At 36.1% G+C, this 115,938-nt stretch overlaps 16 protein-coding genes and 2 non-coding genes across 27 annotated transcripts; 10 read left to right on the forward strand and 8 right to left on the reverse strand.

The window, feature by feature from the left end:
- The first annotated feature begins 4,492 nt into the window (after positions 1-4,492).
- TRM15 (GPI-anchored adhesin-like protein, putative (DUF3741)) lies at positions 4,493-10,504 on the forward strand. Its single transcript, XM_086238520.1, has 7 exons — positions 4,493-5,744; positions 6,136-6,348; positions 6,599-6,666; positions 6,795-8,448; positions 8,557-8,720; positions 8,947-9,133; positions 9,219-10,504. The coding sequence occupies exons 2-7, from the start codon at positions 6,198-6,200 to the stop codon at positions 9,839-9,841; spliced, it is 2,847 nt and encodes a 948-aa protein (XP_086094646.1). The 5' UTR covers positions 4,493-5,744; positions 6,136-6,197; the 3' UTR covers positions 9,842-10,504.
- Positions 10,505-10,865: 361 nt separating this feature from the next.
- LOC147290599 (uncharacterized) lies at positions 10,866-12,937 on the reverse strand. Its single transcript, XM_086235031.1, has 4 exons — positions 12,707-12,937; positions 12,087-12,176; positions 11,521-11,594; positions 10,866-11,408 (listed from the first exon to the last, which is right to left on the reverse strand). The coding sequence occupies exons 2-4, from the start codon at positions 12,156-12,158 to the stop codon at positions 11,147-11,149; spliced, it is 408 nt and encodes a 135-aa protein (XP_086091157.1). The 5' UTR covers positions 12,159-12,176; positions 12,707-12,937; the 3' UTR covers positions 10,866-11,146.
- A 4,743-nt stretch (positions 12,938-17,680) lies between these two features.
- CCT (RNA polymerase II transcription mediator) lies at positions 17,681-32,944 on the forward strand. Of its 3 annotated transcripts, none has more exons than XM_086235029.1 (13): positions 17,681-18,015; positions 19,323-19,511; positions 19,605-19,664; positions 19,952-20,057; positions 20,391-20,459; positions 20,558-20,611; positions 20,792-20,899; positions 21,692-21,841; positions 21,953-22,300; positions 23,772-26,188; positions 27,538-30,165; positions 31,174-31,498; positions 32,083-32,944. In XM_086235029.1, exons 2-13 carry the CDS (start codon positions 19,384-19,386, stop codon positions 32,533-32,535), a joined length of 6,846 nt encoding a protein of 2,281 aa, XP_086091155.1. In that variant the 5' UTR covers positions 17,681-18,015; positions 19,323-19,383; the 3' UTR covers positions 32,536-32,944. The 3 variants fall into 3 exon arrangements, with proteins under 3 accessions (XP_086091155.1, XP_086091154.1, XP_086091156.1); XM_086235028.1 differs by having other exon boundaries at positions 19,331-19,511; XM_086235030.1 differs by lacking the exon at positions 31,174-31,498 and having other exon boundaries at positions 19,331-19,511; positions 32,083-32,225.
- A 1,275-nt stretch (positions 32,945-34,219) lies between these two features.
- On the reverse strand, positions 34,220-37,918 carry ROPGEF3 (RHO guanyl-nucleotide exchange factor 3). Its single transcript, XM_086235591.1, has 8 exons — positions 37,792-37,918; positions 37,084-37,433; positions 36,874-36,990; positions 36,622-36,776; positions 36,461-36,535; positions 36,061-36,354; positions 35,208-35,552; positions 34,220-34,683 (listed from the first exon to the last, which is right to left on the reverse strand). The coding sequence occupies exons 2-8, from the start codon at positions 37,394-37,396 to the stop codon at positions 34,561-34,563; spliced, it is 1,422 nt and encodes a 473-aa protein (XP_086091717.1). The 5' UTR covers positions 37,397-37,433; positions 37,792-37,918; the 3' UTR covers positions 34,220-34,560.
- Positions 37,919-39,502: 1,584 nt separating this feature from the next.
- On the forward strand, positions 39,503-44,863 carry LOC147290602 (uncharacterized). The gene is made up of 3 exons (XM_086235819.1): positions 39,503-42,761; positions 42,861-43,745; positions 43,875-44,863. The coding sequence occupies exons 1-3, from the start codon at positions 39,503-39,505 to the stop codon at positions 44,861-44,863; spliced, it is 5,133 nt and encodes a 1,710-aa protein (XP_086091945.1).
- On the reverse strand, positions 40,007-40,113 carry LOC147290603 (small nucleolar RNA R71). The gene has a single exon (XR_015121574.1). It is a non-coding gene; the product is annotated as a small nucleolar RNA R71 (small nucleolar RNA).
- A 4,722-nt stretch (positions 44,864-49,585) lies between the features above and the next one.
- Positions 49,586-50,590, reverse strand: LOC147290604 (Calcium-dependent lipid-binding (CaLB domain) family protein). The gene is made up of 4 exons (XM_086235820.1): positions 50,524-50,590; positions 50,206-50,271; positions 49,968-50,106; positions 49,586-49,742 (listed from the first exon to the last, which is right to left on the reverse strand). Exons 1-4 carry the CDS (start codon positions 50,588-50,590, stop codon positions 49,586-49,588), a joined length of 429 nt encoding a protein of 142 aa, XP_086091946.1.
- A 4,807-nt stretch (positions 50,591-55,397) lies between these two features.
- LOC147290605 (gibberellin 20-oxidase-like protein) lies at positions 55,398-56,470 on the forward strand. The gene is made up of 2 exons (XM_086238512.1): positions 55,398-55,753; positions 55,834-56,470. Exons 1-2 carry the CDS (start codon positions 55,398-55,400, stop codon positions 56,468-56,470), a joined length of 993 nt encoding a protein of 330 aa, XP_086094638.1.
- A 2,604-nt stretch (positions 56,471-59,074) lies between these two features.
- Positions 59,075-63,522, reverse strand: ATMYC1 (basic helix-loop-helix (bHLH) DNA-binding superfamily protein). Its single transcript, XM_086234660.1, has 8 exons — positions 63,132-63,522; positions 62,309-62,563; positions 62,047-62,143; positions 61,868-61,882; positions 61,507-61,563; positions 60,495-61,394; positions 59,731-60,168; positions 59,075-59,448 (listed from the first exon to the last, which is right to left on the reverse strand). The coding sequence occupies exons 1-8, from the start codon at positions 63,254-63,256 to the stop codon at positions 59,377-59,379; spliced, it is 1,959 nt and encodes a 652-aa protein (XP_086090786.1). The 5' UTR covers positions 63,257-63,522; the 3' UTR covers positions 59,075-59,376.
- A 9,648-nt stretch (positions 63,523-73,170) lies between these two features.
- On the forward strand, positions 73,171-78,888 carry BAM2 (beta-amylase 2). 2 transcript variants are annotated; one of them, XM_086235549.1, is made up of 9 exons: positions 73,171-73,625; positions 73,779-73,850; positions 74,353-74,556; positions 75,427-75,621; positions 75,909-76,073; positions 76,289-76,549; positions 76,625-76,843; positions 77,298-77,517; positions 78,512-78,887. In XM_086235549.1, exons 1-9 carry the CDS (start codon positions 73,347-73,349, stop codon positions 78,538-78,540), a joined length of 1,644 nt encoding a protein of 547 aa, XP_086091675.1. In that variant the 5' UTR covers positions 73,171-73,346; the 3' UTR covers positions 78,541-78,887. The 2 variants fall into 2 exon arrangements, with proteins under 2 accessions (XP_086091675.1, XP_086091676.1); XM_086235550.1 differs by lacking the exon at positions 73,779-73,850 and having other exon boundaries at positions 78,512-78,888.
- Positions 78,889-80,117: 1,229 nt separating this feature from the next.
- BAM7 (beta-amylase 7) lies at positions 80,118-85,969 on the forward strand. 5 transcript variants are annotated; one of them, XM_086237367.1, is made up of 11 exons: positions 80,118-80,697; positions 81,098-81,676; positions 82,042-82,326; positions 82,694-82,771; positions 82,983-83,180; positions 83,514-83,708; positions 83,955-84,119; positions 84,237-84,497; positions 84,776-84,994; positions 85,206-85,425; positions 85,644-85,969. In XM_086237367.1, exons 2-11 carry the CDS (start codon positions 81,224-81,226, stop codon positions 85,670-85,672), a joined length of 2,103 nt encoding a protein of 700 aa, XP_086093493.1. In that variant the 5' UTR covers positions 80,118-80,697; positions 81,098-81,223; the 3' UTR covers positions 85,673-85,969. The 5 variants fall into 5 exon arrangements, with proteins under 5 accessions (XP_086093493.1, XP_086093494.1, XP_086093491.1 ...); XM_086237365.1 differs by having other exon boundaries at positions 80,122-80,697; positions 81,068-81,676; positions 82,983-83,186; XM_086237366.1 differs by having other exon boundaries at positions 80,122-80,697; positions 81,077-81,676; positions 82,983-83,186.
- Positions 85,970-86,359: 390 nt separating this feature from the next.
- LOC147290609 (alpha/beta-Hydrolases superfamily protein) lies at positions 86,360-89,550 on the reverse strand. Of its 3 annotated transcripts, none has more exons than XM_086238393.1 (6): positions 89,146-89,543; positions 88,004-88,714; positions 87,646-87,704; positions 87,299-87,427; positions 87,012-87,147; positions 86,360-86,872 (listed from the first exon to the last, which is right to left on the reverse strand). In XM_086238393.1, exons 2-6 carry the CDS (start codon positions 88,706-88,708, stop codon positions 86,552-86,554), a joined length of 1,350 nt encoding a protein of 449 aa, XP_086094519.1. In that variant the 5' UTR covers positions 88,709-88,714; positions 89,146-89,543; the 3' UTR covers positions 86,360-86,551. The 3 variants fall into 3 exon arrangements, with proteins under 3 accessions (XP_086094519.1, XP_086094518.1, XP_086094520.1); XM_086238392.1 differs by having other exon boundaries at positions 89,115-89,542; XM_086238394.1 differs by having other exon boundaries at positions 86,712-86,942; positions 89,115-89,550.
- Positions 89,551-92,719: 3,169 nt separating this feature from the next.
- On the forward strand, positions 92,720-100,065 carry LOC147290610 (Acyl-CoA thioesterase family protein). Its single transcript, XM_086236182.1, has 17 exons — positions 92,720-92,818; positions 92,912-93,004; positions 93,147-93,214; positions 93,293-93,374; positions 93,838-93,884; positions 93,957-94,082; positions 94,734-94,811; positions 95,321-95,408; positions 96,393-96,505; positions 96,851-96,913; positions 96,991-97,046; positions 97,675-97,779; positions 97,941-97,997; positions 98,668-98,769; positions 99,207-99,255; positions 99,324-99,392; positions 99,527-100,065. The coding sequence occupies exons 1-17, from the start codon at positions 92,803-92,805 to the stop codon at positions 99,599-99,601; spliced, it is 1,287 nt and encodes a 428-aa protein (XP_086092308.1). The 5' UTR covers positions 92,720-92,802; the 3' UTR covers positions 99,602-100,065.
- A 205-nt stretch (positions 100,066-100,270) lies between these two features.
- Positions 100,271-102,846, forward strand: SKIP4 (SKP1 interacting partner 4). Its single transcript, XM_086236184.1, has 3 exons — positions 100,271-100,526; positions 101,456-101,963; positions 102,106-102,846. Exons 2-3 carry the CDS (start codon positions 101,482-101,484, stop codon positions 102,701-102,703), a joined length of 1,080 nt encoding a protein of 359 aa, XP_086092310.1. The 5' UTR covers positions 100,271-100,526; positions 101,456-101,481; the 3' UTR covers positions 102,704-102,846.
- Positions 102,847-103,332: 486 nt separating this feature from the next.
- LOC147290612 (uncharacterized) lies at positions 103,333-105,451 on the reverse strand. The gene is made up of 2 exons (XM_086238412.1): positions 105,193-105,451; positions 103,333-103,846 (listed from the first exon to the last, which is right to left on the reverse strand). Exons 1-2 carry the CDS (start codon positions 105,410-105,412, stop codon positions 103,632-103,634), a joined length of 435 nt encoding a protein of 144 aa, XP_086094538.1. The 5' UTR covers positions 105,413-105,451; the 3' UTR covers positions 103,333-103,631.
- Positions 105,452-108,460: 3,009 nt separating this feature from the next.
- On the forward strand, positions 108,461-111,514 carry LOC147290613 (serine/threonine-protein kinase 12-like). The gene is made up of 11 exons (XM_086235821.1): positions 108,461-108,697; positions 108,936-109,010; positions 109,190-109,270; positions 109,433-109,527; positions 110,014-110,134; positions 110,221-110,300; positions 110,549-110,611; positions 110,735-110,847; positions 110,928-111,013; positions 111,142-111,260; positions 111,376-111,514. The coding sequence occupies exons 1-11, from the start codon at positions 108,461-108,463 to the stop codon at positions 111,512-111,514; spliced, it is 1,209 nt and encodes a 402-aa protein (XP_086091947.1).
- Positions 111,515-112,043: 529 nt separating this feature from the next.
- Positions 112,044-112,117, forward strand: TRNAV-CAC (transfer RNA valine (anticodon CAC)). The gene has a single exon. It is a non-coding gene; the product is annotated as a tRNA-Val (tRNA).
- Positions 112,118-112,291: 174 nt separating this feature from the next.
- On the reverse strand, positions 112,292-114,976 carry LOC147290615 (voltage-dependent chloride channel 1, chloroplastic-like). The gene is made up of 4 exons (XM_086236889.1): positions 114,176-114,976; positions 113,557-113,724; positions 113,047-113,253; positions 112,292-112,674 (listed from the first exon to the last, which is right to left on the reverse strand). The coding sequence occupies exons 1-4, from the start codon at positions 114,866-114,868 to the stop codon at positions 112,498-112,500; spliced, it is 1,245 nt and encodes a 414-aa protein (XP_086093015.1). The 5' UTR covers positions 114,869-114,976; the 3' UTR covers positions 112,292-112,497.
- Between the last annotated feature and the right edge of the window lie 962 nt (positions 114,977-115,938).

Here is a 115,938-nt window from a genome sequence, read left to right on the forward strand (position 1 = left end):
GAGTTTCTAATTTTTGGGATAAAGGTCAACATCCCATAACCTCTTCCACTATAACATAAAACAAAATAGTTTTCGATTGTTTATGTTAATTTTTCAGCGATGGAACATTTATGGCCAGCCAGGTGACATTTTTTGGTGGGAGCTTTACATTATAACCTCCAAATCATAATTAACACAAACGTAAGTATTAAATTTGGGTGTTGTATATAATAATGGACCAAATTTGATCATTTAACCCTATTTTATGGGATGATTTCAATCACAGCAATGCGGACATTATAAGAAAAAAGAATTAATGTTGCACCAAAAAATATAGCCCCACCATAGAAATAAATTAAGTTGCACCAAATAAACGATTAGGCCTTTAAGCAACCATGAAATGATGGTATGAAATCCTAGTCTTTTCTGGAGGTTAAAATTAAAACTTTTGGTACATATATGATATATTTATTTTTACCTAAAATACAAGGGTAAGAATAAGATAAAAAGGTAAATGGTAAATGATTTGGACCCATTGTCTCCATTTGCATGTAGAAAGGAAAGTTAGGTTGGAAATGATTGCTTGCCCATAAAAAAAAAAAAAAAAAAAGTTGGAAATGATTGCATTAGAATGAGTGCTTATTGTGGTCCTTGATTTCCACTACCCCTACTCTATTTTCTTGAATATCTTTGAGGGCAAGCAAGACAAAAGCTGCCCCATTGTTTCCATGTAATCTCTCCCCCGTACTCTTCCTTTTCTGCCAATTTGTATTTGACTTTTTTTGTTTTTTTCTTATATGTATATATCTTAAACTTTTTATTTCTTAATTTGCGAGTAGAGTGATTTTTAAAGTATAAAAAATGTAAAAAATTATTGTGTATGATTGTAACACTACGTGACATAATGACGTAGTGTTACCAAACTATTTAAATCATAACACGTATACAATTATTAATTTTTAAAACCCTAAGCTCTAAAAAATATTCTTAAAATTATACGCGCGGTATAATTTTAAATAAATTAATAATACCTCGTCATCATAATAGGTAGTGTTACAATCACATATAATAATTTTTTAAAAATACTTTCAGATAATTTAAAACACTATTTTTTTTTTCTCATTTATGTTTGGGCCGTTTGGCATAGACTATATGACCACTTTAAGTACTTTTTGGATAAGCGCATAAATATATATGGGAAAGCATTTTCAGGTGAATATGTAATAAATAATTTTCTTTTATTGAATATTTTTTTCATGTGAAAGGTTATTTAATAGAAGTCTCCATATAGAAGTATTCCTAATCAATCATATGTGTGATATAAGGTTGAGAGAGTCATATATATCAGGAAAAAACTTCAAATTGGAAAAAAAAATTTATGTGATGAAGTACAAAAGTGTATGTGTCATCATGTTATTGAGTTGAAATAAATCAGTTATATTCTTATTACATAGAAGTTTCTCTATATATCAATTTCCATCACTATCGATATGAATTGCAGTTCAACATATGTAATTAACAATTGATTAGGTGATAAATGTCATACAAGTAGTCCCTTTCAGTAGCATTAGAAATTTAGAACCTTGTTGACTTAAAAACAAATTAAAACAACTTCCAACATATTCCAAAACTTGGGTATTGTCCTCAACAGGCAATTTCCAACGATAAACAATTTCATACACTTTGTCTGTTTCTCTTGCATTGTCATTGTTATTGTGGTCTTGCTAGTGAAGTTTTTTACCCACCTCAAGGGCCCAACCAAATACAGATGACATAGCAAGAAATTATTAATAATAAAAGAAACATTTCAACTCCAAGTTCTTGTCCCTTCACAATTGGCTTCCCTAGCTTTTCTCTAAACAACAAATTTAAAAAATGGCCACTTGATCAGTTTTTTAAATACATAATTAATTACTATATTTAATTAAATTGTCCTATATACCCTTTGTCTCATTTGGGTCTTGTCATTAGACAATAAATCAGCTTTGAAGTTGGTAAAGTGTGTGTGTGGTTGGTGGACCCCAACTACTTTACTTGCCAGTAGGGCCCAACTGAGCGCATTGAGGCCCAACTGCTCCTCACATGCACCATGGTCCATGGACAAGGCATTGGTATCTCTCTCTCTCTCTCTCTTTCTCTCTCTCTCTCTCTCTAACATTTATGCATTTTCCATGCCAATTTTTGTCCTGTTTTTTGGTTTTTAATCCAAAATCTAAAAAGTAAAACTGTAAAACTCAAGGTCTTACATACCATACAGCAAAGCGTGAAAACCCTGGTCATTAAAAATAAGGCTAAAGTATTTATGAAATTGTTGGGATAATCCAATTAAAAGGACTATAGAATTGTTTCTACACAGACTACACCTACATTTGATTCTACTTTAAGTAAATAAAAAAATAAACGGTAAAACGTTTATTCTTACACATATGTACATTTTTTGTAAGAGCCCAACTATCATTCTTTACCATCCCATTTTTATTTGGATATGTTTCATTTGTTGTAAGAATGTATGACGTCCAACTTATATTGATCGATCTAATAACTCATCAGTAATAATATTAAGTTGATTAAATTATGATGTTATCACTCAATTATGATAAAAATACTTTCAACTAATGTAAATATGGTACCATATTTGGTATTAGACTTTGTAATTTCACACAATCACATTCTCATGAGTATGTTCAGATATTCATATTCTCCATTGACCAAATTAATACATTTACAATTTGGTGTATTTTTTTATTTTTTATTTTTTGCTACAAGACAATTAAAGAGAAATGTTTATGCTTTTAAACAAGACCAAGCCAGACGCATAAATATTAGAGGGGAGGGGGATCACATCAAGTACCATAGTTCTTTTTTTACAACTCTATTCTTTGTAAATTTGCATGGAATTTTATAATTATAGTCCACAGTTCTCATTGCAGCCATAAAACTTTCATGTTTGTTGAAATTGTCATTATGGGTCATGGGCCTCATGGCTGGTGCTTTCTTTAGAGCCTCTTTCAATTAGAAGGCAATTTTGAATTCAAATTGCAGTAATGATTACTAGAATAATACTTGACAAAGGGTATTGGGTCTAAGAGTAATGGCATAATTATGTCTTCAAATTAATTAATACTCTTTGATCCACCATTTCTTCATTTAAAAAGAAAAAATTAAAAGATTATAGATGACCTAATCAAGCCAGACACTGTGACACATGTATAGTTTGGGGCATGCATCCATTGATATGGACTTGAATCCATACATTAGATGCGAAGAGGAAGGACAAGTGCTTTGCCACCAAACCACTGATGCAGTGATTATATATTCTTTGATTTACTATTATAACAAAAATTATATTCCTCCAAAACAACATTGTTACTTGCCATGCAAAGAAAGTCTTTCTTTTTTTAATGGAAACAAAAAAAAAAGTATTCTAGTGTATATAATGTGCATTTATGCTTAAATATATAAAAAATCTATGAATTTATACTAACCACGGTATTAAAAAAACAAAATTGACATATCTTGTTCAACAGTGCTTTGTCAACTACTCAACTCTAAAATTAAAAAAGTTAGTGGAAGTCATTATGAGCTATGACCCACAAGCTAACATGACTCCAAAAAGGACCGCAACCAATGTTGTAGTAACTCATTTATTATTGTGTCTTGATTCATACTAAACCCTATAATGGTAAAAAAATTTAGAGTTATTCCTACCAAAAAAAATTTAGAGTTATGTGTATTTAGGATATTATTAATCTTTAAATTTATTTATTTATATATTTATTAACAACTCTTATTCATAAGTCTTAAACTCATGAACACCTCTAACAAAAAGAGGATTAAGTGCAATCAAATAATTATTGATTTAAATTTATTTATTAAAATTATCTTACGTAATATAAATTGTGTCAATACTACATAATCCTCTTAAAATAATAATACTATAGAGATAATTACATGTGATGCATGTACATAAAGTTGGTTAACAATGAAAATAGTTTACAATAACAGAAAGGTTTAAAATTAGAAAGTGTGATAGTTTACAATTATCATATTATCCGGCTAGGAATTCTATATATATCTCACTCTGATAGCTTTTCGTAATAATATTGATAATATTCTATGTTAATCTATATGTATGAAATTTCAAGATTATCCTTAATGCTTAAGAGGGTGTTAATAATAAATCTAAAATAGGTCTAATTTTTCACTTTTACTTATCTTATTTCTACTTCATTCTTTCAAAGTTTCAACACTAATTTTCACACACAGGGTGTAATAATTTATTAATTTTTAGTATATACAAAATGCTGTGTAAAATTTTTTTTTTTTTTAAATGTGTAGTTCCAGTATCACCCTTATTTGCATTTTGGCTATATATCTCGTAGTTGTCTCGTCTGTCGTTCTGTCGTATTGACATTGTTAACCCTCTCGTGTGCATCATGTATGTGTGTCTCTGACGCTCACAACCTCTCTCTCACAGATGCGTACACGTCAACAACTTCCCACTCATTTTCTCTGCCGCCAGTGTCTAGAGAGAGAGAGAGAGAGAGAGAGGTGGAGGTGGTGAGTGAGTGAGTGGTGACTTTGATGATGGTTGGAACTGCAGAGGAGAAAAAATGGAGACAGCCCAAGCTTTCCTTCCATCCAAAGCTCTCTCCTTTCTCAATGGGACCCATCAAAATCAATCCCAACCCAACTGTCACGTATTCTTATACTCTCACCCAACACCAGCAACATCGTAAAGTTTTTGTCTTTCACTTTCTCACCATCACCTCCTTCTCTCCCTCCACTTTTTCTCAGTCTTTAATGGCTGCTCCATATGAGAATTCTACTTAAAAAAATTAGTGGGTCGGTGCTAGCTAAGCATTTGGACCTCTCTTTTTGGCTGTCAAAAAGATACCCACTTAGGAAAAAGTCTTTGTTTTAATGTTTTTCATCAGGTGTTGGGTAGAATTTGCTTGGATTTGATCTTGGTTTTGTGAAAACGTGTGATATTTTCAGTGCTGAAGGGTCTTCTAGGTGCTGGAAGCTCTGACATTGGAAGAGAATTTTGCAAGAAAAAAAGAAAAGACTTTTGCTTTTGTGAATAGCTCTGTTAGAGTTTAGCAGAGCTTATTGTTGGGTGTTTCAACTGGGTCGTTTTCATGGGTCTTTGATGCTACATTGTACTCAGCTGAATTTTTCAAGCTGTGTTGCTTTGCCACTTCAATGCTTGAAAGCATTGACCTTGAAAGAGGATTTTGAATAAAAAACCAAACGCATGCGTGAATTATTTGAATTATCAATTCCACCGTGCAGAACTCGTGAATTTTGGATCGAATTTGTGATAAGAAGATTTGGGTTTTTCACTTTGGAAGACAAGCTTTTGTGTATCTCAAGCTTCTGATCAATCTCCCACATCATTGCTTAGTTTTGTTCATTGAAGTTTGAGGGTGAATTTTTTTTTTTTTTACCTTTGACCATTTGTGATCCTTAGAGTTGAGGAGGTTTAATTATCTTTTTTGGCCTTTTCTTTGAAGAGAAGACCAAATTGCAAGACGTTTGAGCCTTTTGTGAAGAATGTGAGGTGCTGTGTAAGGCTTTTGTGAATGAAAAAAGAAGTCTTGGATACCTTGCCATCCAAAGAAAGTTTTGGTATCTTGAGACTTGAGCTTCACTCTGTTAGAAAGCTTGTGGGGTTGGAATTCGAATTTGTTGATTTATACAACAGACTTATCCAGCTGCATTTCTATTCTTCGCCATATCGAATTCAGGGCTCTGAAGTTTAGGTAATTGCTTTTGCATGTCATTTCTTTCTTTCTGATCAGTACTATTTTCATCTGTTATTTCATATTATAGAGTGATTAATTACTTTAGCTCTGCATCATTTTGCTTTTAACTGGGAAGCATTCTTACTCCAACTAATTGATTATCCTTATATCCTACCTAGGATTCTACTGGAGTAGAATTTTGCTATGTTTGAGTGAAATAAAATTCATGTTTCTATGAACTGGTTTTGTTAATTTTCCCAAAAAACAAAAAAACAACTTAATTATGGGGTAGATCTTTCTTTATCTTTGAAGTTTTGAGTGGGAGAACAAGATGACTGCATTTATATGTAGTACCCTGTAACTGCTGTGTATTGATCTCTCTTTTCTGTTTGTTGGCGTTTTCATGCAGTCAGACTAGTGACAATTTTGGATTCAAAAGGCCAAATAAAATTAAAAAATCATCCTTTCTTTATGGCGAAGAGGTCTCAGAGACGCCCTCTGCGGTATGAAAAAGATCAATTAGGCTGTATGTGGGGTTTGATCAGTATCTTTGACTTCCGCCATGGTCGCCCCACCTGGAAGCTGATTTCGGATAGGAGGCATGGAAGCAGGCATGCTGTTGGTAAGAGCTCTGAACTCTTTTTTAATTGAAAGTGGTACTTGCTACATCCAAAGACTTTTCTGCTATCTGTTTCTGAATTTCTTTAGGCTGAAATGAACTCAGTGAGTAATTTTAGTCAACTTTTTTATCTGAATGCTTTTTCTTACCTGAATTATAATTAGGGATTGGGGTGGTTAGTAACTCTGCTTTGAAACATACAAAAGGCAATATTTCATTTTGTTGCTGAATTCCTATTTTCATTTTTCTGCAGGAACTGAACATTCAAGGAATAAGCTTGAGATGCTGAGTAATTTGGATGATAACTTTCAAGGCACCCTTGTAAGTGTGGTCAAGTTACAAGCATATCCAACTGAACTTGTATTGTGAAATTTAATATTGTGTGTTCTTCTAGTTATTCACTATTAGAGTGATGATATAACTAATAGATCCTTACTAAAATGTTTCAGGATGGCGTAGTGAACACAACAGCAACCGTAACAGCCGATGCTTCTAAGCCTAGTGTGAAGAAACTGATGGAAGAAGAAATGTTCAGTGAGCAGGACATAAAGAAGGAGATAAGCAATGATGAAGTAGAAACTAAACAATCTGATGTAGGCCACATCAAAACGGACCTCAAAAGAACAAAGAAGACTCGCAAGAAAAGTCGTGATATGGATCCCCATAATTTGAATGCTTCTGAAAACTCATCTGGATGCTCCTGTAATCACAATCCAGAGCAGAAATCTAGAAGTAATTTTGGTGTAGATGAGATAGTGGAAGAGGTATGTCGCCAGATCCATCAAAAGTATATCAATTGTGTGAATCATGACTTGAATGGTGAAGCTCCTGTGAAATCAAACTACAAGCATTCTGATATTGAAGAGAAATTGTGTGTGACAATCAAGGAGTTCATGAATCAGAAGTTTACTGATGGGAAGCATCTCACGGAAGATCAGAGAATCCACTTCAGAGAACTAATGAATGCACTTGACATCTTAAGTTCAGATGAGGAATTGTTTATGAAACTTTTGCAAGATCCAAACTCACTGTTAGCAAAATATGTCCAAAACTTGCAGGGTGCTCAGATAGAGAAAGATGAAGAATCCAAGTCCCTTGCAGAGTCCAACTTGTCAGAACAGAAGCTTGGTGATTTAAAACAATCTGAGGAGCTTGCCATCCGTAAACAGCGTTACTTTTTCAGAAGAAAGATCAAGCCTCAAAGAAACCCAACTAAGGCACATGAGAATTCTGAAGCTTCAAAGAGAATTGTCATTTTGAAGCCTGGGCCTACAGGCTTACGAAATTCTGAAACTGAATGTAACCTTGGGTCATCCCCAGAATCCCATTACATTGAAAGAAATAAGGGGCCAAGTGAAAGAGTTGGTTCCCACTTTTTTCTTTCTGAAATAAAAAGGAAACTGAAGAATGCTATGGGAAGGCAACAGCACGGGGTGTCTATTACTGGAATTTCAACCAGATTTGCCTATGAGCTTCAGAATTTGGGAGATAGTGACAATGGGATTGGTAAGGAGAAAGTTGGAAGTTCTCCTAGTAAAGAGCATTTCTACATTGAAAGAATTGCTAAACCTTCCAGTGGTATCAAGAAAGCAGACAGGATTGGCAAAATGGAAGAATCTGAAATGAGTTTGAAACATGAAGATCATGGTATTCCTAATCAAAGGGTAGCTAATATCTATATTGAGGCCAAGAAACATCTCTCTGAGATGCTGAGCAATGGAGATGATGCTGTAGATTTCTCGAGACAACAGTTTCCTAAAACCTTGGGAAGGATTCTCTCTCTTTCTGAGTACAACCTTTCTCCTATGGGCAGTCCTGGAAGAGACTTGGAGCATGGCTTTGTTACTCCACAGATGCGATTATCTGCCTTTGAGAAAGTTAGGAAGGCCAATGAAAATACATGGTCTCCTAAGCGAGAGACAAATGCCAGCCCTTTAAGTCATGCTGCACAAAACTTAGAGAGTCAGCCATCTGTTTCTGAAAACAACCCTGATTATAAAGAACAGCCTCCTAACTCAGTACCAAGTATCTCAGATAATCCAATTCGTGAAATTAAAATAGAAGAAACCCATCTTTCCATTATAGATGAGTTGAGTCCTGAAGGTATTGATTTTCTCAGCTGTTCAATATACAAAGACAAAACATTTTGAGAAATTTTGTGCTTGCTTTTTTAAATTCTTTGATATTTAGCATTTTATAAAATTTCTGCAGGTGATATAGCGATTGTAAAAGAAACTGAAACCGCAGTTCAGGAAGAAAAAATTATCTGGGATGCTCCCTCTGAATCAAGTGGCTCTTCCATTGCTAGAGGCGACCAAAATGGTGACATGGCTGAAATATTTGATGATAAAAGATGTTCGGAATGCTCAAAACAAGTAATAATATCTTACTTTTTCTGAGCATATAATTTATTGTTTCTTTTTGTATTCAACTTTTCATGACATAAAAAAAAAAAAAAATGTTAAGATGAGTTTCAAATTGAAAAACAACATTAAAATCCCTTTCAGGATCTACTGAAGTTCTTAATCTTACATGTATAATCTCTGTGTGCGTTTATGCATATCAACTTTATCCTGATAATCATTCTTACTCATCTTCTAGGATTCATTTGATGAGAGCCCAGTGCAATCTTCTTCTTTATCATCCCCTTCCAGCTCTTCGACCACCAAGCATGTTGAAGATCTAGAAATTGCTACTGATTTACCAGAGCGGCCAAGTCCTGTTTCAGTACTTGAGCCACTATTCGCAGAGGATGAGATCAGCCCTGGGAAAACCATTTTTCGACCTGGTATTAATTCATAAGAGATTCCTTTTATTTTTATAATGTTAGATAGAACTTCTTCCCTAATGTTAACTCATTCACTGATATGCAGTAGAGCTACCAATACAACCACTCCAGCTCCAATTTGAAGATCAAGACTCTTCAGCTACAGATCAAGCTAACAATGCGAAAACTTGTACAGAAGACAAGGAACTAATATTTGATTTTGTAAAAGCAGTGATGCAAGCCTCTGGCTTCAACTGGGATGACTTCTGTATGAAGTGGCTTTCTTCAGACCAACTTATTGAGCCATCATTGTGCGAGGAGGTAGAATTTTTTCCTAACCAGCTTTGCTATGACCCGAAACTCCTTGTTGACTGTATTAATGAAGTTCTAGTGGAAGTTTGTGGGCGTTATTATGGTTGCTTCCCTTGGGTATCATCTGTGAACCCTAGTATAAGGCCAGTACCAGATATGAAAACTGCTATTCATGAGGTGTGGATAGGAGTTTATTGGCATCTCCTTCCGCTTCCATTGCCTCGTACTTTGGATCAAATTGTTACAAAAGACATGTCAAGAACCGGAATGTGGATGGACCTTCGGTTTGATACTGAAACCATTGGTGTTGACATGGGTGAAGCTATTCTCCAAGAATTGATGGAAGACAGCATATTAAGCTTTGTAGATAGAAGTCTCAAAAGTGAAGATGCTTTAATTCTGGCTGAATTAGAGTAAAAAGGAAGCAATTTCAACTTGTAAAACACAACTGACTTCTTTTTGCCCAATCTGGAATCCAACCCACCTTGTCGAGGCTACATTCACCAATTAAGAGGAGGCCTTCTTTAGCTTTCCTGGAGGAGTAATCCTGGATCCAATATGACTTGGGTTTGTCCAACTTGGTCAACTGAAAGCATGTAGATAGTATAGAATCTGCCACCTTGCAGAACTATGGCTCATGGACCTTCCTGGGAAGCAGTCATCACATGAAAGATCCTTAATGGGTAGGGATCAAACATCCAGTTTGCAAAATTCTCCTTGCAAGAACTCAGATGCTTGTTTCTCCATAAATGGTTTGCAAAGCTGAAAAGTACCATTTTCTGGGTCGTTGTGCATGCCACCCGCCGAGACAGTAATGTAGAGTTTGTTCTTATAAATGTAGATTCTTGTAGAGGTTGGAGTGTTGTTTTAGTTGAGGGTGTGTTTTTCATTTGGTTTGATTTCATTCATTCTTAACTGTGTTATGTTGTTCTTTTGTTTTGTTCTTTTTTCCCTTTGTTTTTGCTGTTGTATTTGCAAAGGTTGGACAATAACGAGTTGTGAGTTGTGAGGCCTGTGTGACTGACTGATTGTAATTACAAAAGAAAATAAAAGAAGTTCATGCTAGGTTTATTATATGCACTGGACAAACTGTGTTTTGGATTTTAAAGATTTATGGAAAAAGTGGATATTTGTTCCTGCTACTTTGTCACAAGCCCTTAATTTTTAGTTGAACACGTCTAGATCTGTTCTACCAAAAACATGCTAAACCTCACCAGTATGGAGAGCAAATAAGGCCCCCGGCAAAGACATAACCTCACCAGATTATTTTGCGTCCATAGTGTTGAAGACTAAAAGCCTAGAAGCATGACATCATTTAAACTTACTTCAAAAGTTCAAAGGATTCAGCCATTGCTGGAGTGTTGTTTATCAGGAATGCCGACCCACACCGCATACAACAACAAACAAGCAACCCGCCTCTTTAATAATAATAAGAAATGTATATAAAAATTCCTTCTCAAGAAGAAAACTATAAATTGATAAGAATGAAAGAGGTACACTGCAGCTCATTAGCCTGCCAATCCATACCACATAATTACAGATAGAGAAGTAAGCATTTCTCATGAATATTTTACATTAATTTAATATGTGAAATCGTCAAGTTTACTCCAACAAAAATGTTATGATGTACCACAACAGAACCAAAGCTCTCAAGTTTCACTTTTGACAAGGTTAGATGGCTAGTTTTCTTCTTTTTCTTGCTAAAAGGCAAGGTGGAATAGTTTACTTCTGCTTTTTCTTTGCCTGTAAAGATGGGGTCACTTGATCGGCTGCCCTTTTCTTCTCAAACGCATTGGTTCTGCTGTCTAAACCTTCTTCGTCATCATCATCATCCCTATCAGCCAGTGTGGACTCCTCTGCAACTTTGGCAGCTTTTCTTCTTTCTGCTTCTAACTTGTAATGTAATTTCCTTTCAAGGGGATCATCTGAGGGTAAAAATTTGGATGGACGGGGAACTTTAGGCTCTTTAGCACCTAGTCCAAGCCTGCAAAAACCAAAAAAGAGTTCTGCAGAAAGTTAACAATGACACAATAACAGCCAATATTGACAATCTAAAGATGATTATACTCTCTCAAACCCAAAATAAATAAACTTGCCTAGCAGGTCGACTCACTATTTCAATTGGCTCATCTTCTGCGGGTTCAGTCATGTTATTAACCCATCGTTTAGCCTGCATATCAGTACGTATTCACGCACAAACATAGTCAGATTTTGAACATCAAAGTGAGGATTGACAATAATTCAATAACATTGCAATGGAGGACTGTATTGTACGACACCACTGCACTCCACTTATAACTATTTTCTACCAGATCGCTAGGACATCACTGGCACCCATAAATACTCTTAAGTACAACTTAAGGAGATCCTGCACTGATGTAAATGTCCTTTATCTGTATTACCAGATAAAAGTGCATAATCTTTACATTGTTATCATGTGTCCTCACAATCCCAATCAAAACATCCTGGTGAGGCTTCATAGATTCATTTAAATTCTAAAACCACAACTTGCATGCACCCTCGTGATGCACGCACATCATATCTCAAATGCTATTGGATATTCATTGTATGCACCATTCTAATCCACAGAGACCCCACGACTTGCTAGGAGTCCCCATAAAGCAATCCATTGTTCAAAGCACAATGAGGGAAATTATCATACCAATTCCAAAGCATTATCCAATTTAACAATTTGAGGACGACCCTTTTTCTGTACCATCTCGTTGGTGCCCATTGCAACTTCCTACACAGCCTAGGAAAGATAGCACAGTCATAATCAAGCCCAAACCGATACACTCTTTATTAGCAACAAAATTAATTAGCACATGGACCATACCATGAAAAACTAAGAAGCATGTAAAAGAATATATATATATATATATATCACTAACTGCTAAAGAGCTGAAGGGTTTTGATTTTTGGTCTTATCTAATCATCACATAATAGATTAAAAGGCCAGCATTCTTGTTTCCTTTTAGCAGAGAATTTGTCACGCAGTTGGTGTGCAATGTTGCAGTGTAGCTCTTTCTTTATCACCAGCAAAACCATAGTTACAGTGTGCAGTGTAACAGTGAGTTGTTTGGTTTTTGGAAAGTAATTGGGGAGTTGCTGCATTGCTAGCTCCAGTGTTCAACACGCCCTAGAATAAAACTGAAAGCATACAAAAATCCAAGCTATATTCCTAACCATACTGAAAAATTCAGCACATCAAATCATCAAATCTAACAACAAAAGCACCATAAATTGAAAGCAGGAAACGAAGCTAGGGCTTTGAAAAAATACCAATTCCCAGGCAAGTGAGCTATTGCGAAGCTTTGAATTGGGTTCTGAGCGGGTTTGAGGCTAGGGTTTTTTATGGCAATGGATTGTGGAAAAGGCGAAGACTTTGGCTCCTTGTGCTAGAAGCCTAGAAGAATGGTCTCTTTTTTCGTCAACAGAAGAATGAAAATCAAGGGTTTTAGGGTGGGACTTGGGAGTTCTGCGAAGGTTTGGGAATTGGGATTCCAACACAATGTAGTTTAGGATCCGATCTGACCCGGCCCGTTTAAAATGGACTCAATCTGCTTTGTGTTGTATATAAATCGGCTCATTTAATAATCATAACAACTAGACTCGACCCAATTTTCTTATTTTTTCAATTTACCAAATGATGCAAATTTGATTTATTTTTTATAAAAATATGAAAAACTAAATTTCGTTAAATAAGAATAATTTACGCGCATGTTATGCATGTGTTTTCGATAAATCTTATATTGCAGATCAATCGTCGTAGGTACTTATTATTTGATAACTGTAATTATTAACGTAGCCGTAATTATATAATTGCATTACAATGTTTGAACTCGTTAATCACAGTTGTAATTAGGATCGGTGTAAACATCCAATCGATTGCCAGTAAAGCGCTCATTAGTATTGCATTTATTGTAGAAAATAAAGTTAAAAGTACATGTCCTTTTAAGTTACAAAGTTTGTAGTCTATCACTTAATGGATATTTTTTTAATTATCCAGATATTACTAACCTGTAATTTTTGTTTTTTACAAATTTCGTTCATAGTACAAGTTTTGTTATATTGACAAACTCAATATTTTGGATAATGCAAGTGAATCTAGGTTGTCTGTAGAGGGACAATATTAAAATATTTTGATTCTTGATAAGTGTTATCTTTCTCTTGCACAATATACTTTGAGACCATATCTGAAATTCCTACGACTTTGAATTTTATATTTAAAAAATGCACATTATAAAATACTTTTGTCAATGGATAAAATTACTTAAACAACAAGCTTAAAGGAAAAATAAATTAGAAGAACAAGATTGAGGAATGTGGGTGCTGCCATATATGAGCGATGGTACCATCGTTTAAGATGAAAAAAGAAATCATAATTCTGTTCATTTAATTAATGAGTTACTAGTTACTACCTATTTATCTTTTTTATTTATCTTATTTATATATTGAAGACTGTTTTGAGAACATATCTAACTATTTTTACACATCTTTGTTTTCAAAGCTATCTCTTAGCTCATGAGTTAAGTTCAAATCATTTTAGCTTAAAGAAACTAGCAAACAGAGATATATTAGCAAAAATTAGCCGATCAAAGCGTTTGGATAATCAACTAGTTATTTGAGATTCATTTAATTCTTGAGTTACTAACTTACTACCTACTAATCCATTTCATTTATCTAACTTAAATATTTGAGATTTTTTATAACAATAATGCTAGTTGTCCCACATTTTTTTTCCCACATTTGTATCCCACCTGATGTGTCATTACTTTATTGGAAAAGTATTTCCTTTTTCTTTTTTAGGTTTTATTTTTTAATTTTTAGTGTCCAATGTGTGAATGTCATGTAAGATGGTATGAAATTGTGGTATAAAAATGTAGTAAGTGTAGCATTACTGTTTTTATAACACATTTAAATGACTATTTCACCTAGAAATGTCAAACGGGTTGGGCCGACACGAGTATAACACAAAATGAGCACAAAATAGGCCAAGGCGACACGAGCACAACATGAGTAAATGAGTTGAGCCCAGCCAAATTTTTTAGCCCATCAAGTATAGCATGTGACACAAGCATGATACAATTAAGCCAAGCATAAGCACAAGATTGGCTTGAACTAGGCACAACTCATTTAACAATGATTTTTTATTTTAAAAAATCAATTTCAAGCAAAAATATGTTAACATTTAAATAATAAGAAATAAAATTAACATAAGTTAAGGTAAGTTTTTGGCATTCAATAAACAAAAATAATAAAAGACTTGTGGGCATGGCTTATTTAAGGCATACCACGAACGAATACGACACAATCACGAGCGAGCCATGAGCTGTGCCGAGTCCAAGTCTTAATTTTATGACTAATATGAGCATGTCATAATTATCAAACGAGTCAACAAGACAAATAATAAATGGATAAAAAATTAAGTAGCAAAATTACCGTAAGCCAAAATTTGGATTGTTATATTAAGTGAAGACAAAGCTTGGCTAGGTGAGAGGCACGGGAAAAGAAGAAGGAAAAAAAAAAGGGAGGGGGGGTTTGGGGCCTTTGGGCAATTGGAAAGAAAAAAAAATATTTGGGGTTTCGTTTGGTTATTTTAAACCCTAAACTCTAATACATTTCTATATTAAAAATATCCTAAAGGCCTAAAACCTAATATCCTAAATAATATAGAGTATATAGAGTTTAATGAGTTAATTACATTTACATCTCATGAGGTTTATCGTTTTTTCATATACACCCCCTGATGTTTCAATAATTACATATACACCCCATGAGGTTTCAAAGTTATTGCATATAACCCCCTATAGTGAGATGAAAAATGATGAGAAATTATGCAAAAATGCATGCTAAGGGGTTAAATGGCCTAATAAAATTACTTAAGGTGTAAGGTGCAACCTCAATACAAATTTTTTTTTTGTTTATTTATTTTTTTCTCTTGTAGGGGTTATATGCAATAGTTTTGAAACCTTAGGGGGTGTATGTGTAATTTTTGAAACTCCAGAGAGTATATGTGAAAAAATGATAAACCTCAGGGGGTGTAAGTGTAATTAACTCAGAGTTTAATGTATAGATTATAGAGTATAAAGAGTAGATTATAGAGTATAAAAAATATTAGAGTATATAGAGACATAGAGTATATAGAGTATTAGTGTTTAGATTTTAGAATTTTAGTGTATAATTAAATTATAGAGTATAAAAAATATATTAATTTTATTTAACAGTATTTGCTCCAACGAGCATTATATCTACCTTATATTACATGAAACCTACTATATAATTTGGTTTATTTAATATTTTTTTATCAATTTAGTAGATAATATGTTAAATAAATATATAGTAAAGTTTCATTAAAATTTTCCGTATTTTGATATCAATTTCCGTCGTTTCATTCTAATTTTTGTCGAAATTTAAAAATATTTAAAATTTCCGTCAAAATTTCAATCGAAATTTTTTCGAAATCCAAAATTTAATTCCTTGATGTTATACTTCAGCTGGCAATATCTCATCATCGCCAATTTTTGTAATTCAATTCTTTGGATGCCATAAACGAGTTGAAATTCCAAAACAGAAGTAATAAATATATATTAAGTGTCAAGTCCACATATCCGATTGTTTTTAATTAAAAAACCAAAACAAAGAAAACAAAGACCAAATAAAAAAATAAAAATAAAACACAAACGTGATTGCTTAACATAAACCATTGGCCAAACATACCAAGGTCCAAAGTCGAAACCTATTGGACAGCTTACACTGATTAATAGGCCACTCTGCCCTCAAACTCAAACTCAAACACACCGTTTGTCACTTTTTGATTGTTGTTGTATTAATGCTGTATATTCAAATATTCCACAGTGCAAAGAGTGCCTCTGTCATGACTCATGTCATGAATCATGATGCATGGTTAGCCTCAGAGAAAATGACCAAAATATCCATGTGGAACAAAATAAAGAGCAGCCAACAACTAAAGTGCAATTTAGGAATTTTTTTTTTTGTTACAAAGGGGAGGCCAAGTAACAGGCCTAGCGGGGGAGGGGGGGGATCGAAACCGGGAACAAAATAAAGAGCAGCCAACAACTAAAAGTTGCAATTTTAGGAAGTTTGATTGCAATGTAACACATTCCTTTTACAAGTAATTTCATACTTTCAGTTTTAGGGAGTTCCTACATTTTGCCATAATTGGTTAGTAACTTAGTAATACATTGCTTTTTTCACATTTATCTTTACATGAATAATGCAATTAGTAATTTTTTTATATTTATTTTTCATCACGCAATTAATTATTATATGAATAATGTATATGCATGCATGTAAATACAGGTACGTAATATTTTGATATATACATGTATTACATGCATGCAGAATTTTGTGCATTTGAAAGCAAGTTCCTAGACTAAAAGGGAAATACTCCCCCCCCAAGCTAAAAAGAAAAGACTAAAAGGGCAAAAATAAACCTTAAAGTATAGTCATATTAGAGGAACTATGGTATAGAAAATGGCATGTGCCCTTGGCCAAGTACATACCCATCCAATAATGGGCCATATATAGTTACTGAGGGCATGGACAACTATTACTACCTCCATGTGTCATTGCTTAAGACCTTCAATATAGTGTGTCCTAGGGAATGGCCAAAACCAATATAGTATAGACTTTCTATTCTCTGCACTGATCAAAAAGAAGTTAGTTGAACCACAGCAGTAGAAAATTTCAGATGCATAACTACATGATGTGAAATGCTAATTAATATAATACTTCCATGAAATCTGTCATGCAAACCTACAACATGTTAAAGTAAATAAGAAAATATCAAATAAAAATGCTTGGAATTGCTTTTTCTTTGAAAAAAGAGAAAATAAATTAGCCATGCAAAAAGGGCTTTAGTTATGAAATCAAATCCTAAAACATGATGTGTTAATCTTTGTAGATGCCACCCATAAATTTCGTACTAATTTCACCCAAGAATTCAGGTCAACATCTGGCAATTAAAAGCACAGAAACACACACTCTATGTAACTATGTAAGTAAGAAATCTGAGTGTCTGACCCAGCTTAATTAGGGCACAACAATTTTATCCCCATTTTACCCCCACAGAATTTGCCATGCTTTATATGGCAAGGTAGCAATGTAGCATAGCCAAAAAGGAAAATGAAGGGCAAAATAGGAAAAAACAAATCAGATACAGAAACACCAAAAATAATTTTATAATAATTTTGGAAGTCCCAGATCGCCCTCCCTTTCCTCTTTATTCTAACACAGAAGCAACAACAACAGAGGCATCATCGTCATCATCAGCGAATGTTAAAGAGTCAAAGTCCCTCAAAGCCCGAGAGAACCTTCTTCAGCTCTTCTTCGCCTTCTTCTCAATTCTCTCTATCTGCAAAACCCTAATCTCTGTCTGTTGGAATCCCAAACCTTTTTTTTCAAAGGCACCCCCTTGCAATCTCAAATCCTTTCTGTTGCTGTTTATTACAGTTGTGGCCCAAAGTCTTCGCCTATTGTACACCCATTGCCATCCAAAACCCTAGCCTCACTTCCTGCTCAAAACCCAATTCGGGAGCTTCACAATAGCTCGCTCGTCTGGGGAATTGGTATTTGTTCAAAACCCTAGCTTTGTTTTTCCTGCTTCAATTTATGGTGCTTTTTTGGTGTTAGATTTGGTGGTTTGGTGTGCGAATTTTGTTGAGTATCGTTAGGAATATAGCTTGGATTTTAGCGTGCTTTGAAACTCTTGGGATTCAATAGCTGATTTGGTTGTGTTGGTGCTCAGGTTTGGTATTATTAATCATGTTTTTTATTGATAATTTGGTGTTTTTTATTGATAATTTGGTGTTTTTTTTTTTTCTGTGCATTGAACTGATTTGAGCTACTTGGGTGGTTAAGCTTGGAGTTTATGTATTGGATATTTCTAATGCGTTTTGCAGATCAAATTGATTTGGTTAAGTTCTATTGCTTTTTGCTATGTGGGTTGTGCGAATTATTAGGCCACAGATTTTATTAATTGTCCTAAGAGCTTAATGTTTTGTTCATGATATCAAATGTGGCAGCTTCAAGCTAATGTAATATGTTCCATTTAAGGTCCAATTGTTCCTCAAGTAAATTTAATAATCATTTTAGACAATAGCATATCAAATTTTGTTTGCATATCTTAGACATACTTTGCTTGAACGTGCCTGTGTAAAATTCTATGTGTTAGTAGCTTCAGTATAATAAATTAAGATTTGTAATCTTTACTTCATTATAGGTTTTGCTTTTTTCTTCATATTGCAACTCCAAACTATTTGGTAATGTTTCTTGGAAGGAGCAAAGTTTCACTTTATTGTAAATACCTGAAAGTTTTAATGCAAGCAATTTTAGAAGTCAAACTTTCAACATTGGATGTAGGATAGGTTTACAATAGATTGTAATAATAAATAGGAAACAAAAAGGTTGCTGCACTTGAACGCACTTTTGAGATACTCCGTATGGGTTGTTTGTGAGAGCTGCAATCCTTTTGTCCCATACTCCCATGATCTCATCCATCTTGTATTGTTCCCCAAAAAGTGAATTTTTACACACATATATATATATATATATATATATCCTAGCCTTGTGCCCTGAAGTTCATATCTTATGCCTCTGTGCAATATATTTTAGGGTCCCAGAGATATTTCATGCCTAATAGCTAAGAGTTTTTCATTGAAGGAATGTTATTAATTTACATTATGTAGCTTTTGGCTGAAGCTATTTTATGTATAAATTATTTGCATGAGATCACATCTCTGAATCATTGTGTGTACTATCCATTAGTAGCTCACATCTTTATTTCTGTATTAAACTAATGTAATTATAGCTTCTGCTGGTAATTTGGTTTTCATCAGCCTTAATGTGGGAGCCATGTCTTAACTAAGTAGTTCAGTTTGACAGTTTCTTGTAGCAGTTCGATGCTGGGGGCAGTATGCCGATGATAGTTGGGAGAAATGCAAAGGTATCATGCCACTGGCTGCACTAGTGCAGTTAATAACAACGCAATAGGTGGGACATCAGGGAGGGATTCTTCCCGAGCTGAGTCAGCTGCATTGCCAGCTAACTTATCTCTAACTTCTAGGTAATTGGGTTCCATAACTATATTGTAGTACCATCTCTTTTGTGGTTGTTTTGCTCTGCCATAAAACGTGGCGAGTTGTTCTTAATTGTGCAGGCGCCCATCTCAATTAACACCTTACAAGTTGAAGTGTGATAAAGACCCTTTGAATGGCCGGTAATTTTTGCAACAGATTCACACTTTCATTTTTTTATTAAAAATTTCTGTAAAGAGGAGACATTCATATGCCATTGTATCTGGATTTCCTTTGTTTTATTCAAAATGGTACTAACTAAAAGAAAACAGGTACTTTTTATATGTTAATGCTGCTGGATATGGTAACTTATGTGTTATTTTTTTTCTCATAAATTTATATGTTAAAAAAAATTTTAACAAAAAAATTATATGTTAAAGCAGTTGATTATGGTTCTCACTTATCATTTCCATTTTTTTTTTAATCTCAGACTTGGGCCACCTGACTTTCACCCGCAAACTCCAAATTGCCCAGAGGAGACTCTTACTAGGGAATATGTGCAAACTGGATACAGGGAGACTGTTGAAGGAATTGAGGTACAATTTTATAATCAAGTAATCTATGGAAATATAGCTAGAGACCCTTAAGAAAGATTATGAATCTGAAAAACCCTTATATTTGTTCTTTCCTTTCAAAAGCTCTCGAATATAAATTTACTCCTAATAACCATTTGTTCATATCAAGTATCAATACTTGGTGGGTTCAAGTACAGCATTTTTGTTGCATATTTTTTATGATCAAGGCCATCTTTTATATGGACTGTTCTTAATTCAGGTTATCATATATCTTATTAAGGTATTTTGAGATTCAAATTTTTGTGGGTATCACAAGTAGGTTTTTACGATGACTGCACTTGCTGAATTTGCCAGGAAGCTAGAGAGATATCATTGACTGAGGCTCAAGGTTTTAACAAACCTCTTGTCTTCAGATGCAAAGAGGTAAATCACTTAATGGAAGAGTTCCACCACTTTCTTCTGGTTTTGAGAAAATTTTAAGTATATTATATGAAATTTTAAGTTTTTCTATTAAATTTCAGGCAATTAGAAAACGTCTTAGGGCCATCAATGAATCTCGTGCTCAAAAGAGGAAGGTAATTTATCCTTTCTCAACTATTTTTGATGTTTGTGGAACTTTCTTCTGCAGCAAAAGATGTGTTCAAATATTTATATTGCTTGTATGCGTTTGCATAAAACCTTTGGAGTTTTGGTGGGTTTTATATGGTTGGTGTTGCGTTATGGACTGCTGTATCTTTATCTTTTCCCCATGGCAGGCTGGTCAAGTGTATGGTGTTCCTCTTGCTGATTCTCTATTAACAAAGCCAGGTGTTTATCCTGAACAAAGGCACTGTGGTGAAGAGTTACGAAAAAAATGGATTGAGGTATGCCTTTTATTTTCTAAAACAAGCATCGTTTCTAATAAATTGTAGCCTAATTTATGTTATAAAAAGAGCAAATCAGCAGCCTCATGCTATGCTTCCTCTCTAATTGTGCATTTGTGCTTGAGAATCTCTGAAACATAAAAACAACTAGGAGTCGTTGCCTCTTGATTTACACTGTCAACTTGTGTAAATGGGAAGCATTGTGATGTGGTGATTGTGTGATTCATCTCAAACATCTTAATATCATTCTGAGGGCAGTTAAATGAGGGGTCAATTACTCTCATCAAAAGAGAGGGACAAAGTTATTAATATATATACCATGGATTTCTGGAAAATGGCATGATGTCTTAGCAATATTGATCTATTCTGTTGGTCTGTAATTAATTGTAGTGATCTATTACAAATTTATATGGTATATTATCCAAATTGCCAAATATTGAGTGCTTTACAGGCAATCATATTCAGCCAATGAACTTGTCAAATTCTAAAAACGGCATTGTAAAATAATGACAGCCTAGTATGGCTACATGCCCAATCACGTGGTTTGGTGGTGAGAAAATGACAATGCGGGAAAATCTATCCCTTAAAATGATTTAGAAAAGAGAAAGGAAAAGGAATCACCATCCTATTGGAGGCTCTAGTGGTCCACCCCTGACAGACTGGGTTGGGTATATCTCGTGTTTTTGAAATAGCTGATGAGAAGCCTTGGTGTGGGATTCTACGACTTGAGAAGCCATTGTATTTATTTATTTTTTATATGTTGATTATAATATATTTTCCGTTCTTTTCCAGGGTTTATCACAACAACACAAACGCTTGCGTTCGTTGGCTGATCACGTTCCTCATGGGTATAGGAAAAGATCCCTATTTGAAGTTCTTACAAGGAATAATGTTCCATTTCTGAGAGCACGTTGGTTTATTAAAGTAACTTATCTTAATCAGGTATGGATGCTTGCACATCTGTATCAGAACGGGATTACTGATCTTAATCTGTTTGTCAATAGTTTTCATATTGGAAGGTAGCCGTAGCATATAATTGCTGTATTTTTGCAGGTTCGGCAAGGTTCTGCCAGTCTTTCTTCTGGGGCACCTGATAAAACTCAGTTGTCCCGCACAGAGCTCGGGACAAAAGATGTCATTGATTACTTGCAGCACCTTCTCGACGAGTTCTTCTCAAGAAATAATTCTCATTCTACTTTACACAACAGAGATCGATCGGCACAAACTCTTTATGCTGCGTCAGTACTGCAAAGGTGTGATCAAGCATCAGCAGTTTTTGATGGTGAGGAGCCTTCCCTACATTTCAAGTGGTGGTATGTGGTGCGACTTCTGCAATGGCTTCATGCTGACGGGCTCCTTTTTCCTACTCTTATTATTGATTGGGTTCTAAGTCAACTGCAGGTATTACTTTTTTCTGAGGTTATTTTGGAAGACTATTTATTGAGGTTTAAATGATCTTAATCTGCTCCTAAAAGAAATAATGAAAAAACAGTGTTCTTTGTTTTTTTTTTGGATCAATTACAAAATACCTACATAACTATTGTGGCACTTACAAGTTGGTACATGAGCTTCAAATCCTTACAATTAGGTATACAATGTTTATTTCGTTATACAATTTTACACATACGTTAATACTTATGTTAAATTTTCTGTCAATTGCTTACATGGCACTGGTGAACCCCACCTTTTTCATGATAAATGTGCCACATGGCCAAAAAATGAAGCCACACAATAAAAAACCTGATAAGTTTTTAAATGTTTTAAAAATAAAATTTAATTAGAAAAAAAAATAAAAATAAAAAACCAATACCCAGATCCAAAAAACACCCACCCGATCCCCACCCCAATGGTCTCCCCTCCCTGCCACCTACCCAACACTGACCCCACCGCCGGCGGCCCCTCCCCTCCTCTCCCTCCTCCCTCCTCCTTCCTCCCTCTATTTCTCTTCTCTCTTTTTCCCCCTCTCTCCCTCTCCTTCCCCCCTCTCTCTCTCTTCCCCACAATCTCCAACCGAACAACCTCTTCTCTGAATCGTTTGTGTCACAAGCTTCTCCAACACATCCATGCCCACATCGTTTGTGTTCATTTGCATGTTCTGGTATGTGTATGGCTCAAATTCATTTTTTTTAGGCCACTTGTATTCGAGATTTAGTGATTTGGGTGTTGCTTAGAATTTGAAAAATCCCATGGACATATTGCATCAAATATTAAAGCTTATAGATTTTTCCCCAATCAAATTCAGATATCTTTGACCTTGATCCAAGTTGAACATCTTAGACACTTAAAATTTGATCAAATATGAAATTCCATGAGCCCATTACTACCCCAGAACGAGAGAGACAGAGGGGGGAAAGAGGGGGACAACTACAAGGGAGAGAAAGAGAGGGGAGGGATGGATGGACCGCCATTGGTGGGGTTGGCGGTGGGTGGTTGAGTGGGTGGGTGGGAGGGGGGGAGGGTAGTAGGGTGGGGATGGGGCCTATGCTGCTGGGTTTCTTTGTTGTTTTTTTTTTAATGTTATTCTTTGTGTATCTAATTTAATTTGTATTTTTAATAATTTCAAAGTTTTTTAATTTTTTTTAATATTTTTTTGTCTATGTGTCATTATTTTTTGGCCTTGTAGCACATGCATTATGAAATAGGTGTTCTCCACTAGTGCCATATAAGCAACTAACAGAAAATTTAACGGAAGGGTTAACAGATGCATGAAATTGTATAACAGAATAAACATTGTGTATCTAATTGTAAGGTTTTGAATCTCATGTACCAACTTGTTAGTGTCACTATAGTTCATGTAGGTATTTTGAAATTGATCCTTTTTTTTTTTTTTTTTTTTTTTTGGGTTTTAATAGTATTACTTGTGCTCTTGCAGGAGAAAGAATTGCTTGAGATTGTGCAGTTGCTCTTGCCTATTATATATGGTGTTTTGGAAACTGTTGTTTTATCTCAAACATATGTGCGCACTCTTGTGGGAATAGCTGTTCGTTGCATACGTGAACCTACACAAGGTGGATCAGATCTTGTGGATAACTCCCGCAGGGCATATACAGTGTCTACGATGGTTGAGATGCTCCGTTATTTAATACTTTCTGTACCTGATACATTTGTAGCTTTGGATTGCTTTCCTTTACCACCTTGTGTAGTCTCTTATGCAGTAAATGATGGAAGTTTACCAAAGATGTCTGAGGATGTGAGGAAGGTTAAAAATGGTTCAGCAGGAACTGCTTCTGTGCTCAGTAAAGATTTTGATGCTCAGTATCAATCCTTGGCCTTTGATTATGTTGTTTCATCCATTCAGAAACGTGCTGACAATCTTGCAAAGGCTGCATGCCCTAGTTATCCAGGCCATAGTATTGCTAAGGCTGTACAGGCCCTAGATAGATCTCTTGTGCAGGGAGATGTTCAAGGGGCATATAGATTTCTATTTGAAGATCCTTGTGATGGATTTTTAAATGAAGGTTGGATTGCAGAAGTTAGTCCCTGCTTGAGAACATCGTTGAAATGGATTGGGACTGTGAACTTGTCATGTATTTGCTCTGTATTTTTTCTTTGTGAGTGGGCAACATGTGATTTCAGGGGTTTTCGGACTGCTCCACCTTGTGATCTGAAATTTACTGGAAGAAAAGATTTTTCTCAGGTATACATTGCAACTCGGCTTTTGAAGCTAAAGACAAGAGACTTGCAAAGTTCACCTCAATGTAAGAATGACAACCCTCATGGATTCAGTAATGTTATAAAAGGTTCCGCACAGCAGAATAATTTTCCTGTCAGAAATTCTGTGGGAAATTCCTATGAAACTAAAAATAAATCAAAAAGTGCGGATCAAAGAAGTTTAAAATTATCAAATATTTTTGAGAGCCCAGGTCCTTTACATGATATCATAGTGTGTTGGATTGACCAACATGAAGCAGGCAAAGGAGAAGGTTTCAAGCGCCTTCAACTACTTGTAATTGAACTCATACGATCTGGTATTTTTCACCCCCATGCCTATGTTAGGCAGTTGATAGTTAGTGGAATTATGGATATGAAGGGATCAGTGCTTGAAGCAGACAGACGAAAGAGGCATTATCGAATCTTGAAGCTGTTGCCTGGGCACTTTATGCATGATGCCTTGTTAGAAGCAGGGATTGCTGAAGGGCCGCAATTTTCGGAGGCCATGAGTTTTTACTCAAATGAGCGCCGCCTCATACTTCGTGGGCTTCTCTGTGATCAAAATAAAAATTTGAATATGAATGTGTCTGCTCTGAAGCAAAAGCGTTATCCTATCCCTGGAAAGGATGGTGCTTTGCCAGTTTCTGTTGATCAGTGGAAGACTGTTCAGTCATCATCCAACATATTGTCTGGTAAAAGCGGCAAGAGTGATGCTGATGTTGAAGAGCTAAAGGAAGCAATCTCAGTACTATTGCAGCTCCCAAATAGTTCATCCCCATCTACAGATACAGGAGTTGATGAATCCCAAGGGAGTGTTAAGAGATCTTTTGGGTCAATCTGTAACAAAGTGGATCTGGGAGAAGGCACCCCTGGGTGTGAAGAATGCAGAAGAGCAAAGAGGCAAAAAATGAGTGACGAAAGGAGCTCATGCTTCCAAGGAAATTCTCCAATTCCATCAGATGATGAAGATACCTGGTGGATGAGTAAGAGACCTAAATCCTTGGAGCCATTGAAGGTTGATCCACCAGTTAAGTCAACCAAACAGGTATCTAGGAATCGGCAAAAAATAGTTCGTAAAACTCAAAGTCTTGCTCAACTAGCAACTGCTAGGATTGAGGGTAGCCAGGGAGCATCCACAAGTCATGTCTGCAACAATAAGGTAAGCTGCCCTCATCATAGAACAGGACTGGAGGGAGAAACTCTGAAGTCTGTGGATACGACCAAAATGAACCATGGTGGGGATATTGTTTCAATTGGAAAAGCTTTAAAGCGTCTGCGATTTGTAGAGAAGAGGACTATTACAGTTTGGTTGATGACTTTTATTAGGCACCTTGTTGAAGAGACTGAAAAGACTATTGCTAAGGTTGGCCAATTTGGTAGGACTTTCACATCTGTTGATGATAGGAGCTCCATACGGTGGAAGCTTGGTGAAGATGAGCTTTCTGCTGCACTGTATTTGATGGATGTTTCAAATGATTTGGTTTCAGCAGTCAAGTTTCTCCTTTGGTTGCTGCCAAAGGTTATTAGTATCCCCAATTCTACAATCCATAGTGGGCGAAACATTCTGCTGCTGCCGAGAAATGTTGAAAGTCAAGTGTGTGAAGTGGGGGAGGCATTTCTGATATCATCCCTTCGAAGGTGCACTCTCTATCTTTATATAGAATAAAGTCTTTGTAGTGAATTAACACCCTTACCCATGACCTTTTCTTTGATGTATTCTAGGATTAGACAATTAGCAAACACACACAATAACAGCAACAATAAAGCAATAAAGAACACCAAGATTTGTTCTTGAGGTTCGGCGAACTTTGCCTACGTCCCCGTGTGACCCTTAGAGAATCACAGCTGCACTATGTATAGAATAAGATTACAAGAACTTATTGAAACCCTAGACTACCCAACTCGCAGCCGCTCTCTTCTCTCTTTGCACAATTAGCCTTCTTGTGTTTTTCACTCTTGAAAAACCCCTCTCTTGAAGTCACTCACCCTTGAGTTTCTTCCCTAGAAGTTTCTAGCTATTCTACTTTTATGAGACTTGTAGCAGCCTATTTATAGAGCATAGGCTTACCACTTACAATATGGATTCCTAAGCCTAATAGAATTAGGTAATTCAACTATTAGCTAATTCTATTCCCTTGTACATAAGGAAAACCCTTTAGAACTCCTTCCCACACTAGGAAAGTCTTGTGCAAGTCCTCTTTGTCTTCCAAAACCATACCCTACTAGGAAACCCAAAATCTGCCCCAAAACTCGACTCTCTGACTTCGGGCGACCGGTCAGCCATTCCTAGAAACTCCGACGAGTCAAAATCACAACAGTCTTTACACAGAAGGACAATTTGTTTCTCGTCTGACTACAAAATTACTTATCTATCCACTGTTTGGACATTTTAATGAGGTGAAGAGTGAATATAATGGGAGAACTGACTTTATTCACATATGAGACCCACTTTTGATTCTCTTTTAACTGGAGAGGTGATAGAAATGAATTAACACTCTTGCAAGCACATTGTTCAAACTACACACTACATTCAACATAATATTAGTCTACCCTTTTTCTATACAATTCTTTAACTCCAACTAATATTCACCTTGCAATTTAGTTAATTCTAGTAAAAAAAAAAAAAACATATTCTTACCAATCCTGTATGAAATAGTTTTCATGAACAGATAGATCCCTTCACCTCTTGAGAAGCAGTCTGTTTCTTCTCTAATCTTCCATGAAGTCATTTCATCAACTTTTCTTGTTAAATTTAGTTCACAGTTGTATTGTACACAGTGCACTAGTTGATATCAATAATCCAGCTTATAATTAAGTAGTCATTCTTGAATTCTCTTATAGAAATTTCTGTTTCTTTCATATACGATTCCCCCCCCCCCCCTATTTTCTCCCAATTACTAAATTGCTTTTGTCTTGATATATTGGTGCTTTCGTCAAGCTTTTACTTTAGATTTCTGTTGTTTTTCCTAATAATGTATTTGGTTCAGGTATGAGAGCATACTTATTGCAACAGATCTTATTCCAGAAGTCTTGTCAGCTACCATGCACCGTGCTTCAGCAGTAGTGGCATCTAATGGAAGAGTTTCAGGTTCGGCTGCTGTAGTTTACAGCCGGTATTTGTTGAAGCGTTATGGAAATGTGGCTAGTGTTATTGAATGGGAGAAGAATTTCAAGACAACATGTGATAAGAGACTTCTTTCTGAACTTGAATCTGGACAAGCAATGGATGGAGAGTTAGGGTTTCCACTTGGTGTTCCAGCAGGAGTTGAAGATCTTGATGATTTTTTCCGCCAAAAGATTAGTGGTGTCCGGTTGTCCAGGGTGGGTTTGAACATGAGAGAGATAGTGCAACGAAATGTGAATGGTGAGGATGCCTTTCCCTATTTTTTTGGCAAAGAGAGAAAGCTCTCTGCTGCTGGTGCTCCAAAAGGTCCTGCTGTTGAAAAATGGGATGATGGATATCAGATAGCTCAAAAAGTAATTACAGAAGTGATGGACTGCATTCGGCAGACTGGTGGTGCTGCTCAAGAGGGAGATCCATCTTTGGTGTCTTCTGCTGTATCTGCTATTGTTGGTAACATAGGGCCAATTATAGCAAAAGTTCTTGATTTTAGAGCAGGGGGTAGCTATTCAAGCTTTTCATCTGCCACTGATTCCTTGAACTCTGCTAGGCGTATTTTGCGTATCCATATAAGTTGCCTGTGCCTCCTTAAGGAAGCTCTTGGTGAGCGCCAAACCCGTGTGTTTGAGGTGGCTCTCGCAACAGAAGCTTGTTCTGCTCTTGCTGGGGTTTTTGCTCCTGGAAAGGCATCTCGAAATCAATACCAGTTGTCTCCAGAATCCCATGATTCCAACTCTAATATGTCTAATGAAGCTTTGAACAGTTCTACAAAAGTGGTGCTTGGGAGAGCAACAAAAGTTTCAGCTGCTGTTTCTGCCCTAATCATTGGGGCAGTTGTTCATGGGGTTTCTAACCTGGAGAGATTGGTGACTGTATTCAAGTTAAAGGAAAGGTTGGATATAATTCAATTTGTAAGGAGTAGTAGATCCAACTCTAATGGTAATGCTCGTTCTACTGGGGCATTTAAGGGAGATACCTCGCTTGAAGTCTATGTGCACTGGTTTAGACTGCTTGTTGGAAACTGCAGAACTGTTTCTGATGGGTTGGTTGTGGAACTCTTGGGTGAACCGTCCGCAATAGCTCTTTCAAGGATGCAGCGTATGCTCCCTCTTGGTTTGGTCTTTCCACCTGCCTATTCAATATTTGCTTTTGTTATATGGCGGCCATTCATTCTGAACACTGGCCTTGCAGTCCGTGAAGATCTTAATCAGTTATATCAATCTTTAACAACAGCTATAGGTGATGCTATAAAGCACTTGCCTTTTCGTGATGTGTGTTTGAGAGATAGTCAGGGTTTCTATGATCTTGTAGCTGCAGATGGCAGTGATGCTGAATTTGCAGCCATGCTAGAGTTGAATGGTTCAGATATGCATTTGAAATCCATGGCTTTTGTTCCCTTACGTGCGAGGCTTTTTCTAAATGCCATCATTGATTGTAAGATGCCACACTCTTTATTTACACAGGGTGAAGGAAATCAAGTCTCTGGACCTGGCGAATCTAAAGTTCAATATGCAGAGCGTGAAACCAAGCTTGTGGATAAGCTTGTACATATTTTAGATACCCTGCAACCTGCAAAATTTCATTGGCAGTGGGTAGAGCTCAGGCTTCTTTTGAATGAACAAGCCCTCATTGAGAAACTAGAGACTCAGGATATGTCTTTAGTGGATGCCATACGTTCATCCTCACCTAGTCCTGAAAAGGCTGCTGCCTCTGAGAATGAGAAATATTTCATTGAAATAATCCTTACAAGGTTATTGGTTAGACCTGATGCTGTACCCCTTTTCTCGGATGTGGTTCATCTGTTTGGGAGGTCACTAGCCGATTCTATGTTGTTGCAGGTCAAATGGTTCCTGGGTGGCCCAGATGTTCTTTTTGGACGAAAAACCATTAGACAACGGCTTATTAATATTGCTGAGAGTAAAGGTCTCTCAACTAAGGCCCAGTTTTGGAAGCCTTGGGGATGGTGTAGTTCTGATTTTGACCCTGTGACAAACAGGGGAGATAAGAAGAAGTTTGAAGTCACCTCCCTTGAAGAGGGTGAGATGGTTGAAGAGGGAACAGATTCAAAAAGGAATGCGAAAGGGTCCACTCAAACATTTGACATTGAAGGCCACAATGTCACCCAGCAGCATGTGACAGAGAGGGCTCTCATTGAATTACTTCTTCCTTGCATAGATCAAAGTTCCGATGACTCATGCAATACCTTTGCAAATGATTTGATCAAGCAGTTGAGTAATATTGAGCTACAAATTAGTGCAGTTACCCGTGGGACAAATAAGCAAGCGGGACCAACTCCTTCTGGAATTGAAGGCCCCACAAACAAAGGAAATAACCGCAAAGGTATAAGGGGTGGCAGTCCTGGATTAGCTAGACGTGCAGCAGGAGCAGTAGGAGCAGCAGATTCTGCTCCACCCTCCCCTGCAGCTTTGCGAGCTTCTATGTTGTTGCGATTGCAGTTACTCTTGAGATTGCTTCCTATCATTTGTGCAGATAGGTAATTGTACATTTTTTTTTGGGTAAAGTATTGTACCTATTTTGTTACCAGAGCATTCTTGTTTGTCTTGGTTTAGCAGTTGCCTGCTTCCTTGTTGCTGCTGATTCGTTTCCACATTATGTTCACATAAGCCTGATTATTTGAGTACTTTGTTCATCTATTTTTGATTTGAGTCGCAGTTATCATGTTGTGAGAATTGCTTCTTGGGTATCTGCTTAGTTTTTGTTGTTTTTAGAGTCAATCTAACTACTCTAGTTGAAGCGTATACTTAATAATTTTTTTTTTATGCATTTTGTTCTTTTCTGTTGTTTACAGATGTGAGTCATGTGACTTAAGAATATATGAATGCACCAGGATATATGTGGGTGCATCAGGTGGTAAATAACTGATGTATCTGTATGCATCATTCTAATTAAAACAATTTTAGTTTGAGACGTTACTTTTTCATGTGCTTGGAATGAGTAGATAACTGGGGGTTCTAATCATTCTAATCAGAATGATTTCAGATCTATAATACAGTTTAACCCCATAAACTTGTTACCAAATTAACTTGGGGGTTCACTTGTGATGCATTATCCTCTTGACTTTTGTGAGCAAAATCAGTTATTACTTTGTCCATAAAGTGGATGGAACATTACTATAGTAAAATAAGATAGATAAAACTAAAATAAGTATTAATCTGATGTTCTATGTAAAGAAAATTGAAAAGCATGGAATTTTCTCTCCTATGCCATTTATAGTTGATGTTACTGCAAATTCTTATGTATATATTCGGGCACTCCAATTGTTGCTACCTTTGGTTTTTTGGGTATGTTAGCCTAGACAAATACATTCCTTTGTAAGATGTGCTTAAAAAGATACTGGCTTGGGTTGCTGTTTCCTTTTCAACATCTGTATGCTGTATGTTCAGTGATATGATTTGCACTTGATAAAATTTAAAATTGTTGAATAATGTTCAATGCATGGTCAATAGACAATTGCCTAATTTTAACATCTTGGATCCGTCAGGGAGCCATCAGGGCGGAACATGAGGCATGGGCTTGCCTCCGTAATACTACGTCTTCTAGGAACCCAAGTTGTGCACGAGGATGCAGACCTATCCTTCAATCCCATGCAGAGTCCTTTGTCCAAGAAGGAGGCAGAGTCTTCAACAGATGCTGCCTCTGCCGCCTTTCCAGACTTGTCAAGTGAAAGCCTCTTTGATCAATTATTGTTGGTTCTGCATGCACTGTTAAGCAGTTGCCAGCCAAATTGGTTGAGGTATACTAAGTCAACAAATGAGTGTGGAAAGGATTTTGCTCCATTTGATCGTGAACTGGCAGAGAATTTGCAGGTTTGGTCTACAACTACCATCCCTACCCTTTCATACAAAAATAGAAAATTAAGAATGAATGCAAAGCCCTACATTGCTTCTTTTTTAGAAGCAGTAGTGCTATTTTATAAGTAATGTAAACCAAATTCCTTCCAAGTTGCAAATAGTTCTAGAACATCCCCTGTAATCCAAGAAAGGAAAAAAAAAATTATGGACATGGAGTCTTGTCCTAGTTGCAAATTGCTGCCACTATAGAGTGGACACCATCCGTTTGAATTCTATTTACCCAAGCGAAAAAGAAATTTATATTTTCAAAATTCTTTCTCCGCTATATAGCCTTATATAGGTTGCATTCGATTTGACCCATCTCATCATAGCATAAATGTAGGGTGTATTTGAGATTGTCAACAAAATTAATTAAGCTACAAATACTAGAGAGATTAAGCTACAAATAGCATTATTGGTGGTTTTTTGTGTCCTTTGTGTATTAATCAGTATTAGTTGCACTTTTTCATTCAGTCTCCATTTGTTAAAGTTGATTTGAGAGTTTCAGAAAATAGGTAAATGGTTTTCTGCCTGTCTTATATGTGTACCTGTGGATGCAGAATGACTTAGATCGCATGCAGCTGCCTGATACGATTCGGTGGCGTATTCAAACTGCAATGCCAGTTGTTATCCCTTCTATTCGGTGCTTGGTCTCTTTCCAGCCACCACTTGTTCCAAATACTGCTCTTGCTGTTCTTCAATCCAGCATATCAATTTCTGGGATTTACCCTGGAAACTTGAACCCCCCTCAGAGAAATCAGGTTCCTCTGGCACGAGCAGTAACTAACATACCAGGGAAGTCCAAACCATTGCCATCACAGGATTATGATATGGAGATTGACCCATGGACACTCCTGGAAGATGGTACAGGATCAGGTCCATCTTCAGGTAACAGTGCTTTGATAGGCAGTGCAGACCATGGCAATCTTCGAGCATCTAGCTGGCTTAAGGGGGCCGTAAGGGTGAGACGGAAGGATCTCACATACATTGGTGCTATGGATGATGACAGCTGAGGTTAAGTTAACATTCTTCTTGATTTTTCTGGAGTGAGAACCCCCTCAGCAGGTAATTTAATGTTTCATTCATTATGCATAACTGGTATCAAGATGACCATGTTGTGCGCGCCCATTCCTTGGATGGTGGAGAAGCTGTTGAGAGGGAAATTCTTTGTGGGGGTGTGTGGGGTCTTTGTGGAAGACATGTGAAGATGTTCTCGCGCAGCCCATCCAGCCCGCTCCTGGGCCTGCTTGACTACTAACCCTTTGATTACCCCCCATCCAACTGTGCACCTCTGCATGCTGTTCAGAGGTCTGTTGTATATATAGAGATAATTTGTTCGCTTTACCAATTGATCCGAGTAAAATGTCTCCAGAATGATACGTAGCTGTTTTTTTTTATCATCAATTTCTATTTTATATTTCTGTTCTCTGTCTCTCTCTGTGTCTGTCTGTCTGTCTGTCTCTCTCTCTCTCTCTCTCTCTCTCTCTCTCTCTCTGTCTCTCTCTCTCTCACTCCCTCACACCCACACGCACAGAGAAACTCACCCATGCATTTATACGTGTCCGCATACACACACACACACATTTGTATAAGCATACAAGTTTATATATCTATTTTCATATATGTATAAGCACTCATTATTCATACACATTTCCATTTACACTGTTATGTGACTTGTTGCTTTCATTTAAGATGGATCTATGGTCGAAGGACTACTGTTGGATAAATTGGCTTTAGGAATTGTTGTAGGTTTATGGGTTGTATGGTCCCCATCTAATCTGGTTTTGTTGAAAAACAAAGTAACTTAACATTTGCTTGGGACTACCAGGAGGAACCATTCTTTAAATCCAGTTTTCCAACGGAAAAACTAAGTAAAATAATCTTGATTTGTCAAAAATAATAAGAGACACATGGAGTCAAGGATCAGTTGGTACTGGCTATGTTTCGAATTTATGCTCTTTGCTATGTTGTTCTGTTCCTCATCTCAAAAGCTGTGAGCTAATTGTTTTTTTTTTATGAGTCTCACCCTCACACTGACCAGGTTATAAAGCTTGTTTTATAGTGTCATTTTTTTTTTTCTTTAGTTTTTTTTTTTTGGCATTGTTCTTAGTATTGTTGGATGGATGTTATGTATATAAAGGAAACTGCACTATGAAGGAACTTTATAGTCTATATGATATTTGTAATGGGTGACCTGCTAATGAGCTCTTTGCTTGGAATTTCAAGGTTCCAATGGTACTGTGGTAGTTTGTATATGCTTATTTTGATACCATCTTTACTGCTTTCTTAGGAAAATTACTTTTGCATTTGAATTCATTACTGTTGCAAGTATAGAACATTCTTGTACGATGTTTTTTTGACTTTGTTCTACCATGATAACTGAACTATTTTGTATGTCTACACTTTGCTTGCCTTGGTGATTAAATTGTCATCAGTTTTAGTATTTCGTATGCATTTTGTCTGTTGCCTGCAAACTTCAAGGGGTGCTGTGTGACCATCTCTTGCCCATGTTTGAATTTGAAATCAAATTTGCTGAGGAAAACAAACTAATATTTGACCTTGCGCTGTTGTAGTTTACCAACCAAGGTTACAATTTTAAGACCTACAGTGGATCCTCGTGGGACGACTATTTTATTGTAAATGAGGCTATAATATAAGAAAAAGGTCATTTTGCATATACTGGGTTTGTTTGCCACATTCACGTTCATACTTTGCCGGGGTTTAATTGGACTTGGGTTGGGCTTTTTTCTTATTTTTAATTCCACCCAAGTTTCATAAACTTGAGGATTTAAGATCTCAATGGCAAATTCTGGAGGACATAAAACTTTTCTGTTTTGTTTTACTGGATGATAATGTACGATCTCATGCAGTCATGCTTAGAATTCTTAAATGGGGAACAGGAGCATTTACCCTTTTAACAACTAACAAATTAGCTTCATACACTTGAATAAGCAACCAAAGTTGACGTTTCAAAATTTGTTCAATCGGTATGGTATGTTGGAGAAGTAGAAGAGGCTTGAACTAGTCATTTGCAGTCTCTATGGGTCTTGGTTTCTCACGGATCTGTCTACATAAATTACATCTTCAATCCAAGCAACGATGTTGAATGCTAAACCTTCCAACACTCTTGAGTAGCTCTCCAATACTGCTTGCCCCACATCCTGCAAAAACACCCGTCACTAACCCTTCTTTAGGTCACTTTGGCAAGTACTGTTAGGGTCGTCAACAAGTTTCTTCACTAAATTAAGGGTAGAATTTGATTAATTCAATTTTTTTTCAGTAAAAACATTAATTCAATTTTTGATCCACTATGAAACTCATTTATTTTTAACAAGATACTAATATGTGTACTGACACATCATTTGGTGAATAAATTTGTTGACTCTAACGTGTTATTGTTTAATAATGACTTTTTAAGAATAGCAAAACATAGGTGTGCATATGGTCTGTGCATCAAACCTAAGGCTCTACGCACCAAACCGAAGGCTCTACAAACCTCATTTTTTATTCTTATTGAAATTTTTTATAGAAATTGAAAAGAGGGTTAAATTTTTGTTAGTCTTGTTTAGGACCATAAAACCCATGTCTTAGTTTTTGATCAAGCAATTAGTTTAGTTTGACAATTTGACCATGAAACTGTTCCTTGTGATTCACATGGATTTACTGTCATCTATGTGCTTATTACCTTATTGTACTGAATCTTGTATGTGTCCAAGGATGTCTGTGAAAGCTCAGGATACCTCTGCTTCAAACAGAACAACAAGCTCTCAGCTCTCTCTGCTAAAACATGATTTTTGTCACACCTGTCTGTGTCTGACATCAGATCCTTAACCATGACCCATGAAGTTTTAGAGTTACTCATGCATGCTTTACGTCTCCATGTATACATTGAAGCTTCAACCCTGTCTGCAAGCTCAAGTGCTTCATGTTCAGTTGCTATGTTGAGGCAATCAAGAAGATATTCAGGAGAGAACTTCCCTATGGTGCACATGTAGCGGTAAATCGAATCTCCCAGACATGCTTTTCCACTCTGCACATAAAATTGTTTAGTACAAAAAACAAGTTAGATAAAACCAATGCTTCCATCTTATTCCTATAAATCATATATAATTTGATTACTGTTAATAACTATTGGACTTCAAAAGTTTTAGCTATTAGGAAATGTATTAACAATGTCTATCAAACTAACACCCTCCATCATATACAGTCCCACGCTGCTGCAAACCCACGACCTCTTGGAATAAGATTACTAATTCTATGTTAGACAACCATTAGACTCCAAAAACTTAACTATTAGAAAATGAATAAATCAAGATAACGATTACCTCTTCGATTATTTGAACAATTATGAGGCATGCATATATCAAGTTTATAGGATTTCATTAGGATTCTTAACATTTGTAACCTCAGTGTCAATGATAGTGTGAATTCTGGTCTCTATGTTATTGCTACCCACTATTGCTGCCCATGTTTTAGATCTAAGGAGACCTAGGATTTTAGAACCATAACAAAATTTATGTTGGTTGAGCAAGGACTACCTTCGGAAGAGTTGCCATGTACGTGTCTGGGATTTCCATCTCAGCAAGAATACTGCTATTGATTGCCATGGCTGCCTTGTGGATTTGATTAGAACACTCACGTTTGTGTCTCAAATGCTTCATTGACTTCTCCGAGAGGCCACCAGGAGGGACACATGGAACCGGCAACCACCATTTCTCGTCGTTCCGCTGAACAATAACCCTTCGAAATGATCCCGAACGAGTTGAATTCGATGACATGCTCCCTTGTTCTGCATACCAGAACTCAGTCTCTTGGAAACTATCAAGTACTTCCTGCCAAAGCAAAGCAAACATGCACTTTAGGTTTTGATTGAAACAGAGCAACTCTGTTTCAAGAGAAGGATGCGATTTTTTCTTAAGCACATAAAACTGGTCTTACAATGAGCATTGCATCAAGCTTTTGCAAAGCTGGAAGGTTGATGTAAATATCAGCTCTTGGTCTGCTTTTCATCAGCTGAAAGACCAATAGAAAAAATGTTAAAAACAGGCAAAGATATCAGAAAATAATTGAACTTTTGGTCATGGATTTTTGACAATCACCTCAAGTGATGTCCCATCTTGCAAATTTTGGGATATGGGGATGAGTTCTACTATGTAATCACAAACTGATAAAAGACAATCCATTTCCCTCTTCCACATTGCTTTCTTCTCAGGATTCAAGGGCTCTAACCTCAAATTTTGCCCAAATACAGTGGCTGCACAAAATCCCAAAGAAGATTCATTGAGATTGAAATGAAAAACAACATATAATTAACTTCTTATCAATCTTCAAATTTGAAGAATGAGAATTACCATAGAGATTGGTTATGGAGTTTGAGATTGTAACTGCTGTGCATACACCTTTTCCACTTCCAGACATGTCTTCACCCAACAAGAGCTTTGCAAATCTTTCTTTCATCATCTCAAGCTCTGCCATTGATATCACAGTTACTTGGCCAATTTATACTGCTTTTTATTTGTTTGTGGTGAGTTGATAAACAAAACTATGAAATTGAAACCCACCTGAATCTACTGCTTCATGATCTTCAAGTTTATCGTCCATGGCATTCTTGTGCCGCTTCATTCCTAGTCTGCTGAGAACAGCCTGGTTATGAGCACTGGATTTCACATTTGGCCAGCAGGAAGGAGAAGGTTCACCTGAATAACTGGTGTCATCTATAGGCTCAGAGAAAGCTGAGGTCTCCGAATTAGTCCGGCGGTACAGAAACGAATCACCACTCATTGTTGAAGTTTCCGCGGCCGATTGATCCACAGAGGAGGGTGAAGGTTGATAACCCAGATCGTAGTTTTCATCAGAATTTGATAAATTGTCCATTGCAGCTCTAAAACTTGTGGTCTAACTGCTCAAAAACCTGCAGGCAATCAAATTATTGAAGTGTTACCATTTTTGGGTTTGTGGTGGGACTTTCATTCAAAATCCAGAACTTGGAATTGGTTTATATCCTACAATTTACATTTAGAAAGAAAGAAAAAAGGAAAGCATGAATCTTTTTCTCCTTTGAAACCAAAAGCAAAAGAGGTTTATGATAGGTAGTTTTCATTCAGAAGACTAAAACAATTCACTGAGTATGCAGCTAAAAAAACTTTGAAGCAAAAAAGCAATCTTGGGAAATTTTCTTGGGGTGAAACCGTGAAACCAACTGAAATTTGAAAAATTTAAAGGCAAATGGTTTATTAAAAAAGCAACGGTCTAACAGTCCTTTATGTTACCTTTTAATGCATAGATTTGAATTTGAACTATTGAAGCTGGCTGAAGAATGTTTGAAACAGTTCCCTCCTAAGCATGCCTTTGGCTTTGATCTCTCCAAACACTTTTCTTTCTAAAAGACAATTAAAGCTTTTCAAGGTACCCACATCGCCGTGATCATGAAAAACATAACATGTTAGACTGTCTGATCCTTCGGTCTTTGAGTCACGAAATTAAACAGGACAAATCCAGAAGCAAAAATGGCTGAATTTCACTATGGGATTTGAGAGACAAATAGTCTGGTGCTTGAAGAAGTATATCAGACATGACTGCATCTTAGTTGGACAGAACTTATATGGGTCTGCAGGCTTATATTATATGATTCTGATCATACATGAATATATATAATACATAATTCCGCAGATTAAATTAAAAAATAAATTGTAATTTTATCATGGAAATATATATATATATATATATATATTTGACTAATTTTTTGAAAGGATGATTGATGGGTGTCTAATGTCTCTGTTTTTAATCTTATTTTTAATTGGTTTTTGTAAGGTTTTTGGGTTAAATAAGGACTTATTGCTTTGTTTTTCATTCTTTCAGTTTGCTGGGACCACCGTAGGAGTTTTTGAATGGATATTTGCTGACAAGGCTAGGTGATTTTCCTAATGAAAGAAGGACTCCAAGTCAGCCCCTATTTCCTAGGTGTGCCGCAACCTAGTCCAAGGAGGAGGAGATGACTTGCGGAAAACGGGACAATATATAAGAGGGCAGAGGCGTGGTTAAAAGGGGTTCTTGACGAGGGCGTGAAGGCGGCTTGGACTGAAGACGTTGGCTGAAGGAAGGACGCCACTTTGGAGAAGAGCAGTAGGAGTTTGGGTGGTTTTTGCCATGACTTTTATTGGTTTTTCTTGATGGATTTGTGTAACTAAATACATTGCTAGGGCAGGATGAAGCCCTAAGATGATAATCTAGTTCTATTGTTATTTTATCTTTGGTTGTTTTCTTGATAGTGGGATTCTTATTCACCGATTCATACTCGAATAATTACATGGATGTTTGATCACCATCTGGGTTGTTAATTGAGTTATTTGATGCAAACTTATGTAGATACCATACAGGGTTTGGGTTTAGCTTCATGTGGATAAGGTCTGTATATGCTTTGGGTAAATACCATACTCTTGGGATGTGCATGGCTAGTTAATAAATTCTTTGAACTCAAAAGACTCTTTTGCATGACATATTTGTTCTAAATACCATAGGCGAGTTGCATGTGAAAGTAATAGACTTGTTCTAAATACCATAGGCAAGTCGTGTCCAAAAGGATAGCCGACACTATTAATTAAGTGAACTGAAGATAAGGTGACTAGAAGTTAGATAGGATTTTTAGTGGTGGATTCTCTGCTCTAGCATTTTATTCAATTGATTGTTAACATAATTTTGTTATCTTGTTGCTTCGCCTTTATTTCAATTAAATATTGTCTTATTTATTTATTGTGAATTTCAATATCTTAGTTTTAATGAGTTGATTAACCAATCCTTGTGGTTCGACCTCGTACTTGCGTAATTCTATTCTACTACGGACTTGTGCACTTGCGAGTAATTTAATTTGGGGTTTTTATTTGTCTCTTCTTTTAGGCATCTCAAAAATACCTATCAAGTTTTTGGCGCCGTTGCCGGGGATTGCGCTCAATTCAATTCATTAAACTGTCCTTTGCATGGTGGATGACTGGTACACGATCTTCGGATTGTGAACTTGTAGAATTTCAGCCGGAGATTGAACAAAAGCTCAAGGAAATTCGCAGGAAACGTAGAGAGGATAGAGAAGAGGACATTCGTCAGAGGGAAGAAAGGATGGCTCTTGTACCCAACGAGACAATGGGAGACCTTGACATCCCAACAATTCCGACATCACCGTCGAGCATCGTTCTCCCTGCGGCAGCCAGAAATTATGAATTAAAAAATATTCACTTCAACATGATTCCTTCCTTTCATGGTTTAAATAATGAAGATCCATTAGTTCATATTCGTGACATCTTTAACATGGTTTCTAATATGCCTTTGACAGAAGGAGTCACGGAGGAGCACTTAAGGATGAAGATCTTTCCTTACACTTTGAAGGACAAGGCGAAGATGTGGCTGAATTCTTTGAGGCCGAGATCACTAACCAGCTGGACAGAAATTCAAAACAAGTTTTTGGAGAAGTTTTTCTCAGCCCAGAAAACCGATGCATTAAGGGACAAGATCATGCAATTTAGTCAACATGCAGATGAGTCGTTTTCCGAGGCGTGGGAGCGATTTAATAATTTGTTAATTCAGTGCCCTCATCATGGTTTGCCTTCCCTTGTTTTAATGCGTATATTTTATAAGGCACTGACCGTTTCTAGTAAGGCTGCAGTAAATAACTATGCAGGTGGATCCATTAAAAATAAGACCACAATTGAATGTCAAACTCTGTTTGACAGCCTAGCAATGGAAACACAACATTCTGATGCTAGAGAAAGGTGTGCTGGAGTGAATGAGAGTAACCATTCGAATGTTTTTGCTTCAAAGGCGCAGGTTGATTCCATTGCCAACAAATTGGATGCGCTACTTGCTATGAATGGGAGGACGCCATCACAAGAAATCTGCGCTATTTGCGATGTCATTGGTCATGCCACGATTTCTTGTCCCAATGGGGTTGATTTTCCGGAGTTTGTACAAGAACAAGCGAGTTTGGTGAATTCCTACAATCGAAATGTTAGGACTGACCCATTCTCAAATACATATAATCCTGGCTGGAAGTATCACCCTAACTTCTCATGGAGCAACAATAATCAACCACAAGCTCCACGTAACCCTCCCTTTCAGCAGACTCAAGCTCCAGTAGAGCCGAAAAAACTTGGGGTGGAAGACATGATGCAGCAGCTTATGCAAAATCAAATTCAGATGCAGCAAATGTTCCAGGAGTCTCAAAAGGGCCAGCAAGCTAACACCAAGGCCATAGCAAGTCTGGAGACACAAGTCAGCCAACTAGCTTCTACTTTGACCGAAAGAGGGATGGGTAGACTACCTAGCCAGCCTGAACCGAATCCAAGAGGATTAGAGCATGCTAAGGTTGTCCGGACTTTAAGGAGTGGTAAGCTATATGATCGGAGAGAAGAAATTGCAGCACAAAAGCAAAAGGAAGCCGAGGAAACCATACCTGCCGCTGCACCTGAAAGTGGCGAAATTGAAAGCCCAATAAATGTTGCTTCCGAGTTGCCTTGTGTTAACAAATATGTGCCTACTTTACCCTTTCCTTCCAGGCAGCAAAAACAGAAGCAGAGTGAGCACATGAAGGATATTTTGGAAGTGTTTAAGAAGGTTCAAATTAATCTCCCATTATTAGAAGCCATCAAGCACATTCCCACATATGCCAAGTTTTTAAAAGATGTGTGCACTAACAAGAGAAGATTTGTGGACCATGAAAAAATCGAACTCACTAAGGAGTGCAGCGCCGTCCTTTTCAACAAGATGCCCCCAAAATTACAAGATCCAGGGAGTTTTACTTTGCCTTGTATTATTGGTGAATCTAAATTTGATAAAGCTTTTTTGGATCTTGGTTCTAGTGTTAATCTTATGCCCTTTTCTATTTTCTCGCAGCTGGGCATTGGAGAGCTAAGAAAGACGTCTGTCTCGCTACAATTAGCGGATCGTTCAGTCACTTATCCTAAGGGCCTTGTCGAAGATGTGTTAATTAAAGTGGAGCAATTTGTGATACCGGCTGATTTTCTGGTGCTCGACATGGAAGAAGATAGGAATCTTCCCATTTTACTCGGCCGGCCATTCCTTGCTACTGCTGGTGCATTAATAGACGTGCAGCAAGGTACTCTTAAGCTCAGAATTGATGGTGAATCAGTGGAGTTTCGAATGTTTGGCGCCTTAAAAAAACCCAGTGATGTGGAGGAGTGTCATCGCGTAGATGTCCTTGACCCGATTATACATGCTCAATTTTTAATTTCTTCAGCAAGTGATGAGCTGGAGACATGCCTTACGTGCTCTGAGTTTGAAGAATTTGCTGAGGATGAGACGCCAGAGGTAGTGGCTGCACTTGAGGCGAATCCCGTTGCAGCACCGCGATGGAGACAAGCCGTAGAGCCTCTTGGCACGCCACCACCAGCTGCTGTACCTTCCGTAATTAAGCCACCAGTATTAGAACTCAAGTCATTGCCATCTCACTTGAAGTATGCATTTTTGGGCGAAGCTGACACATTGCCAGTGATCATAGCATCGGATTTGAGCAAGACGGAGGAACTGAAATTGCTGCAGCTTCTAGGAGAAAATAAGTCAGCTCTCGGCTGGTCCATTGCTGATATCAAGGGTATAAGCCCCGCGGTTTGCATGCACAGGATTTTTTTGGAAGAAGGGTCGAAGCCCACCATAGAAGCTCAGAGGCGTTTGAATCCAAATATGAAAGAAGTAGTCCGAAAAGAGGTACTCAAACTTCTGGATGTAGGCGTGATATACCCCATCTCTGACAGCCAGTGGGTTAGTCCTACCCAAGTTGTACCAAAGAAGTCAGGAATCACAGTGGTTGAGAACAAGACTGGGGAATTGGTGCCCACTCGAATGCAAACAGGTTGGCGAGTCTGTATAGATTACCGGAAGTTGAACTCCTTAACTCGGAAAGATCACTTTCCCTTGCCGTTTATTGACCAAATGTTGGAAAGGTTAGCCGGGCACTCACATTATTGTTTTCTTGACGGGTATTCAGGTTATAATCAGATTGCTATCGCTTCCGAAGACCAAGAGAAAACAACATTCACGTGCCCTTATGGTACCTTTGCCTACCGGCGTATGCCATTTGGCCTATGCAATGCTCCAGCTACATTCCAACGGTGCATGATGAGTATATTCTCTGATATGGTCGAAAGGATAATTGAAATTTTCATGGATGATTTCTCTGTTTTCGGTTTCTCTTTTGATAACTGTCTTGGAAATTTGAAGATGGTTTTGGAAAGGTGCAAGGAATTTAACCTTGTTCTCAACTGGGAAAAATGTCACTTTATGGTGAAGCAGGGAATTGTGTTAGGACACTTGGTTTCAAGTCGCGGGATAGAAGTGGACAAGGCGAAGATTGACTTAATTGCCAATTTGCCACCACCCACATCAGTCAAGGCTGTACGGTCTTTCTTAGGACACGCGGGTTTTTATCGGCGTTTTATTAAGGATTTTTCCAAAATCAGCCGACCCTTGTGCAATCTTCTTTCTAAGGACACTCCGTTTCACTTTGATGAATCATGTTTACAAGCTTTTACCACTTTGAAATCTCTACTCACTTCTGCGCCGATTATGATAGCTCCAGATTGGGGTCTCCCATTTGAATTAATGTGTGACGCTAGTGACTACGCAGTGGGTGCTGTTTTGGGGCAGCGGAGGGACAAGCTTCCACATGTTATTTCTTATGCCTCAAAAACCTTGAACGATGCACAACTCAATTACTCCACTACTGAGAAAGAGATGCTCGCTGTCATTTTTGCACTTGAGAAGTTTAGGTCCTATTTGCTTGGCTCTAAGATCGTTGTTTATACTGACCATGCTGCATTAAGGTACCTTATGTCCAAGAAGGATGCAAAACCAAGGCTCATTCGGTGGGTGTTATTATTACAAGAATTTGATGTTGAGCTACGAGATCAGCAAGGCGTGAAGAATGTGGTGGCTGACCATCTCTCCCGTCTAACTCACACTCACGAAAATGAAGACACCATTGTGCCATTGCGTGAGAGCTTCCCCGACGAACAGCTGTTTGCAGTCCAACATGTCACACCATGGTATGCGGATATCGCCAATTATCTGGCTGGAGGGGTGATGCCTCTTGAATTGAGCACTCAGCAGCGAAGGAAGTTTCTCCATGACGTCAAGTTTTACTTTTGGGATGAACCGTATCTCTACAAGTATTGCTCTGATCAGATGATAAGGAGGTGTGTGCCCACTACTGAACAAGCAAGCATCTTACAATTTGCACATGATCATGCATGTGGGGGCCATTTCGGCTCAAAACGGACAGCAGCAAAGATCCTACAGAGTGGTTTTTATTGGCCTTCCTTATTCAAAGATGCTCACACATGGTGTTCAGCTTGTGATCGGTGCCAAAGAGTGGGCAATATTTCTAATCGAAATGAGATGCCTCAGCATGGGATTTTAGTAATTGAATTGTTTGATGTCTGGGGGGTGGATTTTATGGGGCCTTTTCCCTCTTCATATGGCAATGAGTATATTTTAGTGGCTGTGGAATATGTCTCCAAATGGGTAGAAGCAGTGGCTGCCCCAACTAATGATCACAAAGTTGTTTTGAAACTTTTACAAGGCACCATCTTTCCCAGGTTTGGAACTCCTCGTGTCCTCATCAGTGATGGGGGGCGACACTTCATCAACAAACCCCTAAAGAATCTCTTGTCAAAATACAATGTCACTCACAAAGTTGCTACGCCATACCACCCACAAACAAGTGGCCAAGTTGAGGTTTCCAACAGAGAGATAAAGAGAATTCTAGAGAAGACAGTGAGTACTTCCCGCAAGGATTGGTCCCTTAAGCTTAATGATGCGCTGTGGGCATATCGGACAGCCTATAAGACACCAATTGGCATGTCCCCATTCCGTTTAGTTTATGGAAAGGCATGTCATCTTCCTATGGAGCTTGAGCATAAGGCGTTCTGGGCAGTCAAGCAACTCAATTTCGACTATGGTGCTGCTGGTGAACAGAGGAAGCTCCAGCTCAATGAACTAGATGAAATTCGAAATGATGCATACGAGAATGCTAAAATATATAAGGACAGGACCAAGCTCTTTCATGACAAAACCATCTTAAGGAGGGAGTTCTTTCCTGGACAGAAAGTGCTACTTTTCAACTCAAGACTTCGCCTGTTTCCAGGCAAGCTCAAGTCGCGGTGGTATGGCCCCTATGTTGTGGTTCATGTTTTTCCCCATGGTGCTGTAGAAGTACGACATATTCAGAATGGAACGACCTTTAAAGTGAATGGGCATCGCCTAAAGCCTTACCTGGAATCACCATTCAACATTGAGAAGTCCTCAATACCTTTGGCCGAACCATCCCCAGCACCTTAGCCATTCGATATGTCAAGCTAATGACGTTAAATTAAGCGCTACTTGGGAGGCAACCCAAGCATTTCCTTGTTTATTTCTTTGTGTGTTTTTCGTTTAATTTTTGTTACTGTGATTGTGTCATTACTCCTGCAACTTACTATGTTCTTTTTCAATTTCAGCTGTTCGTTGCTACCTTCAGGGTGAGGACAAAATTCAAGGTTTGGGAGGGGCATACACTTCTACCACCAAGTCCAACTTGGAAGAAGCTCATCCATGTTCTACTGCCCAGAGAATTTGCATCTAATCGTTGAGCTTCTGCGGTAGTCGTGGTGTTCACCTGCACATGCTTTAGAGAGGTTCTTACTGGGTCGGGGGTGGCTGTTTTCCCAGGCTCCAATGCTGTCTCACAAGTTTGGGGGGTGGGTTTAAGTTGAGGCCCATGTGGCCCACCAAGTGTTTAAAGGAATTAAATGGGTGAGAGGGTCATTTGTTTTCTTCATTATTCGGTCCCCACCATCTCTCTCATTTAGCTGGATACTTTGGGGAGCAGAGGCGACGCGAGGAGGCTAGGGCATGCCCTTCGCCTGGGCGATCTGAGCAGCGCCGTCGACGCCGTATACCCGCGCCGTCATCCCACTCATTGGCCGTCCTCCGCAACGCACAGCCCACCAGGTGCTCTCTTTCCCTCATCTCCCTGTTTTATTTCTGTCCTTGCGTGATTTCCTTGTGTTTCTCATTGAGGACAATGCTCAGTTTAAGTTTGGGGGAATTAATGGGTTTGAGGGTGTGATTCTTACTGGGTATTACTTTTATTTGGGTATTACGCTGATTGGTTCAATTTTTACCATTATTCTTACTTCTATTATGTTGAACGAAATGGGTATTGCTGGGTATTGTTGTGTTCTCACATGAGTACTTGGTTAATTATGTCTCTCATGGTAAATCGTAAACTTGTTTTGAGCACTCTACCAAGCTGGTGCAAGTTCTTGTTAGTCTAAGGGCACATGTTATTCTACTTTAATGTCAGACATACTCTAGAACTTGTTCTAAGTATCACTTGAGGCGAAATTTTAAATAAGTGCAACAGCTGGGAGATGATTTAGGCCATCTTTGGACTGTTGATTCTGTTTTTCTTGGTAGCCAGCCCGAAGTCCTCATTACCCCTGTAAGCCTTTTCCTTAACAGCCCCCACATTTCTACCTTATTAAACCTCAAACACATTTGCTTATTCCTTGTCTAGAGAACTAGTGAGGCAAAGTGTGTGGGAGCACTGGAAGTATATAGGAATTGCACCCGGTGTGATCTGTTAGAAACAAGTTGGATGTTTGAAAAAAAAAAAAAAAAAAAAAAAAAAAAAAAACAAGAGAAGAAATTTAGTGAAGTGTGACCAAAGAAGTCACGACCCTAGGGGATCATTGAGGTGAAAAATCAGGAGGATCTAGGGTGAAGAGCCGTACAAATTGGGCCAACTATTGTTTTCAAAGTGTTGCAAAGTGTGAAATGGTTCTAAATGTTCTCAAATCCTATGCATAATAACAAATTCCAAATCTTCTGTGCTGCCACTTTGTGCTCATTTAGTTCCCTAGACTTTGATGTTCTCATTCTCATGTCTTTGCTTAGCCAAGTACCCCACTCAGTGCTACAACCATTGCAAAGCCCTTTTGATCTTGTGTTGTTGCATTTATTTACATTAGTGGAGAGATGATATAAAGAGCAAGCTTATGGGGTATGAAATTGTGGCTGTGAGTAAAGTGTGTGCGCATGTGCCTATTGGATTGCAAGTTTTTGTTCTGATTTTGGCTATTCACATACACACTTTAATTTGACTATGGTGAGATATTGTTAATCTTGGCATCATGTGTAGAACCCGTACAATATTTAGTCGATTCCTTGGGCTGTTAACATAGTGGAATTTTGAGGCACACTTGGGGTTTGTAATTAGTTCTGTCTTAATTGGGTTATTGTGTGTTCTGCTCGAGGACTAGCAGGAATTAAGTTTGGGGGAATTTGATGGGTGTCTAATGTCTCTGTTTTTAATCTTATTTTTAATTGGTTTTTGTAAGGTTTTTGGGTTAAATAAGGACTTATTGCTTTGTTTTTCATTCTTTCAGTTTGCTGGGACCACCGTAGGAGTTTTTGAATGGATATTTGCTGACAAGGCTAGGTGATTTTCCTAATGAAAGAAGGACTCCAAGTCAGCCCCTATTTCCTAGGTGTGCCGCAACCTAGTCCAAGGAGGAGGAGATGACTTGCGGAAAACGGGACAATATATAAGAGGGCAGAGGCGTGGTTAAAAGGGGTTCTTGACGAGGGCGTGAAGGCGGCTTGGACTGAAGACGTTGGCTGAAGGAAGGACGCCACTTTGGAGAAGAGCAGTAGGAGTTTGGGTGGTTTTTGCCATGACTTTTATTGGTTTTTCTTGATGGATTTGTGTAACTAAATACATTGCTAGGGCAGGATGAAGCCCTAAGATGATAATCTAGTTCTATTGTTATTTTATCTTTGGTTGTTTTCTTGATAGTGGGATTCTTATTCACCGATTCATACTCGAATAATTACATGGATGTTTGATCACCATCTGGGTTGTTAATTGAGTTATTTGATGCAAACTTATGTAGATACCATACAGGGTTTGGGTTTAGCTTCATGTGGATAAGGTCTGTATATGCTTTGGGTAAATACCATACTCTTGGGATGTGCATGGCTAGTTAATAAATTCTTTGAACTCAAAAGACTCTTTTGCATGACATATTTGTTCTAAATACCATAGGCGAGTTGCATGTGAAAGTAATAGACTTGTTCTAAATACCATAGGCAAGTCGTGTCCAAAAGGATAGCCGACACTATTAATTAAGTGAACTGAAGATAAGGTGACTAGAAGTTAGATAGGATTTTTAGTGGTGGATTCTCTGCTCTAGCATTTTATTCAATTGATTGTTAACATAATTTTGTTATCTTGTTGCTTCGCCTTTATTTCAATTAAATATTGTCTTATTTATTTATTGTGAATTTCAATATCTTAGTTTTAATGAGTTGATTAACCAATCCTTGTGGTTCGACCTCGTACTTGCGTAATTCTATTCTACTACGGACTTGTGCACTTGCGAGTAATTTAATTTGGGGTTTTTATTTGTCTCTTCTTTTAGGCATCTCAAAAATACCTATCAATGATCTATCAATGAAGATGATTCTTGCAAACGGTTCGGATCGACACAAAACGACTCGTGTGGACTCCAATAGGGTATATCTCAACATAAATAAGTTGAGGTATATCTCAATAGAAGGAGCCTGATATATATATACACACACATGTTGTATATGTAGGCCCATCATCTAGTAAACTCATCATTAAGCTTACAAAATCATGTTTTCCAATTAGTATGGACCAACCGAAATGTTGATCAGATACAAAGAAATAGTTCATTTATATTACAAACACTAGATGATATACAACTAGATCTAACGATTCATAAATTTATATTCTAATATGAAAAAGTGAAATTATTGAAATACAAAAGTTAAGAATGTGTTTATAAGCCTATGTGTCCAACTCATAGACTTATCTGTAAAAAAAAAAAAAAAAAATCATTAGGCCAGAGCATTTGGTCATTAATTCTCTTTTTGTTATTGGTTTAGTTTACTTTCTTATGATGTGGGTCATGATCTGCTCGTGAGCCACAAATTCATGGGTCATATTCATCAAATTAATTTCTCATCAAAATAAAAAAGAACATGGGGATCTCATTTGCATGTTTGTGAATTTAATAAATGAAATATTAGTTGCCTGGTCGGGTGTTAGATTGGAAGGCATGTGTGAAACTTATATTTTAAGCCCATGAAAAACTAAACTCACTTCTTAACTAACTTTGTATTATTGGGGAAAATTCAGCTTAATGTTGTACAGACGTGCCTCCCATTTTGTCAGTGCTTTGGATAGGTGATAAGGTTGACAATTGACATACATTAATAATTATTATTTAGGGTTGTCTTTGATAATTATATTTATGGTCAAACGTTTTCCTTTTCTTTGATAATATAAATGCATGAACCTCACCAACTCCATGTTACAATGGCATTTAAGTCTTGTACTCTTGCTGCTCTCATTGTCACCTAATGGTCATGTTTTTTGTTGGACAACCGGACATGTTATTTTTGTCAAACTCTTAATAAGAATCACTTACTGATCCGTTATAATAACTTATAAACCAAGTAATAAAGTACTAATTACTCTCATACCCATAATAGACCTCATTTTAAATTAGACTATCTTCTTCTCCCTTTCTTGAATCAATGGGGTACATAGACACAGGTTAGGGAAGTTAAAATGTGCCAAGAAATAGAAATTAATTTCCATATTATTGATTCCACTAATACATAGTTCACCTTATTGTATTATAGTCATGACTAAGACCCTGTGATTGCCTAGCTAATTATGTTTCTGCTTATTTTTAGAATCTGTTCTATGACAGAACAAAAACCTAAACCACAAAATAATTCTCCATAAGTTGGTAATGCAACTACAGGTTGATTCTCTTGGTTTAAAACTGCCCTCTGTGTTGTATTCCCTTGTCTCTATCACATGCTCTTCTTTCTGCATGGCACAATGAACATGCTAGTTAGTATTGTAATCTACTTCTTTTTAGAAATGTATTCTAAATCAGTACCGTTGATTAAGTAGAATTTTGTCTGAATGTAGATTCACAATCTAACAACATAACTTACCGGATGTTTGGTAAGAGAATATTAACAGTTAAGCATACTTACATTTGCAGTAAATTGGAATCCGATCTTTATCTCTCCTTTATAGGTGTCATCTTCTAGCACTACATTGTATGGAGCTGGTTTTACCTCAATGACTCCTCTGTCCTTTCCCTCAGCAATTATTCCACCAAGATAAATTCTTCATAGCAGAACCAAAAACATTCTTAATTTTAAAGAAAAGCTTATTATTAGAGTAGTATGAGATTTATGAATACCATTCATACAATTTGGGGAAGTTCACAGTTTATAAAGATTGCAAATTTTATTTCCCTATATATGTGAACTTTCCATTCTATCAAACTGTATAAATCTAAAATTAAGAAGAAGAAGAAGAATAAGGATTAATTAAGTCATTAATTATTACATGGTTTGACCAACAAACCCAGAATCTGTGAAGAGTTCTGTGTCCATAATTCTGAATTTGAGATGGGTCATGTTCTTCCAATGAGACAATGGGAATTCAAATGTGAATTTTTCATTCCAGCAAACTTTTTCGTCTTCATCTGCATCACACAACCCATTTAATCATCTAATAGGATAATTAAGTACCTAAGGATGTTACATAATGTAGCATTAATTGGGTGCCCAGAGAAACAAAAAACCTGATGATATTTTGCTTGTATATACTTGATCCCCACACTCTATGATCACATAGTAGGCTGGTGTACCTATATATAACAGTAATTCAGTGCAATATGCCTAATCAGCTCCAATTAGTTTAAGAAACTAATCAAAGGAAAAGGGGGAGAAATCAGAGAAAAAAAGAGATCTCTATTCTTTAGTGGCAAAGATTTTTTGGGTATAGTGGACATATTATGTTACATTATAATAAAAATGAGTGAAATTTACTGTTGTGTGATGAGTTTCACGTAGATTTTATTAGAATGTGACATAACTAGTGTTACTAGGAGTAGCCTTACCAAGAAGATTTGTGTGTCCAATGCCTTCAGCATCAACAAGAATTACTTCAAGGGTTCCTCCTGTCATTATCGATGCATGTGTGTCCATGCGAATTAGAAAGGGTCTATATATCATGCTATAATTAATGGGCAAATGAGGCAGTTCCAAAAGTTAATTTAATTATAACGACAACCAATTCACTAATTAGGTATACGTTTTAAGACGTTCTTACTTCTTAGAGGGTTTTCTGTATTGAATGAGTCAATTATAGACGTTTCATGTCAGGACTTTAAGAAATTGATCACACATTAAAACGGCATGTCGTTCTAAGGCCGTACAATATGTCACTGCTCATTTGTAAGGCCGGCCCGTCAAAAATAGGTCCATTCCCTCCTGAGCCGTACAATATGTGCTCGAGTTGGGCTCATTACAGGCTTCAGCCAAACACGGCCCAAGACCTTTTTTTTTTTTTTCAAATGCTGCAGCTTAATTTTAAAATGATTATTATATTTGTACTTTATTACGGTTTTACCCCTTAGATAATTTTGATGTTTTTTTTTTTCCTATAGGCAATGACCATATTCTAAGAGGCTTAATGAAATGCAAAAATAATTGAGTGTAGAGTTTCCTATGAAAAGGATGAGGAAAAATTTATGATAATAATGGATCTACAAAATGGATGTAGAGGACACTTTATTAAAATGTCATACACGAGGCATTGAAAGTATCATGTATGATGATTATGATGAATGGTGGAACATGGATTATCATCTGGCCTTCATAAAGTGGTCAATGCAATCCATACATATAGTCACATTAATATCAATTTGGACACTTCTAGGGCCAAGTCACATTAATATTAATTTGGACACTTCTAGGGCCAACTAAAATTAAGTGTTACATTTCAAAGTTTAGGAACAAAAATTAAATATGAAGCAAAATTTATGGGGGCATTGGTGAAATTTACTCAACAATATTAGAAGTATTTCATTAATTAAGGAATAGAGAAGTAGCTTTTGCATCCTTGTGTGGCTTCGAAGGAAGGAATTTTATTAGACTCGGACACTTCTTCAGTTTAATAATTATGAGCACAAAATCCACAGCATTGTGGACTAATGGATTTGCATATTTAGTGTAAATGGTGTTGTTCAAGGTCTCACATTGAAGACTCCTTTGACAATGAAATGGGAATGATGCCAGAATTTACTAAATGCCAACAAGCACCAAGAAGATTTGTGTGGCCAATGCCTTCAGAATTTGCTCACCACCATTTTTTGCTCACCACTATCGCCACCTTATTAGTTGTTTAACATGTGTCATTTAGAATAATAATGATAACCATAGTTAACTTTTTTAAAATTCTCACATTCTTTAGCATTTATGATATAGATAAAAGCTATTTAACAATAAAATAATAAATCATCTTTCAAGTTTATCCTTATTTCTCTCACTATTATTCTCACCTGTAGCCTTTTCATATTCTTTTCATTTCAATGTCTTTTTCATTTTTTTTTCTCTCAGCAATACAATGAATCAGTTTTCGTCACTCTTTCTGACCTTCAAACAAAAAAAAGTTAAAAGATAAGAACTTTACCTTCTTGGTTTGTTGAATTCAAATACTGCAGTTGGACTTTATACATGAAAAGCCACTAACAACTAAATAAACACAATATACTGAAGTTCATTCCAATTGCAAACAAAAATTATATATTCAATATTTTTGAAAAAAATTTACAACTACAGACATGCATGCCCACCAATATATCAAAGAAAATTCATTGGCTTCTGAAGGATCATAAACTCGATTAACCAACAAACTATAAAATTTTTTACATACTTGAGGTTCAAATGGTTCTTAAATAAAACCCATCAAATCAAAATTATAAAATATTATCCTGTATCCTAACATTAGACACCCAAAATCATCTCCAAATACGAATTAGAACTTCATTTCTCTTCAAATGCTGCAATTCACATCTTGGCCTAAGATATCAATGGATTTGAAAAATTTGGCTGACGTACTGATCCATGAGCTTGAGGTCTTGGTGGATTGCTTACCTATCAAATTTGTGATCATATTTTATTAACTAGTTAATCAAATACATAAAGCAACAGTTAATCAAATAATAATATATTTGCAAGCAAACTGCAACAAAAATATAAGTTTAAAAAGATGACAAACCTGAGGACACATATATAAATGAGAATCACATGACATTGGTTGCATAACTTGGTAACCAAGTGATTGATTAAGAGTGCCTTGAACACCAGGAGCTGTTGGAAATGGTGTATTCAATTGATATTGATTTGCTACTCCAATTGATCCCTACAAAATTCATCTTCTTGATCTTCCATGAAGATGATAGTAGCTAATCCTGTATATGCACACTGAATTTTGTATATATAATAAGATGCTATGAATTCATAAAATGATATGAATTTTGTATATATACTTAATTCTTCGACAATAGTACTACTGGGTTCTACTTAATTCCAAGCCATTTATTAGGAAAAAAAATACCAACTACTTTTTGGTTCAACAATGCAGCAAGATGACAAAAGTGTATGAGTGCTCAGACTAATACATACAAAATCTCCGTGGGCAATGCCTAAATGGATACCCCACTCCACAGGAAATAAGAAACAAATTTATATTAAACCAAAATTATGATTTCTGTGGTGGAATGATGACGTTGAAGTTGAACAACCTCACGAAGGAATGTTCGACAATTTAGAATAAAGAAAAGACTAATAAAATTAAAAAGTTAAAAAGATAGGAACTTTACCTTCTTGGTTTGTTGAATTCAAATACTGCAGAAAAACATAAGTGGAATTGTGGAAGAAGGGCAGAAAGAGTGATGAAAATTGATGGGTTGTATTGTTGGGAGAAAAATAAATGAAAAAGACGTTGAAATGAAAAGAATATGAAAAGACTACTGATGTGAGTAATGATGAGAGAAATGAGGGTAAACTTGAAAAATAATTTATTATTTTCTTGTTAAATAGCTTTTATCTGTATCATAAATGTATGAGAAAATTTGCTTAAGAAAGGTTAACCATGATTATCATTATTACTCTAAATGACATATATCAAACATCTAAAAAGGTGGTGAGCAAATTTGCTCTCTAAAAAATATTGTATTATAATAAATGTTAAAAATAGTCCCATCCAAACTTTACAACATTTTGAGTTTTAAGTTTAGTGTTTTCATGTAATTATTTGTCATGTTACATTCTTATTTTAATATAATTTTAACAGTATCATTGATCAACAGTGAAATCAAGCATACAAACACTTGTATAGAACACTTAAACGCCTGACAAAAATTATATTGTAGTTAAGTAAGAATTAATTTACATTGAGGCATATGCATATTAATTGTTAATTACCTTTAACGGAATTTAGCGCACTGGCTCAATGGATCTATTTAGATGTAAGATTTTATCGCAAAAGGTCATTAGTAATGTATGCCCAACTTATAAATTGAGACATGTTGAGTTATTTTTCCAATTTGGGATTTACTCCATCACATCCATGGCTTGAGTTGAGCCACACAGCTCCAACACATAGATCCATAACCATCATCAATATCATTAGAGATGCAAACGACATGAGTAGATCTGTAAATGGATCAGAGTCATATTGAATTGACCTAAATTTATATCCGGATTTATTTATAATAGGGTTATTAGATTTGGATCCTATTCAACATGTCAATCTATATCCAATTTGGATTAAAATTCAGTTCATTTTTAAGTCTAGATATAGCTGTAGTCCCATTATGCAAAAAAATAAACATAAATGCATAGAAATAAGTAAGCAATATGACCGGGGATTAAAGGTTTCAAACCTAGGAACTTCTAGAACCAAATATTTAATACCATATTAAGCAACCTCCAACAAATTAGGAATGAACTAGCAACATATATTAATTAAGCTGATCGACAATATATAATGACATCCATTCTTATCAATATATATATATAGGCATGCTTTTGGTGCATAAAGTTTCAATATATTCACAACATATATATATATATATATCTAATGCCATGTGTGATGTGTGTCTAGATAATGAGATTAAATATTTGAATTTATTACCCGATGAAACTTGTTTAGAAGATTATTTTAAAGAAATCATTTTTCTTCAAACATAACCACTAGTTGAAAAATAACCAGGAGGTTTCACATTATATTGTTCTACATGTACTTGCTGGTCAAAAACGTTTTCCAGACGAATTTATATAGGTTATATATATAGAAGCCATTCATAACATGATACCAGAATATAAGAAGGTCCATAATCCATATGACCTGGATTATACCTACTTACAGCCTGTCTTGGCTCCATGTAACTGCAAATTAAATTATATAAATTAGCTTCCTTGAATTGACTTATGATTGCTTCACATATTAACCAAAATTAGTTCATACTTTAAATTTAAAGTATATATGGTCAAACATATATGGTTGATTTAGTGCATTATGTATAAATTAAGCTCTGATTTTAATTAAAATTGTTTTAATTATGTGATGAACCAACCCAATTGCCATTTTCCTATGCTATTATACAATCAATGTCTTAACTTGGGAACACTCACACACTAAATTAACCTTTTTTTATTTGTAGAGGCAAATTAAACATCATTTAATGGAAAATTTTATAGTACCGACATATATCGCATACAAATATTTTTTTTTAACTCTTAAATATTGACAGATTTTGATAAAGATTACACGTAAATTTGTAAACCATTAGATCAGTTTATGTATCATACATTCATACCCTATTCCTACCATAGATGATCTCCTATTTAATAGCCCAACCCATGTGGACAAAGTAAACCTTTTTACCTATATTCTAGCATTTCTAGACTCTAGACTCTAGAGGCAATGTCAAAATCTCAAACTTCTGTTAAGCTTCCCATGCTAGACATCTCTCAGCCACTGCACCCATCTTCTCTATCCTCTCTAGCTGAAGCCTTCAAAACATGGGGATTCTTTCGCATCACCAATCATGGGATCTCCAAAGATCTTTTCAGAAAATTACATTCACTTTCAAAACACATTTTCAGCCTCCCTTCTGATGCCAAACTCAAACTTGGTCCTTTCTCTTCCATAAAAACTTATACTCCTCATTTCATAGCCTCTCCATCCTTTGAAAGCCTCAGAGTTTCTGGCCCAAAGTTCTTTGAGTCTGCTCAGTGTTCTGCAAATGTCCTCTTTGACCAACACAACTCTGAATTCAGGTATTATATTGCATATGCTTTTGTTTTCTTGCATGAAGTTATATTTTGCTTTGATTATGATCTGTTTCTTTCTAATGTAGTGAGATAGTACAAGAATATGGGAGCAAGATGGCAGAGTTATCAAAGAAAATTGTAAAGATTGCTCTGATGAGCTTGGGGGATGGTTTTGAGAAGAAATATTATGAATCTGAATTCCAAAACTGCCATGGTTACTTGAGAGTGAATAACTACTCAGCTCCAGAAAGTTTGGAAGATCATCATCATCATCATGAGGTTGAAGGACTTGGAATGCACACTGACATGAGCTGTGTAACAATTGTGTACCAAGATGAAACAGGTGGGCTTCAAGTGAGATCAAAGGAGGAGGAGGGTAAGTGGATGGACATAAGCCCATGTGAGGGGACCTTGGTGGTGAACATTGGGGACATGTTTCAAGCCTGGAGCAATGAGAAATTGAGGTCATCAGAACATAGAGTCATTTTGAAGCAGCCTGTGAACAGATTCTCTCTGGCCTTCTTTTGGTGTTTTGAGGATGAGAAAGTGATATTGGCACCAGATGATGTGGTAGGAGATGGGAATGTGAGGATTTACAAGCCATTTGTTTGCTTAGACTATTTGAAATTCAGAGAGAACAATGAGAGAGGGAAGTTTGAAAAAGTTGGGTTTACTGTGAGGGATTTTGCAGGGATTAAACACCAAACAAAATGTGACAGCTGAAAGAAATTGTAAGTCTCTTTTGTTGTAATTAGTGTATGTGAGTCATAGACTTGTTAATCTTACATGTCTTGCTCTGATTAATGAATTGAAATGGGTATTGTATCAAATAATAATCTGGCTTTAAAATTGTTATGTTTGTGGCTAAATTTGTATGTACAGTCTGTGGTGCTTGAGGGAGATGCAGGGGAGAAATGGGTAGGAGTCATTTGAGTTTGGGGAGCTTTGACTTGTGGGTAGTTGATAGGAGAAAAGGTGTACGTACAGTTGGAATCCCAACTTCCAACTTATGCATTAATATTATATCCTTGTATTGGTGCTCTTATGACTTATGAGTGAATTGAGGACTAATAATTGCTAATTGTACTATGTTCTTGTTTATCATGATTGTCCTAGAGTAGTGATCCTTGGTGCATGTTTATTTTTCTATAGTTTCAATACAATTATCTATTTCATCTTGAAAATTTTTGCTGTTTTATATGTTAGTTTAATATATTGTTGATCTAATTCTCTTATAATTTAAGTTTGTGTATATAGGTATTTAATATGGCATCAGAACTTTGGTTTTAAAAGGTCTAAGATTTTAGAATTTTTCGTATATTGTTTATATTTATATGTCTTTTTACATACAAGATAGAATTACACATAAAAAAAATGTTAACTTGATATACATTATTAACCCATTCTAGAATCATGAAATCTAATTCACATTCCTATAACTTCGGGTAGAAGATTAATTGGGGTGTAAGAGATGAAAAGCTGAAAGGTGGTGTTTCTTCTGTCTACGACTTCCTGTTTCTTAAAGGATAAATGGAAATATTATTTAATCATGAACACATGAAGATGGTACTTGGCAACTTGTCGCAACTTGTCATTGTTTTGCCAATGCATTTCAAATAAAGTAATCCAATTCAAACTTTCAATTTAGCCATGAATTCAATGATGAACTATTGAACCACAAGTATTACATTAAAAATGTCCTCATTTTGTCCAATTCTGAGTAGGCCACAAATTTTGTCTTAAGAAACCTAATTATCGATTAATGAAATATCATCAAATTATATGGAAGTCTATAATAAGTGAATACACTTTATGCGTTTATTTTTCTTCATCAGGTATTAGCATACACTTTGGCATTTATTTATCTCATCAGGTAACCTAACATGTAATGAGAGACATAAAATATAGAATTTGAGGAATTACCTATGCTATTAAATTATGTGTCATATTATAAATTACTACTTTATTGAAATGACATTCCAACATTGGCTAATTACTAGATAAATTACATTGGATGTTCAATTTCTCGATTACATGACAAAGTGACTAGTGATTAGTGAAGCTTATCATATAGTGATAAGGTTAAACGGTATAGAAAAGGAATGCATGTTAGGAACCATATCAAAAGTGCTCCAATTACCACAAGTTTGAAAGGATAAGAATAAGATGAATGGTAAATGATTTCGACCTATTGTCTTAGAAAGGAGAGTTAGGTTGGAAATGATTGCATTAGAATGAGTGCCTCTTGTGGTCCTTGATTTCCACTACCTCCTGTTGACTATCTTTGAGGGCAATTGCAAGACAAAAGCTGCCCATTGTTTGCATGTAATCTCTCTCCCTGCCACTCTCTCTTTTATATTTTCATGTACAAGCATTCATTTTTATTTGTTTGGTCATGTAAACTTGCTTCCCTTAATTCACATTCGTATAACTTGGAGTGGGAGATTAATTGGGTCCTAAGATATGAGAGCTGAAAGGTAGTGTTTCTTCTGTTCACCACTTCTCTGTTTCTTGAAGAATTAATGGAAATATTATTTAATTATGAACACATGAAGATGGCACTTGGAAACTTCTCACTATTTTACCAATACATTTATTTTTTTGGTATAAAATTCTGCCTATACATTTCAAATAAAGTAATCCAATTCAAATGTTCAATTTAGCCACATTGAATTTAATGATGAACTATTGAACTATAAGCAATACATTAAAAATGTCCTCATTTTGTGCGATGCTGATTAGGCCACAAACTTTACTTAAGAAACCTAATTATTGATTAATGAAATATCACCATATAATCTTGAATTCTATGACAAGTGCATACACTTTTTTTTTTTTTTTGTCAAGAAACTTAACACCCGATGAGAAACATAAATACAATGAGAATATGCACTCATTGCACGGAAGTTTTACTCCTATTAAGTTATTACGCAGATGGGTTGGGCATGTTTATTGTTGGAGGGTTGGAGTCTTCTTTCTTTTCTTTTGTTTTTGGGGAGATTGAATCCTCTGTTTATATTTATTATTATTATTATTTTTTCTATAATGGTTCTCAAGAAACTTCCTCCTGACTATTAACAGAGCATATATTTATTGAGATTTATTGAGATGAAGTAATGAAAATTATAGGACTTACCAAATTTAATTGCTATTAATAATATTACTTAATATTGTGAAAGTTATATATCATGGCCAAAATTATGACCCATTTATGTCCATAAAAACATGCAACATCAACTCTCGAAAAGAGGTTTCTCCTCACTAGTAAAAAAAAAAAAAAGTTGTCTAAAATCTTTTAAGCTGAGTTCAGGAACCATGAAGAGTTAAAAGAGAAGAAATTTGAGGAAATACATAAGCTATTAAATTCTGGGTCATTATAAACTATAAATTACTACTGTATTGAAATGACATTCCAACATTAGATACTACTAGATAGATGACACTGGATGTTCCATTTCTCCATCACATGAAAAAGTCACTAGTGAAGATTATTATACAGTGATAAGGTTAAACAGTAGAAAAGAAATGCATGTTAGGAACCATATCAAAAGTACTGCAGCCACCATTACACATTTAATGTCAAGTAGCTACATTACTCTTCCTGCCAGCTTCAGAAATTTGATGGCTTCTCAGCACTTACCAGCAATTTTCCAAAGTGCTTGTTTAATCATCCCCACAGGTGCAATTGCTGCTCCTTTAAACTGAAACCAATTCATAATGATAACAGTTAATGTAACATCAAAGGTGCTAAATATGAAAGCAAATTCGTAGAAAACTGAATTGGAAGGAGGATTTTATCGATATTGGGTCGGCTAGTACTGCAGATAATTCATCTGAATACAGGGCAAGCCAATTAAGATCACCGGATTCGTTCCGCAACCAATTAGGATGCAACTACTAGTTCCATCATAAGCCATTGTTCTTCAATTAAAAAAGGAAAAAATGCTATAACAATCTCCTTAGATCAGTCAGAAGATTCAAACCTTTGATTTAAGGCTCAATGTGAGAACACCATTGAGAGTGGATGATTGAACTGAGTGGGCATCTAAGTACAGATTGTTAATGGCATCCATTATATCAAGCAAGATATATTCCCTATAAGGGCATCTCATCTCTATCAGAACCTCCTGCTCTTTTACACTGACTTTAACTTCTAGTGGCAGGCTTTCTTTGGGAACAAGGCTATTGAGATCTGGATCAGTTTCATCAACGTCACAGGCCTTCCTCTTATTTAGCAAAGTCTTTTTAACATTATCAATCTTTTTGTTGCCATAGTTATCTGATGTCTTCTCTACCCTGTCCAGGTATTTCCTTCTAGCTATTGCTTCCACAGTGTCCATGCACGATTCCATCTCTTCTGCTCTTGCCTCAAGCTCTTTCAAGTACTTAATTGTGTCATCGAGGATCGTTGCCTTATCAATCTGCAAGATTAAGTCCGATTTTTTATGTCATGGAGATTATGAAAACAATAGGAATTTCTCAGAAGAATATTCAGTTTGTATGTGAAAAAACAAATAGCTGCAAAGCCAGTATACTAATGCACAGTCATTTTGTGTGTCAATGTTGTCTCAACTATTTCCATCATTCATGAAGACTTGAAAACTAATTGGGGAAAAACTAGATAAAAAAGTGCATGCTTTGTTTCTAAACTTACAGAACATTACAAAATAGTACAGTAACAAAACATGAAATATTTTCGGTCCAAATAGATGTAAATATGGTTTTCAACAGAAAGCATCCAAATTACCTCAGTTATAGAAGGAACCATTGACCTCAGGACCAACAATTTTTCATTCTCTCTTATTTTATCATGCATAACATGTCCTGTGCATTTATCATCACTTTGCGATTTCGGGAGCCAATCTTTGCTAGTATTTTCCTTTTGGGATGCCCAACCTCCACTCATCAATGGAACCGTAAACAAAATCTTCTTTAATGTTTTCTGCTGTACTTTTGGCCTACAATTTTTAACAACTCCTTTCTTCCATTTCACAAAACTGGATTCGCAATCTCCATTGCGAAAACATGGGTCTTCAATCGACCTTATTGAGCTTCCCAGAATAGCTGAAAGAGTCCTTTTGTAGTGTAAATGATCATCGGTAGGTCCAAGATCCAAGGAGCTTAGTTTTGTGTCATTGAAGTTTTGAAGTTCTTTTAAATGATTATGGTTCATATTCTCATGTCTAGGAGAAGAGAAAGCCTTTCCTTGATTAACAAAAGCTTTAGATATGCAGTCACTAGAATTCATGGAATCTTGAAAGCCATTGCTGAAGTCATCTTCCATGAAATGCCAACTCTGAACTTGAGAAGCACCATCGTTGATACCTTCAAGCATAAAGGAGTCTTCTGTCTGATGATTGTGCTCACAACCATTAGAACATTCATCAGGAGACTCCATGTTGAACTCTTCATGGTTTACATGTAATTCATTAATTCCCCTCTGATCAAATTTGATTTCTTCTGAAGGGGAATATAGGTTCTCCAAAGCCAATGTATCAACTATGTCATGGTCAATCTTGGCAAACATTTGGTCTGAATCATCATCTGCTTTATGTGGTGCAGAGGACGATTTCTCAGAGCAATCAGGCTTTGAGAAATCTAGTAAGGAAGCCTTTATGTGTTGAAGAAGGCTAGGGTCCTCCAGTACCTTTAGATATCAAAGGAAGAGAAGAACTACATAAATGAAGGGACAACTTAAAACTGCTACAGCTGTTATTGGAAACTGAAAGGAAGGGATCTAATTCAGGAAAAGAAATTACCAGCTCAGTCACACCTAGCTCAACAACACCCCCCAGATAGGGAAAGCAGACCACCGTCTATAAAGCAAAAACATTGGAAAAGATTACATTCACGATTTCATCCAAGTAAAATTAAAATTAAAATGTGGATTTGATGATCAATTTACATCTTTATTAAGTTTAGGAAATGCGATTAACAATGCAACCTTAGGGGGGAAATGAACCAGAAAATGATCTATTTTCTTTCTTTTTTTTTCTTCTTTTTTCCTTTTTTTTTTTTTTTTTTGAAAATACTGATGCAAACGCATGTTTATATTCTTTGGCTTGGCATGATTTTGTATTTAGCACTATATGGTCATTTTATACAAAGGGATCATTATACCTGAATAGATGCACTCTGAGAGCAACCATTGATGTCCATTCATAGAGAAACAAGTTGACAGAAAAACACTAGCAGTCAGTCCAATTTGCTGCTCTTATTGGTATATAGACATTAAAATTTACAGTATCTGAAATTAGCTAGCAATAACTTTAAACAAATCACAGCCAAGCAACACCAACCTTTGCCAGCAAAGAGCGAGAGAATACTTTACTATCTGCATATTGAGCATTGCATAACCAAATGCTTTGCCCAGTTGCTAATGCTCTTCCTGGCAAGCTATGTGAAAAAGTGGAGAAATAAGTCACAATATCATAATGGAACCTATAAACTGATGCAAAATTTAAAAGAGAAAGAAAGGAAAATATATAAATACACACACAAACACAGACATAAAGTGAGAAGGAAAAAATTTTACACCAGTTGAAGTGATTTGTACAATACCCTTCGCCAGGATTGAACACAAAGGACATGCAAAGCAAGTAATACCACTCGGCATCTGTGAGATCCTCTGGAGACAGTGCAGCAGAAGGCCCTTTAGCTTGTTGTTCAGTTTCACCTTCTAAGAGAGACTTATACAGCTCTCTCAGTTGCTCATTCCTCTCCATACCTATTTTATCAGCTTTAAGTTCCATGCCTTCGACTGTCTTCCGGGTTTTGATGTCTCCATTGTAGTACCCTTCACCCCATTCCAGTACCCTAAAATGTAGTGATCAAAATGTAAAGGCAAACACAGAGTGCCCTAGGCAACAATAACTGATACCTACGAAAAAAGAGTATCTAGGAACACAGATTTCACATGGGTATAAATTGTTGAATTCCTAGCCAAGTACTTTCCCCTTAAAAGAGGAATTTTTCAGTTTCCAAACTTTCATTTCCCATTTCCTTCAGAATTAATTTTATTCTTTGGGGGTTTAAGCTCAAATGCAGGCCCTACAACTCACTTTCAAAGGGGTTTGAGTTCTTAAACAATATCAGATCAAACTTAATCTCATCCATTTCTATACAGCAGAACTCATCATTTTACCATTTGTCACACAAAAACTAGTGATACCCCTTCCAATCTAGGTCTGACATAAAAAGGGAAAGTTGGTATTTTTGGACTTAAAACTTCTGTCCATGAAATTTAAAAAACTATGGCATTCATACATACTAAATTTAAACACTACAAACATCCCCAGATAGAGATGTCAAGAAACAAGACAAAATTGTTCACCTGCAAAATACATAATGAAAACAAAAGTAAATTTCTCAAAAAAGATGTTACCCTTGTTGTCTGGTTGACAAAGACCAGAAAATTGCATAGCTCCACTTAATACTCCTCACAGCCACAGCAAGCTGCTTTCTCAGATTCTCTGGCACCCCTTCATGGTTTTGAGTATCATTGGCCATATCTTCCCACAAATATAATTGAACTTACACAAGTGAAATACCCACCAAGCTCATCACTCAACGAAAGCAGAAATGGATGCTATCTTTTTCAGTCTCAAATGGGTTTTTGTTTCTGCAGAGTGTTTAATGAGCTCTGCCAAGAATTCATGGTTCTGACACCAACCAACAAACATAGCTCAGACAAGCTTGGGGCTATGAGTGAAGTGCCATATCAGAGCTCTTTAAGAGCCAAAAGACTGAAAATTAATCAAAGCTGGAGCTTTATCTTTGATTTATACTTTACAAACAAGTAGTGAACAACTATGGCTTTTTAGGTGGTAAAGCACTGAATCAAGTAATCAACTGATAATGGAATGAAAATGACGTATACAGTATTAAGAGTTGTGCCTTTTTTTCTTTTTTTTTTTTGGGTACAATTAAGAGTTCTGTCTTTTAAGCCTTAAATTACACAAGAATCTTCTGAAATAACTAATTAATAAAACCACGTGGTTGTTCTCTGATTCTCTCATATTCCAATGAACAATAAAGGTTATTTACTTAGTATCAAACAAAAAAGAGTTATTTACTGGATTACAAACCAAATGTGGGACTTCATTTCTTGAGTTGTATGTTGTGAAAACACCAAAACATCCTTGGTATGTCATTGTGCTTACTTTTCAAATCTTCAAATCTTCAAATCAACCTATAGGCTATAAATATCAAGAATCTTATGTTAAGATATAGATCGTTTGTTTGTTTTCATATTGTTTGTTATATATTAGTGAAATTATATACAATAGTCTTTAAATTTCTATCACACATATGCAAATCAACAAAAATCGAGAATGCATATATCTTTTGAACTTCCATCCAAGAAAAAAACATATCTTTTTAACTATATTAACCAACAACAGTACAAATTTTAGTTAAAAATTATGGATAACAACTTCATTACGAAATGAATTCAATACGAAATTAGCGAATTATATTTAAATGAATCAAAAATTGATGTAATTTGTTAACATGAATATTAAACAGATTAGTATATATTATCATAGATTTACAAGTTGTTTCTTTTCGTTTGTTTTTGTTTAACTTTTAATCATAGAATATAGAATAAATTATAAAATGAATTTGGAAGACTCTTTAAATGTAAATGTTATTATGTAAAGCCTTTTATACGAAAAATTATTGGTGTATCCGATACACCCAAATATTTATTTATATTATGATACGTAGGATTAGTTACACCACTTAGCAGTGTATCAGTTACACAAAATAATATCTCATTTTATACAATATTTGTGTCAATTATCACCCCTAAATCTAATAAATGTTGATTTTTTTTTTTCTAAAATAAAATGATAAAAGGATTTTATAAGTAAAAAAACAAGGGTGCTTTAATTACAAACCCAAAATGAGAAATAAATTTAACTCAAATTTCAATCGGTCAAAAAATTAAATCGTAGCTCAAACTGTCTACCGAGTGCTTGGTGGGCCTGTCGAACATTTCGCAGTTGCAGATGCGCTAAGAAAAACTATGCATATGCAAGAAAAAAAACATACATATGTCGAGCCCTCTGTATCATGTCGAGCGCTCGATAGTATATTTTTCCTAGCCCCCGCGCGCTTACACTGATTAATTGGGCTAAAACTTAATTTTTTATTTTGCTGGATTTTCAGTTAAATTTTTTTCAAAAACTGAATTTATGAGTAATTTATTTAAAAAATAATGATATAGTTTAACAAAAATTTTTTTTTTTTTTGGGGTCATAAATCATAACGTGTAGTTAAAGTCTTAAAGTTTGAGTAAGTGGTTTCGGACCATATTCATGAATGATCCATGTTACTATCTCTGATTGTGACTGTCACACGACTTGCACGTGATGAATATTATTTCCACTGATTTTGGTGTCAGTCAAATTTATTGACTTATATATTGCTCATTATTCTCAACGCGCGTGGTTGATGCTACTCTGTGTCTATGTGGCTATGTCGATAATGAACGTTGTGTAATAATGACCTATTCGTTAAAAGTGAGATCACCATCCATCATCTACATGTATTTAGCAACTAGCACTTCTTTTTTTTTCTTCTTTAAATAGATTGTCATTTTCGTTTAAAGATCATCCAGCAATGTATTTTTTAAATTTTCTTATCGAAAAAAAATGTATTTTGATAAATTTCAAGAACGAATAAGTTATTTGCCTTAACACTTGTTCTCAATTATTCTTTCTTAATTTGTATAACATTTACATAAATCAGAAAAGAATAATTAAAAAAAAATATTAGGACAAATAGCAATTTTTTTTTTTTAAGGATTTTAGCTATGCTTTAAAAAACCAAGGTGTAGTAGTTTGTTATTATATTTTGGAAATCAAAGAATATATGTTGTACATAATTAAGGGATATATTTACATTTTGGATTTGGATCCTCCATTGATTTTTTTGGGAATAATTTGTATTTATGTCTAAAATTACGCTTTTATGTAATTGTTTTACTAATATAAATTTTAAATAGTAACCTAATCCTTTTCTAACCTCTTTAATCTCTTAATCTAACTAATCTTTTAATTATAAAATGACAAATATCTATTATAAGATCTTATAGCCTATAATAATTTAAAGGAATTATAACTTTTTTTTTTTCAAAATAAGAAACGTGAATTTTACAATTTGGCTTGGCTGCCATATAGTCAACTATTGGCCGCCAAACTTTTCCTTTTTTCTGTAAGCACTCTCTCCCTATCTCTCATTAGTCAATTTTATGATTTTTGGCAGAAGACCATGGAAAATGAAAACAATCTTTGTCTGCCATGGTTTTCTTTTTCCTCTGCAAAGTTTATTGTTTATGAAGAATACCCAGATTGCAAAATCATCCACAACTCAGAAAGCTTGTGATATCATTAGTTTTGGTTAATGGATTTCTCTCATTTACAGATTTGTCATAACAATTAATCTGATTTTTATTATGGCTTGAAACTTAATTTAATTTGAGAAGCCCTAATCTCATATGGTAGAAGGGAGAGGGGCCGGAGAAAACTAACAAAAAGATGTGAAGGGTAAACATAATAAATAAGACAATAATAAAGGGAGGCATTGAGAAAAAGACTATAAGTGGCAAGGCGCAAGATGATCACCAAAAACATAAGTAGAAAATTTATTCCTTGTGTCTCCTTATGCATGTCTCTCACAATAGCTTCTCCCCAACACTACACATCACACTCGCTCATCTTTCTTATAGCTAGCTCTCTTATTCGCTTCACATTCATAGTATAAGAGTGTAAATATATACACATATTACAATATAACATAGAAACCTTTCTCTATATAATAATTCGAGAACAATCAAGCATGAGCACCATTCATTGTCCACAGCACGAGTACACTGCAGAACGTACGTACAGAAATTAATTTCCTTGTCCTTTTTACGGTTTCCTAGCCTGTAGCTTTTGTTTCATGTCGATCAATGCATGGTACGCATAAATCCACCTACAAAAGGAAATTACACACTCAGAATAAATTTGCTAATTCAATTCGTTTTTCTTATATATGAAAATCAGATCCATTTAAAAAAAAAAAATGAAAATGCTAGTTTTCTTCGAATTAATTGCATACTTGTATGAATATGACTGCACATGTCCCCACTTTAATTAATTAAGGGAAGAAATTATTTTATATAATAAGGTGATGTATTCGAGAGTTATTAACTCACTGTAATAGTAAAACTAATTCACTGCGTACTCGTACACTTTTTATTTAAATATTAAAAACTGCTTACTAGCTCATACACTAATAAAGTTTAATTTGCTTATATACTTATATAAATAAATAAAAAGTTTCCCTTGTATGTTTTTTTTTTGGCTGAAATCATGTTCTCATGAACAAAACGAGACATTTCGGTCTCAATTTAGTGGTTTATAATATAACTTTTAAATACTAAACTCTAATTAATTAACTATACAAAAATGTCGGTGAACTCGTTTTGACCACAAATACAATTTTAGCACATAAATCAAGAGTCCCTTATGTTTTCTCTTTTTTTTTTATTTTTTTATTACCCTGAATATGTCAAAGATCTATCCCTTGCACGTTAAAGGGAAAACGTAGCACTAGGTTCCAAAAATAAAGTCAGGATCATCTATAAAAGACCATGCATATTACTCACATACTGGTAAATACATGAGTCCAAATGGTTATGTACGTACTATGAGATTTTCTTTTCCTTTTTTTTTTTTTTTTTTTATAAATCTTCCCATGCATGTGTCTTGTTGTTTTGAGTTTTGACTGGTGCCTAAATTATGGGAGGAAGATGATAATAAATGAACTGAACAATATGCCTCAAATATTCAATGAGTCTGCTGAATTGGAAAGTGGTTTTGGATTCTTGCATGGCTTTGCGCCTTTGCCTTATTGAGTGGTCATTTGAAGCTTATGTGCATGGTACGTATACTTTTCTTGGGATACTTCCTCTTCGTCTTCATCCTCTGGTTTTGCTTTTTGCTTTGCTTTGTTCTGTTTGTTTTATAGTTTCTTGTTCAGAGAAAAAAAACATAAAAACAACAACAACGACCAAAACCCATCACGGGCCTGTAAAGAAGGATTCTGTCCTACTACAGTTAAACCAAAATAATGATAATAGAGTCAATTGTTGTATGTCCTACATTTTGTATTATTGACTGAACATGCATAATGTTAGCTTTGATATATATATATACACACACATTCATGTAAGTTCAATTTATTGATTATATGCTTAAATCTTTGAGTCCAGCATATTTTACATGGTATCAGAGTTTTGATTGTATATATGTTTGAACTCTCTAATATATCCTCAATCCTCACTTATTTGATGGTTTGTAAAGTATTTGTACTTATATATCTTTTTGTTCATTTATTTCTCTCTACGGTATGATGAGATTGCATTTGAAAAAGAAAGTTAGTTTGATATATATTATTGACGCATTCTTTAATATTTTTTTATGCATTGTTTAGCATAAATTTAAATATATATGATGTTATTCAATTGAAATCCATTTAACCAAAAAATAATGGCTGAATTAATACAATCCAATGGTAATGAAAATTGCTAATAAATTAAGAATAGCATGATAAGACTCGATCACATGGCTAATGCATGTGGTCCCAAAAAAGTTTGTACCTACACGGCTACACATATTTGAAAAACACCTTTTTTTATTTCTTGGGGTTGGGGCCACTTGGGGGTAAAGACTAAAGAGTGAGAACCTTCTTTTTTTTTTTTTTTTTTTTTTTTCTTGATTGGCCGCAAATGGTTTTTATTCTCGGGAACACGTAGGAATAAATCCAACCTTGATTTTCGGAGATACTTTGTTGTTCTGTGAGCAATTTAATTACTTACCGACAAACAAAAAAGAAAAATAATAAATTACTCCAAAATTTAGTTTTTAAAAGATTTTTAAGTGAAAATGCATCTAAAAACAAAATTAAGTCAAATAACATTATATTTTTCAAGCGCGTGACCAACAATGTTAATAAAGTTGCCGAGTGCTCGGTATTTTTTCCGAGAGCTCAGTACATACAGATGTATTTTGTATGTGCATGTATTTGTATTTGCTTGTGCATGCATCTACATCTGCATACATTTGCAACTTTTGTGAGCATTTAGAGTTAATTTTAGAATTGTTATATATATGCAAAGTGCATCTACATGTGCCGAGCCCTCAGTAAAAGTACCGAACGCTCATTAAATTTTGTTTTCCTCAAAATTAAGTATTGGGTCAGATTAATTGTGACTGAAATTTCTTTCTTATTTTGGGCTCCCAGGTAAAGTATCCATAGAAAAACTCTCTCCCCCTATGTATCATTTAAAGTTAAAAGTTTGGTTCATGCAATTCATAGATGGTTAATTCAAATCAAGAGACCAACATGCACATAAAATAGTTTGTCCTGAAAAATTGAACAATTCAGTCTTATTTTAAGTAATCGAGCAACGTCATTGTTGATCTAGTTTAGATTAATTATTAAAATTATTTAATATAATAAAGGAAAATTTGATATTTTGCTTACTATGGTTGATAAAGAGTTCATCAACGGTTATAGAAAAGAAATGAAGAGGTTGGATGAAAGTTTTGAAAGTAAGGAATATGTAATTACTATATCAATCTTTATTATAAAAGAAAATCATTTGATAAATTAGGGATATAGTTTGCATTTTCTATATAATGATTGACGACTGACGAGTAGTGTTATCTTAACACGATATCAGTTGGTATTGTAATAAATAATATCTTGAACTAAATTTAATGGACGTGTACTGTGTTTGTTAATTGGCCCAACAAAAAAAATAGAGTGTTTGTTAAGGTATTAATTTTATGCAGCAGTGTTAGAAATTGAATGGAAAAAGACAAAACTATTAATGAGAGATGATTACATCATTTATTCTTCTGCAATGCAAATAGTATGCAATAATCCCGTCACGTCGGATTCCGTGTCTCACGTGCTTTGCCCAATAAGTGAACTTTTTTAAAAAAGCGATGTACATATTTAGCCAGCAATGTATCCAAAGAAGTAGGACCAGTTTGAAACCAAACTTCAAAATTAGGACACACAAGCGCCTGCTAATTAGAAGACGCGCGGTTTGATTGCAAATTTACAATGTGAATAAATTACTTTTAAAGACAAAAAAATGTAAGATTTTCAATTAAAAACCTAAGTTAAAAAGATATTTTATTGGCATGCGCGTGTTTGGCAGGGTAAAAAAAGCTAATTTTGGATGCTTCTGCATTTGTATTTGGAGTTGATTTTAGAGTTGCATAACTAGTTTTCAAGATATTTTAAGTGTGCATATGCAATTTTTAAGATGCAAATGCACAAGTTAAGGTTGTAAATGCAAGTTGTATTTGCAGTTGCTAAGTACTCGTCAAGAACTAATGAACACTTGGTAAGAATTGCTAAGCACTCGATAAGATTTTTGTCTTGAAAAATTAGTATTGGGCCTAGTAGACTGTGAGATAAGTTTTTTTCTTTTTTGGTCTTCTATATAAAGTTTGAGAAACATAAAAATAAAAGAACTTCAAAGATATTGACCTTGGACTACTAAAGTGTTATCCACAAATCAATAATTGCCAATAGTTTAGATATTATTTTTAAAAAATAATCAACAACTTATGTTTATAAAATCTAAATTAAAGATCTCCTCTCTTATAAAAGAGAGATTGAATATTATCTAATACACTAAATAATTATTGATCAATAATTTAGGTAATCAATAGAGCTTAGATTTATAGACCAAAGACGTAAATTGTCTATCTTTGACCAGTTTAAAAAAGATTAGTGTAGTATGTAAAAATTGGTCTATGACACCCTTGATTACAAAAAAATAAAAATAAAAAAATAAAAAAATAATTAGGTGCTCGACAGAGCTTGCATAGTCATTCCGAAAATGATCAACGGGAAACGCATCTTGCGAGCAAAAGTAAGAGCCATGATGGTAGCCATGACTCTTCCATTGTCGGTGGAGACAAAGACCGTGAAGGCCGCTCGAAGCGAAATTGGAAACAATGGGATCATCTTATTTGATGGCATGTCCAAGTCATGGAAGTTAATCAATTATTTGCATTTCTTCCATACCAAAAAATAATTAATTATTGCATTTCTTCAATTCCAAAAAATAATTAATTATTTGCATTCTCGCTTATTGTATTGGATAGGTCATAGGTGCACGTCTTAAGTAGCTTTTAGTTAAAAGGTTGGATCAGTTTGCAAGTCATGTTCGTGTAAAATACTCCAAAGTCCAACCCAATATTTAAGTTCAGGATCGGCTTAGTGTAACTATTGGGTTTTTCTTTCTTGTCCAAATATGGATTAAACAGAAGGGAGCTTCTAAGTTCTAAATGCACTTCCAATGAGAGGCTATTTTGACCCACCTAAAATGCTGAGTTAATTTTTCTCCCTCAAATGATTTTTTTATTTTTTTTACCATAATTTTGTTAATTTCTATTATGCCCTTCCATCAATTAACAAAATTAAGAAAAAACAAAAAATCCCCAACACATCAGCATCACCCCATTCCCTTGCCCATCAAACCACCACGACACCACCCCATCGCCGACAGTGGGCAATGCTCCTCTCTCTTGGTTGGATTAGAGATAGAGAGAGAGAGGCTAAGTTAGGATGGTGGTAGTCGGTTGGCCGGTGTTTGGTCTATTGAAAAAGAGAGCTGCTATTTGCACACCCTAAAATTTCTTTTTGCATACTCCTAATAATTTAATTTGTGAATTTACCTATTTACGCTAATGTGAAAATACACTACACACCCCCTCCCCTTTCCCATCCACCTTCCCCTGCTGCACCACCTCCCTTTGCAACACTCCATTTGCCGCACCACCTCCCCTTTTGCCATCCCCCTCCCCTCCCCTGCCGCACCACCTCCCTCTGCAACACTTCCCTTCTGCCTCTGCACCTCTCCCCTTGCCGCACCACCTCCCTTTGTACCCTTCCCCTTCTGCCATCCCCTCCCCTCCCCCTGCCGCACCACCTCCCCCCTGCAACACTTCCCCTGCCGCACACTCCGGCGACAGTAACCCAGCCACCCCTGAACATCAAAAAATATATATATATATATATGCAGGTGGTTCGGCGGACCAGCGCCAAAACCGGTGGTTTCATTCGATAGGTAACCGTTGAATAGAATAGGATTGTTCGGCGGGTACCTACCGAACAAAACCATCGGTTTCAGCACTGGTCCGCCGAACCACTTGCAAATTTTATTATTTTTTTGGTTTTCTTCTCCGGCGAGCTGGGTAGGTTGGGTGGTCGGCGTGGTCTTGGCGGCTCTGCATGCATGTGTGCAAGTTAGGTGGGGGGAGGAACGAGGGAGGGGGTGGGCTGTGTATGGAAGTTTGTGGTCTGTGGGGGTGCGGCAGGGGGAGGGGAGGGGGATGGCAGAAGGAAGAAGAGAAATGGAAAGAGAAAAAGGAAAGGAGAGGGGGAGAGAGAAAAGGGAAGGGTTGAGCTGTCGACGACCCCGCCGGCGACCTTGCCGGCGGTGGGGGTGGCTGAGGGAGGTGTCGGGGTAGGGTGTGTGTTGTCTGGGTTTTGGGAGGGGTGTGTATAAGTTGGGATATTTTGGTAATTGAGAGGGGTATGTATATGAGAAATGTTAATTGTGGGAGGAGTGTGGGGGTGTGAAGTGAGCAAAAGTGAGAAAAGGGTGTGCAAAAAGAAATTTAGGGATGTGCAAATAACAACTCTCTTGAAAAAAGGGAGGGTGGGGATGAGATGCTGATCGGGTAGGTGATGGTTTTTTTTTTTTTTTGGATTTTTCAATTGTACTGAGGGGCAAAGTGGGAAGTTTGTGAAAAACTTGTATAAGGGGGTTAACTTAGCCATTTAGAGAGTGCATACAGAATTTCTCACTTCAATTTTGTTTTCCTATCTCTCTCTCTTCCTTCTCTCTTTGATCCATATTAAGGAGAAAAAAACTTCCATGTAACAGATTTATACATCTATTGTGTCTATATTTTTTCATTACTAATGTAGCAAGTAAGTTTTTTTCATCGAGGGGAGGTTGGCAAGGTTGCCATTTCCATACCCGCCCCGTACGCAAACGAGGACCCCCAACATCTTTTTTGGAAATATTTTTTCTTTTTTAAGCTAAGTGGGCCTAAAGGCCCTAAATTTTGCTGTTGAAACCCACCTATTGAGCTCAAAATAATTATTTAAGCCCAGCCAAGGACGAGCTGGATCAACCCGGCTCGGCAGGCCACACCGGGTGACCGGCCCATGCCCATGTCTAATAACAGGCCATTGGCATATACGTAGCGTTACTGACAGGCTGACACGTATTTTGACGGTACGTCGATCCATATAATCAACCACGTGGACGGTGGAAACTGGTCTGTGACAGTCCATCCGTAGAGAGAGACCTTAATATTATGGAGCTAAAATAACTGTATCTTGGATCCATAAACCTTTTTCGCACGGTTCTCTCCCCGCCACTCCACCTCACCAGCCTGGCTGGTTGGTTCCCGAGAAAACTGTTGGGAAAATGAAAAGGAAAATTGACTTCCACCAACAAGAGGTCCCTTGAAAAGTTTCCGAGAGGGAACAACACTGCAAAAATCAAAAAATGGCACGAATGTCCTCAGTTCAAGTGTTCAACAGCTTCAGGCCACAGCCACCCCCCAGTGCTTGTTGCACAGCGACGACAATGGCTTTGCTGTCGTCCACCACACAGACCCCAATTGCTTCTCTGAGAGTCTCTCCGGGGTTTTGGGGCTCAGTGGAGTACAACTCGTGCCGCTTCACAGTATTGGGTACAATGGGTAGTGCTCGGTCTCTGACTTCGGCCACGGTGAGAGTCAGTGCTCAGAGTACTGAGGTCGGTGAAAATGTTGGTGACAATCAGGTGAGGATTTAAATCCTCTGTTTTGAATGTAATTTTAGTTGTATTAACTTTTGGGGTATTTGTGTTCAAAAATAGTGTTAATGTAGGAAAGACTGAAAATTTAGAGAATGAGTTGAGATCCTTGAACTTTTTTTTTCCCTGGTGTTATGATAGGTTGCAGATTCATCACCTCAAGAGCGTGACTTTACTGGCACGCCTCATGTGCCTGTGTATGTGATGCTACCAGTGAGTTTGTGATGCACTCTCTTCTACTCTATGTTGGGTTTACTATATATACAAATATATATCTTTAGCTAATGGTCATGTTCATTGTCAGATTGTAAACTGTCAACCAAGAACATTGATCAAGTGAAATTATGTATGTATATGTGATCCTAATTAATAGTCTCACTGTAAAATATTTTATGATCGTCTAGCAACATAACATTACCCATATATAATTTTATTGGTTTCAATCGTTCAAATCATTTTTGACTTAATATATATGTGCATATATGATAATGTTTTCTTGTCAAATTGTCAGGATCATTGATTAAGTGAAATTATTTATGAATGTGTACTCATATATATATATAATATGCTTAATTGGGTTTCATTCAAATCCTAATGGGACTCATGCAAAAAATCCTTGTTCAAGGTTTTTCATCTTGTTCATTTTTGATACTATCTTATCACAAGTCATGGCTAATGTAGTTGTTATTGTGTTTCATGGTGGGGGAACTGGCAGTTGAATGCCATCAATATGAACTGTGAGCTAGTGGAGCCAGAAGTTCTGCTAGATCAACTACGGGTATTGAAGTCAGTTGGTGTGGATGGTGTTATGGTTGATTGCTGGTGGGGAATTGTAGAGGCACACAATCCACAGGGATATAATTGGAGTGGCTACAAGAGACTCTTCCAGATTGTGCGTGATCTTGACCTTAAGTTACAGGTGAGTGTTCACGTCTTTTTTCTCTTTTTGCAATTTGTCTTTGCTGCTCTGGTTTTTTTTTCCCTTTAAGAACTCATGTGTACTAAAGGATGGAAAAGTTAGTTCTTAAATGTTGGAATGGTCTTTCAATAAAATTATAATACCAGACTTCTACTTTGCAGTTTTCACAGATTTGAACCTGCACTACTCCATCCAAAAAAAAAAAAAAAAACCTGCACTACTCTCACAATTTAGGTTTATTTTAGAGAACTGATACTGTTAAGGTTCCTAGTAAATGGTTCTGGAAGTGTCATATTTGTCCCTGACATGCACTTTTAGTTTCTTTAGGACATTCATCTGTTACTTACATAGATTAAATCCTATGATTTGTGAAATTAAAGCTAAGGGAATTAAACTTCATTATATTGTTTATCCTTAAAAGTTGTAAGCATGCACTGATTAACATAGTCAAAAAACATAAAACTATTTCCTTTGAATATCTTGGAAACTACTATGACCTTTGTTGATACTTTATATAAATTTTGGCTCTTAGACCCAACATTTTTCAGTCGAGATACTTATACTGAAACACTTGAAAAGGGCTTTGATTTATTCAAATAATTAATTCAGGGCGTTTTGTTCTAAGCTAGGCTTTTTTTAATTTATTTTGATCAGTAAACCTTTGATTATTGCCTTAGGTAAGCGGTGTTACAGTCTTCAGTGGATTTGCGAAAAGCTAGCCTACCATTAATTTGCATTTCATATATTATTTTGTGGGACTGCCTATCTGTCAATCTCATTTTAAATAGGATATATCTCTTCTGCTTTAAATTTTTCCTATGAAGATGTATGTTGGATATGGTTTCATTGTCTTACTCTGTATTGCTATAGGTAGTCATGTCATTCCATGAATGTGGAGGCAATGTTGGGGATGATGTGCATATCCCACTTCCTCACTGGGTGATAGAAATTGGTCAAAAAAATCCTGATATATATTTTACTGATAGAGAGGGGAGACGCAACCCTGAATGCCTCACATGGGGAATTGATAAGGAGCGGGTTTTAAGAGGCCGAACTGCTGTTGAGGTATAGCATTGTCTAATTGCTAAGTTATGCTGATCCTTTTTATTCTATGGATTGCCATCTCTCCATTCTTATATTTGTCTTTTGAGGTGTTTCACTCATGTTTTAAACTAAAATTTTGCTAAACCTATTCTAGCTTTATTATGTTCTGTATTTCCAAGATATTTTCCTTATGTATGCTACGGGAATCAAAACTTGTCTTCGCCTGCATTCTTAAGACATTTGCAGTTTGATGCAGAACTCAAATTCTGAGCTTGTATTGTGTTATTTTTTTAATGAAACCAATGCAGGTTTACTTCGACTACATGAGGAGCTTTAGGGTCGAATTTGATGAATTTTTTGAGGAAGGAATAATCTCAGAGATTGAAGTTGGATTAGGTCCGTGCGGGGAGCTTCGCTATCCTTCTTATCCTGCAAAGCATGGTTGGAAATATCCTGGCATTGGTGAATTCCAGGTACCTTAATAAAGGATGATCATTCATCTTTTTATTATTGGGAGACTGATAAGGTGTTGGCTTTCATGATAAACAGGGACTGCCTGTTATTCTAAATATTAAGTTAATAGCCCTCCATTAGTCTATGGTTATGACCTTAAGCCAGTAACACATTTAATTTGTCACTTTTATCTAAACTGTGCAATAGTTCTCTGAGTCAACCTGGTTCAGTGCAGTGTTATGATCGGTACTTGATGAAGAATCTGAAGGTGACTGCAGAAGCAAGGGGCCATTCCTTCTGGGCCAGAGCACCAGATAATGCAGGCTCTTATAATTCCCAACCACATGACGCAGGGTTTTTCCGTGACGGAGGTGATTATGATAGCTACTACGGAAGATTCTTCCTTAATTGGTACTCCCATGTTTTGGTTGATCATGGTGATCGTGTACTTTCTCTGGCCAATTTAGCTTTTGAAGGCACTTGCATTTCTGCAAAGGTGACTCACTTTCTTGTAGATTATTTTTTCACAAGTTTTCTCTTTGTGAAGTTGCTTTATTTGATTGATGAGCAGGTATCAGGTATTCATTGGTGGTACAAGACTGCCAGCCATGCTGCTGAATTAACTGCTGGATTTTACAATCCATGCAATCGTGATGGGTATGCTCCAATTACAGCAATGTTACAAAAGCAGGGGGCTGCCCTGAATTTCACATGTGTTGAATTGCGCACATCAGACCAACACGAGGACTTTCCGGAAGCACTGGCAGACCCTGAGGGATTAGTTTGGCAGGTAGCAAGCATAGAAACTCCTGTGTGATTTACTTCCTGGGTTATAAGAGTATGTAAAGTAGTAAATAAATATAAACCACCATTTAGGAAATTGAGCATCTGCATCTGGTTAGGCTGGAAAAGGAGAAACTTGAGATGCATCATTTAGATTTTTTAGTTGGATATGCCTACTTTATTTTTTCTAGGGGATGGGGGGAGGCATATTTAGTATCCAGTCAGATTCATTTTCTCTCTCCACGGAAGTTACTGCATTTTTAGAATTAACTTTATAAAGACAAATGTTTCAAAATTTTCTTACTGATGTGGGCAAGCACCACCATTTCAAGGGGGGTGAGTATGTTTGTTACATGTGAAATGATAATAAATCCTCCACATTAGTTAGTTTGAATATTCTGTACATATAGCATTTTTTTTTTTCATTTGATAATGTTTTTGGTGTTCATATTTGTTTTCAGGTGCTGAATGCTGCATGGGATGCTAACATTCCAGTTGCTAGTGAGAATGCTCTTAATTGCCATGATAGAGAAGGTTACAACAAGATATTGGAAAATGCTAAGCCCCGGAATGATCCAGATGGTAGGCATTTATCGGCATTTACTTACCTCAGATTAAGCCCAGTTCTCATGGAGAGGCATAACTTGATGGAGTTCGAACGATTTGTCAAGGGAATGCATGGTAAGAAAAAATGGTTCTCTTTTCTTCTTCTAGTGACTGTTACACTGTTATACATACAAAAGCATGAGCACACACATGCACAGAGAGGCACAGGTATTTCATTTTATGAACTTGTTCACTTATGCTTTACAATATTCATTTATGCTTTGCCAAAATATAAGTTGTTCATTGGTACCTGTTGCTTTTGAATTTTTATTTTACTGAGTATTGATGATGATGAGGTCATTTGTTGGGTCAACATAATAGCATTTTCCACCATTCTTTCTCGTTCCATTTAGATATAATAGAGTAATACCATGCATCGTTTGGGACATCCACTTGCACGCTCAGAAGTGCTTATCTCACATTAAATCAGGCTTCTAGGAGAAGCTCAAAATTCAAGCTTCTCTCTAAAACCTGAATTTGAGCTTAAGCGGGAAGCTCAAAACCAATTAATGAAATTTTGTAGAGTGCCGAAAGTACATTCTTAAATTTGTGTGTGTGTAACAACTTAAACCATAGGATCAACATTTCCTTTTACAAAGGATCTATTGCTAGAAGCTCTTCTTTATAAAGCTCTACTCATCACAGCAGCTTCAAATGGACCCATATACTTACTGAATCTTCTTGCTCCATGACATGGCATGCGGCTTATGGTTGTGCGTCATATGTGATATGTGATATGTATGACAAGCCACTTGAGCAGCCATTTCAGGAAAAATAATTCTGCAAAAGATGGGGTTAGCCTAAATTCCCATACTATGTAAGATGCTCTTTAAACAGGATTTTCACTCTGCAAGTCACCATACAGAGCAATTTACGGCATACTCTCTTGTCCTATGATATCTCTAAGTTTTTGGGTGGATCTGTCCCATATGCTTGTTGCTACAAGAAATTGATATTTCACATACTGATTTGCTTTCTTTTCTTTCCTTTTTCTTTGGTCTGATCTCATAATGTAGTGCTGAAATCATGATTTATGAGTGTCTCACTTCCAAAACACTTGCAAATGCAGGAGAAGCCACTACCGAACCTTCAAATTAATTCAAATGAAAAGCACACTGACTTTCAGGGGATGGACGGCGAGCTTTCTGTTTAGGAGAAGGATATATAAAAAGGCAGGACTCATCTTTATCTGCAAATCCACAGTAGTTCAATACTGTATATAGGAATAAATGAATGTACAGCATGCTACAACTTTGGTCACTAACTGATCCAATTGTGGTTACAAACTTCTCCAGCATGCTTGGAGGAAGAAACAGGTTCAACTATAATAATGGTTCATAAGATTACTTCCATTTCATAGCTCACCCTTACAATCTCACGAGCCTTGTTTTTAGCTTAGAGTTGTTAAACAAAAACAAATAAAATTATTAATAATTAAATAAAATGTCCGTTGACTTTAGGTATCAAATTGTAATGTTTTTTCATTTTAACTACCAAAACGTTTATGTCATTTCATTTTAGATACTAAATTTCAGTTTATGTACAAACTTTTAAAAAACATGTTATTGAGTTATGACTGTCTAATATTCATAACTTTTTAATTGATTTGTTGTTTTTTCAATATTTGCAAGGCTTAAACTTTAATGTTTAGTCTCTGAGTTATAGGACTTCATCCCCCAAATCAAAATCAAAAGTATTAAATTCTTATAAATTTTGAATTTTTATGAATTTGAAACCGTCATAACTGTATAACAAACTAATTTGTGATATAATCTAAAATGTCTTATTCTAGGTTAGTACCTAAATTTAAAAAAATTAGTGTTTTACTATTTTGCTGAAAATTTATTTATATTTGATATTTAATCTTAATTTTCTATTAAATAAACATATGAAACATAAATGAGAAATGATCAGAATTCATTATCAATATCAACATAATGCCAAGTGGATAAGGCCAAAGAAGAAATGAACCCTTCTTGGAAAGATTCCTCGTGAGCTTAACATGGCTGGTTGCATGTGAGATTCCTATACATGATATCAGCCGCCAATAATTGTTTACTCGTATTCGAGATTTATGTATATTGATAATCATTCATATATATATATATATTAATGAAGGAGTACTCTAAAATTAACTGATTAGTAAGTTAATACGAAGTTAACTATTTTTTGGGACCACTACATAACTAATCTCATAATCTGAACTATCAATTATTCAGATCATACTTCAAATATCATTATTGCAAAAAATCAATTAAATCAAAAATCATTTAGTAATATAATTGAGATTAAATAAATTGACGATCAATATTTTCGATAAAAGCATATAAATAGTTGTTATAATCAAATGACTAAATGACTTTCGATTTTGGAAATTTTTTACAAAGATGATCTTTGAAGTAGAGCCTAAAAAATGGACAGTTCAGATTTTGAAATTACATTGTTCAGTGGGCACAATATGATGGTCAGTTTTGTATTAACTTATTAATTAATTAATTTTAGAGAATTCTTATATATCAATAATATATATCAACGAGATAATCGTTAACGCATACACCGATAGTCAACGCAACTGATAATGCGTAGACTGATAATTGTTTGAGATATGAAACTGTTAATAACATTCACATTTACATTCACAACAGTTTTGTAACAACTTGACACAAAAAACAAGTTCATGTGACTCGTCGTCCGGAATCAGGACACACCCAAATCTCGTGCCCTTGGGTCTCCCTCCCAAGCCCGCTCTCCGGTACGTGCGACACGTGTCACTCCTTACGTCCCAACCGTGAAACGCACCCGTTTCGCATGCCTCGCTCGCTCATACACACCCTACACGCACGCCTCGTCCGTGCCAACAAACCCCCCAAACACGCTCGCATTCACACGCGCGACAACCCCCGAGCCACCCTCGCATGCTCGCCCGCACGCTTCTCCTTCTTCTCCATCACTCTCCCGCCCGACCCGACCCGCTCGTCTCCGGCCTGCTCCGCCTTTTCCTCCGGGGAACCGCCCTCTATCCCCGGGAAACGACGCCGTATACTGCATCTCCGGACGCCGGAAAAGTCGGGTGCGAATTCCGATGAGGCAGTTAGGGTTTCTGGAAGGGAAAATGGATAGGTTAGGTGGTTGGTGGTTTGAACTTTGATTGAGGACGAGGAGGTGGAATTCGAGGAGAGAATGGAGCCTTTCGGCAGCTGTAGAGTCAGTTTTGCGAGAAGTTGGTATTTCGGTGATCCAAGCTGATTTTAGAAGGTAATTCAGTTGAGGACTTGGAAAGTTTTTGCTTTTGGCCACTGTTTACTTTTGAGAAAATTGTTTGGTTGCTGAGAAAGCGTAAGAAAAAGTAAATAGAATACAAAGTTGGAGTCTTTATCACTTCTGTCTACTATGTCATTTTTTGTTTTCCATGAGGTCAACTCATTTTAGCCAAATAGTTGTAAATCAAGTCAGTTTTCTATGTTTCTCTGTAATTTTTAAGTGTAGTAGAATTGTTATATTTCATTTCAACCTCCAATATTCTCTCTTCCTCCCAGCTTCTTTGCAGTAGAATACAAAGTTGGAGTCTTTACTGGTTTTGATTAGTGTGAGATATTGCTAATTTTGAAGTTCCAATTTTTGTTAGAATCTACAGGATTATTGCTGTTTTGTTCAGGAAATCTACGCCCTAGAGTAATTATGTGGGAAGTTGAGCAGTAACGATCACATTCAGGATAGAAGGATCAAGCAACTAGGATAATTCAGGGAGTTACAAGTGTAGGATTAAGGAAATAGGGAGATTATGGCAACGAATATTCAAAAGTTGATTGGGACAAGTGAAGAAGATGATGAGGAAGAAATGGATATGGATGTGAAAGAAGAGGACGATGACGATGACGAAGAAGATGGTGAGAAGCATGTTGGTGCTACCCCAATGATGATGGGGGTTGATGGAGGTATGCCAACAAGTAGTAGTAATAATAACCGGTTTCAACACCAGCATTTTCAGGAACAAGTTGGGACCCCAGGAGGTGGAGGAGCTAGGAGGTGTAGACCGATAGAAGAGAAGGAGAGAACCAAGTTAAGAGAGCGGCAGCGTAGGGCGATCACTGCGAGGATCTTAGCAGGGCTGCGGAGGCATGGAAATTATAATCTTAGAGTTAGGGCTGATATCAATGACGTTATTGCGGCTCTGGCTAGGGAAGCTGGCTGGGTTGTTCTTCCGGATGGAACCACTTATCCTTCTAAATCTCAGGTACTTGAATCTTACTTTTCCTGTTTTCTGAATTTTTGGTTTTGTTTATGAACATGAGAGAGAGAGAGAGAGAGAATTATGAAAATTGTCGTTTTGTCTGTCTTATACATGGCAAAGATTGTGAATTTAAAACTGCTGGGTGACTTTTTTATGTAACATTTGCGTGGTTTGACTGTTGCAATGTTTAAGAATTGATCTTCATGTGGTTTATGTATTGACCGATCTTATATCATGAATGCATGTTAGGCTTTGACTTTCTTAATGTGGCTGTGGAGGACATTTGCCTATTGTGAATCTGTGATTCTCATTTCTAACAAATTTCAGAAAAAAACCAAATGGGAATCTTTTCTTTCCAACTTTTACAGGGTCCAAGGCCTGCTGGTGTCAATTCTACAGTGTTGACTTCATCATCTTCACAAATGGTGCCCCAACAAATTCCTGCTTCCCTTAAAGGAGTTACTTCTGGCTATCCGAGCTCTGTGGAGTATAATGCATGCCACATGAAAGGTGTTTTTATTCCCAGTTCATCTCCTTATGATCTCCCCTCAAGTACTCAATCTCAAAATTCATCCATCATGGGAGATGGAGGAGATCAAACAGAGATTCATCCTCTCATTGGTGGCTCCTTGGATAATATTGGTGACAAGCAGGTATTATGACTAGAGCTAAGTTACACCTACAAAACAATTATGTGACGCATTATGCGTCTTGTCATCAAGTGCCATGCTACGTGCAACATATACAGGGGACAGGTGGGAGTGAAATTCGTGGCATGTACTCTAGCCACGTTACAAAGTAAAACAATTATGTTAAAAGGTTCTATAGGTGTAGCATTTCTTTATGACTAAGTTGTTTAGCCTTTAATGATTATATGGGTATATATGTGTATCTTGGTATGCTGGCGATTTTCTGAATTCTCTTATATGGCTCTATAGTTTATTGTTTGAATAGTAAGTTATAGCTTCCTAAGTTGGGCAGCGTCACATGTTTCAACACACTTCCAATTCTTTTTTGTAGATTGTTGACATACCCCAGAAGTTACCAGAACGTGATTTCACCAGCACCGCTTACATTCCAGTTTATGTGATGCTACCAGTGAGTTCTGTAATTTTACTTCTGTTCTATTAATATATAAGTTAAATGTTTGGTTTTATGTTTTTCAATACCTTGCATTTCTATTGTGTATCCTGCTTTAGAGGTTGCCATGTCAAGAAAGAGTTTAAGTTTGTTTGATAGATATGGTTTCTCTTAAGGCTTATTCTCTAATCTGTATGCTCTTTTATCATGGCTTATCTTTTGTTGGCAGCTAGGTGTCATTAATATGAAGTGTGAGCTGGTTGATCCAGATGGACTATTAAAGCAGCTAAGGGTATTGAAATCAGTTAATGTTGATGGTGTTATGGTTGATTGCTGGTGGGGAATAGTAGAGGGACATGCTCCACAGGAGTATAACTGGAATGGATACAGGAGGCTCTTTCAGATGGTGCGCGAGCTTAAGCTGAAGGTGCAGGTGAGTTTTATGTGGACATGTTTTGCTTGCAGTAGCTTTTTTGCTCTCAGTGGGCATATAAACATGTGTGGTTAATAGTTTTTCCTTCTCCACGATCATCTGTATCTTTTCCAAGGTTTTCCTGTAGTGCATGACAAATTTTGAGACTAATAAGTCTTTACAATGTGTGAACCTAGGAACTTTCTCCCCCTTTCTCGTACTGTAAATTCACTCACTATTGACCATTACCTTAAAAATTTGGAGATAATTTATTCATTTAGACATGGTTACATTTGTTGATTCTTTTGAAAGTCATTCTGGGTCTGATGAGCAACTTCCCTGTTTCAGGTTGTGATGTCGTTTCATGAATGTGGAGGTAATGTTGGTGATGATGTATGTATTCCACTGCCCCATTGGGTTGCTGAAATTGGTAGAAGCAACCCTGACATATTTTTCACGGATCGAGAGGGAAGACGTAATCCCGAATGCCTTTCATGGGGCATAGACAAGGAAAGAGTTTTAAGAGGCCGGACAGCTGTTGAGGTATTACTGTCAGATATGGTCATCAGACATTAATCTTTGTGCTTGCAATTGGTATTAAAATTGTAGCAATCATACTCTTTGTATAACAAAAACATGTATGTCTATTGATCTATATACTTGTTTGCTTGTGTGTAAAAAAAAAAAAAATTTGTATACAGATGACAGTAATTTTTATATTATTGAACCATGTTTTGAAGGGTAGTCCTATGTAGTAAGTTTCAAATTTTAATGTTTTAACTAATGTAGGTATACTTTGACTTCATGAGAAGCTTCCGTGTAGAGTTGGGCGAATTCTTTGAAGATGGTATTTTCTCCATGATTCAAGTTGGACTAGGTCCATGTGGGGAACTACGATACCCATCTTGTCCTGTAAAGCATGGTTGGCGGAATCCTGGCATCGGTGAATTTCAGGTAATTTGTTGAATAATTTTATATCTTTTTATGAAGCGAATAAGTCTGTTGATTTCCTCTGAATCGGGGCTATCTTGCAAGTTGCTTTCTTCACTTTGAACTTTTAAAAACTTGCAGTGTTACGATCAGTATTTTCTGAAAAGTCTGAGGAAGGCAGCAGAAGCAAGGGGACACTCCTTCTGGGGTAGAGGTCCTGATAATGCAGGTTCTTATAATTCCCGACCACATGAAACCGGTTTCTTTTGCGATGGAGGTGATTATGATGGCTACTATGGCAGGTTCTTTCTTAATTGGTACTCTCGAGTTTTAGTTGATCATGGTGATCGGGTACTTTCTCTTGCGAAGTTAGCTTTTGATGGCACCTTCATTGCTGCAAAGGTGAGTTAGCTTCTCATCATTTGAACATTCATGAAAGATGAATTTAAGATCTGATATTCGAGCTTGTCTTTGGTGTTTTTTGAATGCTTTGGCCGCATTTTCAAAGTGAAGTGCCTAATTGTCTTTTTTCTATGTCAAATTCTAAATTCAAGTTCTTATCCCTTGCACAAATGAAGAATGTTATGCATGCTCTTCATGATTAATATTGTCGAGTTTTGAAAGTGGATTGCTAATTATGGCTTGATCAGTCAGTTTTCTATATTTTAATTGCTAAGCAGCTAGCAGGTATTCACTGGTGGTACAAGACAGCCAGTCATGCTGCTGAATTGACTGCGGGCTTCTATAATTCATGCAACCGTGATGGTTATGCTGCAATTGTGACAATGCTAAAGAAGCATGGAGCTGCTTTAAACTTAGCATGCACTGAATTGCACATGTTAGACCAGCATGAAGACTTCCAAGAGACACTAGGAGATCCTGAGGGTTTATTCTGGCAAGTAAGCGTCAAATTTATCTAAAACCTCCTGCTTACCTTCAAACTTTCCTTTTTCTGATCCAAGCTCAACAATTTTCATGATTTAAGTTGGCATTTCATTAGGTAGAATAGGACTTCTTGTGGAGAAATCTGTCAATTTTGGAAAATATGGGGTGAACAATGCATCTGTAGGGGAAATCATTGGCAATCAACCTTATATTCTTCCATTTCAGGTGTTGAATGCTGCATGGGATGTTTGTGTACCAGTTTCTAGTGAGAATGCTCTTTCTTTTCACGACCGTGTTGGGTACAACAAGATATTGGATAATGCCAAGCCCTTGACTGATCCAGATGGAAGGCATTTGTCATCGTTCACCTACCTTAGGCTCAGTCCACTTCTAATGGAAAGACATAACTTCATGGAATTTGAACGATTTGTTAAGAGAATGCATGGTAAGGCACTCTTTAACATTTTATGGAAATAGTTCAATGCATTCTGACTCTGTTTGATGAATGACTGCCTCTTTTGGCATATAAGCAAACCTCCACTTATAAGAACTATTCCACATTGGAGAACATAAATAAATAAAAATAATCAGAATCAGTGTACACAATTGTTGCTGTCCATTTTGAATACGATTATGAGGTATATTTCTTCATTTTCACTGCAGGTGAAGCTGTTCTTGACCTCCAAGTATAGCAGGTAGAATGAAGTCTCTGCAGATAGTGTTTTATTTATTGCTTTAGAAAGGAGAGGTCTGTCCAGATAGTGTATTATCTTATTTAGAAAAAAAAAAAATCTTGCTCCCCAAAAATGTTGGGTTCCTATTATTTCAGATGAGGGTCTTAGTATTAGTCAGTTACCCAGTAGACATGACAGTGGCTAACAATGAGATTTGAACTGTTTTGTAGTCGGGCAACACAAACAATGACTCATATGTAAAAGTAATTTAAATGTAAAATCCCCTTAGGCAGTTAGGCCTTAGTCTTTTATAAAGCATGCAAGCAGAAATTACATTCTTTTTTTTTTTTTTTTACCAGATTGCTGTTACTCAATGTGTTCCGAGTATATAATAAGCTGACATTAATTTGCTCAAGATAGCCACAGGCCAAGGTTGGCAACAATGTCCTTTACAATAATTTTACACAATATTAAAGTTGTAATTAAAAAAATATTGAATATTGGGTGGGAAGTCAAACAACCTTTTCTTTTTATTTTTTATCTTTTTTTTAGGGGGTGGTTAAGAGGGAGATCCATACATACTGGCTCCACGTACCTGGTCAAAATATGGTGCATGATTTAATGATCACTGGTCTCCATGCACAAACCCATAAACCCACACACATTTAGCCGCGGTAGGCAATCAACAAATTCATCACCAGATCATATAATTATAATCATTGAACTTTTATATAATTGATGATGGCATGGCAGCCCAACGTTTTATGTACAGCTTCAATTTCATGTACTGCCTCTCATGCCCCTTTAACACAATCAACAACCTCCAACAAAGGATGCTTCACAAGAATCAAAGAATTGCTTTTTCCTGGCTAAGTTACAACGTGAATCTGTAGATGGTTATGACTTCTTGAACACCACGTCACCAGACTCGTCCACGTCGAAAAGCCGCTCTACAAAATCATCCCAGCTATCACTCCTTCTCTTTAATGGTTCAATGGAAGTCTCCCCATTTGATCTGCCAGAATTCTCCCCCTCTTTGGTTTCAATGAATGTAAATGTTCCATACGAAGAAGAAGAGTAAGCATGAGGGATATCCAAAGCTATTGCTTTCTGCAGTGCAGCTTCGTACTCCTGGCAGTGTTCACGGACAAGGGTCTTTTGTCGCTCCATCCTCTGTTTTGCTGGAACTCCCATAATGCTATCTTTCTCCATCATTAACTGATCTCATCGGAAAATAATACATCAATGCTACTACAAGGATGGGAATCTCCAAATCTTCCAACTTAAGCTAAGGAGTAGGATTGTCATTAGGAATCTGACAGAATTTTAAACAGTAGCTGATGATCTAAGAACTTACATCAAAAGCCTTTTGTGATTCTCTCTCTATCCAGACTATGGCATGGTCAGAAGTAGCGTTGCAAGAAAGAACTATGTGCTCAAACCTCCCATCCACAGGCACTGCTGTTTTCACAACTGGAGGATACCTTCCTATTCTGCAACCAGTAAGCTCCCAATGAATGGCTGTAGTTCAATCTATTTCTCACCCCAAAAGTTATCATATGATGCAGATGCCATTTAATGTCTGAAATCTAACAAAACAATCCAAATGCATTGAAATTGTAGTGAAACTACATCCTAATATACCTGAAGGGCTTCCGCTCAACAATGTGATAGAGACGACCAGGTGCATATAGCCTCCTTGGATCCGTAAGCTTATTCTCTTCCAGTGTGCATGTATCCTTCAAGCACATTATGCACAGTAAACATGGCAAACTGTGCAAAGAAGGAAAACAACCTTAGTATCTCAAGAGGATATTACAGGTGCAATCTGAATTGTATTAGCATACGTTGCAATAATAAGTCTTTCTTTTCTTTAGTTCCTTCCACAGTTTTAGCTGTAGATGTGTTTCTGTGTTACATGACATCATATGCATTATGATTTATGAATTACCAAATGCAAGAAAGGTGACAAAAAACGTACTGTGTTTTACCAGAAAAGTGATTTGAATAGATCCTCTAAGGCGGTGGTTGTTCGAGGTAAGAAATCATCCTGGTTCATTGTAACAACTGTATTAGAACATTAGAGCCTATATAATCACCATAGGCAGAAAGCATACCAATTCCTATAAACAAAAGTGACCTATTTTATATGGGCAGCCTTGTTTACTAATGGATATCAACTTGCTTATATAACTTGTTCAATGTACATTTCATGAAGGTTTGCTTTTCTCCACAATTCAGGTTTCACCACATTATATAACCGATGAATTAAACCAAGTAAATATCAACCAACAATATACAAGTAACAAGCAAAGCACAAGTGTGTAGAGTGGAATATGATAATCTTACCTGGAGTACAATAGAATTGATAACATCCGAATATCTCACAGCCAGATTCAGTGACATACATCTAGCAGGAGCTGTAGCATAGCATCTAATCTTCTTCCTCTCAACAATTCCCAATTTGTTCCGATTCTGAAGTGCCACCAATGCCAGTAATGCCACCACACCAGCCCCCAGGGAATGTCCAGTAAATGTCAGGGAATAATTTGGATTTTTCATTACCAATTCCTTCAAAAATTCACACTCTGCATCAAATATCCACTCTGCGGCCTTCAATAGTCCATTGTGGACATACCCACCATCAAATTTTGTCTGCCCAAGTTTGTTATCAAGCATAATCAAATAATCACTTTCCTTTGCTAAATTGAGTCCCCTAACTGCCAATATTATATCATTATTCTTATGATCAAGGTAGACCATATAAGGAGGAACACGGCCAAGGGTTTGTTCATAGTCTTTACGTAAAACGACCCAATCAGGATCTATACCATAACCTCCAGGGGGTGCCCAAAGTGGGTTGCGGAGGTCATCCTCATAGACGGCCAGAATTAGGCGACAAAGGCGAGGGATGGGCTCAAATTCTTCAGCAGTGGCTAGACCCCAGTTTTCACTTTCACAGCCTGCAGTGTAGAGGCATTTCAACCACACCCAACGGGCACAGGCCAGACAGTATACACTCTCAAGGATAGGAATCCCACAGCAGATTGACATGGACGCCTATGAATCAAGCATGTAAAGAAATGTCAAGAACTCAATGTGGAAATTTGAAAGAAGAAAGAAAAGAAACAAGTGTTACATTGGGCTCAGTAGCTCAATAGGTACACATCTAGGTATTGAGTAAAATGAATTAGAAATGGAAAATAGATGTTGAACTCCTATATTTGAGTGAAAAAACCAGTTGGGTTCTAGAATATAGTTGGATTATAGAGCAAATGAACAGAAATAGCTTTAGATATCAACTGACAATCATAATGAGGAACTGAAATAGAAACCTATAGTTGAATTTGAATTTGAATGAATGAAATAAAGGAAACGGTGAAAGATTCTTCAATAAGATATAACCACAGCTAAACAGGCACTATATGGAGGAATCAAGTGAGTGATCAGAGATATATACATGTATTAAAGCTCAAAGTGCATGAACTTGCATTGAAGCAGAAACACTTGCACAAAATAGTTGCAGCCAAAGCATAGTAGTCTCCAATCAATATGGATCAAATCCCATATGTCAAAAATTGAATTCGAATGAAACCCAGGTTCAGAAAACTTGGAACAGGTACAGGCTAGGGATTTTAGGGTCTTTTAGAACAAAAACCATAAAGATCACCAATTAGCTAAAAGCTTACAGACAAACACAATTACTTGCACACAGAGAACAACATATAATAGAACAATTAAGGAAGAAACACTGTGTTTAACTTTATGATAATGAAATGGGGTTTTACAGGGGGACTGGGATTGGGAAAGTGGAAGCTTTTTGTACTATTTTGGATTGTGGTTCCAATGAGAAAGTGGATGACATATATACATGTATATGCATGAATTTCAAAGAAATACAAAAAGAAAAAAACAAAATATAAGATAGAGAGCAGATATCGAGATGGAAGAATTTAGAAACTGTGTTGAGGTCTTACCTGCAAGTCAAACTCATTTCTTTTTGGGTAGCTTCAAGAATCTACTAACCAAAATGCTTTTATTCCATTCAAACTTTATATAAGCTGTAATCATTGGTTTTTTATTTCTTTTATATTCTTTCTTTTTTCTCTTAAATATTCATTTGACCATTGGCTGATTAGGCTTGAGCATTGAAATTGAATGCATGTAAAGTTGGTAGGTGATGCAGTTGGGCAGATGAGACTGAGAGTCCACTTAAACATTGCCTGGCCTTGGCCCAATGTTTTTAGAGCATGGGCTTTGCATTTCATCTTGACCCTTCTGTCTGAACTTGAGCTATGAGTCAAAACAATAGTTCAACGTCTCATAGTTTATTTGTTTTCTTTTGGTAACTAGGAGGATCTTCACAATTCATGCTTTCATTTCGTGTAATTACTACAAAATCACAAGCATAAGGTGAATCAAAATATTTTTGCATATAAAAGTTTGAACTTACAACATACAACATTTAAGCTTACAAGGAAGGTTTATACTCACTCTTTTACTATTTGAAAGTTCTATCATATATATAAAAAAAAGAGTTTCACAATCGTCCTCTCAAAATAATCTCCATATAATTTTATTTTTCTCTAAACTTGACTTGTCATATTAATCTCCCTAGGATGCACTCATGGTGTCAATTCTAATCACACCAATGACATAAGGAGGTAGGGGTCACCAAAAAGCCCAAGGCCCGAAGCCCGCCCGGGCCGGCCGGAATAGTCATTGGGCTGGGCTTGGGCCATTCCTTTAAAGCCTACGGGCCGCCCGAATCTCGGCCAGCTTAGGCCCGCTCAAAGCTCGCCTGCTTAGGCCCAACCCAAAGCCCATTTACACACAATATATCTTCAATAAAAAAAATATAGGAAGAAGCTATGTTGTGAACCGAATATGAGACCTCATGGAACAAACTTCAACTCTCAACCAACTGAGTTAACTAGTTTATTTGTCTAATTGGTGAATCATAAAATATTTAATAGGTTTTTTGTTTGTATACTCTAATAAATTATTAATATGCTTATTAAGTTATTATATAATACTATAATCATATAATGTTCGTAAATAGTAATAGTGTAAACTGTGTAATACCATAAATAATAAACTTTTAAACTTATATATAACATTACAAATTTACAACCATAGTTATTATAATAAGCTTTTATAATACAACTATAATTAAAGTTATTAAACCATGATCGTTCATTAATTCAACGATCTGAACCGTTCATTTTTTATGTTGATAGTCAAAGATCATCCTTACAAAAAATCGGTCAAATAGAAATTCATCTACCCATTCGAATATTCGATTATCATTAGAAAAACCACAATCATTCATTAATTCGACCACCGTTACGTCACTCTTACATCTCCGATTGAGCTAATTTTTTGCAAAGATTCTCTTTGAGTGGAGAACTAAAGTTTGAACGGTTCGGATCGTTGAAAACATGATCGATATGTGAGCTTCTACATATAAATACACTTGAAGAGTATAATTCAAATAACTTTCTCGTTGAAACCTTATTGTTTCCATAATTATGAAGACCACAACGTGATTTCAACAATCTAACCCGTTCATTTTCTATGGTCATAGTCAAAGATCATCCTTACAAAAAATCGGTCAAATTGAAATTCATCTACCCATTTGATTATCATTAGAAAAACCACGATCGCTCATTCATTCGACTACCGTTATGTCACTTTTACATCTCCGATTGAGCTCATTTTTTACACGAATTATCTTTGAGTGAGGAACTAAAATTTGAACGGTTCGGATCATTGAAAACACAATTGCATCGTTTGTTTATAAAAATATGTAATAAAATATATAATAAAACATATGTATATTTATGTTTTATTATAGTTGTAATGTTATATATAATTTTAAAAGTTTATTATTTATAGTATTACGCTATTACTAACATAATAGTATTATATAATAACTTAATAAGCATATTAATAATTTATTAAAGTAAACAAACGAAAGAACTATTAAATATGTTATGATTCATAAACTTAACAAATAAACTAGTCGGCTTAGTTGGTTGAGAGTTGAAGTTTGTTATATGAGGTCTCATGTTCAAATCACAACATAACTAAAATCTCTTTTTTTTTTTTTTTTTTTTTTTGAAGATATATATGTGTCTAAATAGGATTTAGGCCCATTCTGGACCGCTCGTTCGGGCCTAGCTCGACCTGGCCCTCCAAGTCCGCAAGCCAAAGCCCGATGGGCGGGCCTTGGGCTTGTGTATTAAAGCCCAAGCCCAGCCCGATCCGAAAGCCCTATTAAGCTCCTATAATTCAAGCCTGAGCCCAGCCCGAACCTGAAAAATTTGGGCTGGGCTAGTCCGACTCGGCCCATTACCGACCCCTATAAGGAGGTATACTAACATCCAAGTACTTTTTTGAACACCAACAATTTTGTTGTTTGCCATATGTTATAGAAAGGAATTAGTTTTCGGACCAAACCGATACCCTACTCAAGATCGGCCAAAACGTAATTACAAATTTTATGTGTAAATTAGATAGTTCATTGTAGTGAAATCATCTAATAATGTGATAATACGACTATATCAAATATTCTCTCCCAAACTTTAAAAGAATAAATTGAAATCATATTCCCTTAGAATCAGTAACAAACTAACCAAACTAGCTCCTTTGCATTAGTACTTTCAACCTATCTACTTTCATCCCACATACTTCACACTATTTCTTACTAAAATCTCTATCGAATTTATTATATAAAATGTTAACGTGCGTGAACAAGTATAAACCATTGACATGACGAATCTGATGACGTCGATATACTCCATCAACAATCATGGGCCGTCCACACGAATCCTCCAAACTCAAATGGGGTGATCCAAGACACAAAAAACGGTTTGAAAATCCACTTTTACATATAAGAAGACAAAACGCTTTTCACACATGTCGCTTGTCGTCCTTCTCCAAAACAGTATATAGATCGAGTTCCACGTGGCCAAAGCTTATTGGCCAAATCACACCGAGTCCAAACTCTCACCATACACCGTACCGCACCGAATCCCTCCACACCATTAATATACACTTGCATAGTCCTCTGTGGCTCGTATATCTCTCACCATATACTCAGTTGGAACGATCGGCAAAGCAACTTAACTTCACCGATAATCACCATGGACACGGAATCTGGTTCGTCGCGAAAAACCCAAATTAACAAACCCTAATTTCAGCTAATTCCATGTTTAGTTGCTGAGCTTGATGTGTTTCATTTGCATTTTGCAGTGATCGAGTTCATGGGCGGCGTTCCTCTGCTTCAGAGGCTGCCCAGCTCTTCTCTCAAGAAAATCGCCCAGCTCGTCGTTTTGAAACACTACGGTCCAATTCTATAATCCCATGTTTTTCTTCTTTGGAACTCAATCGTAATTCAGTGGAAACATGTGTATATTACACTTTATTGTTGTTTGCATATTGTAGTTTATGTAATGATAGTGAGTGTTTTGAGTGTGGTTTTGTGTAGATAGTGGAGAATATGTTGTTCGTGAGGGCGAAACCGGGGTTGGGGTTTACTTCATATGGGATGGAGAGGTTAGTTGAATTGTTATTGCTTAGTTTCATTTAAATTTGAATTTAGTGAGCTTAAGTCTGATACAGTGGTTTACACAGGCTGAAGTTTCTGGTTCTGTTCATGCTGATGAAGAAAACCGACCCGAGTTCCAATTGAAACGATATGATTATTTTGGTTATGGTGAGAACCGAGAACCATTTCTTTGTATGGAAGAAATTGGGTTACTTTTGTTGTTATATTTTTGGTGATGATTCACTTAGAATGCGTTGATCGTTTTTCATGTATATAAGAATAGGGTTTCTCGGATTAGTCCCTGGCCTAAAGGGATTGCTTGATATGAGATTGCCAAAGGGTACTTTTGGAGTTGCTGTTGTGGTGGATTTCCATGGCCAGTCTGGCATTATGCTGTTGCAATAGGTTAATTGGATGTGATATAAGTTAAGGTGTTGAGACTGTTGATATGAAACCAGACCCATGTTAATCTCCCCGATTTCTTGGGATAATTTGTTTATGTTTGTACTTACAATTTTTTGGATGGAAGATGTGTGAGGGATGGACCTTCTTTGATATGTAATAATCTAACTGGGATAGTAATTGTTTCCATCAATTATCGTGAAAGAATAATGTGAAGGTGCTTTTGCAGGTTTTGCTACATTGGATCATCAGGCTGATGTAATTGCTTCATCCAAGGTAGTTGAAAAGTACATACGTTATTTTAGCTTTTTTTTTTGGGACTTTCTGATGTTTTGTTACTTATGGCAGCTGACATGCTTGGTGCTACCCCATGAACATTATAATCTGCTGCAGCCAATATCAATCTGGCATGCTGATAAAGCTCTTGAGACTTGCTCTCTTGTTGAGAATATATTGCATTTGGAGCCAATTGAAGTATGTTTCTTCTAAGTTGAGAGAATAATTTTTTTTTAAAAGTCTATTGCTTATATTGCTGTCTAGAGATTAATGAATTTTATTGTTTTATGTTCTGTTTGCTAGCATAGCATTCAAAGGTTATATTATTTATGATATGATGCTTATTGTGCCAATAGTACTGTGTTATCTGCCTCTATTGATTGTTGAACTTTTTTTTTTCCTTTTTAAATTTTTCATGTCTAAGCATTAGATGCTAAATTTCTACATTCAGATAAATATGAAAATAAATAATAGCTATTTCTGAATGAATAATTAAAAAAATGAACGTAAACCTTGTGTGGGAATCTCGTAGATTTTCACTAGTCAAATTGAAACCTTAATCCCCAAAACTTATTGAATAATTTGAATTATGCTAAGATGGGCTTCACTCAAACTGACTAAAAATGTGATTCTGAAATTCTTTCTGCATAGATATAAACATATAGTGGTTTCTTTTCTTATGGTTCTTGATTACAATGCCATTCTGTGTACAGAGAATATGTAATTTTTTTTCATACTGCGTTCTGGAAATTGGCTGATATTCTGTGTATAAGTATTACTTGTAATATGGCCATATAAAGAATATATATTTTGGTGGATGACAATCTATCCTCTTTTTGTTTTTTGAAGGCAAACATATTTCAGGGGATTACTTTGCCAGATGCACCAAGATTTGGACAGGTTTTTGGAGGACAGTTAGTTGGACAGGCATGATTAAGTAACTCTTTTTCTTCCCCCTTGATATCGTACTACTTGAACATCATGCATGATACATAATCTTCTTCATTCTGCCAAAAAAACACACAAAAAGGTCATATCATCCTTGGTAGGTGCACAAAGATTGTCTCAACACCTGTGGGAAATTGATTGCTTATATTTCTTAACAATCGTCTATGGTGGTGTATATTTTTTCAATTTTTTTTTTTTTTTTTCAGATATAAATCCATATTCTATTGAAATTTGGACTTTATTTTTTAAATAATGCAAAATTTGTTACATGTGCTGTAAATGCAATTTTCTTTTTTAATTAGGGGGAGGGACTCTATTGGTTTGATCTCTATTTTCCTTCTGCTTTTGTAATCTGCAACTCAAAATGATGGTTCTGTTATCCATAAGGTTTTGAGTTTATTCAGACACAACAATTTGATCATGTCTTGGAATTCATTTAGAAGCAGTTCCATAGCATACTTGTTTCTAATATAGCCTCTAAATTGCAGGCATTGGCTGCAGCAACGAAAACTGTTGATTGTCTTAAACTTCTCCATAGTTTGCATGCACATTTTCTGCTTGTTGGGGATTTTAACAGTAAGTACTTTATCAATGAACTTAATAACTGAGGATAATTTTCTATTCCAATTTTGTTTTCTTGTTTTTATACCTTTGCATTATTGTTGCATATAGGAAACAAAGTCTGTGTAAATATGTTCTTTGCACGGGAATTCTTTTTCTTTTTCCTTTTTAAGATCTCTATTCTTCATCTTCTGCAATTGCAATGGTGCTAGAGTACTCTTTGAACATGTACAATTTGTGGTTTCATATGGATCTATTGGATTCTCAAATTTTATGATAGTATACTGAAGCAATAGTCTTGGATCTCAGATCTATTGTGAGATGGCTTAAATTTTTCAATTCCAAAATTAGTCTGAAAATTCTTGATTTTGGCATCATATAATTAAACAAAAAAATTTTCTGAATTTCAAATAAAAGTGAATTGGAAGGTATATGAGAATCCTGAATTTTGAATAAGATTTTGAAGGAATAAAATTGGATTCCGAAAAATTTCAAAATTACTGAGAATTGGATTGTCTTTTTGTATTTCATAAACTTGGGAAATTTTTCCTGTAAGCTTCTATTCCTATCCGATCCATCTGAAAAATAACCCTACTTGTAACTACTGTAATCCTGTTATTGAGTTAATGCATGTAACGGTTTAAACTATGGCTTTGATGGGCTTTGTGATTAAAGTTTGCATGTCAAATTGCTTAGTTAGCATTGCTCTAGACTCATACTTTTATTGGCATCTTGGCTAAGATCAAGTGTAGTATCTGTTCTTATCGGTTAGCATTGTTCTAGATTCATTTATTTAATGAATTTTTATACTGTTGATGCTGCCAGATAGATATGTGGAGTTCTTTGGATCTGGATCTTGAATTCATTGTATAAATCCATTCTATTCTTTGTCTTGTGCCCAATATCCTTTTTATGAAAATTAAAAGTGAAGGTGATATATAGAATCTGTATATATATGAACTACATTTTACTTATGTGTGTAAAATTGTTTTTGCACAGCACCAATTATATATCAAGTTCACCGAGTGCGTGATGGGAAGAGCTTTGCTACTCGAAGAGTAGACGCAATACAAAAAGGGATTAACATTTTCACGTTACTGGCTTCATTTCAAGTATGCATTTACTTGGTCATTTTCCAAAATGGTCAGATGAAAGTCTCAAAAAATGCTACCTTGTTTGCCTGTCATTTACTATATGTGTACTTAAAAATGCATATCTTTATGGGTAGGAGATCTAGTCTTGATCGAGATTTTCTATCAGATTGCTAAAAGTTGTATGAACCAAGTCTTAATCAATGGTATCCAGAGAGTGGGTATTCCTGTTAAATCATGTTGTATTGATAGGATACACTCTTTCTGTTCTTAGATATATTGCAACTTTGCTTTCCTTGAATGTATGAAGTTGGACTGCTGCAATGTTGCACATTGATTGTAACATTGGTTAGATTTAATTTACAGAAAGAAGAAGAAGGGTCTATCCACCAGGAAGCAACAATGCCGTCTGTGCCTGCTCCAGATACGGTAACATTTTATTGCTTATTTTTTAACAATTTTCAGCTGGTGGTGCTTGTAAACATTGAACTCTTGATGCATACTAGCTTCTGTCAATGGATGAACTACGTGAAAGACGTCTTTTTGATCCACGTCTTCCAAGGTAAGATATTGAGTTGGGGATTATGCATTTATTATCTGTCAGACACACATCTCATATTGCATTGAATTTGCTTAAGTGGATGTGACATTATTGTCGTATTTCCTTGCTGAAAATTTGGTAGCAGTTAGGTTTTTTGTTGTTTCAAAGTGATTGGCTTTGAAGGGGAAAACCTGATCATTCTGTTTATAGATAAGGAAATTTTTGTGATTTAAAAAATTCAGAAAGATACTAGCTCTTTCAGTTGATGTACCAGGCTTCCCCCATTAGCACAAAATTTAGCAGACAACCATCTTAAGATTTATAAAGTGTAAGTCGAGGGTTTATGCTTTTGTTGGAGGTTTTTCAATAACTTCTGTGGAAAAGATATTTTTAGTAAAGTTTTGTTGATTGATAGCTGAAGAAAAAAGTTATTTGGTAAATATTTTCTAAAAGCTTCTGTAGGTAGTTGAAACTTTATGCATAACATTTTAAGAAATATTTTGATAGAAGTGTTGTGAACTACTGAACTATCTAAATTACCAGAATGAACATCTATCATTTGCTTCACTGTTATTGTCTGTACATAAAGCTTTTGTATTGGTGGATTACCGATATCTCAAATTTAGATTCCAATGATTACTTGATTTAGGACTTACCGAATCAAGGCAGCTGCAAAGGAATTTGTCCCTTGGCCCATAGAGATACGATTTTGTGAGCCTAGCAGTTCAACCAATCAGACTAAATCTGCACCAAGGTTTGCTTGCTTGCTTTACCATGTTGCATAATCTCATGTTTTCTTGTGCCATCTATGCTTCCCACTTAATGTAATGTGACGATGGATATTTCTTTTCTCTTCCATTGATTTACACGTTTGGTACTAAACTCTTATCGAAGTAGAACTCAATGACATTGCAGATTGAGGTTCTGGTTTAGAGCAAAAGGAAAACTTTCAGATGATCAGGCTTTGCATAGGTATGCACCCCAATATAACAGTGAACTGATATTCAGTTTTCTGGTTATTTATGCTTGTGAGGTTCTAGCATATTTAGTAAATGCTTTGACAATGTGGCCTGCTGTACTTGCCATACTCACTGTTCCCTGTCTTTACTTGATCTATTTCTTTCTATTTTTGGCATATAAGAGCATAGTCTAATTAAGTTTAACATGTCATATCATTCATTTCTTACACAAATTAACATGACCGGTTGGCTAATAAGATACTAATGTCAATCAGACAAATTATTATTTTTCCAAGTACCTCAATATATTTGTCTATGCCTATGATGTTAAAAAAAAAAAAAAAAAGTCTGCGCCTATAGTATATGTTGTAAACATTTGACGTTGGTGATGATGACAGAAATAGAGACACTTGAAAGTAATTTGGCCTCTGCCCAATATGAGTCTATCATTTTGGCCTCCCTTTTGCCTTATGTTGTTACACCCAATCGAAAGTAAAAATCACGGAGCATTTCTAGGATGTCATGGGTTACTATAGGCTGTATTATTGATTATTGTGTGGTGATTGTTATGTATATTGTTGATTGTTTTATATACTATATATAAAAGTTCATGAATTGCACTATATCAATCAATCTATCTGTCTAAATATACTATTGATCGTTGTTGTATAATTCTTTTGCAGATGTGTTGTAGCATATGCTTCAGACTTGATATTTGCTGGTGTAAGTCTGAATCCCCACCGTAAAAGGGGATTTAAGACAAGTCAAGTCAGTTTGGACCATGCGTAAGTCTCGTCTTTTAAAAAAAATATTAATCTTTGAGGCTTAAGTTACTATGTTACTCTGTTTCTATTAATAGTCTAATAGAAGAAAGAACAAAGTGTGTGGCAAATATGTCTCATAAAATGTAGACAAATAAAATTGATATATTTGAGAAACCGTGGGAGTGATATCTTTTAGTGATAAGATAAGCGAAATTGAGTTGAAGTGTATGGACATATATGCCATAAAAACCACAAGATTCACTTATAACCAAAGAAAGACTAGCTAAACTAGAATATAAAAGATCAGTAAGCTGATCAAGAGTAACATTGGGAGAAGTAATGTGCCACTATAACATAGACAAAATGAAAAAATGATTTTGTTATATTGTTTCTTTTCCTTGTTTGTAATAATTAAAACATTCTTATATATATTTCTTATTTTTCAATTTTTTTCTCAGGATGTGGTTTCACCGTCCCCTTAGAGCTGATGACTGGTTACTCTATGTGGTAAGTCTCGAAATGTCTTATCCTCACATTAGTTTTGTTAAAATGCTGATGCATGTGTTCTTTAACAGATAATAAGTCCCATTGCCTATAATGCACGCGGCTTTGTTTCCGGCCAAATGTTTAATAGAGAAGGAGAGGTAAAGACTTTGCTGGATGTTAGAACATTACACAATTCCTCCTCCCCCCCCAATTCTCTCTTTTCTGTTTGATTTGTATTTTTCCAAGCGTTGATTGTGTCATGAACTAAAATTATGGCATGTCTTGATGGCAGCTTGTTGTATCATTGACTCAAGAGTCCCTGAATAGGCCAATTAGACCAACTTCAGCTGCCACATCTAAGTTGTAAGCTGGTGGATGTAGTATACCATGGCATCTAAAAGAGCACGGCTACCATGTTCCGGCAAACCAATCTTAGTTTTGGTTCCAGATTTATGCACTGACTTTTAAAGTAAATCGAATACTAGAATTTAGCATTTGTTATCAAAATGCTTACCGGGAATATATAATAATCCGTCATGATTCTTTTAAGATATAGCATTTGTATTTGTGTCTTTTGGGGGTTGTCTCACATTGCCTCAAAAACCTTACTAGGATAAAAGCAATTTATATTTGCTCCAGTAGAGTGTGGTTGTATTTGCCCTAACAATTTTTTTTTTTTTTTTCAACTTATGTGTCATCTATTCATTCGACAGAGCTTATATTTTTCTTTCTTAGATTATTATTGTTTGTTTTTAGAATTTGATTTTGATGTATGAACGTTGTATAAATTGAGAAATTTTATTAGGAGAGAAACTGTATGGACAAATAGCATTTTTCTGTGGTGTTACTGTCAATATTTTCAATTTAATCATGGTGAAGTATCATCGTTGGGAAATGAGGATAAAACGAACATTATAGAATGTGAAAGTGTGAAAATGGGGAATTAATAAAAACACTATAAACCCTATAAAACAAATTTAAAATAAGACAATTGTGAAAGGTTATGTACAATATATGGAACTACATAAATGCTATCCAAAAAAAAAAAAAGATAAATAGTTTCAAACTCCAGACGACTCGTCGTCTCATAGCACACGACATCATAGCTAGGCTCTGGTACACGCTTCCATCTCTAAACAAAACCTTCAATCAGAAATCTGAACCCCGACGTTTTGTAATTTCATAACTTGACGCATTCAGCAGATCATCCATTTCAGCTTCCTCAGAAGCCCTTGAAGGCGGGGAATGTGGTTCCAGTAACCAATTCCCAATTCTCCCATTCACACTCACAGGTCAGTCTCCGCCAAATCTTTTTTTTTTTTTTTTTGGGTCTGCTTCTCAAAGATGTTTTCAATTAGATCCACTTTTTCTCGATTCGATCAAGTATTTCCATGTGCTATTTTGAAATTAGGGTTTTCGATCATTAAATTTGGGATTTGATCCACACTGGGTGCTGTGAAAAATGGAAGTTGCTGGAATTTAATTTGAATTGATCGAAACTATTTACTAGATATTTGGTATGGATTGGATTAGGAAATTTATTGGGTGAGAAATGGTCTATTATTATGTGAATAAAAATGCAAACCAGTCTGAAGAAGAATAAGAAAATGAAAGAGAGAATGTTGCTTAAACTGTGTAACTTAGAATGGCATTTATGGTCTTGATGCTGTTGCCTATTTTGTGGAATTGTGGCATTTTAGTAGTATACTGAATGTTTAAGTCCGTGGGAATTTGAAATTTTCTGCTGCTATAATAATGAAAAAAGAGATACTTAAAACTTAAAACTTCAATTTCAAGATTTATGGATTTATTTACTTAATAGTTAATACTTATTAAGAATTTTATCAATGTGAAAATATCACAATGGCATGGTATGACATATGCTAAACTACTTGATTGGAGAAACATATAATTCCCTAATGCATAAAATGGTAAAATAATAAATCCCTCATCGAGGGACTAAAATCCAAATTTGTAGTGGCCTTCGAATCTGCTGTGAAAAGATTAAATTTTGATCTGATTCTCCAAATATTAATTGGTTATTGAAAAATGTTTGGACATTGCAGCTTTGGTCTTTGATGTAATTTCCGAGAGGTGTAAGCTGATATCCATATTACTGAGGATTTTGAAAGTGAATACAATGTTCAATAGACAACCTTGTTCTTGGGTTGTATCTAGCTTACTTATCTAAAATTTTTATGGATCTTATTTAATTTTGCAGGGCATCCACTTAACCGCAACATTAGAATGGAACAGCCAGGTAATGGGTCAGACGGGATCAGTCAAATGGAACTGACCCAACAGCCACTTATCTCTGGACTTCCAGATGACATTGCTCTTTTTTGCCTGGCAAGGGTTCCCCGAAAGTACCATACAATCCTAAAGTGTGTTTCAAGAAGGTGGAGACAATTAGTGTGCAGTGAAGAGTGGCATTCTTACCGTCGAAAGCATAAACTTGACGAGACTTGGATCTATGCTTTGTGCCGAGACAAGTTGGAGCGCCTTTGCTGTTATGTATTGGATCCCAACTCATCAAGAAGGAGTTGGAAGCTCATTCCTGGGCTTCCACCTCGCAGCTTGAAGAGAAAAGGCATGGGTTTTGAAGTGCTGGGAAAGAAAGTTTACTTGTTGGGTGGTTGTGGTTGGTGTGAAGATGCTACTGATGAGGTCTACTGCTATGATGCTTCCCAGAACACTTGGAGTGAAGCTGCTCCCTTATCCACTGCTAGGTAATGCTTTGCACATTATTGAACATAATCATTGTTAATAGTAAAAGCTTTTGCGAATAATTATCATTGTTTTTTGTTTTTATTTTTGTTTTTGTTTATGTAATTGCAATGAGCCATTATTTGATTTGATTTGTGCACGCAGGTGCTATTTTTCTTGTGAAGTATTAGATGAAAAAATATATTCGATTGGTGGGTTAGGTTCAAATTCAAGTGATCCACATTCTTGGGACATTTATGACCCTTGCACCAATAGTTGGATATTTCACTCAGACCCAAACATTGTCCCTGAAATTGAGGATTCTGCAGTCATGGACGGAAAGATTTACATTCGCTGTGGCACTTCTGCTGTGACTTCTCATGTGTACGCTGTTGTTTATGAACCATCAAGTGGTACATGGCAGCATGCAGATGCTGACATGGTTTCAGGCTGGCTAGGTCCAGCAGTTGTCATAGATGGGACCCTTTATGTGTTGGATCAGAGTTCAGGAACCAGGCTGATGATGTGGCAGAAGGAGACTAGGGAGTGGATTCCGGTTGGGAGGCTGTCATCCTTGCTTACTAGACCGCCCTGTCAAGTAGTAGCTATTGGGAAGAGTATTTATGTTGTAGGAAAGGGGCTTAGCACAGTCATGTTTGATGTTGGAAATGCAGGGAATATGGAAGGGGTGATGGTGAGTTCTTCAATTCCCAAATTGTCTTCCGATGATGATGTAATCAGCTGTAAATGTTTATCAATTTGAAATTATTGTTTCCGAAGGAATCTTTGGGAAACTACCATTGTTTAATACTTTGAATGTACATGCCTGGATGTATTTGAATGTCTCAAAATGAAATTATTGATAAGATTTGTCGGTTTACCATTCTCAATAGTTTAAGCTGTTAAGATATGGGTCAACAATGATTTTATATTTTAACACTTGCCCATGCCACTATCTTAGTGAACAAGTTCTAAAAAAAGAGCCTAACAAACCCTGGGTTATTGTGATTTGATTTGGATAAACAAGAATATTTTGTGCTTCTGTCTCTCTTTTCCTCAATGGTAAGTGGTAACATATATATGTCTAAACGCAAATTCAATTCTCTAAGCCAATCAACTGTAGTACTTTTTTTTTTATTTGGTCAACAAACAACTGTAGTACTTCAATTATAAATGGAGAGTGAAATCAGATATACCGATAGAAAACAGATTTAATTTCACTTGGAAGAGTGATCGTCATACACATTACACATCAAAAAATTAAATTCTGTCAAGCAGCAATAATTTTCCGAACACATGTATTTGGCAGAAGCAAGAAGTCAGTTAGAAAAAACCAAAAAAACATGTAGGTAAAAGTAAGGAACGAGGAACAAAAAGAATATGCGCACATCATCTCTCTCTTCTTCATCACTTATAATGCAGGATGGTTGTCTCAAATATAAGCTCTTTTGGAATATTTGCAACTAAACATTATGGTACACTTCAAAGCAATACTTTCTTTTGAGTAATTACAATACAATTAAAACTCGTAAACCCAATATCAGTGACATCTGGTTGGCAAATCCTTTCCTTCCTAAAGTCGGATGCATGGCTTCATTGTACGAATCGAATTCAATCTATTCTAAAGCAGCTGTGTCATTCTACATCAATCAACAGCAGATACAAAGATCAATCAAGGGTTGCAAACTTGATCAGCTAGTCTTTCCCCTTTTAAATGCAGGATGTATGATTTTGCTTTGAGAATCTAATTTTTCAATCTTCGACACACTCTCTTTCACTCTCTTCAATACAATTGGCATAGCAGCAACATTACTGGAAGCTTTCTCTTTAAGCAATCGTATTTTCTCTAAAGTCTGATCTTCATCAGCCATTACTGCCCCCTTATTAGAAGCAGCCAGTCCTGCATCTGTATAACATACACATGTTCAGTGCTACACAATTACAACAGGAAATTCCATACTACAACTTCTCCTTCATACTTGTGTGCGTGTGTGTGGGTGGGGGTGTAAATATACACCGAAAACAAACACCACGCAGCCATACTCAATTCAAGCTGATTTAGGAAAGCAAGGAAAAAGGTTAAGATGACAAATGCAAGAAATCCTACACTAGGTTCAACTAAAGCACCAATCTATAGGCAAAAATGCATGCAACAAATTTCTGAGACATTTATTTTAAAATTTTAAGTGAGAGTACACCCCCAGAAGCACAAATAGAGAAAGCAGTGAAAACCTAGTTGAAACAAAGAACTAGTGCTTTTCCTTATCATATTCCAACCGTTGTAATATTTGACACATATTCACCACCACAATCATAAAAAAGTTCACCACTCTGACCTCTGCCAACACGTGATCACTCATGATCTACCAACATGGCCACATATTCAACTACATACCCATAAACATCAACACCATCTCCACCTTGGTGCTATCGTTAGCACCAACACTAAGATGATCACTACCACCATTCTTGCATTCATTAGCAATGTATCCACCAGTATTGCTACTGCAACATAACAACAAACCATTGTTTCACTAATTTACTCCATTCTTCAGTGAGCACAATACAAGGGAGAGGAATTTCATCTCTCAATTAAGCACTTCCATTATTGGACCTCCCTTATTGAGATGGCAAAAGAGGCACAGAAAAATCAGCCATGTTTGGCGTGTGAACACCAATGGTAATATGACCACTACCACAAAAAGATTGATGCCTTAAACACTATGTCAATGCAAGCTTGCATACAGGAACATAAGTGAGCACCAATGCTTATGCCATCACTACCACAAAAAGATAGATGCCTTAAAAACTATGCCAATGCAAGCTTTCATAGCTGTATCATTATTGCGGCCAGCACAGAAAAATTAGAAATAAACTTGAGCTCCCAAAAAGGGATCTTTGTACCAACATCAATTGTCTGAGCTACAGCTTTTCTTTTCATTTGGTGGTGGGAGGTGAATGCACCACATTTTATGCATTTACAAAAGAAAGTGAACTGCATGATTAAACTAAAGTTTGGTGACACACACATACACAAAAAGACCCAATTTTGATTCTGAAATATCTCAGAACCCCAAATAACGCATACTTTAGAAAGACCCAAATTTTCATTTTCTATTCGTTCCACGTTTTTCTCAGCTACCAACCAGACCTCAAAAAGTATGAAACAACATCAATCTAAGAACTACTGCACTCATTATCCAACAACCCCAAACATATACAAAACCCAACAACACCATTAAAGAAATGTACCTGAATTCGGAGCTCCGGACGTCCCAGGGTCCAACCCATCAGGCAAAATGGGTCGCTGAGCCTCGAGAACGGAGGCTAGGGTGTTCTTGAGCTGATCCGGTATAGTGGCTCTGTACTCCAGAATCTTCTGCGCCATTTGCTTGACTTCGGATTCCAGCTCCTCCAGCTCTTCTTCCGAGTCGGATCCGCTTTCGGATCCACGACGCTCGCTCAGCGCCATGTCTCAAATCCAGAGGGGGAGAGTGAGTGTGAAAATCAAGTTGGGGTTTGTTTTGGAGGGTAATTGAGTTTTTATTTAGACGTCAGGGCTTTTTTGAAATTTGAAATGTTGGAGGATGGTTTTTCGGATTTATCCAAATTTTGTTTTCGAGATTATATATAAATAAATGAGCGTTTTAAAGTTAATTGATTAATAAATTAATAGAAAACTAACTTTTTTTTTTGTCCCTCACAGAAATGAAAAATCCAAAGCCTTTATTTTTTAAGTCTCACATTAAAGATAATCATTGTAAAAAACCAATTAATTTAGATATTATTTGGTCATCCAAATTCAACAATTATCAAATAAATAGACGAACACTATATTTTGATAAAGAGAAATTTCATTAAATATTCATTTTTAATATAACAATATCTCTTCTAAGTTCTAACCTTTCCCACCCATTTTTATCTTTTATAATTTGTTGGCCCATTTTCGAACAAAAATGCCCTTCTCTCTCTCCCACTCACATCAACATCCTCTCCATTTGTAATATCCACATATTACATAGCTACCCAGCTATCAACATTCTCCTCATCTCTCTACACAGTTACACAACGAAATCTATGGCTATTCTTCTTCTTCTTTCTCCATTGCCACTCATCCAAATCCCCATGGCAACAACCATTCCACCAAGCCTCGCAAGACTTTACTTCCTAAGCTTTCTCCCTCCAAACCCTCCTACAATCTCCACCCTACATTCTTGCCCCCCCTCCCTTCTTTGTTGTCTGATGGGACTTGGCCAGCCAAACCTACCTCGGCTACTTTGCCAACTTCGCCTCCAAGCTCGCTTGAGATGGAAAGCTCCAGGATTTTGCAAACTGGGTTTCTAATTGAGCTGGGAAAGAGATTTCTGGGTTTCTAAAGGAGGGGAAGGTAAGGGATTTTCAGGTTTCTAAAGGAGCGGAAGGTCCGGAGTGTCGTCAAGGTCTTGGCGAAAGTTCAAGAGCTTGGGGTTCCTCCATTGAAGCTGTTTGATGTGGGAAGACATTGTAGCAGCCTTTTGGAATGTGGGTCAGTCAATTGGGTTTCTTTTGTTTACCTTTTTTTTTTTTTTTTTTCCTTTGAAATTTTGTGGGTTTTGGATGTAATCGGGAAAAAAGATTACCAAGAACATTGTATTCATTATTCATTATGGGTTTTTGTTGTTCCACAAAATTCTGACATGGTTTTGTTGTTCCAGATATGAAATTTCGATTTGGGTTTGATGTTCCAGATATGAAATTTCGATCTGGGTTTGATGTTTTAGATTTGAATTTTCAACCTGAGTTTGTTGTTTCAGATCTGAAATTTGATCGTCGACGACAAATGGTCAACACATGGTACTACAATCACTTTAGATGGTGTTGCAGCCAGTTCATCATATTCATCATTTTCTATCTTTCTTTTTTTTGTCGACCATGTGGCGAAGAGAAAGACATTTTTGTCTGAAAATGAGCCAAAGAGTCATAAAAGATAAAGTTGAGTGGGAATGGTTAAAAAAGATAGAGTTATATTAAAAAAAGTTATTTAATGAAATTTCTCTTTAATAAAAGTATATAAATAATTGTTATTATAATTAAATTGCTAAAAAATTTATGATTTAGAAGATTTTTTATAAATATGATAATTTTGATCAGTAATGCTACACTTACCATATTTTTATACTACAATTTCATACCATCTTACATAACATTCATACATTGGACACTACAAATTAAAAAATAAAACCTAAAAAAGAAAAAGGAAATACCATTCCAGTAAAGTAATGACACATCAGGGAAAACATGTAGCTTAAATAACTCACTCATAACGTCCTTTAAAAGATTACGCGGATCTTTGAAATGAGGCTTAAAAAATGAGCGTTTCAAATTATAAAATTACATCATGTATTGAGAAAAAAAAAAGTTATTAATTTTGAATTAATTTATCAACCAATTAGCTTTATGTGGCTAACTTGAGTTCTCCCTATCACTGCCTCATTTTTTCAAATTGGTTTCAGTTTTACAATCATTAATATCAAAACTAAGGCAGAAGACATTATGTTATTTGAAATTCCCTTCAATTGTGGAAACATATTTGTTGCACATTATTCAAAGACATATAACTATATAAGTAATGCTTTTTTTTTTTGCTTCATTATTTAATATTTAATTATTTAGTAATGAAAATCTGAGAAATTTTTTGATTTAATATTACTTATGTTTTTTGGTACTAGATAGTCTAGATTTAATATTAATTCTTTATTCTCTTGGCAAAATGAAAACCCCGCCAACTCTGAAGTCTGAACCTCCTTACAAATCCGTTTGGCTTCCGAGAAACCATCGGAAAATCGAACTCTTGAATTTCAGGCTATTCAGCCAAGAAAGTTCATTACTTTCTCCTTCTCCATTTTCTCAGTAACCAAACAAAGAAGTCAACTCAATCCTAAGTAATCCTAACTTGTAACTCAGCGAAGAGTACGAGGCTCTCCAGCTCTTCCCTCTAAAATCCCAGAAAGAGACATCTAACACACCTTGGCCACTTCGAATGTCATAAACGCATTTGAAACATTCTAAGCTGCATTATCTTTAATCCAACGCCACCCATTTCCTCTAACAACAAAATCACACTTCTCTTTTCCCAATTGCTTTCAGTGTTTCTCTTTTGTTGCTCTAATGGAAGATTGCAAATCTCTATCATCGTTTTCATCAAAGGTGATCATATTTCTCATATTTCCAAATGAGTATGATAATTATAATTTTTGGAATGTTGTGATTTTAATTTTAGTTTGATTTTCCTTCATTTTCTTGGAAACCAAATAGAGGGTTGGATTCAAACTCAAATATAGTTTTAGTACAGCTTTCATTACTAGGAGCTTGTGATGTTTTGAGACACAAATTTTAGCTTTATTTGATGCATCATTGGAAGTTGTAAAGAGGGTAGTGCATAAGTACATATGTTAAGCAATGAAGTAAAGTGTTTGTTATGCATGAGTTTTCCTTGTTACAATATTACAAGCAAAAAGTTGAAGATTTTGCTTTCTGAATCATGCAGCTGCCTCAAAAAATTGGGTCAGAAGGTCCGTACCGGCTGCTGTATTGTTCGAGTAAGGGTGACAAAGCAGGGGTGATGCAGGAGTTAGAGAAAGGTGTGGAGCCCAATTTGGGTGACTATGATAGGAGAACGGCTCTTCATTTGGCATCCTGTGAAGGCTGCACTGAAATTGTTGTTCTGCTTCTTCAGAAAGGTGCTGATGTGAACTCCACAGATCGTTGGGGCCGCACTGTAAGTTCATCCATGTCTTGCCATTGATGTACAAATCATTCGCTCTGGCAAATAGTTAGTAAGAAATAGTACTAAAGCATTTTCTATGTCATTTTATAACATGACCAAAATAAAGAATTGCTTGCTTTTTTGTAATGTTCCCAATAGCTTTATGATGTTTTTTTCCTTATAATATGATGTCCGTTCTCCAGTTAATATAAATGATTTGAGCCAATTGTTGATATGAGTGATCTTGCAGCCATTGTCAGATGCTCGTAGCTTCAGTCATGAGGGGATTTGCAAGATATTGGAGGCTAAGGGTGGAATAGATCCGGTATTTCACTTTCTTAATGCATATATACATGGTATAAAGATTAATCGATTACCGACGTCTCCCTATGTTATATTTGCTTTTATATTCTGCATTTCTTCTCAAAATATTAGCTTATGTTTCCTTACATAATATTTGAATATAATTATTGGCAGATAATGTAATTTCTTTATATGTTAAAGGTAGGGCTTGACTCCCAGATTCCATGCTATGAAATTGACCACCTTGAGGTGAACATGGATGAAGCAACACTTATTGGAGAGGTAAATTGTGTTAACTCACTTTCTTCGGGAAAATGATTGCAACTCATTTTTGATGTTCGAAATAGGCTATTATGAAATATCTAACCTTTGCACATGCAGTTTCTTGCTTTTATATCCCATTCATGATACTTCACATGTACTTAAAATTACATAGAAATGCAGGGAGCATATGGAGAAATTTATTTAGTAAAGTGGCGTGGTACAGAAGTTGCTGCTAAAACAATTCGTTCCTCCATTGCTTCCAATTCCGCGGTGAAGTGAGTTTCTCTATCTGCATATATCTGATGGTTTGTAGTCAGCTTGTAAGTACCAGCATAAATAGATCATGGCAGTTAAAAGAAAAACTAATCATTGATAAGATAATAACAAGTATGAATTTGAAGTAAACTATAAAATCAACAAATAACTTTTATGATCTTTCTCACATTGTGTGGAAGGATTATGGGTAACACTTATACATTTTAAACTGTGTGAAAGTCTTTTGTGTAGTTTCTTGAGTTCAATTAACTAGAAAAAACTTACTCGTTTTGATGTGGATTTGGTTGCTCTAGATCTGTAGTCTGCATATTTTAAGCATAGAACCATGCATGCTACATGATTTGCTATCTTTCTAGTTGATTGAACTATGAAAAGTTGTAAATTTAAAGCCAATATATTTATTTGTTGGATTCAAGCAAGTTGAACTAACTTTGCTAACTTCGACCAAAAAAAAAAAAAAAAAGAACTAACTTTGCTAACTGCAGGAGTATCTTTATGAAGGAACTTGCTTTGTGGCAAAAATTGCGCCACCCTAATATAGTGCAGTTCCTTGGTGTTCTAAAGCACCCTGACCGCCTGATCTTCCTCACTGAGTATCTTTGCAATGTAAGTTTTCTTGTGCAATATTTCGTTTTTTTTTTTTTCATTCTAAATAAATGTTCACGTTTCTCCCGTCAATGTGAATGCACCAGGGAAGTTTGCATGATATATTAAAAAGGAAAGGAAGACTTGATCCACTAACTGTAGTTGCTTATGCTTTAGATATCGCCAGGTACGCGTACATACTAGTGATATGTGCTTCTGTAATATAATTTACTATCTTATACAATTATTCACTCATTCACTGATTGACAATGCTGTCAATCATTGATATAGAATCTTGATGAATGTCTAAAATTTGCTAATGACCTCCCAAATTTGCATTCTTGTCATATATCTCATTTGTATTTGGCACTATTTCTACTCGTTTGCATACTTTAATTTGAACTTGCTGTTGACTACTATCTTAAAATCTTGCAGAGGTATGAATTATCTCCATCAGCATAAACCGCGTGCTATAATTCATAGAGATTTGACACCAAGGTACATAGTGAAATATTTTATAAATGCATTTTGTGAGTCAAAATATATGATTTTTTGCTTACCAAAATTATACCAATTGTTCCATCCCCGGGCAGCTAATGCTTCTTCTTCTTTGTTATGTAGAAATGTGTTACAAGATGAAGCTGGACACCTCAAGGTCACAGATTTTGGCTTAAGAAAAATTGCACAGGAAAATGATGTATCTGGTTATAAAATGACTGGCCAAACAGGTTCATGTAAGACATGTCTTTTCATTCAAAATCAAGCATCCCTGTAAACTTGGTGCTTGCTCTAATGTTCTCATCATATTGGCTAGATCGTTATATGGCACCTGAGGTTTATTGTCGAGAATCATATGGGAAGAGCATCGATATATTCTCATTCGCTCTAATAGTACATGAGGTGCATCTACTTAAAACTTGGTTTCAATTCCTTTTTTATTTGTGTTTGTATCAATTCTTATATCATGAAGATATATTTCTAATGGAATATCCAATTTGAGGCTTTCTAATGGATTATTTCTAATGCAGATGTTTCTAGGAGGACCATCTAATCTGGCAGAGGACCCTGAACAAATTGCAGACAAGCGAGCATATGAAGATTCTCGGCCACCTCTCTACTCTTATTTGTACCCTGAACCAATCAGGACGTGAGTATTCTTGTACTACAAAGATTGGTCACAATAGATTACTTTCTTTCATGTAGAAGCAGGCATTTGTTTTGCATGATTATAGAGTAATTGAGCTCTGCTTTGCATAACTTAGGCTTCTCCGAGAATGCTGGCATCAGAATCCAGATTGCAGACCTACATTTGAAGAGATCATTTTGCAGTTGGAGACTATTCAAGAGACATTTCAAAACAAGAAAAAGATGGGAACCTGTAGTACTTGTGTCATCTCATGAGATGTGATTATGGAAGGCATATGCTACTTCTTTTTTTTTGGTACAAAGAAGGCTAGGGGAGAGGAGAGGTTGGAACTGAGTGTTGGGTAAATGCTCTATACTACAAGAGTTACAAACCCCAGTATATTGTTTTTCTTTTTTGTGTATAGGTATATGTTACTTTCTTTATAACTTCTTTACAAGAAGTAGTTATCACTATATATTTTTAATTATTTTGCCTTGGCACCTTGGTGCATATCTTAGATGAGGCCTTCAAGGACAAGTGGCTTTACCACTACCAAAATGTCTTAGAAAGACCAAAAGCTTGCTAATCATGCATTCACTCTTTTCCTACGTTTCCAAACTCTTACAAATCGAGGACATTCAAAGTTTCACTTGCTCTCAATCTAATGTTCAATTCTCGACCAATCATAAGTAAAATATATAATTCAATAAAGAGATGATGGTTGAATAAACAACTACGGAATGAGAATAGTTTATCCCTTTTTAATTGGTATAATACAAAACAGAAGAGAACTAAAATCAAATTGTCTGGGTGGTGTAGTCGGTTATCACGCTAGTCTCACACACTAGAGGTCCCCGGTTCGAACCCGGGCTCAGACACTCCGCTTATTATTCCCTTTTTTTAACTGTTTTTTCAGCTGCCATCGATTGTGACAATTATTGCTGCAGATTGCAATGCCTGCAAGGCTGGAACTAAGTATATTAAGTCTTTTTATAAACGTATAATTAGTAATGTCGCACTCAATCACTACCCCAAAGTCAACTATCTACATAAAAACAAAAACCAGAAGAAATTTACAAATACATTCATATAACATAATCCTCTACTTTATATTTACAAATTTGAATCCTGAGGCTCAATTGTAATGCATCGTTTAGACGAAAGAAAGTGAATGAAACTTATAGCTCCGCAGATTTGTGGATTTATGGATAGGTGCCTGACCATTTATGATTCAGGGCTAGCTGAGCTTCTCATCCAACTAAGACTTAGGCTGACCATTTGGAGAGTGCTGCTCAGACTGGATCTTTCCTTTTGCAGTAAGCCGCGCTTGAATTAGTTTTTCACTTGCAAGAGCCTCCTGTACGTTCTTTTGAACTGAACTGCAAAGGTCATCAAGGGCCAGCATTGGAAATGGCTCCTCTATAAGAACACCGACCTACAAACATCAATCGCCATATTAGAGCACATGCACCATATACTGATAATGAAGACACATGAACTTTCAAGTTGCAAGTGAGAATCCTTCTACATCATCGTTTTCTAACTGAACACTAAAATTTCCATCAACTAATGTCGCACCCTATTTCTCCCATTCAGTTTATACAAAGAAAGGCCATTAAAAATCCATTTAACTTTCGTTGCCTGATTGGTTTCATCATATTAAAATTCATTTGAAGTCCGATTTATAGACAAAAAATAAATATTAGGTACTACAGGTAAGAAATGAGAAATCTAACTTGTGCATGAAGGGGAAAAAGAAAGAAGAAAACATTAGACAGCACACAGGGAAAAGAAGAAAAGAACATACTTCTTCAATGCAGAACAACGAAGCAGCACTAACAAAAGTAGCAGGAACCACAATCCAGTGGCAATCATCCCAAAGTATGATAGGAAGAGTGAGATGCCAGAGGACTAGAAACCTTGAAGTCAAGCGCGTATAAGAGAGAGGGATGGGAGTACCAATTAGTTGTTCACATACACCAATTCCTTCATGGAAACAAGAGATCTTTGATTCCTGTGTAATGATAAGGTATGCAAGATACTGATTAAATTTCTTCATCCATATAGCTTACATTTAGTTTCCCATAACTGTTGCTAACAAAAAGCTACATAATGTCTAAGGAAAAGAATACTGACTTATAATTGATTCCTGTAAATTTATTCAAGAAATTACTATGCCACTAGCAATTTTGATCAGCTTCTTTAAATCGAACTTATGCACCAGAAGGAAATTATAACAAAAAAAGCTCAGGGATCATGAGAAAAAACTTTTCAAGTAAATAGTAATTTGAGATTGTCTTCAGTAGGAAGAGATTACCAACACATTTCTCCTTGATTCCTCCAACTTTAGCAACCGGATGCTCTGGGAGATAAAATCAATAATGCAGCCGGGCCGATGTTTTGAATTCAAAACAACTAGCAGATCATCTACTTCAAGCAAATTTTGGAGGTCCCGTCCAATATCTGAGCCATAAATGACATGACACTGCACTTAAAAGTTAAAATTTTTCAACTGATTGTGTCACCAATATTAATCTAGTCAAATTACAGTTCTAAATAATGAAAAAGAAACAGAATCATGTTTTCTTCAGCATGGAACAATAAATGAAACAAAAGGTAGGCTCTAGCTCAAGTTGTGCATTGGGTCCCAATGAAAATTTTCTAGATGTACCTTGTTACCTTGATTTCCTTAAAATCTAGATTCTAGACCTCGAAAGCATAAACCATGATTCACCATCTTTAATAATTTCTTCAGCCATATACCAACCACACTAATGCCTAAACCACACTAATGCTTCTTATTTTCAATGATCAATTTTGACAAACTTGCATTTTTTTATGAGCAATTTACTACTAACAGTGTGATATAAGCAAATCTATAAAAATGCATGCTAAACTTCAAAACATTACAACATCGAAAAGTTAAATTGACCAACCTTCAGCGCAACCGGGAAGGCCATAACATACTGCAAAAGTGCCTTCTTGAGCGGAGCATCACCTGAATTGTCAACCCCGGAAATGATCTGCCTTGCAAAATCATTAGCCCCTGAAATCACCCTTGTCCAAGCCTTCCTCCCTTCTTCAAACCTCGAATACGAGGCCTCTGTCCTGAACACCAACAACAGCGCCAACGCCGGCGCTGTCAACTGGTACGGCAACGACGAGGACCTCAGCACGGGGAAAAACCCCGGCAGCCAATTCATCAAAACCGCCGAATTGTAGCTTGCAATCACCACTGCCACCAAGGTGAAAGCAATCACGGGCGGTATCAACGACAAAATGACCCGTGATGAGAGGCTCGACAGAAAGTGCCGGAGGTGGCGGTAAGAGCTTCTGTGATTGACCCATTTCTCATGGTTGTAAAGGGTTCTGTTCTGTCTCATCCCACGCTCTTGTACCCTGTCAGCCCAGTCGGGAATAGCCCGGAGGATTGAGATTAAGGTTTGGGCAGGAGAGGAAGATGATGGTGGTGGGGTTGGGTATTGTGAGCAGTGGAGTTTGAATGAGAGGGTTTTGGGTTTGGAGAGAAAAGTTGGGTATTGAAATTTTGAGAAAGTGTTGGGGGTAGAGTTGGACAAGAGTGAGATTTTGGTGGTGGGTTTGAGGAGGTTTGTGGGTTGTGTCAGCATTTGGAGGAGTTAGGGTTTGGAGAGAGAGGAAGGAAGGAAAGGGCATGTTAGTTGGGGTTTCACAGAGTGAGAGTGAGTGTGAGTGTGAGTTAGGAGGGAGGGAGGAGCGAGGGAGTAGATGGGTTAGTTAAATGACAGTTATATGTGAAGGAGGTTTTTACACATGTTCAAATTTTAGTTGGATTGAAAAATATGATCTTTTTCAGACAAAAAAAAAAAGTGAGGTTTTTAAATTTTAAGACTAAAGTGAGCACCCAAGTCAGCAGCCTAGCGGGACGGTGACAGGCTCATATGCACCCTGAAATTAGAAGTGACTCAGTGAGCCTACTCAGCTAATAGGGTAGAGTACCCGCCAAAACAACCTCCAGCTAAATACATTAAATTTTCATAGCACCGTATATATATATATACAGACTCCTTCTATTGAGGTATACCTCAACTTATTTATGTTGAGGTATATACTGTTAGGGCCAACACGAGCCGTTTTGTGTCGATTTGAACCGTTCATTTTTTACATCTCCATTGATAGATCATCCTTGCAAAAAATTATCCAAATCGGAAATTATTTGTCTATCTAACTTTGATCAAATAAATAGACGAACCAAATATTTTCGATGAAACCGTCCATTTGTTTTATCAAAATTAGATAGGCAAATGATTTCCGATTTGACTAATTTTTTGTAAGGATGATCTATCAATGAAGATGATATTTGCGAACGGTTCGGATCGACACAAAACGACTCGTGTGGGCCCCAACAAGATCATACCTCAACATAAATAAGTTGAGGTATACCTCAATAGAAGGAACCTGTATATATATACATAAATGATCACCCGCTCACCATAAAGCGGGGAATTCTCCGCTCACCATGGTGCGGGAAATTTAAAGATCGAGACCGTCCATTTTTTAGGTCCATCTTGAAGGGTCATCTTTGTAAAAAAATCAGCTAAATCGATAATTGTTTAGTCTTCCAAACTTTGCAAACAAATACAATTCGTCAGATAAGGTTGAAATGATGTTGACAGTAATACACCGGCTAAACAGTTTCCGATTTGGTTGATTTTTTTCA

The sequence above is a fragment of the Dryas octopetala genome, chromosome 3, assembly GCF_963921425.1.
Source record: "Dryas octopetala chromosome 3, drDryOcto1.1, whole genome shotgun sequence".
In the NCBI taxonomy this organism is placed as follows: Eukaryota; Viridiplantae; Streptophyta; class Magnoliopsida; order Rosales; family Rosaceae; genus Dryas; species Dryas octopetala.

Coding starts and splice junctions, on each gene's coding strand:
- LOC147290612 (XM_086238412.1), bottom strand. CDS start 105,412: ATGGCGCTGAGCGAGCGTCGTGGATCCGAAAGCGGATCCGACTCGGAA. Junction 103,847..105,192: donor GTCCGGAGCTCCGAATTCAG/GTACATTTCTTT, acceptor TATGTTATACAG/ATGCAGGACTGGCTGCTTCT.
- BAM2 (XM_086235549.1), top strand. CDS start 73,347: ATGGCACGAATGTCCTCAGTTCAAGTGTTCAACAGCTTCAGGCCACAG. Junction 73,626..73,778: donor AAAATGTTGGTGACAATCAG/GTGAGGATTTAA, acceptor GTGTTATGATAG/GTTGCAGATTCATCACCTCA. Junction 75,622..75,908: donor GAGGCCGAACTGCTGTTGAG/GTATAGCATTGT, acceptor AAACCAATGCAG/GTTTACTTCGACTACATGAG.
- LOC147290605 (XM_086238512.1), top strand. CDS start 55,398: ATGTCAAAATCTCAAACTTCTGTTAAGCTTCCCATGCTAGACATCTCT. Junction 55,754..55,833: donor CAACACAACTCTGAATTCAG/GTATTATATTGC, acceptor TTTCTAATGTAG/TGAGATAGTACAAGAATATG.
- LOC147290602 (XM_086235819.1), top strand. CDS start 39,503: ATGACTGGTACACGATCTTCGGATTGTGAACTTGTAGAATTTCAGCCG. Junction 42,762..42,860: donor GAAGATGGTTTTGGAAAGGT/GCAAGGAATTTA, acceptor GCGGGATAGAAG/TGGACAAGGCGAAGATTGAC. Junction 43,746..43,874: donor GCCCACTACTGAACAAGCAA/GCATCTTACAAT, acceptor CATGGTGTTCAG/CTTGTGATCGGTGCCAAAGA.
- BAM7 (XM_086237365.1), top strand. CDS start 81,224: ATGGCAACGAATATTCAAAAGTTGATTGGGACAAGTGAAGAAGATGAT. Junction 81,677..82,041: donor CTTATCCTTCTAAATCTCAG/GTACTTGAATCT, acceptor CAACTTTTACAG/GGTCCAAGGCCTGCTGGTGT. Junction 85,426..85,643: donor ATTTGTTAAGAGAATGCATG/GTAAGGCACTCT, acceptor TTTTCACTGCAG/GTGAAGCTGTTCTTGACCTC.
- ATMYC1 (XM_086234660.1), bottom strand. CDS start 63,256: ATGGCCAATGATACTCAAAACCATGAAGGGGTGCCAGAGAATCTGAGA. Junction 61,395..61,506: donor AGCTAGGTGTGACTGAGCTG/GTAATTTCTTTT, acceptor TGATATCTAAAG/GTACTGGAGGACCCTAGCCT. Junction 59,449..59,730: donor CATTGAGCCTTAAATCAAAG/GTTTGAATCTTC, acceptor AATTGGTTTCAG/TTTAAAGGAGCAGCAATTGC.
- LOC147290609 (XM_086238393.1), bottom strand. CDS start 88,708: ATGTCAATCTGCTGTGGGATTCCTATCCTTGAGAGTGTATACTGTCTG. Junction 87,705..88,003: donor TCAATTCTATTGTACTCCAG/GTAAGATTATCA, acceptor ACAATGAACCAG/GATGATTTCTTACCTCGAAC. Junction 86,873..87,011: donor AATCACAAAAGGCTTTTGAT/GTAAGTTCTTAG, acceptor CGATGAGATCAG/TTAATGATGGAGAAAGATAG.
- LOC147290599 (XM_086235031.1), bottom strand. CDS start 12,158: ATGGGCACCAACGAGATGGTACAGAAAAAGGGTCGTCCTCAAATTGTT. Junction 11,595..12,086: donor TGGATAATGCTTTGGAATTG/GTATGATAATTT, acceptor ACTGATATGCAG/GCTAAACGATGGGTTAATAA. Junction 11,409..11,520: donor ATAGTGAGTCGACCTGCTAG/GCAAGTTTATTT, acceptor TGGTTTTTGCAG/GCTTGGACTAGGTGCTAAAG.
- LOC147290604 (XM_086235820.1), bottom strand. CDS start 50,590: ATGACAGGAGGAACCCTTGAAGTAATTCTTGTTGATGCTGAAGGCATT. Junction 50,272..50,523: donor TGGACACACAAATCTTCTTG/GTAAGGCTACTC, acceptor TGTTATATATAG/GTACACCAGCCTACTATGTG. Junction 50,107..50,205: donor TACAAGCAAAATATCATCAG/GTTTTTTGTTTC, acceptor TGTGTGATGCAG/ATGAAGACGAAAAAGTTTGC.
- LOC147290613 (XM_086235821.1), top strand. CDS start 108,461: ATGCAGCTGCCTCAAAAAATTGGGTCAGAAGGTCCGTACCGGCTGCTG. Junction 109,011..109,189: donor CTAAGGGTGGAATAGATCCG/GTATTTCACTTT, acceptor TATATGTTAAAG/GTAGGGCTTGACTCCCAGAT. Junction 111,261..111,375: donor TACCCTGAACCAATCAGGAC/GTGAGTATTCTT, acceptor TGCATAACTTAG/GCTTCTCCGAGAATGCTGGC.
- ROPGEF3 (XM_086235591.1), bottom strand. CDS start 37,396: ATGGACAATTTATCAAATTCTGATGAAAACTACGATCTGGGTTATCAA. Junction 36,355..36,460: donor AGCTTGATGCAATGCTCATT/GTAAGACCAGTT, acceptor TTGCTTTGGCAG/GAAGTACTTGATAGTTTCCA. Junction 35,553..36,060: donor ACATGGCAACTCTTCCGAAG/GTAGTCCTTGCT, acceptor TTTTATGTGCAG/AGTGGAAAAGCATGTCTGGG.
- SKIP4 (XM_086236184.1), top strand. CDS start 101,482: ATGGAACAGCCAGGTAATGGGTCAGACGGGATCAGTCAAATGGAACTG. Junction 101,964..102,105: donor GCTCCCTTATCCACTGCTAG/GTAATGCTTTGC, acceptor TTGTGCACGCAG/GTGCTATTTTTCTTGTGAAG.
- CCT (XM_086235029.1), top strand. CDS start 19,384: ATGCAAAGGTATCATGCCACTGGCTGCACTAGTGCAGTTAATAACAAC. Junction 20,900..21,691: donor TACGAAAAAAATGGATTGAG/GTATGCCTTTTA, acceptor GTTCTTTTCCAG/GGTTTATCACAACAACACAA. Junction 21,842..21,952: donor AAGTAACTTATCTTAATCAG/GTATGGATGCTT, acceptor GTATTTTTGCAG/GTTCGGCAAGGTTCTGCCAG.
- TRM15 (XM_086238520.1), top strand. CDS start 6,198: ATGGCGAAGAGGTCTCAGAGACGCCCTCTGCGGTATGAAAAAGATCAA. Junction 6,349..6,598: donor TGGAAGCAGGCATGCTGTTG/GTAAGAGCTCTG, acceptor ATTTTTCTGCAG/GAACTGAACATTCAAGGAAT. Junction 6,667..6,794: donor ATAACTTTCAAGGCACCCTT/GTAAGTGTGGTC, acceptor AAAATGTTTCAG/GATGGCGTAGTGAACACAAC.
- LOC147290615 (XM_086236889.1), bottom strand. CDS start 114,868: ATGCTGACACAACCCACAAACCTCCTCAAACCCACCACCAAAATCTCA. Junction 113,254..113,556: donor AATCAAGGAGAAATGTGTTG/GTAATCTCTTCC, acceptor ATCATTACACAG/GAATCAAAGATCTCTTGTTT. Junction 112,675..113,046: donor CGTTGTTCTGCATTGAAGAA/GTATGTTCTTTT, acceptor TGATGTTTGTAG/GTCGGTGTTCTTATAGAGGA.
- LOC147290610 (XM_086236182.1), top strand. Junction 97,047..97,674: donor TTTGATCCACGTCTTCCAAG/GTAAGATATTGA, acceptor TACTTGATTTAG/GACTTACCGAATCAAGGCAG. Junction 99,393..99,526: donor TGTTTAATAGAGAAGGAGAG/GTAAAGACTTTG, acceptor TCTTGATGGCAG/CTTGTTGTATCATTGACTCA.